At 37.1% G+C, this 144,179-nt stretch overlaps 2 protein-coding genes and 1 long non-coding RNA gene across 5 annotated transcripts; 2 read left to right on the top strand and 1 right to left on the bottom strand.

Annotated features, from left to right (window-relative positions):
* Positions 1–15,961: 15,961 nt before the first annotated feature.
* On the top strand, positions 15,962–65,164 carry LOC129283613 (proton-coupled zinc antiporter SLC30A9, mitochondrial-like). 3 transcript variants are annotated; one of them, XM_064099049.1, is made up of 16 exons: positions 15,962–16,168; positions 24,425–24,730; positions 28,637–28,775; positions 30,662–30,763; positions 34,642–34,724; positions 35,543–35,601; positions 36,314–36,369; positions 38,102–38,260; positions 39,057–39,232; positions 45,223–45,294; positions 52,341–52,499; positions 54,204–54,318; positions 55,514–55,643; positions 57,842–57,955; positions 58,485–60,079; positions 61,843–65,164. In XM_064099049.1, the coding sequence occupies exons 1-15, from the start codon at positions 16,078–16,080 to the stop codon at positions 58,527–58,529; spliced, it is 1,806 nt and encodes a 601-aa protein (XP_063955119.1). In that variant the 5' UTR covers positions 15,962–16,077; the 3' UTR covers positions 58,530–60,079; positions 61,843–65,164. The 3 variants fall into 3 exon arrangements, with proteins under 3 accessions (XP_063955119.1, XP_063955120.1, XP_063955122.1); XM_064099050.1 differs by having other exon boundaries at positions 15,969–16,168; positions 58,485–60,129; positions 61,780–64,007; XM_064099052.1 differs by lacking the exons at positions 55,514–55,643; positions 57,842–57,955; positions 58,485–60,079; positions 61,843–65,164 and adding an exon at positions 55,346–55,419 and having other exon boundaries at positions 15,973–16,168.
* A 3,088-nt stretch (positions 65,165–68,252) lies between these two features.
* Positions 68,253–72,654, top strand: LOC135154044 (uncharacterized). The gene is made up of 2 exons (XR_010293473.1): positions 68,253–71,412; positions 71,541–72,654. It is a non-coding gene; the product is annotated as an uncharacterized LOC135154044 (long non-coding RNA).
* A 9,674-nt stretch (positions 72,655–82,328) lies between these two features.
* On the bottom strand, positions 82,329–119,328 carry LOC129261789 (gamma-aminobutyric acid type B receptor subunit 2-like). Its single transcript, XM_054899827.2, has 14 exons — positions 119,191–119,328; positions 117,450–117,620; positions 110,190–110,360; positions 103,179–103,370; positions 101,908–102,183; positions 100,533–100,593; positions 100,327–100,416; positions 91,379–91,529; positions 90,669–90,801; positions 88,566–88,682; positions 86,069–86,191; positions 85,181–85,519; positions 84,618–84,785; positions 82,329–84,157 (listed from the first exon to the last, which is right to left on the bottom strand). The coding sequence occupies exons 1-14, from the start codon at positions 119,269–119,271 to the stop codon at positions 83,348–83,350; spliced, it is 2,883 nt and encodes a 960-aa protein (XP_054755802.2). The 5' UTR covers positions 119,272–119,328; the 3' UTR covers positions 82,329–83,347.
* Between the last annotated feature and the right edge of the window lie 24,851 nt (positions 119,329–144,179).

The following is a 144,179-nucleotide window of genomic DNA, read 5'->3' on the forward strand; positions in this document are numbered from 1 at the left end:
GATGGCGAAATTGGCGAGTGTCACTATACCTTGATGATATACACAGATGACACAGGAGATATTGAAGTTAAAGTTCCAGAGTATTTATTATCACCTCTCATGAAGGTAGAGAAGGTAATTATAATAAAATAGATATTGAGTGACGATACTGCTATTCCAGATAATATATATATATATGTATATATATAGATAGATAAATATATAGATAAAATAACATTTATAAGCTGATGACTCCGTTACCGGCCAAAAGTTTGGCCTGGAGTTAAGAGCACTTGGAGGGATGTGATCAGGAGAGTCACAAACCCAAGATGAACCTGGAGTTACAAATTGTCAACTCTTATATCCAACTATTGCATGAATACCAAAATGTCAAACTACGAGTAGTAATTAACAGGGACGAATGAATAAAGGATTCCAACATTGGCCCAAATCCTTACCATATGAAAAGGTATATTAGTTCTATTTAAAAAAGGTGGGAAAGGATTGATACTAGCTAGGTGAAGGATAAGTACATCTTTGTATTACTGACAAAAGGAGGAAGGAGGATAGAAAGAGAGAAAAGATGTCAGTTCTATTAATTTACAGTTGTATTTGTCAAACTGATTTGGGTAATATTGTGTGCGGTGAGAATCAAAGGAAAGCTTTCTGGGTTTTACTAATATCAATATACATAGAGAATAATTAGGTGAAGATTACTTGATAGGTCAGAGCTGGTCAGAAGCACAATAGAGAGATTTTAGCTACAGAAATAACTAAAAATCCCACCTTGCTATTTAACCAAAGCTAATTATAAATTATCTATGAGAAAAATAGTACAATTTTCCAAACTGAATAACAGGTATATTGTTGGTCCTACATAATCCTCATCATAACCGTACGGCATTGGCATTTGCCGTACGGTAATGTTTAAGTACGATCTCTCACCCGAATCCTTTTCGTGAAAACAATTCGATAATCTGTCTTTTTCATCTTCGGTAAGGGTCTTTGTCTCTTTGCGGCGTACAATTTTGTGTTGTCACTTTGAGATGGTATGAGTTCTTTGAGCGTCTCGTAGTTCATGCCGACCTAATTAGCATTGTTCATGGTAAAACCCCTTACCTTACAAACAGTGTTTGCCTTGTTGGTTCTGTAACTGTAATTCTTAGGTCCAACACATAGTCATCAAAAGTTTCGATATATTCCTCATTAGTCGAGTCGATTTCATTGGTTAATTCACCCAAATAATACTTTTGGATTTTTTTTTATCACAGAATTCCAGAGAGGGATTCATTCCACACTATTCATATCGTGATACAAGCTATCGCTTGACATAGCCAGAAAAGCATCAATCGAGTCCCGAGCCAGGGCTTTGGTTAAACTTGCCAAGATAATGTTTGTATTGACATTTTCATTTCATTTCCTTTCATTTATCAAATTCAACCATTTTAAAAACAAGATAAATATGCAATAATTCAAAGAACAATACAATACAAAGTTTTAAAAATGTTTAGGAGGCCCGAAGAAGCAGAGCTTGTAGATAGGGCTCCCTTTACATGACATAGTTACAACCTCAAATTGATTAAGAATAAATATAAATACATATATGATGCTACAAGGTTGTTCCAATTTTCCCGAGTTAGATTTATACCCTTCCGCCCGGCCATCATTCGGGTCCCATTGTGACCTATGTTATAGTACTCCCTCACGTTCACGTAGGTCTTCTTGCTGAAAGTTTTCACAACGGCAAAACGATTACCCCCGATCAGCCAGTATATAGGAACGGCGTGGACTTCTTCGGGAAGTCCTTCAACTTGTCCAACATCGGCTTCATACATGGAGTCTGTGACATTGGAGGGAATCTCAAACTTCGGCTGCTTCTTTGCATTCTTCGCTGTGGCTGATCTTTCTTACCATATCGACGGACTGTAAAGTCATTGAAACCATAATAATTGATATGTCTGGTGTGGAGACTGGCGTTGGTGCCCCCTTCAGAAAAGTGAAAGATGTCCTTGGTGTATAAGGGGCAGTTGCCTTAGTCGGGGTGGCTCCAGACCCTCGAGCGAATAAGGTATCATAGGCTTCTGCTCCATAGATGATGGATGTTGAGACAATCTTGTCACCTCACTGTCTTTGCTGGAGTCCTCGTCTACATATCGGTCTTTTCCATTGCAGAGTATTGTTCTAATCAGTCCGGTTCCCTCTAACTGACGACCATCTGCCATACTTCTTTTATTTCTCTTGCACAGGATGGTACAGATGTTTGGGGTGTTGTTTGCCATGAATATTTCTTAACAGGAAGAAGTACGTCTTGTGTAGTTTTCTTGGTCTTCCACTTTGAAAAAGTGTTGGAAAATTGCAGTTCCTTGATTCAGAATGTCCTATAGGTAATACGGCTAATCCAGTTTAACAGAAATTGATACTACATTATATCCTTCTCAACAATTTTTAGATTTTGCCTACGCAGACTGTTGATATCCCCGCCACTCATACTTTTCCGGGAATGAATCCCTTACCAATAAGATGGTTGAGAAGAAAATGCTAATCACACGCTTTGCTGCTGTTTGCTATAAGTATTGCACCCTCGCTTAATTCTTCAGAAAATACCCAATAGAAATTATCTTCTTCTTAACACTATCATCACAACGTTAATGACTTTATACATATCGAATAGAATTCATCTTCTTAATACTATCTTCACAACGTTAATGACGTTATACATATCGAATAAAATTCATCTTCTTCTTAACATTATCATCACAACGTTAATGACTTTAGACATATTGAATAGAATTCATCTTCTTCTTAACACTATCATCACAACGTTAATGACTTTATACATATCGAATACATAATCTCTTTGCGATGTTCTCTAGCATCTGCGAATACGGATAACAATAGCATCTTCTAATAAAAAGGTGCGATTACTCTGTAATACTTTTTCAATCACAGACATTATTCTCTCTACACTAAGTTGATCTTTCCGTGTCAACGGTAAACCAATAACACGATCTAGACCAGGCGTAGATATTGTAATACCTATACTCGATCTTGATCTTCGAAATGTTGTGTTCGTTTATGATCTTCTCCAGTAAAACACCAACGATCATCGTGTCTGCTGGAAACCCTTGCATCTGTCAATGGTTTTATGTCCACAAGATATTCACAACTTTTCTCCTGGAATTTTTTGATGGTCCATGAATTCACAGAATAAGATAAGATCTTAGGAATGTGAGAAGCTGTATTTTGTGTACCTTCAAAAGTCGAAGTAAATGTATTTTCGGGGGAACGGGCAAATATTCATCTCGTCATTCCCATGTTCCCCTTCCTCATGTAGTGATGCCCTTCTCATCTTCCTTCCCTTTATTAACAATTCTTTCAACATCTTTCATCATCTTTGACTTCAACAAAGATAATGTACATCAATCAACAAACGCTATCATCACAACGTTAATAACTTTATACATATCGAATAGAATTCATTTTCTTCCTAACACTATCAACACAACGTTAATGACCTTATACATATCGAATAGAATTCATCTTCTTCTTAACACTATCATCACAACGTAAATGACTTAATACATATCGAATAGAATTCATCTTCTTCTTAACACTATCACATTATTCCTTCTACACTAAGTTGATCTTTTCGTGTCAATGGTTAACCAATAACGCGATCTATAGACCAGGCGTAGATATTGTAATACCTACTCGATCTTGATCTTCGAAATGTTGTGTTCGTTTATTATCTTCTCCAGTAAAACACCAACGATCATCGTGTCTGCTGGAAACCCTTGCAGATCTGTCAATGGTTTGATGTCCACTCGATGTTCACAACTTTCCGCCTGGAATTTTTTGATGGTCATTGAATTCACAGGATCGTTGATATTGTAGCACTGCTCGATGACACTCTACAATAGTTTGAAATAGAATACATTAAACATGTTTTTTTAATATGACTTAATATAAAATGAAACGACTAGGACTGAAATATTGAATGTTTGATATATTAATAAACTATATAATGAGCATTACTTGAAAAGGAAAAGGCCTTTATATAAGTTACGCAGCAAGAATTCGTGTTTTCCTGTAGCTTCGCTCGATCAATATCTTCTTCTTCTAGTTCAACTCCTGTCAGCCCATGGACTAGTTCTTTTCACTCTTACATACGGTCATTGCGGGACCAAAACTTTGAGGTAATATCATCGCTTACTAAATGCCTTGCAAAAACGATCGCATTGGCGAAGCATGTTTTATGTTTAATGGGAGAAGGTACGGTGATGATTGTACATTTTCTGAGGCTTGTTTCGTCATCTGGCAAACCATCAATTTTTCTTACATAGCTCCCAGAAAGGTTTAATCACATTATGAAAACACATGGAGAATCCCAGGTTTAATATGAACTTCTGATAACTATATCCAAACCCTCTCGATACGCCTGGGAATAGAACTTCTTAAAAAAATCTCTAACCAAGGCCCAAGGGAAAGCGATTGGCATTATTATTTGTTTGGCGTCACCCGTGCCTGGGAGGCGAAAAGCGAACTGAATCACTGTGACCCGCAGTGGACCGCTACACCGGGTTTTCCCCTATACTCTTATACGAATATAGTGCAGTGGGTTCTTACTGTGTATAAAGGTAGTGACTCTCCGCTTCAGGGCCTCCATTTAACGTCCTATCTGATGGACATAATCTTTGGCTGATCAGAGACAAGTACTTATCTTACATAGTCTCTTTGCGGTGTTCCCCATTAATAACATCGTTTTAAATTCCTGGAGACTGGACGCTAATACAGAGGCAAAATCCGGGGTATTCCCGACAAAGTAAGTCGTACCAGGATTCCCCCCCCCAACATGCACCAAACTGCTTTGTTATAAGTGAATCTATTCCTTTCCATTTGAGACTTTTAAAAATAATTGATTAGAATCAAAAGCCATAATTAGACTGGTGGGCGCACCTTGGAGCGTTTACGTTGGTCCCAGGAACGTCAAAGGTTCGATGAGATCTTACCATCGGGGGTCGAAATACCCCCATATCCCCTTGAAGCATCGGTCCGAATCACTTCCATGATTATCACAAGGGCCGATCGAGACGCGAGTAGTCGAAGAAGGGTCCAAGCAAAGTTGTTAGAAAGAATCCCTTTCAGCACCCATCATGCCCATATTATAGTGATAACAATTCACAACTTTATTCCATGGTGATGCGTGATCATCAGTGTCCGTTTTCATATCGCACACACTTGTAAAATGGGTTATAATAATTATATGCTATTCTATCCGAGTAAGATCAAGATACATTTCCTATTATCACATTCCAGCGGGAAAAAAAACAATATGAAGAAATGTTAAATGGTCTTTCGTATGTAATGATTCGTGACAAGAAGATGAAGTGAATGTTCCCATCAACATACCCATAATCAGGTGGCGGTGGTCATGACTGGATCACGGGAGGACTGTCTCGTGTTTGATCCATCCCTTCGTCAAGTTTTTATACTTCCCGGTCGAGACACCAAGAATAAGAGTACCAAGAATTTAACCTCCGTCATTAACTATATCCATTTCAAATAATAGCCTATCCCTTTATATACCCTATTTTTCATTTTTTTTTCAATTTCAATTCTTTTATTTCATTTCCATTCAAAACATAATACAAAGTAATATAAAGTAATACAAATCGAGTACAATTTTACAGAAGGGCATTCTTACTTCGTAAAAAAACCCCAGAAAAAACAGTATAATATAGAGCATAAATGGAAATGAGGGGGATCCACTAAAAAGCAAAGCTTGTAAATTGTGAGAGAATAATGACGGCGATATGGCCATTCTAAAGGTTCACTCAAGCATGACGCGCGCACAAAAAAATATGACGTAATACATTAGCATAACAATGAAGGGTTGAATAGGGGAAATTAGCATAACAATGGAAGAGTTGAATAGGGATAATTAGCATAACAATGGATGAATAGTCGCACTAGCGTACCTACGGGGGGGGGGGCAGGGGGGGCACTCTGCCCCCCCTGACGAGATTTTGAAGACCTTTTTTTTTTTTTTTTTTTTTTTTTTTTTTTTTTTTGCTTGTCAAATTTTTTCTGGTACGAAAATCTTTATTTTGTATTGATGACCCCTTTTTTTTTTTTTTTTTTTTTTTGCTTGTCAAATTTTTGGGCGGCCAATTTTGCCCCCCCTGTGAAAAATCCTAGGTACGCCACTGAATAGTCGGGAAAGATGGCCATTGAATAGGGGGTCGATTAGCATAACAATGGAAGAGTAGTCTGGAAGGATGGCCATTGAATAGGGATCATTAGCATAACAATAGCGAGTGCGGAAAGATCGGATGGCCATTGAATAGGGGACATTTAAATAACAATAGCGAGTGCGGAAAGATCGGATGGCCATTGAATAGGGGATATTTAAATAACAATACCGAGTGCGGAAAGATCGGATGGCCATTGAATAGGGGATCATTTAAATAACAATGAGCGCAGTGACGTAGTAATGTTACGTATCTGTTGGAAGGGACGCGCAGTTCCTTTGGCAACGAATCAACAAACAAAAAAATTGAATGGAAGGATTAAAAGAGTGTAATTGTTGGAAAGTAGATTTTGGGAAAAATACCAATAATGTAGAAATAATAAAGTGAAAAAAAAGAAAGGAGAGGAAATTTGTGTGAACGAATAAAGAGGAATTTCCACTTACCTGATCTGAGTATATTCAGGTGAGCATGCATTCACATCGGCAAACATATTTCCTTGTCCATATTTACATTGTTGTTTTTAAACAGATTCCATGTCCTCCAAAATTAGTATGACCATATACGCGCATATAGATTGATACAGTGTCCATATTTACAATGTTGTACATTCATATATATTCAAAACGGTTAATTAAGCTATCTCATGTTTATAGTCTAATGGAAAATATATACAATATGGTTCTTTTTGTTCTATTTTCTAAATTAAATCGCCTCCTCCACCTCCTCCATTTCCTCCAACTCATTTTCTGAAGCAGATCCCGCTCCAGAGTCCGGCTCGTCCTCTTCCTCGTCCACTTCCTCGTACCCGTATGATGGTTCCGTCCACGTACTGTCAGAGCCCGAACTTCCAGAGCCCGAACTGTTTCCTGATTCTCCTAAATATCCGGCATTCAAATGGAATAGGTATTCTCGTTCTTCTTCATCGCTTATTTCGCATTTCCAATCATCAATAGTGTCTTCTTCATTTTCATCTTTGTAATTTTGTGGATCATACTGAAAATTCCTTTTTTCCAAGCGGTAAATATCCTCCGTTTTATTTCGTATTTCCGGGAAATATTCTTCAATTTTATTTAGTTTCTGTAATATGCCTCCGAACCCTATCCAATATGAATCTTCAGATATTACGAAAGCCCCAACGTTATGGTTCTGTATGATATCTGGATTCCGAAGCATTGCTTCGGAGAGCCTCCGATATAAATTAGGAATCGGGTCATGACTCTTAGACCTGTTACATGACGAGATTAAATCTGTCAAATCATGCTCCTCGTAGGCTCTTTCACTCCTTTTTATCTTAACTGCAACCCAGGTCACAATCTCTAATAGAGTCACGTATTCTATTATTAGCCAAGCTTCTAATTTTTCTTGTGGCGTGTCTTCGCTTAAAGTCTTAAGTGGAATGGGTAGAGCATCCATGGTTAGAGTGTCAACGTTTCAAATAATTCTTGACAAATGAATTTTCTAGGGTAAAGTAGACTTCTTAATAACTCTTTTTACCACCTTGGTCGATTTTTTTCTTTTTTTTTGGCAAACATCTTGTCCTCTCATCTTCGCTTCAATCGACAATTTCTCTATTTGGTTAAAAGCTACCATGACTTTTCGAAAAACAACTTTTTCTTTTTTACAAAGACCTTTTCTTTCGCATCTTCGCTTCAATCGGTTATTTCTCTACATGGTTGAAAGTGAACTATACATATACCTTGTTGGTCGAATATAACTTTTTATTTTTCAATCTATTTTAATCGATATTTTGTTAAATAAAAGCAAAGAATGCATGAACTATTCACTGCATCTTCTTTTCTGTCTATATCACAATAAATGGAAGAAAGCGAACTATTCAAAATGTCATGCATGGTCGAAAACAACCTTTGATTTTCTAACAAAGCGAGGAATGCAAGAACTATTCACTGCATCTTGTTTTCTATCTATATTATAATAGATGAAAGAAAGCGAACTATTCAAGATGCCATGGTCGAAAACAACCTTTGATTTTTTTTAACAAAGCGAGGAATGCATGCACTAATCTTTGTATATTCGCTCCAATCGGTTATTTTGGTAAATGGTAGAAAGCGAACTACTTAACGATGTCTTGATCGAAAAAAACTTTTGATTTTTCGAACAAAGCAAAGAATGTAAGAAACTAATCTTTGATTCTTCGCTCCAATCGGTTACTTCATACTTCCATAGTTTTAATTTTGACTCACATACACGTCTCTCTTTTTTGGCTTTCTGACTCTCACAAATTGTATTACATAGATGGCACTAGCTTCAGGTCAACTCCATTCACCCACATGGTGATAACATAGAACACTGTACAATATATGTTATTATTATTCATTTTTATTCCATTTTAAGTCCAGACATATACACAAAGCAGATTTTGATACAAAGGTTAAAGTAATATAAGTACGTATTGTGTAGACAAAATAAGTGTTAACTATATATCTTTGCTGTAACACCTTCCATGTATAGATCTATGGCTGGTATGAATATTGACCATGGAAATAATAGAGTTCAATCTGTCATTTATGTTGACGGCGTTTTCAAGTTCTTGGATTATTTTGTTGACAAGGTGGTGCTGTGCCTTTAGTTGTAGACTCCATCCTCACTCTCTGTTTCGTCTTCATCGTCACCTCCATCTTGGTACTGGAATAAACCATCAAATTGTGGACCATGCCTGGCTAAGACTCTTTGTACGGCTTTCTGGAATTCCATGCCATTTTCTAGTCTTTCCTTGAGATCAGAAACGATCTCGTGATTGACGTCAGCTTCTCCTAGGCTAATGTTTTGCTGCAAGAACTTGGAGTAAAGATCGAAAAAGATGCGTTTGACGGCCCACAGTAATTTAACGTGTGCTTTTTCTTTAGCGTCTTCTTCTTCCATTCCCTCTGAGATATATTTCTGATATTTTTCGTCTCTCAAGTCCTTGGTGGCTGTCATGGCCTGCTCTAACCATACTTGGTAAGCAAGGTTGTCTTCAATTTCATCTATGTTATCTGTCTCTGACATTGACGATTCATCCTCGCCATCGTTTTCTGTATCACTAGATTCTTCAACTCCCTGCGTTTGAGAAGGTGGTTCGGAGTAATCATCCTCACTTGTACCTTCTTCAGCGAAGGAAGATTCAATTTTGCCTTCATCTTCTGTATCAGGGTGAGCTTTTTGTTCATGCCTCTGCATATCAAACTTCCGACTATAGGTCCTATTGCATTGGGAACATGCGTAACGCCGGTTGGACATATCAAGAGCGTTCATGTTGACTCGATGCTGTTTAGGTCAGAATTGAAGCAAAGTGTTATCAATCGTATCTTTATACATGATGTCAATTTCCATAAACGAATCCGTAGATCCGTAATGGAATCCGTAGATCCGTTAAACGAATCCGTATTTCCGTTCAACGATTCCGTATAAATCCGCTAAACGAATCCGTAGATCCGTAAACGAATCCGTAAATCCACTAAACGAATCCCAAGATCCGTAAAAGGATTCGAACTTCTTTGAATCATATTGATAGAATTGACAAAGTTTAATCTGTTTTAAATCAAGGAACAACCAATGACTTTGATATTGGAGTACATATTTTATTACTACCAATGGTTTAAAGAGTTATACAGACCTCATGTAGGAATTTATGACAATACTGATGATTCGCAATATTTGGGATTTTACTAAGGATTTATGACGTCATTACTTCTCAGATTACGCAATGCATTCTTGGATGGTGCAACGTCGAATTGATTTTGTACATGCAATACCGTGTTATGCACGAATGATCAAGCATGCATCGGCTTCATGAGCGTGGAAAATCCTATCACTTCCCCTACTTCATTGAAAGTATAAAAAGTCAAGATTTAATGCTCAAAATCAACTTTGTTCGTATACGATGTTATCTGTTTGGAAAATTCAATGACACACTTTATTACCCTACCATATGTAATATTCAGCGTTATGTAATATCGTTGCGCACGGCCGATCGAGTGGGCATAATTGACGTCATGCTTGAGGGAATACCCAATAATGTTTATCAGGGCCCCGTCTTAGAAAGAGTCAATCAATTGTAACTCTATGGAAATCCATCCACCATATTTTTTTTCTATGGGAAATTTGCACAATATCTTTTGTAAACAAAGTGAAGCATATATAAATTTTCAAGAAAACAATGAATGCTTGCATATACATCATAGTTACATCATAGACAATATTTTGAACAAACATGCATACCAGATGTTGACATCGCTGGCGCCGTCCATAGTTGTGATTGATTGGATCAATCGTACATGTAACTCTTCAAAGACAGGGCCCAAATGTGCTTGAAGACACTAGCTGCTGTGTGAACGTACAAACAAGATGCAATATTTTCAAAAGTTGTGCAATAGGCCCATCGTTACGTTCGAATATGATCATGCAAGCACTCACTAGCTTGCTTCATGTGCGGGGGGTGGGGGATACACATCCCGGCCCTCTTCATTACCATTTAGATGATGTCATATCTATATATAGGTATTACGTCACAATGACATTTTGCATAGTCATGATGATATCATATCCGTTTTTAGGTATATGGCGTCATTGTGGAGCAACCCATTGTGGAGCTCCACCCGCTCCACCTATTGAAAACCCATCGTTCCATAACACTGTAAATATGGACAATATACATATCTACATGCGCGGGTAAAGATACTAATTTTGGAGGACAAATAACAATGTAAATATGGACAAGGTTCTATATGATTGTTGAAATACATGCATGCTCAGCTGAAGATACTCAGATTAAGTAAGTCAAAGTTCCTCTTTATTCGTTCACATAAGTTTCCTCTCCCAATTTTTTTCACTTTATTATTTATACATTGTTAGTATTTTGCCCAAAATCTACTTTCCAACAATTACTTTTAATCTTTAATCCTTCCATTCAATTTTTTTGTTTGTTGATTCGTTGCCAAAGAGACTGCGCGTCCCTTCTAACAGATACGTAACATTACTACGTCACTGCGATTATTGTTATTTAAATGATCCCCTATTCAATGGCCATCCGATCTTTCCGCACTCGCTATTGTTATGCTAATCAACCCCTATTCAATGGCCATCCGATCTTTCCGCACTCGCTATTGTTATGCTAATTATCCCTATTCAATGGCCATCCGATCTTTCCGCACTAGCTATTGTTATGCTAATGATCCCTATTCAATGGCCAGACTACTCTTCCATTGTTATGCTAATCAACCCCCTATTCAATGGCTATCTTTCCAGACTATTCATCCATTGTTATGCTAATTATCCCTGTTCAACCCTTCCATTGTTATGCTAATTTCCCCTATTCAACTCTTCATTGTTATGCTAATGTATTACGTCATATTCTTTTGTGCGCGCGTCATGCTTGAGTGAACCTTTAGAATGGCCATATCGCCGTCATTATTCTCTATTGTGGATCCCCCTTGGAAAGGAAGTATAGTAGACTTATTCTCATATGCGTACATATATGTATTACAGGAAAGAAAAAGAGAACAAAAGAAATCATACGGATGCAAATACCCTATCATTGGGCTCGAAGTTCACCTTGCTCAATTCTAAAGGGATTCAGCTGAATCGAATCCGGGTATACATCCAGATGGTAGTCTTTTTGCCCCCATTTTTAATAGTCTCTGCCAACGGAATGCGCATGCGTAAACAATAAAAAACTATTCTATCCTTGTCCAGCGGGGGGGGGGGGGGGGTTACGTTAACAGGATGTAGAAATCTATTGTGGTTCAGTCACCCATCGTGATATCAGGGCGTTTCATCTCTAAGATTTCTAATAGGCTTAGCTATATTCTGGTATGCCTCCTTTATTGTCTCAATCTATAAACTAGTACATGTATTAGTAATTAAAGACGAATAGTTTTAAGAACAATTTATATAAACGCTAAATGGGTATGGTTTTATCTACGCCAATTGCAACATGGCCAGCATCATAGTGATATTGGTGCGATGGGAATTGGAAAATAAACCCGATTTTAATTTTTTTTATGTGTGTTTTACCTCATCATTGACCAGTGTGTGATCTCTTTTGAATTTCGAAATAAACTATGCATGTCGGGATGCAATTCATTTTTCATTTTTGTAGTCGATGCCATCAACAGAACGCCAGTATTTCTAGTCTTACTGTTACTCTGAAAACCTCCATCACAAAATGGAAGCGGGCACACTATAATTTGCAATATTGGGAGTTTGCAAATAGTTCATAAAATTATCATTTTGAGTTGATTTTTCATTTGATACCATTTTTCTATCGAGGGCCCCATTGCAGAAACAAAAGTTGATTTTTAACCAATCGAAAACGCGTATTACAGAATTGCGCTTGATTTTGATTTGATCTTTTTAAAGATGTGTTCATACTCAATTTTATCTGCTTTATCTACTCAACTTTACCTTTAGGGTTTCAAGGGAAGTTCACCCAGACGGTTAATATATCATCAGACACATCATTTCATGTCAGAAAGTATTTTTATTCATCATAATTATGGAATTTATTTTACATCAACGCCTCTATGAGGGGGCTGCTCGCATAATTATGACGTCACAATTAAAACCTAAAAAAAACTCTTATTCTTTAGTATACTTTTTTATCAAACCTTCACCAATATTTTATTATGATTTTATTCTGATTTTATTAAAGGCGGCTTATAATCCGGTTGAACTTTCCCTTTAAGAATGTTGTATGACTTGATAATTTGGCTGCAGTGAAAACCATTCATCTCACTTTCTCATTATATTCCAGCACGACACTGCATGGCCTGCTGGTGTGTTGGTTACTTGGTATGATTATATTTGTGATTTATGATTTAGAATTGGGTAGAGTGGGGATGCACTAACTGGTTGGTACTGACAGGGTGTAACTTGGACTTTGAAGTGATATTTGTTTTGACAACTTATATTTCAATTTGTATCGAAAATGTTTGTAATAATGGTCCGTTGTATCATTATTTATTTCTGTGTTGAAAATGGCAGAACAAAAACTGTGTTGTGGTTGACTCATTGTGTATTATTGATATTTTAAGTGATTAAAGATGAATTCTATTTTCAAATCATATCATTTATTTATCACTTATTTGAATATTATTTTATATGTATTTGAGTTTGTTTGTCGGCAGTAGATGTGAAAATAGTCTGAGACCGAGAATTGAAGAGAGGGCGAGTGAGAGAGAGGGAGGGAGGGGAAGGGGAAGGGGAGATAAAGTGCGTGTGTTTGTTTTGTTTATGCTGAGATGGGGGGGGGGGTTACAGAGAGAGGGGGAGAGTAAGATGTGAAATATATATTGCAGTGAAAGAAAGATAGAGAGGGAGAGTCTAACCTAGATCGGGCCAATACATATACTCTTTAGAAAATAACATGGATATTGGCCTATATCAAAAAGAAAAGTTAGTAATTTTAAAAATAAATTTTGTCAATCAAAATCGTATAGATTAATATATATATATATAATATTGATAAAACACGTTGTTTTCACTGCTTAACCCTAGCTTGGTTGGAGTATTATTGTTTATTGATCTACAAGCAGTTGGTCTATATACTGCTCAGATATGTTCATTCCACATGGGGTCAAAACACTTTGTATAATTAAAGCATTTTGTTCCACCCGCATTACATTTCACTTTGTATATGACCAAATGGTCAAGATTACCTTTCGTCCACTTATTGTTTTTCTCACTTAACATATTAAATCCAACGATGCTTGTAGGACTATGCCTGTTCATCGGTTTAAGGGAATAAACAGGGGCGGATCCAGGATCTTCCAACAGGGGGGCACATTTTCCCGATGAAAAATTTGACAAGCAAAAAAAAAGGGGGGGGGGGGCATACTTGTGTTTTAATGGCATTTTACATTACAAATTTTAATTGTGCCTCTCAAGGGGGGCACAAGCCGGCTATGCCACCCGTGGATCCGCCAGTGGTGCTCCACAATATCAGTGACATTTAGTTGCATGTGGCAAAAAGTCGTAAACAAAAGCAATGTCCTTCCAGTTATCATCAAGCAGACTCTTAAAAGAATTTACAGAAGGTGCTGAAACCACCTTTTGTTTTGTTTTGCACTTTGTTAAATGAAAATTGGATTCACAAAACAACTGATCTATCTCACCATATAGACTAATCGGATATTAAACGAAATGTACTGGCCTGGCTCGTCCCCCCCCCCCCAAAAAAAAAAAAAAATCACGACAAAGGAAAAAAAAAGAGAGAAAATGAAAGAAAGGAACGGGAAAGATTGAAATGTATTATTTTCTGAATATAATGTCAGAATCTATCCAAAAATTATATTTTTCTATTATAAACTCGCTCGCTTCACCCATTCGCATCTTTTTAGAACTTTTGCTCCATCCGCCAAATATGGTCCCTCAAATTTGTGGCTCATTACGTCACTGAATAATGATGTCAAAATATATCCAAAATTGTATTTTTCTATTAAAACTCGCTCGCTTCACTCATTCGCATCTTTTTAGTCGCCAAATCTGGTCCCTAACGGGAAATTAGACAAAATGACAATTAGACCAAATGGCAAGTTTTACGACTTGGTTGTAAACGAACTAAAATTAGACCATATGGGATGAGACTAAACATAAAGTAGATAGGGTGCAGAGAGTCGATCAGCAATTCATCAAATTTCATTAAATTTTCAGCGAAATAGGGGTAAACGTCCACTTTTTTTTTTTTGGGGGGGGGGGCTGCACCCGAATAACGCTGCATGGCCATTGAGATGACCCCACACATATTAAAAAGGCGCCAGGGAAGTGGGGGTAGTGGAGGTATTTTCCTTGCCCCCCCCCCCCCCGGTTAAATAGGAGGATAATACGTATATCTTTGCCAGCACCCCAAAGAATAGTAATGATAATAATCATGATAAAAATAATGATGATAATTCTGATAATGATAACAATAGTAATAACAGCAATAATAATTATATTAATATAAAGGGGCAAAGAAGAACATATGAAGTGGAGATCCTGCAAAGCCAATTGCTAAATCCGCATCATTCATGTCATTGCCGCTGCGCAGTTGGGCAGCGGCAGTTTCCCTTGCCGAATAACGTGTATTTCTGTGTGAGGTTCGAAGGGTTAGGAGGCCGATGGGGGGGGGGGGGGCAAAGCTCCTCCCATTGGTGGTGCAATTAAAAAGGAAAAGAAGAGAAAATGACGATGAAGGAAAAGAAGTAGAATTAAGATAAAAGATCGAAGAAGAAAAATAGAAGAAGAAGATTAAGATCAAGAAGAAGAAGAAGGAGAAGCCAGAAGAAGAACTTAGAAGAAGTAGAGGAGGAAGAGGAAGAAGAAAAAGAAGGAGAAGCCAGAAGAAGTAGAGGAGGAAGAAGAAGAAGAAGAAAAAGAAGAAGAAGAAGGAGGACGTAGCCAGAAAAAGAAGAAGAAGAAGAGGAGGAAGAGGAAGAAGAAGAAACAGATTTCGTATGGAGGAGCTGCTCGTCTGTGACGTCACATAATAAAAACCTTGAAAATTCATCTTGTAAAATTTATAATTTAGTTCATTCAAAATTTCCACTCTAATTTCTCGATTGCTTTGTGACTAAATCATTTTTAGTAACTTATATCACAAGGCTCTTCAAGCAGCCGCTCGGAGAATTAGGGGAATAATTTTACTGAGTAGGCCCCTATTATTTTTTTTTTAATGTATCCGCGCTGCTCCTGTATGCTCCGCGCAGTTTCCGGACCGACCACCCGGGCCGGCCGGCCAGCTCGCGGCGGTGGTCGGTTCTCGGTTGTTCGGATATCCTCACGTTAATGCGATTTCCAAATTTCTGAACGTCATGACTCATGTTATGCATTTTTAACGAGTTTTGAATTATTTTTACTCAATTTTGACAAAATGATGCTTCGACGGATTCCAACTCGGTCGCCATTCGTTTTACTTTGCAGCAAAACGTACATGGAGAGCAGCATACATCATTTTATTCCAGGTAAACTTGTCGTTCTCTTCCACTGCGTCCCACATGCGAGAATTTATGTTGGTTGTTTGCAAGCCTGAAGTCTAATAGTATGATGGGGTGTCCAAACTTCGCGCACTTTTCAAAAATATTCATCAGGCTTAAATTTTTTTCACAAAATATTCATAATTTATACAAAACCAATTCAAAAAATAGTTACCACATTGACGGCAAGATCGTAAATTATAAAATCATGGACGAAAATGTAAAGTAGGTCAAGGGGATTCGCCGGTATCGCGATCTCAAAATTCTATTCCGATCGGCGAATGCGCGCTGTGCTGGAAAACCGTTCAAAAAAAGTGTGACCTAACTTCGCGGACCAAAGTTTTTGTGGACATTTAAACAAAAACTCAAGCTCAAAAAGTGAAATATTTATATCAGATTGATGGCAAAATGCTATAGAATCGGTTAGTACCACATTTAACTCACATTTTTGATGATTTCTGCTTGCAAAATGGTGATATCGTGATGCTTGTTGAGAATATCAGATTTCTTCAAAACGGGCGCTAAACGTGACAAATTTGCCGATCTTTTGCCAATATTTTCATGAATACTGAACTCATCCTAAAGAAACTTACACCAAAGGGTAATTTTAGGTCGCTTTTCACGTTGATGATGTCAGATTTTAAGGATATTGGCTAGTTTTTTAGATAATGACCGTCCGTGAAGTATGGACACGCGCGAAGTTTGGACTCACTGCCATAGTAGAGGCACTAAAACATGTAACAGATCAGATTCAGATTTGTTACATTGATCCATATGAAAAAACATGGAAATTTGCCCTCCTCTGGCAGTATATTACTATTAAGGCGACTGCACACCTTACGACTGGTCTGCGACCCGATTTTGGAACAAATCGCATTTTGCTCATTTTCTGAAGATGTGATTGTGAATGATTGACATTTTATTTGAGGTTAAAATTAATTGAAATAATAATATTATAACAATTTTGAAAGATTGCAAGTCCTTATTTTGGTGTTAAGTCCAAATTAGTTTCAATTCGTAGCCAATCGTACGACTGCTATGACGTCATTACGACTAGGCCTATATATTAAATTCGCTTTTATTCTAAGACTAAGTCTAAGAAGGATGATAGCATAGCCATAGACATGAATTTGATCATAGGTATTCGTACGATGATTTAGAACATTACACAGTAAGATATTCCAAGTCTCAATATTAGCACATTCAAATTCTATTACATTTCATTCTGAAATCGGGTCGCAGACCAGTCGTAAAGTGTGCGGTGGCCTTTAGACATTCAAATTGGTGCATATTTATATATAATTAGGCCTAGAACTTAAAAGAAAATAAATTAGTATCACTGCACTGTCAGCATGGTCAGTGTGAGTGTCACTGTCAGTGTTGAAATTTTTATTTTTATAATTATAGGGAGCCACTTTGGGAAAAAAAAAAAAAAACGAGAGCCATTTTTCATTTTACCAGAGCCATTTTCAGTTTTCGAGAGCCATTTTTTTCATGATTCAGTGCATGGTTTCACATCGCAGTTTGTCCTGCTTGTTTACAAATTCATTTATGATTTAATGTTAAACATTGTTAATTTTTGTTGTTCATTTACATGTAGATCTAATGTTTATTGTTTGTATCTCCTATGTACGGGACGTTCTAACTTTAACAATTTTGTCCATTAAATTGAATAGGATGAAGTTTATAAAATTTGAACATAATTTGAATTCAGAGGAATCCTTTTCATAATTTCTTTTGGATAAAAACTCACTTGAAAATTATTTTATGACATATTGAATGTATCACAGCCTGACAGCTAACGTCAACATGTCAACTATTTATCAAGCTAAGCTATACCTACGCAAGCGCAGCCACTGAACACGCCACAGCTCTCAATCAATCATCACCGCAACACACAGCTCACAGTCAATCATCACCGCAACAGGAGGGTATGAAACCAATACATGTATACACTCAGGCACTGACTGTTACTCACCAAAAATAAATCCCCATGAAAATCCTAATTTCGGTCTTAAAATTGCAGGATCTGCATCATATTTCCAGAACACCAAGTGGCTTGGTTCAGATTTAAGAAGTAGAGTTGCCAAACAGTAGATATAGGCCTACTCTAAAATAAAACAAAACTGATTTTCTTCAGAGTTCACGATCTTCTTCTTCTTCTTATGTTGGTTTGAGTGGCGATTAGTCATATTTGACTATTGTCGCCATTGACTCTATTAATAAAAAATCTCACTTCTCACATAATGATATTATTACCAATATGATGTATACATATATGAAATATTATTCTTGTGTATCCTTCTAATATGAAAAAGGATAATTATGGTATGTACAAAAGTTTGTCGTAACTCTTGTCAAAATGGCATATAAACAAATCTTCACCAAAAACAAACCGCTATCTTCAGCTCAGTTCCAACTAGTTGCGCTTGCCCTGCCCTTTCAAAGATGCAATCATACCGGTCAGCACGGTACATTGTGCCGATTTTTCGGACATAAATGCCTAGGTCACCCATGCATAGATGAGGGGGCGCTAGTGTACCTGTGCTTACAGATGGGTTAAACGTTAAAATAATTTGTTTCTTTTTTTTTAAACAACAACAACAACAAGGCGAAAACACTTGTGGGCTTTGTTAGTTATATGTGCAGAACATATCATTTTGTATATTATATCATACATTATATATTTTTTTTTCTTTTCACATTAGACTTGTACAAGCATATCCTTTCATATTTCTTATAGACAATACAATATAAGAATAGTAGGTCATCACTCCTTACTAAAACGTTTCGTTCTTGAAACGAAACGTAAAAATGCTTTCTGTATCCCTGGGTCATCTTTTTTAAAATACTCCATTATTTGTCCTGGCTGTGATTCATTCAATTCTACAAGGAGCATTGATCTTTCAATTATATATTTTGGACAATGTAAAAGATAATGTCTGACAGTTTCTACCTCAGGACATCTATCACAAAACCCTGTTGGATGGATCCCTAATCTTAGTAGATCTTGGTTAAGACTAGCGACTCCAAAACGGAGACGATGGAGTACAGTTTCCTGTTTCCCTAGATTACATTTATATGTGGATAACACTGATGGTTGCAATTCTTTCAGTGCTGAGTTAGTTTTATTCCATCTTTCTTGCCAAACTATCTTACAACTTTTTGAAATAAGTTGCATAATTTCTGATAATGTTATTTGATTATGAATTTCAATTTTGTTTGATAAAGCTTTTTTTGCGCAGGAGTCTGCTATTTCATTTCCTATTATTCCACAGTGACCAGGGATCCACTCTAGGTATATATCTAAACCTTTATATTTGAGTCTTGTAGTAATAGTCAGAATTTCTGTGATAATAGGATCGTCTTTCCGATTCTGTAAAGATAAAAGTGCACTTAATGAGTCACTGAAAATAACAACACCTGTATATATATCTAAATATTCTATCCATTCCAGTGCAAGAATAATCGCAATTAATTCCGCCCTATAGGAGGAGGTAAAATTAGATAACCTTTTTCCTTGGTAAAAAGAAAAATAAGGTACATAGAAAGCGGCTGAACTAATCCCCTTTTCAGGAGCTTTGGATCCATCAGTGTATATATGGAGTTGGTGCGACCATTTTGTATGTATCAATTCCAAACTCAGTTGTTGCAATTGTATCGGATGGTCCGATTTCTTAATTTGTGAACTTAATTCAGTAGATATAACTGGTGGACAAAATAACCAAGGGGGAAAGGCTGAAGAAATAATATTTTCAATACTAATTTCTTTTCCTATCTTGGATTGAAGCCTATAACCAAACGGTTTACTAACGTTCTTACCTTTAAGATAATCGAACTGCCAGCATGGTTTGATATATGTGTTATTAATGGGTGATTACTTTGTCTTTCTATATTTTGTCTATACTTGCTTATCTTCTTGCAAATTTAGGATGGTATCTTCCAAATTAATCCATTAAAAAAGGAATTTTTTTGCTATCAAAGTCATACGCTGATGCCGGTGCCGCGCAGAGTTTTGAAAAGTAGTACCCGGGATACTGAGACTTTGAAACTCGATAAGCATTTTTCTGTAGCGCTGCGCCCGTGATTCTAAAAAAATCCACTCAGACGTCAGATCACGTCAGCAACACGGACCAACACATCAGGTACACAGACCAACACGTCAGCTACACGGACCAACACGTCAGCTCATTTATGTATTTCATTCTTTTTTCTCATCCTTGTCGCAACATTATATTATTTTGTTTTAAAAAAAATATCAAAACTCCAAACTTCCTTAACCAGTAAAGAGGCTTTTTTAAAATAAAACACAGTTTACTGTTTTTACAGTAGTTAAGTACTTTAAATCTTGAACGACAAATTTAATTTTGAATATTTAATCATAAATAGATTAAGCATGTTTGTGTCAACTGTTTAACAACTACTGAAAAGTTCATAAAGTAAATAGCGTTGTACAGATTTGATGGGAAAAAAGAACACGGACTGCCAAGGATACTCCAGGCAGCTACATGGACCTACACGGCAACTACACGGGCCTACACGTCAGCTACACGGACCAACACGTCAGCTACACGGACCATCCCGGATTGCTTATCTACCCGGTAGTCCACGGATGACGCCGGATGTTTTTGACAGTAAAAAACTGCCGTGTTGGCCTCCCGGACGTTCAAGGACCAACACGGACCTCCAAGGATGCCCAAGGATGCCCAAGGCGCCAACACGGATCTCTCCCCGGACCACCCCGGATCAGATCCGGGATAGTCTGGGGTCTATATGTGACTGGGGCTTAAGTAACTAACTTTATTTTAGTCTTTTAGCAATCTAGGGCTAGGCATATTCTGAGGACGTGCATTGGTTAGTATAATTACTGCGGCTTTAGCTTGAGCTGCCTGTCAGCTCTGGTGCAATTCAAGGAATTAATCCTGCTGGGTACCCATTCACCTCATCTGGGTCAAGTGAAGCACAGCGTGGATAAATTTCTTGCTGAAGGAAAACATGCCATGCCCATGGCTAGGCTAGGATTCGAATCTACTAGCATGACCCACTGTTTGAAAGGCAAGAGTCGAGTCAGAACCACTAGACCACGACATGCCCACAATTTCTTACCTATTATTTAAAACCATTTTTACCCATCTTAAAGGGGAATGAAACCTTTAGAACAAGTAGGCTTGTGTCGAAACAGAAAAATCGAAGAATAAGAACAAAGAAAGTTTGAGAAAAATCGGACAAATAATGAGAAAGTGTTGAGCATTTGAATATTGCAATCACTAATGCTATGGAGATCCTCCCATTGGCAATGCGACAAGGATGTGTGATGTCACATGTGAACAACTTTCCCTTTGATGGACTATAAAATACCACCAAAATGTCTCTTTGCTTTTTCTTATGGTGATACAAACTCTTTATCCATGATGTCTTCTTTAAAAATCTGTATTACATGCCCTCCTATACAGTGCGTCTCAAAAAAAACTATACACTTTTGAAATGGCTGCCAAACAAAAAATATGTCACCTTGGGGAAAAATATATATATATATGGAAAGCCAATAAATAAACTTTCAAATGACACCAAAAAGTTGGAAAACTATTCATGCTTGAGTGAGCACTACCCACTTAAACAAAGGGTATGAAAATTAGGGTGGGCAGGAATTAGCCTTCCAATTTCTTTCAATTTTTGAGAGGCGAGTCCCCTGGAACTTGCAAAGTTGAGGGTAATGTGATAAATTAATGATCAATCATTATTAATTTAGGTTCTTAGAGCTAATTTCAAGAATAATCCAATTTAAATTTATGCATGAGTGCCACATGAATTACATTTTTTAGTGCATCATTTTGACCTTTTCACGTGGATCTCAGCAATGTGTAAATGGGAGTCACAATAGGGATGAGATATGACATAGGTGGGGGAAGTAGGTTGATGTGACAAAGGCCAACAGAACAAGCCACCCCCCTCTCTCTCTCTACCCCTTCCTCCCATCCTGAGAGACTAGCCTTTGCTAGGGCGAGCAGGAATTAGCCTTCCAGTTTTGTTTAGTGGTGAGTCCTTTGGAACTTGCCAAGTTAAAGGTGTCATGCTAAATTATTGATGAATTGAGATCAGTTTTTGGTTTTACTTAGGCTAATTTCACGAGTTACTAAATTGAAATGCAGTGCATGAGTAAACAGGAATTTTAATTTTAGTGTAGCATTTTAAGTTTATTATGTGGATCTTAGCAAGTGTGCTTGTGAGAGTCAGAGTAATGTGATGGTACCGGTTGCATGCAAGGGGGTCAGATAGGGTAAGACTGGGTTAAACAGTTAAGAGGGTGTTCTTCTTCTTTGTTTTCTCTTTAATACAAATTCCCTCCCCTTCACCCCCTCTTTCTCTCTTTCTCCTGGATCATGGTATTCAAAACTTAAATGCTAAGTGACTGATGGTTGATGGGCCTTTTATTTTCCATTGAATGATTCTAAGAAATTTACTAATTATGATGATTTATGAATTCATTGAAAAAGCTGAATAATTGATTGATAATTTATTGAAAAAGCTGAATGTTTAATTGATCACATTGATTTACTAACAAATTGTTGATCAAATGGTAAAAGTTGATGACCGAATTCTCAAAATTTATCAAATTGACAGTCCGCTCTGGACTTTATGCGTACATGTAATAGCATTCAGTCTCGATCTAAGGGAGTCTAAACATTCTGTTGACATTTTACCCATTAGCTTACAATGTACTTCACCCATTTAAGTCCTATCTCACCCCTATTTTCCTTACTTCAATGAACACACTGCTGAGATCCACATGATAAAAAGTTAAAATGCTGCACTAAAGATTACAACTGACACTCACTCATGCATGAAATTTCAATCTAGTAATTCATGAAATTTGCTCTAACAATTTAAATTGATCATGAATTTATCACAACACCCTCAACTTTGCAAGTTCCAAGGGACTCGCCTCTTAAAAACTGAAGGAAATTGGAAGGCTAATTCCTGCCCACCCTAATTTTCATACCCTTTGTTTAAGTGGGTAGTGCTCACTCAAGCATGAATAGTTTTCCAACTTTTTGGCGTCATTTGAAAGTTTAATTTATTGGCTTTCCATATATATAGGTATTTTTCCCCAAAGTGACATATTTTTTGTTTGGCAGCCATTTCAAAAGTGTATAGTTTTTTTTGAGACGCACTGTAGAAAGAATATATGCTCTACTGATAGATGTGAAACAAGAGGCAGTTTAAGTGAAATATATATTAAAGTAATGGGGAGAGTTGTTCACAGGTGACATCACACATCTTTGTCACATTGCCAATGTGAGGATCTCCATAGCATTTATGATCGCAATATTCAAATGCTCATACATGTAACTTTCTGATTATTTGTCAGATTTTTCTCAAACTTTCGTTGATCTGTTTCTTTGATTTTTTTGTTTACACACAAGCTATCTTGTTCCAAAGATTTCATTCTCCTTTAAATAAAGGATCAAGTGTCTGAATTGTTTTCAAATTACCCTTCCCTCCCTACTCCATAAAGCCCAATGCAAAGTTACACTAAAAATATTTGAACTCTGTGTGTGGACTGGTCGTGTGTTTCAGCTGTGTGTGTGTTGTGCCAAAATTACACTACAGAGCCTATTGAGAGTATTTGGCTGAACTTCATTCAATATTCGTTTGATTATTTTTCAGGAAGCGATTCATGGATTACCTATTTTCATCAAGATCTGAAAAAATCAGTTCGATGAAGTGGTTTAGGAGATCTTGAACAGTTTTGAGGTCTCCCTCACTTATGATGGGGTGACCATAATTTCCGCACTTTAAAAGAATTGAAATGTTAATATTCAATTAAGTAATTTCTCACAGTTCACTCAAAATTAATCAAAACCATAAATACCAAACGGAAGGCAAGATCTTAGAGTCAAAATCACTCGACGGAATTATAAAATAGATCAAGGATTTCGCTGGTATCGCGATATCAAAGTTCTATAGCGATCGACTGGTGCGTGCTCGGCTGAAAAAGTGTCATAAAAAAGTGTGACCATAATTTGTGTATGATCATTTTGCCAAGTTTTAGAAAAAACTTTAGGATGTCTCAACATTCATAGTATACAGCTAACAACTTTTCCTATTGAATTTCTTTAAGCTTTGGTTGTCAAGTTGGATTCCCGGTATAAACTTGACCGAAAGACTCAACCATGTGAAATTGACAGCACCAACTGAGTAGGTGTATGCTGTTTAATACATTCCAATTTTTTCTCCCTACAGTATGTAGGCATCATATCATGACAAACATCTCTTCAAAAGTACATCCAACTCGAAGGGAAATGAGGTCCCTCACAAGGAAAACCAGCCAGCTCCTCCGTCATGTTCAGTCCAACAAAATATCCCATGCCAGAACTTTAAGCTCAAAAAAGGATGGTGAAAAAGGAGAAGCCTCGACTTCCCCCGACGGAGATGAAAAACCATTTGTAGTGACGACTGTGAAGGGCAAGAAGGATGCGGAACCGATGGTGAAGGCTTCGGAAGGAGCAGACCCGCCGTCTGATCCAAAGGAGGCCAAGTCCTCTGCAGGTAAAGTGAATAATTCTCCAGTCAATTTATGGTTGGTCTTTGAGTAATTTTAAAAGGATGCATGTTTGAACTAGTCAATGTTTATAGAATGGGATTGCTCATAAATGCTCTTTTAATTAATTAAGTGTTGTTTGTAACTTAGTGGAAGATGGAATGAATACATGTAAATATGGCCATGGACATAATGTGAGTATAAATTAATGATTGTCACTGAGAACACATAAATAGTGCCATTCCTGAAATATGTGTGTAACTGCATTCAGTTACGGTGAAACTACTATCTGATGATTCCTGTCTCTGACCATGGGAAGTGCTACATGGGATGATTTCTATGACCCACATTTTTCATGTCTTTATCTTAACATTACATATAACACTCCCTTATAGCATGTGAGGTCTCTTATGTGAATAATTTTGTCTCAAATTGTGAGGGATACCATTCAAGATTTCCGCCAAAGCATGTGCAAACCAATGTTTTCAAAAAGTCTTATCTTTAAAAACTGGCACGCTATATAGGTAACTTTTGTAGTCACAAAACATTCCTAAAGTGGTATTTCATAAGCTTTTATTTGGTCTTTATTTCTATCTGGAGTTTGTTGTATTTAAACATCACTGGGTACTTTGGTCCCCTAGTAATAATAATATTGTAGTTAACAGTGTGTGTGCTTTATCAGCTTGCCAAGTGATAAGGGCAATAAGATATAATTCATTCATAGAAATTAATATTCAGTTTTAATCCACCCTTTGCCACACCCTTTGCTTAAAATCTCCTGAGACACATTGCTTGAATAGACTGCAATCTTTAAACTCTCTTTCCTTAAATAAAAAGAAAAAAAGTAAGAAAAAAAATATTGCACTTGATACTGGGGACTATATTGTGTATTATATCCTACATAGATTGTATCCTGTATAGTGATTGGTTCAAATAGCATCATGTGACCGAATATATTTCAACTATGATGTTGCGTGACGTCAGACCTCGATATATTTTTCGCTATACCAATATTCTGACGTCACTATTTCAGAAAACTGGATATTTAGCTAAACTCTCGGGCGCACCGGCCAGCGAGCTCTCTCTCCCGGGCAAGTCCCGCGATGCGTCAGCACAGGCACTCATCTGCATTCCGCTGAGCGCGTTGGCTCGGAGAAAAGTAGGTAATTCAAGGCAAGTAACCGGACTTTGCAAGCTCAGCGCAAAGATTTTGGTTATAAATTATTAAAAGTAGGATATAAAACAAATACCAGGTATATCAGGCGTTTCATTTGAAAGCATAGTGGGAATTATTAATCCTCGGTTGGACTGGCAAAGTACTATTTTTCCCTTGGGGCTTCGCCCCTCTGGAAAAATAGTAATTGCCAGACCAACCTCGGATAAATAATTCCACTATACTTTCTCATAGCCTGATATATTTGTTTATTGTGTGATTAAAGGACAAGTCCACCCCAACAAAAAGTTGATTTGAATAAAAAAAAAGAAAAATCCAACAAGCATAACACTGAAAATGTCATCAAAATCGGATGAAATATAAGAAAGTTGTGACATTTTAAGGTTTTGCTTAATTTCACAAAACAGATATATGCACTTCCTGGTCTATATGCAAATGAAGAGACTGATGATATCATCCACTCACTATTTCTTTTGTATTTTATTATGTGAAATATGAAATATTTTCTTCTTATTGTCAAGTAAAACGACAATTAATTCCTCCCTGAACATGTGGAATTAGCATTGTTTAATACTACATGTATATGTTTCAGTCAAGTTGGTCCTTATTGTCAAATCTGTAAAAAATGAAATAATTATACAATTCAAACAATAAAAAACAAAAGAAATAGTGAATGAGGGACATCATGAACTGTTTGATTTGCATGTCACTCAGTTGTGCATATCGCTTTTTTGTGAAAAATATGCGAAAGTTTAAAATGTCATAGCTTTCTTATTTTACATCCGATTTTTATGAAATTTTCAGCATTATGCTAGTTTGATTTTTCTCTTTTTTTTCAAATCAACATTTTTCTTGGGTGGACTTTGACCTTTGATATGCAGTGTCATTGAGCACAACCATACAGGGGGGCAGAATGCACGGTTTGCACCTTGAATCCTCGACAGAATTTTGATGGCCTTTTTTTGCTCGTAAGTAATTTTTCAAAGGGAAAGTGCTCCTGAGTATGACCATGTTTTTGTTTGTTTAGAATATTTTTAAAACCATTTTTACCCATCTTAAAGGGGAATGAAACCTTTAAACCTTTAAAATATTCTTGTTAGCACAAAATCTCCAAATCTACATGATCAATTATCTTCAGAATATCATCAGATATGGGGACGTATCATGTGATGTGTATAAAACAAGTTCAAGGTCAAAAGGTCATCATGACGTCATCTAGATGCCATTTTGTAAAATCGCGTTATCAATCATATCTTCATTATCAATTTTAAAAAATTAACAATATTTACATCACATTAACTTCAGGTCAAGGGTCAACTGTCCATGTCATTAAAGGTCATGTAAAGGTCACGATGCGCGCATACGCGCGCGTCAAAATTTTAAAATGCTCAAAATCACTTTTAGACCAAAGTAGAGTACGAATCAGGTCATTTTAAGCATTTCCAAAATTTGCGCGCGGGCACGGTTACGCGCGCGTTCTCGCGCGTAACGGCACTATAGAGCATAGGGTCGCCATTTTCTTTATACCAATGCATTGATAATATAATTCTGAATAATTTGATACCTTGATCAACCTTTTACGACAAGTAATAACGGAATAAGCCTCCATCAAAGTTTACAGCACGCACACGCGCGCGCACTAACCATAGACAATATATGTGCAAAAACATGCCTATACAAAATTCATTATAGCTCTTTAGATAGTCCGTTGACCCCCGATTTTTTTTTCATATTCCAATAGTGTATAGATGGGAGATATGATTTCATGTCACATTTGACCCTTAATTTTATCATGACGTCATCAAAGTGGCGTCGAAACTCAAAATTACCACTTTGCTACCTATGACGTCATCATAGTTATGCAAATTTGACACTAACTCCTCAAATATTGACCAATTTTCGCTCAGTTTTCAATATATTGTAGCTGAGGACATACTCTTTTTAATTTAAAGGCTATATTTTCTTTTAAAGGAATGGATCATCCTAAAAAATGGCAAGTTATAGAGGCATGTCATTTTCGCTCATTTTGTGTGCAATCTCTATGGGAAATGACTTTTTCTCAAAACTGGATTTTACATTCTTCTATTTCGCGAGCCATATCTCCATTTCTTTTTGTCGGTTTTCTCTGAGCTTGGAGTATGTTGTAGCTGAGATTGTAAGCTATCGCAAGTGTGGTCTCCATTTTCCAATCAGATGCCGAGATCATGCCCGTATTTCACTTGCAAAATTGGATTTGAGATCCTCTCAATTTGCTATGTGTAAAGTCTATGGGAAATAGTGCTTATGTGTAAAAGTCTATGGGAAATAGTGTAGCTCAGTTGATAAGGCATCAACCTTGCAATCTTAAGGTCGAGGGTTGGAACCCAGGGGTGAACATGAGATTTTTTTCCTTTTTTTTTTTCTTTTCAACATTTAAAAAATGGTCCTTCATGACCATTACAAAGTTAAAACATTGCACAATAAAATAGTTTAAAAAATCCTTTTGATATAACATGTACATGTACCATGTGTATCATTTACATCTATTTTCCAAAGTTTCTCATTTCTCTCTTTTCAAGAGTATTCATCATGTTCTTTTTGTAATAGAAGTTTAGTTTTCAATATGATCATCGTATTGATGTCAATAAACATGCTGATTGTCTTCGTGATCATGAAATCAGAGACAGATCACCTAATTCGTCCTCATGACGAATTAAAATTCTAGTTATTATTATTTTTATTGTTATTTTATCCCAAACAGCTGAACGTCTTGCAAACCTATCCAAGGCATTGTCATCGTACAAGGAAAGAAGAAGGAAAGTGGATTACTCCAAGAAATACACAGACAACAACACCATAACAGCCGTCAGGGCTATGAGTGACTACTTACTGAAATCAAGGTTAGAATGCCCCTTCTCTATAGTCCAACTCATTTGAATGAAAAGAGAATAATGGTATTTCAAATTTACAGTCCCTTAAAAAATACCTGAATAGAAACATGTGCAAGACTTTGGAATGAAATTCATGAACAAACCAAACGAATAAATATAATTCTAATAGGTAATATATGATGAATAGTTAAAAGAAATGACCTATTGAATGAAAAAAATTGAAAAAGATAGATAATGAAATGAATGAATGAATGTATAAATAAGTATAGTAAATAAATAAGTAGTCCATATTTAGGGACAGTGATTTTCCGCGATCGCGGAAAACGGACGGAATTCACGGAAAGGGCCTTTTGAAACGGAAAATGGCATTTCAAACGGAAAATCACGGAAAACGTATTTTCCCTCAAAATACACAGAATAGCAACAGAAATTACTCCAAAATCACAACAAAATGAGAATATTATTATTAAATGGCCAAAAAAACCCAGAAAACACGATCTCACTTCGCTACTATCATGACAATTCACACATCGTGACTGCACTCGACATCAGCACACTCGATTGTACCCCGCACTGTACCCGTACCCGGCCGGCCGGGTTGGGCTTCACATGCACACATGTATCGTTCAACTAGCTACATGTACACAGTTGTGTGTTGCTGCCCTCTACGTTTGAAGATGTAACAGCACGATATCGTGGTCTTAAAATCCAAGATGGCGGATTGGGAAAAGACGATGACTGATGATAACGATGTCCAAAAACCCCCAAAATTATCGATGAAATATCATTTCACCGTGAAATAATGCTAATAATATGAAAGGTGAGGATGTATGCATGCAAAATGGGTGTGTTAAAATATTTTATTCACCCGCATAGATCCGATTAGAACGGATTTTATTGTGTTGTTGGTACAGTAGCAGATACAAATTTTGACCAGTGCGAGTGTGCATGTAAATGTGTAAACGGAATTGTCACTTTTCCGTGTGTACAAAGTCTATGGGGAAACGGAATTTCCGTTTTCTGACATGCTGAAACGGAATTTGAGATTTTCTGAAACGGAAAAGGCAATTTTTTGAAACGGAAAATCACTGTCCCTACATATTGAATTAAGAAATGAGGATTTGAAGCAACTCTGAAATGAAATACTGGGTTCACATCAGTCACAATCATCCTTTCACTATACTTCTGCCTGTTGTTGCAGTTTTAAGGTGGGCGGTAATTAAAGATTGCCCATCTTACTGTGAGGTCCATGAAATAGAGATGTGTTCTCGAAGTAAGTCTTGATAGATATACCTATGATTTAGTGATAATAGGTGAATAAATGAGTGAAATCAAGCATTTTTTAACCAAATTTCTAATCATTTTCCCAAAAATATTATATAGTCAGAAAGCTTGTGAAATTCTCTACAATTTTGCTGTAAAAATTTCCCCTGAAAATGTTGCTGTGAAAAGTTATAGCAAGTTGAGTCGAGCAAGTCCATTTGTTTTACCGCTCCTGATTCCTCCCTGAAAATCATTCAGCGCAGAGGGGTTCATGGCCCAGCGTACAATGATAACCTGGAGCGTTGTGGCCCAGTGGATAAGTCTTCTGACTTTGAAACAGAGGGTTGTGGGTCCGAATCCCAGCCATGGCGTAATTTCCTTCAGCAAGAAATTTATCCACACTGTGCTGCACTCAACCCAGGTGAGGTGAATGGGTACCCGGTAGGAAGAAATTCCTTGAACGCTTTGAGCGCCTAGGCAGCCCAGCTAAAGCCGGGGGAATAATAATAGCAGGGCCCGCTGGGTGAACAGTTTTCAGAACTGAAGTGGCTTCCCTGGGTTCATATACCTATATTATTATTATTATTATTATTATTAATATAATCTGTGAAACAACCCTGTGTTATTTGCAGTGATCTGGAGCAGCTGAGGAAGACGGTGAGGAGGAGCCCTTATGATCAGGAATCGAGTGAAAGGAACATGATGGTGTATCTCAGATCCGATGTCGAACAAAAGTAAGTCAAATAATGTAAAAAATTAAGACAATTCCCTTTGCATTGAAATCCTTGGGGCCGTTTCATAAAGCTATTCGTAAGTTAAGAGCGACTTTAAGAACGACTGGTGAACCTTTCTTACGCACTAAATAATCACCAATGAACATTTAATGGTGAATATCATTTACCACAAGAAAGGATCACCAGTTGTTCTTAAAGTCGCTCTTAACTCACGAACAGATTGATGAAACACCCACCTGGTAGGAGTTGCATAAGCTGTTCGTAACTTACGAATGACTTTGCAAATGATCGGTGACCCTTTCTTGATATTGCAGGGAGTCCAAACTTCGCGTGTGTCCGTACTTCGTGGACGGTCATTATCTAAAAAAACTATTCAATATCTTTAAGATCTGACATCAACATGAAAAGTGAGTGACCTAAAAATTACCCTCTAGCGTAATTTTCTTTAGGATGAGTTCATTATTCATAAAGATATTGACAAAAGATCGGCAAATTTGTCACCGTTAGCACGGGTTCGAAAAAATCTGAACTTCCCAACAAGCATCACAATATTGAAAGGTTTTACGGTAAACACCATGTATGTACATGTAGTCCTGAAAAGGACTGTTTGTTATTCTTTCTTGAATATATGTTAGCTCTGAAAAGAACTACATACATGGTGTTTACCGTAAAACCTTTCAATATTCTCTCCACCATGGAAACCTTCAAAGATCATCTTACGCATCACAATATCATCCTTTTACAAGCAGATATCATAAAAAATGTAAGTAAAACATGGTACTGACTGATTCTACAGCATTTACTTGTAGTTATCCATCTGATATATATATCTCACCTTTTGAGCTTGAGTTTTGTATATATTTGTATAAAATGTGAATATTTTGTGAACGAATTTTTGCCTGATGAATATTTTTGAAATATCCGCAAAGTTTGGACACCCCATCATACATGTAAATCCCTGCCATGCCTACGTAACTGACTTTAGCACATAAGAAAGCATATTCCAGTCATGCGTAAAATCGTGCATAACTTTACAAACAGCTTTATGAAACACCCACCATGTCAAATTATAACTATCAGTAGATAGCCAGCTGAATATATATTTTTGTTATCAACGGAGGATGAAATCATTGGAACAAATAATAGCTTGTGTGAAATAAAAAAAAAACATCAAAGAATAAGCCTATTGGCAGTTTGAGAACATTTGGATAAACAATAAGAAAGTTTGATAGTGGGGTTCATGGAATTCCAAATTAACATTTATGCATACAATGTATGGTTTATCTAATATGAGGTCTCCAATCTGGGACCCATCTTACAAAGAATTGCGATTGATTTGATCAATCGCAACTATGGAAAGCCAACAAAGTCAACATATGAAATGCATGTTTGTTCAAAATATTTTTTAGATATGAATGTATATCCATGAATTCAGTTATTTCTTGACAATTTGGTGTGTTCTTTGTTTACAAAGGACATTTTGCAAATTTTCTGTAGAAAAAATTATGACACTGATGGATTTCCATAGAGTTACGATTGATTGGATCAATCGTAACTCTTTGTATGACGGGGCCCTGGTAGATCAATGCAATATGGTTGTAGACAGCTGCTGCTCCTTTGATGGCCACCAATTTGAGCGTTTTATAATAATAATAATAGGCATTTATATAGCGCCATCTATCTAGAAATACTCTATTCCGAGATGCATTGTTTATTATTATTATAACCCCGGCTTTAGCTCGAGCTGCCTTTCAGCGCTCAGTGCATTCAAGGAATAATCCTGCTGGGTACCCATTCACCTCACCTGGGCTGAGTGCAGCACAAAATGTGGATACATTTCTTGCTGAAGGAAATTACACAGGCCTCTACAAAAAAAAATTTCATCTCTTGCCCTGTCGGGCAAGTGATAACAAAATGTGCTTGCCCGATAGAAAAAACTGCTTGCCTGATTTTTTTTCCAAAATTCTTTTGCTCTTAATTATTCTTTTCTGTCCTGGTTGAACTTGATTTACTGGCGCTGGCCTCTGCATTTCTTTTTCTTGACTCTTGTTCAAGTTGTTCTGGTCGCCGATAATGACGAAAAAAGTCGCCTATTTTAGTCTGACGACTCATTGTTTAGGCATGATTGTACTTGATGCCCCCAGGGGACATCAACTTTTTTACCTTTTGGTACTCCTTCATTTCCCGATGATTCTTCGTTTCCGAAATGTAAACATTTCTTTTCTCTCACTTAAAAAAAAGAAAGAGAGTAGTTCCGGTAGTTTCTAGCGCACCCCATATGAGAAGCGACAAATGCGCAAACAGGTGCATCTAGATGAGCGCGCATCCTTGCCTCCTCATCTATCCTCTTAAAGAACTTGCACTTGATGCCCCCAAAATTGATGAAAACAGTTCCGGCAAGTAATCCTAGATGTGTTGACAAAATTAACCTTGATAGCTAGAGAATAAACTCTCTATTATTACTTGTACTTGATGCCCCCAAATTTTCCAGTTATTCAGCACGTTTATTCAGAAGTTTACATTCCACTAACCCCATTTTCCCCTCTTTTTCTATTTTCTAGCCTCGCAAGCCTTCATAACATCGTCAAATCAAATTAACCTTGTTGGCTAAATGAACCTTGATAGCTAGAGAATAAAGTCTCTATTATTACTTGTACTTGAAGCCCCCAAATTTTCCAGTTATTCAGCACGTTTATTCAGAAGTTTATATTCCACTAACCCCATTTTCCCCTCTTTCTATTTTCTAGCCGCGCAAGCCTTCATAACATCGTCGAATCAAATTAACCTTGTTGGCTAAATTAATCTTGATAGCTAATGTAACCTTGAGAGCTATAGCTCGTCTCTCTTATATTACTTGCATTTGATGCCCCCACTTACTTTATTTGTTGCGCGATCAACCAAATCATGCGCGGATGGATATCAACTCGCCGATGATAAACAAGGTCGAGTCGAGGATCCACGAATCAAGGTAAAAAAGTTGATGTCCCCTGGGGGCATCAAGTACAATTATGCCATTGTTTATTTGGTTTGAAGTTGAAGCCGAGTCCTGGCCGAGTCAGTCCGAAGCTTGCATGAATTCAGCGCGATCTAGCTCGAGAGTCGGCTGGCTCGCGATCGCTCGTGTACGTATATGTACGTACATGTACTGTAGCGCCGATGTACTAGAGCATGCGCTAAGAGGGCGAGAGAGGGGTTTCCCCAGCTAGCTCCTTCGTCGATTAGTAGCGCATGCGCACAGTATAGTTTAGAAAGTAAGATGGCAGCCCCCAGCGAACGGGACCGCTGGCGATAAATTGTCGCTGATTTGACATGTTTCCACTGTTTTTTTACTGGTATCACATTTTGTATGAGAGATAATGGGCCGATAATTGCAATTTATCGAAATATTATTAAAATTTACTGTAATATCGTTTTCATTTTCAAAACAACCACTTGCCCCGGGCAAGCGGTTTTGTCGCGCCCTGAATTACACCATGGCTGGGATTCGAACCCACGACCCTCTGTTTCAAAGTCAGAAGACTAATCCACTGGGCGACAACGCTCCACAAATACATAATACATGTACCTGTGTCACCAACATTCATCTTGTCGGTTGATACAATGTAATTTTTCTGAGATAACAAAAATGGATGAATTTAAGAAATATTGAACTGAACAAGAACTCCCAAGCACAGAGAAGAATGAGAATTGATCAGAAGATCTCGGAGTGAGATCCCTGAAATTCTGTTGTATTTTAATGTTATTGTATTTTACTAACATTCTATACTGTAAACGGAATATTACTGTCTGTCGGTTCTGCAGAATATTGTATATGATACAATTCCAAATAAGCCTGGTAATGATATAGGTTTCCATCTTTTCTTCATTTTTGATTGCAGGGCTATTGAGGTGTGGGGGAGTATGGAAGCACTTGAAATGGAGAAGAAGAAGAGGAGAGATAGAGAGGCTGTATATAAAGAACGTAAGTTACCAAAATCAAACAAATGTGATTCAAACTGAATGATAAACATACAAAAATTGATAAATAAAAAATATGTATTATGGAAGGGGTATAGAATGATGCATCTGATGATAAATCCCCTGCACAAATAAAATCATTTTCATTTTTCTTTGAAAAAAAATGGAATTAAAATAAAAGTAGATAATCAGTCATATGGAGAAGCTACTCATCTATATCATTTATGTAATGTTGAAATAATTCTACATATTGCTAGTTTAATCGATTTAACAGGAATAAATAAATATTTACATATCATTGACAAATGTCTTATGCTTAACTTTTATTTAATTATGCTTGGTTTTACTTTTATGCTATATCAGTAATTTCTATCCTTTAGCTTGTTTACATTCTTAAAATTCCTTTTTTTATATACTATGTCAATATTTATGTCTTACATTGTGAATCGCATAGAGAGAGCTTTTCTATTGCGCTTAATAAATCAATCTTTATTATTATTATTATTATTATTATTATTACTATTATTATTGTTATTATTATTATCTGGGACATCACAAAATCAAAACTTTTTAAAATTTCATCACTCTTTATTGTTTGACGGATTCTCATCCAACCTTCAATATCTTTCACAAATTTTTATGCTTTCATTAAAACCGTCCTATTAGACTGAACTTCCCCTTTTACATGACACCAAAATCAGAGCCCAATGAAACCTGATACGAAAAGACCAAAGTTGGTATTTGGCTACTGTCCCACTACATTGCATCTTGATTATTGTGTTATTGTGATGATCTGTGTATTTGATTTTATATGTATTACAGATTTGTTCCTGCTCAAGAGAGCAATGAGGGAATACGACTCTTTCTTTAGTCCCAAAGAGGTAAGTGCAGGGAACAATTTCCCCGGTATCATATCACATGTTGCTCAATATTTATTACATTCTGAAGTGATCAGCGAAATAAAAAGTGCCATGATGATTTGATGGCGATACTACACTAATAACTCTTCATCAATCCTATAAAAAGTATAACATGGAGAATATAATGAAATGATTACTGAGTTTGAGTGGTCCTTTTCAGGACCAACAATTGCCCACGAAAGAAATGTGGTGTTCCGTGAAACCTACTGCACTATTCTTTTTCTTTATGGAAACCTTGAGAAGTTACAAAATAATTACTGTTTGTGAAAGTGATTGGGCCTACTATCATTGTCGAAGTGATTTGGATGAGGCTTTTTTTCAATAGTTGTCTGCATTTGTGTTGCCAAAGATGCGATTGTTTGTCTCATCAACTGAAACCGAAAGGCGATTATTTGCTTTATATTCTACATTCAATATTTTGCATGACATGGGCATGCTGGTGTTGTTTGCAAATGATTTGATCTGTCATCTGTATAATTCATCTACATGTACATGTAGAAAGAATTGAAAAGCAGGCCTATACCTGTACTTTTGAAACGTTGGGAATCCACATATAGCTCTTTTTGTAGACAAAGTTTTACCTTGGAGTTTGACAAACTGTTTCGAGTTTGACTTCCAATTTTCTGTTCACTACCACCATTCACTAGTCATTCTTAATGTGTTTGTCTCTTAGCCAACACCATCAATCTTTGAGGGTCCGGGCCAGGTTGTGCTGTCGGCAATAGCCATGTAAGTTGAAAAACAATTAATCATTACGTTGTGATTATCCCTAATACGTCAGTCACATTTGCTCTAAACGGGCCGTACAGCAAGTCGAAAACAGCCATTTTATTAATTTCTATTCAAACCACCTAAATGTAGCTATTATAATGTTAAAACGGCTGTTTTCGACTCGCCGTACGGCCACCGTATAGCAAATGTGACCGAGGTATTTCAAACTATTGATATACTGTTATTTCCAAGAGGTTTTAGTTGAAATGTACCATTAATTTAGTATGACAAAACAATGAAGTGGGTGTCATTTTAATGGGAATACATAACTGTGGTCTCCTGTGCCCTCTTGATTTATGATGCTGATAATGCTGATGAGTAGTGATAGTTATTGGATAACTGTCATTAAAAGTGGACTCTCATTGTCTGCATTCCATGAAAATCTTTATGTGATACATCCTTTGCCATTCTATTTAAGTGATCTGGAGCCTGTAACAAAAGCTTAGCAATGATCATAGAACAAATTTTCATGATTGATTGCATTGACTACAATGTACATGTACAATCAATCCTAAAAATCAAGCGTACGATGAATCGTTATGCTTTGTGTTACGGAGCCCTGGTGACTCTGTAGCAAAATATTTCAAACATTACTTAAACAGTTATCATCAGCCACAGTGTGTGCAACACCTTAATTATTTCTACCGGGAACATGCCATATAAAATGTGCATATGAATTGCACACTTGATAGCTTGAATGAAAATGGTTCTTCACATTATTGGCTTTGACTTTTTTTCAGTAGCTGAATATCCAAATCACCATTTTCTCCTACTAATAGACAACAAACTTAATAAACAACATGTTTTGTGACCTGGGGTGGGGGGGGGGGGGGGTGGGTGTGGTGGTGGAGAAGATGGTTTATTGCCCCCCAAAATAGATTCCCAATACCAAGCGATAACAAAATGACAGATTTATTGTGAGGGAATTTTTATGATCTTAATTAAGTTGTTTGAACTCTACAGACGAACTTCCACATGATGACTATGGTCATAGAAGTACTAGAATCTTGTACTCTCTCCATTACAGCAATACAGGAAACTTTGTGTTTAAATTGATGGCATGGTTATACTCTGGCCCATTTCCCATTTAATACCAAGTGATAACAAATAAGATTGAATTAAATGATTTCTGTACTCCTCTCAAATCATCAAAAATCTACAGAGAAATCTTAACAATCATGATGACTATGATCATACATTATCTTGTACTCTAGCTATTACAGCAACACAGGAAACTTTGTGTTCAAGTTGATGGCATGGTTATACTCTGACCCATTACCAAGTGATAAAAAAAAAAGTGATTGAATTAAATGATTTCTGGGGAGCGTCTTACAAAGAGTTGCGATTGATCCGATCAATCGCAACTATGGACGGTCAGCAACGTCAACATCTGTTATGCATGTTTGTTCTAAAATATTTTCTATTAACTATGACGTATAATCATGGATTCAATGTTTTCTTGAAAATTCACTGTGCTTCTCTTTGTTTACTAAGGACATTGTGTATATTTCTGTAGAAAAATTATGACACTGATGGATTTCCATAGAGTTAGATTGATTGGATCAATCGTAACTCTTTGTAAGACGGGGCCCTGTACTCCTCTCAAATCACCTGAATTTGACAAATCTACAGACAAATCTCTACATGAAGACCATGATTATACAAGTATCTTGTACTCTATCCATTACAGCAACACAGGAAACTTTGTGTTCAAGTTGATGGCATGGTTGTACTCTGGTTCATCCAGTATGTTCTCGGAAGCAATCCACTCCCTAGCAGATGTGTGCAATCAATGCATTCTTGCCTTCGGTATCCATCAGTCTATCAAGAAACCATCAAGGGATCATCCGTAAGTTGGGTCTAAACAATCATTGAAAATAATGATATTGATGATAATTAATCTCTTAATACAATGAAAATAAATCAAGCCGTACTTTTTATGTTGTCTTAATAGACTGTTAGGTTCCTATATATGTGGCCAGCCACCCCAAAGCAACAATAATTCACCAGGGAAATTTCTCGTAAATAGCCAAAACAATAATTTGGTCTTCAAAAAGATAGGTTATTAGCTTAAGTGAAAGAGTAATTTTCTTCTTCATGCTTTTACAGTTTGAAGTTGTAAGAGTTTCTCTTACTCCATTTTTTCCAGACTTGTAAGTTTCACAGAGTTTGCACAACTCATGCTTGAGTAAACCCTGAGCTCAAACCCTGTTTTCTCCTAATTCTTTGGAGCTCTACGTTCAGTACTGGTGTGGGTTTTTTTGGATCAATTTTGAAAAGCTACATGTGCTTTGTCAAGCTCAATTAAAAATCTTTTAACTTTATTCTTAGCTACTTATTGCTGGTATTGGGGCGGAGATCGCACACAGATATTGATAAGGTTAATGCAAATCCTAATTTACTTGTATAAAGAGTGCATATTTAGAATTCAGAATTAGGATGCACTTAATAAATCTTTGTTATTATAGTTTTTTCCTCATGATGTTTCTATACCTAGAGGTGAAGGGCTACTTGGGCTAAAAATAGGTATCTAAATTCTATCCATAATTATTGTCTTGCAGCATTTGTTGTGAATATTATTATTATGTCATTGTGAATGTGGAAGATGAATAAATCAAATCAAATCAAATCATTTTTCTCATCAGGTATGGGTTCAGCAACATGCGTCACATCTCATCCCTGATCAGCGGTGTGGGTATCTTCTGTGTGGGAGCTGGTCTCTCCTTTTATCACGGTATCACAGGGTTACTGCACCCTGAGCCTATAGAATCACTCATCTGGTCCTACTGTATCCTGGGCGGAGCTCTGCTTACCGAAGGAGGTAGGTGTTTTAAATCTTATTTCGCTCTGCATGTTACTTAAGTGTCAACTTCTTATACAAACATTTTCGTGGTAGCCATCTGGCAATGCGAAAAGAATTCCTTCTGTGACTTACATGTAGGCTACATGTTTATTACGTATTATCCCTTTGGATTACTCTTTTGCTTAAAGATTCGCTAAGAATGTTCTACCGACGGTGAGTGGTGAAGAGTTTGAGTGGGATGACTTTGTGTTCCCTGGTACTGGGATCTCATGAAGAAGGATTCCGGATCGACTCTGTCTATGCCATGTTGTATCTTGAAGACCCGGATCATGACCCCTTGTTCCCTGCGATAATGCAAAGAGCGCCAATCAGTATAACAATTGAGTGAACCTTATTTGAACTTACATACATGTACCATTAGGCAAAGTGCAGTTCATGACACATTTTTTCTTGGTGTCCCTCTCTCTCTTCACAATGGAAAATGATGGAGAAGAGGTCAATTTATTTTCCCTACCTCTTTGGATGTGGCTTTTTCCCATGATGCGTTTGATGTTTCGAGGCTACATGTCTTCCAAATGATGTAATGATAGACCATACGTCAGCTCTTACAAAGTTGGGAACAAAACGACACTGTCAAATTTGAAGAAGTTGCATTGTTGTATTAAGGTACATGTATATGAAATAGGTCGTTTATTTTTTCCATATTTTTGCCCCAATGGGCAATTTTATTTACAACAAAAGAAAACTTGCATGTCTACGAAAGTAAAATAAATATATGACTTATACAAACAAATGCTTCAACATACTCCATTTCACAATAACATTTTTTTCTCTTCCCAACGTTCATCTAAATAATATGTTTTAATTGACTTTAATCAAATGGGTCGTTTATGCTTGACCAGGTCCTCAAGCATGTTCCTTCGCATGTGCTATGGTTGGGTTCTTGGACCACATGAAGATCGTCCATGGTGTGTTTCTGGTGCCAGGCTCCTGGAACAATGTTGAGATTCTCTTCCTCCTGCCACATTGATCATTTTTTTATTTGTTTAGTAAAGAACATCTTTCATTTCAAATTTTCAACAATAAAAGTAAGGCAAAATATACATCATAACAAAATGAAATGGAAACCTCCCGGAAAGCATAGCTCGTTATTATAAATGAAAGTTCCTTTGATTAAATGAATAAGTGACACATAAATACAAAATTCAAAATATCATTGATCTATAAATCAATCATATGTTGGTTCGTCTATAAGGAAATGTCTTTTAAATGTATTGACATGACTTTTTTTTACCATCTTCCAATGAGGCTGGATAATAACCAGATATGACAAGACAATACAATGGGAAACCTCAAAGCAAAACTTTACAATAATAGGACATTACAGAATGTTATAAGGCCGCGATACCACATATTGTATCTATATTGAATTCACAATGATTGTATTGATTTTGTTGTATTTTCTATATTATCACAAACCTTGCTCAATTCCTTTATTTTTACTTTCCTTTTTTTCCCTTTTCTGATCTTTCTTTTCCACTTTTTTCTCCTTTCTTACCCCCTTCTTTCTTCACTTTCCTCTTTTACTTTACCTCAAGCGTGTAAATGAGCTTACTGTGATTTTGATTTTGTGCAATATTGAAAGCTTGTTACTGCCATATTTTACCTTGTTAATATTTGAAATTGTAATGTTTTCTGAACTGGTTTTTATTCCCCGGCAATCCGGTGATTTGCACAATTTTCTTATTTTTTAGATCAAATGAATGTAACAGTTAACTCTAATGTATGTATATACTCAATTTTAATTCGTGCCAATGCCCATCTTTCTTGCCATTATCTCATCGACCACACATTTCACCTTTTTTTCTCTTCATTGACGTATTCTTGGCATTTTTTTTTCATCACTTACTGTTATATTTTTACAAGGTTTTAACCAGCTTTGTGTCCATATTTTCCTACTATTTTTCCCCCTTCTGTTTGTCTTCTTTTCCATATCTTGCCTTCATCTGCCCCTCCTTTACCTTCCCTTTCTGTTTCTTTCCTTCCATTATTTTCCCTTGTCACTCTTTTTTCATCATTCATCCTATCCCATCCTCTCTTTTTTTTTCTTTCTCTTCCTTTTCTCATTTGCTTTTTATATTTATGATTCCCGTAACATTGGTTTCCTCTCACTATCTCTCTCCCTTTCTCTGTTCCCCCTTTATTTTTGTCCCCGTATTACTTGGTTATACATGTAATATAGCATTTAATGCCCTAGTTGCGTTCTGTTCGAATTACACTTTCACACTTCTTGACGTTTGTACATGCTTCATTGATCAATATGTTTCTTTTTAAAGTTTCTTTTTTTTCTTCTTCTTTTGGTATATCTTTTATGATTGTGTAATATGATTATTGGTTGGTTGTAATTCTTTGCTTTTATTTCATCTTTATAATGTTGTAATTTGCCTTTGTTTATACTGTGCACTGGATTTTTCAGTCTTTGGACTGTTTTGCCAGTTTTTTTATTGAATAAATACCATACTACTACTACTACTACTACAAATAAATACAATTACAAGACATGACAAAAATGATACATGACCAGGATTTACAAAACACGAAGAGAAGGAGAGGAGGAGGATAGAGAAGAGAGGGAAATGAATATGGATTTGAGATTTTCATATTCATTGATTTATTAAGTTATTTCATAATGATTTATTGCATAATGTTTCTGAAAGAGCATCCAAGGTTCGGTGCCAGTCGATGTAAAAAAAAATTGTTCATAAATGATGTTCTTTTTCTTGGTATTAACATTTTTATGAAAAAGTCCAGTTGTTCTGTAGCCTGGGATATCTCATTCTCATGAGATTGTGAAGGATGATGCAGGTTGCGACGCTGAGACGAACTGCAGGCGGCTTGTGTTGCATGGTTGCTGACATCACTCGAAAACAGCTGGAAAGTATTCTGAATGCGTTCTCCACCACTCTTCTGGCTCTCGACAACCTATCCATGTTGTGACTACAAGAAGAACTGTAGCCGGCTTGTGTTGCATGGTTGCTGACATCACTCGGAAACAGCTGGAAAGTAATCCAATGCGTTCTCCACCACTCTTCTGGCTCTTGACAATCTATCCATGTTGTGATTATGAGATGAACTGTAGGCGGCTTGTGTTGCATGGTTGCTGACATCACTTGGAAAAAGCTGGAAAGTATTCCGAATGCGTTCTCCACCACTCTTCTGGCTCTCGACAACCTATCCATGTTGGGACTATGAGATGGACTGTAGCCGGCTTGTGTTGCATGGTTGCTGACATCACTTGGAAACAGCTGGAAAGTAATCCAATGCGTTCTCCACCACTCTTCTGGCTCTCGACAACCTATCCAGGTTGCGACTATGAGATGAATTGTAGCCGGCTTGTGTTGCATGGTTGCCGACATCACTCGGAAACAGCTGGAAAGTATTCCGAATGCGTTCTCCACCACTCTTCTGGCTCTCGACAACCTATCCATGTTGTGACTATGAGATGAACTGTAGCCAGCTTGTGTTGCATGGTTGCTGACATCACTCAGAAAAAGCTGGAAAGTAATCCAATGCGTTCTCCACCTCTCTTCTGGCTCTCGACAACCTATCCATGTTGCGACTATGAGATGAACTGTAGCCGGCTTGTGTTGCATGGTTGCCGACATCACTCGGAAACAGCTGGAAAGTATTCCGAATGCGTTCTCCACCACTCTTCTGGCTCTTGACAACCTATCCAGGTTGTGACTATGAGATGAACTGCAGTTGGCTTGTGTTGCATGGTTGCCGACATCACTTGGAAACAGCTGGAAAGTATTCCGAATGCATTCTCTACCACTCTTCTGGCTCTCGACAACCTGTAGTTGTATACATATATGTGTTCATTGTTTGTCAGCGGACGGTGACCATAAGGCTTTAACATGTACTTCCTGATTGCAAATACATCATCTCCTGAAAATAAAAATAATAAATAATGATAACAGGCATTTATATATAGCCGTCTATCTAGAAATATTCTATTCCGAGGCGCGATGTTATTATTATTACCCCAGCTTTAGCTCGAGCTGCCTTTCAGCGCTCATACAAAATGAAATAAAAACAGCTAACAATTTTGTTGACTGTCTGTTAAGAAGGTCGGAATAAACTTTATATATACATGTCTATGTAGGCCTTCATGTGAATTCAATATAATTCCATTTCCATCGGTCTTGCTCCCAATATCGAAGATTTATGTGTATTTTCCCTTTAAAATAGTGCGGCATGTCGTGGTTGTCATATGGCAGTGGTTCATCCGTAGATACATGTACATCACCGGAGATGACTCCTTCTTGCAGGTCTGACCCTTTCCAGATTTGCGCATCAGACTCTGTGCCCTGCCCACCAATATCAACCATATGAATTTGTAGTCATAGTCCACAAGGGCCAAAAACAGCACTGAATAGAACTTCATGTAGTTGAAATAGGTGGGTCCTCTGCCCAGTGGGAATTTACATGAGACATGTTTCCCATCCTTTGTACCGCCAGCATTGAGGGTAATTCCACTTCTGCTGGAACCCATGGGCTATATCTGCCCATTCTCCTGTGCCACCGGTGAGAGGCATTACATGTACTTCATCCATGTGTTCGTCCATTATGGCAGGGCCCATCTGTGAAGAGAGACATTGAAATAACATACTTCAATGTCATAGTTCAAAATAAAATTTCTGAATATTTTTTGTCTGCATATGTATGTCTTTGAAAATAAACATTTTATATTTCTTGCCAAATTCATTATTTCAATCTTGATTACCCCACAAAACACAAATGTAGGACCCTTCATCCTATGAATGGCATGCTGCTGGTGATTTTCTACCAGATGCCAGATGTTTCATTGGTGGCTGACTCTCAGCAAAAAGTTTTTTTAACATTGCTTGAGGCATTCGCATTCAATTTGCAAATGATGCCTCGTCCTCCCCTCATAACTCCACCACGACCTGGACATACGATCAAAACTAAGAATGTCTCTCAGTCAGCACCTGGTCCAACCATCTTCTAACCCTCCACTTTTGTTTTCTCTGTCTTCTTTTTTCGTGCAGCTGCCCCTGCACCCGCATTAGGCCCAGTTGTGCCTACATGATACCTAACTGATACCGTTGATAAATAGAAAAAAATGTGTTGATGCCACAGATCTAAAAATTATCATTGAGATAGATGAGACACGCCATATATATGAAAAATTAAGAGAGTCTGAATGATACATTGTTGTATGACACAGCCTGATTTAGATTTTTTAATGACTGTCAAACCAAAGTGCGTTGTGACACTTTTCAAATCAAATTATCACATCACCATGACCATATCATTTTCATTTCTTGTTCCTGGAAAGGTTCCCCATTGACATTTCATCATCACTATTATCATGTACATGTATGGGACTGTCCATATGCCTCTTCCGTGGCCCAACACTCAGCAAAGTTTGTCATACATTTCTAGAGGCATTCGCATTAAATTTACAAGTGGTGCCTTGTCCTCCCATCGTAACTCCACCATGAGCTGGTCATACAATCTTAACCGACGACGTCACTCAGGACTTGGCCAATCCAGGGTCCACCATCTTCGGACCCTCCTCTTCTGTTCTCTCTGTCTTCTTATTTGGTGCAGCTGCACCTACATGTATACCTGCATGAGGCCCAGTTGCACCTTCATGATACCTCACTTTTTCTTGATGTGAGTACTGTTAGCCATCCTGTAGATGTCTTTCTCTGAAAACCATGTTGACAACTCCTTGAAGGTACTCCTTTGGAAAGACTTATTACATGTCATTATCTAGCCCACAGTCGATCCTCAGCTAACCAGCAGATAGGCAGTGACTGACTTTCTGCTGACAGGGCTTTTACCATCAAATTTGCTACCAATAGTGCATGCAGATGTATATTCCTTGCAGTGTGAGAAAAGAAAAAATGTGAATAATACAAATCTGGAGTAAAATTTAAAGCTTAACCTCCTAATTTTGCCTCTTTTGTATATTTCAGCAACGCTGGCTATTGCCATCAATGCTATCAGGAAAGGATCTACAGCCAGGAGAATGAAGTTTTGGGATTATGGTGAGTGCAATTAAACAGCTTTGAAACTTTCATATTCACTATATTGCATGTTGTTGTGGAGTCAGGAGCGCACCCAGGTATTTGATAGTAAAGCTATTTCCTTTTGTTTTCTCAATTGAATTACGGGGGGTAATACATTTACGCGATGCTCTTCTCTCCTCCCTTTTCTTCCTCTTTCCCTTACTTCCTTTTTGCACTACTTGAACAATCAGGTAGGGGGTCTTCCCTCTTTGTTTACACTTTGTTTCTTGTAACAGACAATTGTCATGCTGGACGTTCAGAAATTGCACCAGTTTATAATAGTTAAAGTTTGTCAGTATTCTTTATGAGTTTCTTCATGGATTGGACACCAGAACAGTCACTGTTCCATCAGCTGACCATGCTGCAGTTGCTTGTAAGGTTTAGTGAGATGTGTGAGGTTGAGATTCTAGTTAGTGACGTGGTGCTCCCGTATTTTCCTCCCTGTAAAGTGATGAGAGTTCATGAGTAGGTTTTTGAAAAACCTACTCATGTGAGTTTATCTCTATCATAATAATGATGATAATAACAACAATAACAACAACAATAATAATAACTAGATTTTAATTCGTCATGCGGACGAATAAGGTGGTCTGTCCTTATTCTCGCCATCATGATCACTATTGCCATGTTCATGGAGATCAATATGATCTTCATGACGACAACGGAATGTTCATTATGGATGGAATACTTGTGAAAGACGGGAGATGATAAAGCACGGTGAAAAGGGTCTCTTTGATATATGAAAATACATGTGATATGAAAAAGGAATTATAATCTGTTTTATCTTGCTAACTTTTAACTTTCATACCTTTTAATTATCATAAAGGATCATGTACGAGGTGGAAAAAAGAAAAAAAAAAAAATCTTGTTCACCCCAGGACTCGAACCTGCGCCCCCGAGAACGCAAGTCAAGTGCGTTATCCATTGAGCCACGATATTCCCCATAGAGATTACACGTAAGCAAATTTGAGAATTGCAAATCCAATTTTGCAAGCGAAAAACGGGCATGATCCCGGCATCTGATCAAAAAATAGAGGGCACACTTCCGAAAGCTTAGAATCTCAGCTACATCATACTAAAAGCTCAGGGATAACTTAGAAGAAAAAATGGAGATATAGCTCACGAAATAGAGGAATGTAGAATCTAGTTTTGAGAAAAAGTCATGTCCCATAGAGATTACACGCAAAATGAGGAAAAATGACATGCCTCTTTTCATCGCTATTTTACGCCATGATGCGTTTTTCAAAAGGAAAATTTATGTGAGCTGAGGAGAAAGAATACATTCTGAACTACTTTATATCGAAATCTGGGTGAAAAACTATCAATATTTAAGGAGTTATGATCAAATTTGCATAAATTTGATGACGTCATTTTTGAAAAAAATAAAATTTTCAGTTTAGGCGCAATTTTGATGACGTCATGATATAATTGAGGGACAATGGTGACATGAAATCAAATTTACAACTCATACTCTATCGATATATGAAAAAAAAAATTGGGGTCAACGGACTATTTAAAGAGCTACAGTGAATTTTCAATAGACATGTTTTTGCCCATATATGGCCTGTAGTGAGAGCTCACGCGCACACGTGCTGCAAACTTTAACGGGTGTTAATTTCGTTATTAATGGTCGTAGAAGGTTGATCAAGGTATCAAATTGCTCAAAATTATATTATCAATGCAATGATATAAAAAAATGGTGTTTCTGCGTTGCGTTGAAGGCGTTACGCGCGGAAACGCGCGCGCATACGTGTGCGCGCGCAAATTTTTGAAATGCTTTAAGGACGTTCCACAGTTAAAATGAAGTCCATGTCATTTTCACCAAATTTCGCAGATAGTTACTTTGGTATCTATGCATTATAAAGATGCAAAAAATAACATAGGTTCATGTGCTTATTTTTTTTCTACGGATCTTCAAAGTCACCGTATTTGAATGAAATGCAATCTTGCGCAATCAAGAGAATTATGCCTCTCTTAGACCTCACGAATTCACCAAATTAGTTTAAATCATCTTTACTTAGTGAATACCGCATCAAACTTCATCAAATTCTCAAGATATATAACAAAGTATATACCAAAGTAAGAGAAGGTCTTTTAATTGGTAAAACTATATCTATTTGGAGTCAACAGCGCCCTCATTTGGCAAGGATGGTGCAAAAACTCGGAAAAAACAAATCTTCAAAGACGTGAATCTACTCAAAACTTTAGAAAATATTTTGTAAGCTGCACTTTTTTCAAAATCCATGTCATTTTTATCAAATTCGGCTAAATTGTAGAGGAATGCATATCGAAGGTGTAGCGAAGTTAAAAATATGAGGTCCATGTGCTCGTTTTTTAACTGTGAGTGTCCAAAGTGAGGCGAGTTGGCATTAAAATCGCCCAAAATGCGTCCAAAACGTGCAAAAGTCTAATAAATGCCGTCTAAAATGCGAATGGTTCCGTAGTTTTGCCCCAAAACATTCAAAATCCATGTCATTTTCATCATACTCTCCAGATTTGTAGAATAATGTATTCTTAAGACATTAAAATCTTAAAAATATGGGGTCCATGTGCTCGCTTTTAAACTTTGAGTGTCCAAAGTGATGCGAGTTGGCTTGAAAATCGCCTAAAAAGTGCCAAAAATATGCAAAAGTCTCTTAATACCCTCTAAAATGCAAATGGTTCCATATTTCGCTCCCAAACATTCAAAATCCATGTCATTTCCATCATACTCTCTAGATTTGTAGAGGAATATATTCTAAAAGCATTAAAATATTAAAAATATGGGGTCCATGTGCTCGTTTTTAAACTATCAGTGTCCAAAGTGCTGCGAGTTGGCTTGAATATATTGAAATCCACCTAAAATGCGCCGAAAACGTGCAAAAGTCTAATATCGTCTAAAAAGCGAATAGTTCCGTAGTTTTGCTCCAAAACATTAAAAATCCATGTCATTTCCATCATACTCTCTAGATTTGTAGAGGAATATATTCTAAAGACGTTAAAATATTAAAAATATGGGGTCCATATGCTCGTTTTTAAACTATCAGTGTCCAAAGTGTTGCGAGTTGGCTTGAAACAATCTATAATGCACCTAAAACGGGCAAAAGTCTAATACCATCCAAAATGTCCAAAATACGAATGGTTCATTAGTCCTGCTCCCAAACATTCAAAATCCATGTCATTTTCATCATTAACTTTAGATTTGTAGAGGAATATATTCTGAAGAAGTTAGGACATTTAAACTATGGGATCTATGTGCTTGTTTTCAAATTATCAGTGTCCAAAATATTGCGAGTTGGCTTGAAACAGCCCTAAATGCGCCGAAAACAAGTAAAAGTCTGATAATACCGTCCAAAATGTCTAATATATGAATGGTTCCGTAGTTCTGCTCCCAAACATTCAAAATCCATGTCATTTTTATCATACTCTCTAGATTTGTAGAGGAATATATTCTAAAGACGTCAAAATATTAAAATTATGGGGTCCATGTGCTCGTTTTTAAACTATCAGTGTCCAAACTGTTGCGAGTTGGCTTGAAACAATCTATAATGCGCCTAAAACGGGCAAAAGTCTAATACCATCCAAAATGTCAAAAATACGAATGGTTCATTAGTCCTGCTCCCAAACATTCAAAATCCATGTCATTTCCATCATACTCTCTAGATTTTTCGAGGAATATATTCTAAAGACGTCAAAATATTAAAATTATGGGGTCCATGTGCTCGTTTTTAAACTATCAGTGTCCAAAGTGTTGCAAGTTGGCTTGAAACAATCTATAATGCGCCTAAAACGGGCAAAAGTCTAATACCATCCAAAATGTCCAAAATACGAATGGTTCATTAGTCCTGCTCCCAAACATTCAAAATCCATGTCATTTCCATCATACTCTCTAGATTTTTCGAGGAATATATTCTAAAGACGTCAAAATATTAAAATTATGGGGTCCATGTGCTCGTTTTTAAACTATCAGTGTCCAAAGTGTTGCAAGTTGGCTTGAAACAATCTATAATGCGCCTAAAACGGGCAAAAGTCTAATACCATCCAAAATGTCCAAAATACGAATGGTTCATTAGTCCTGCTCCCAAACATTCAAAATCCATGTCATTTTCATCATACTCTCTAGATTTGTAGAGGAATATATTCTAAAGAAGTTAGGACATTTCAACTATGGGGTCTATGTGCTCGTTTTCAAATTATCAGTGTCCAAGATATTGCGAGTTGGCTTGAAACAGCCCAAAATGCGCCGAAAACAAGCAAAAGTCTGTTAATACCGTCTAAAAAGCGAGTGGTTCCGTAGTCTTGCTCCCAAACATTAAAAATCCATGTCATTTTCACCATACATTGCATATATATACTTTAGCACCTGAATATTCCAAATATGCAAAAATTCACATGGGTCCATGTGCTTGGTTTTTTGCTATAGAGCTTAAAGGTTAACCCAAAATGGATGATGTTCTTAAGAATTGCGCATCCAAAATAATATGGCATTTTTAGACCTCGCGAGATCGCAACATTGAGTTTAAAGCCCTATTACTCAGTCAAAATCCATGAAAATATCATTAAATTTTGCAATGTGATTAATAATTGTATCCGTAAGATGGATAATCTATCTATATTGCTGTCAATTGTTTGCTCATTTAAGTCTAACAACACTTTCAGTTCTTAGAAATTGCGGGAAAGATACTCAACCTCAAAAAATTCAAATTTTAATAACAAACTTGAGAAGTAAAAGAAATGCTGCACTTTATTCAAAATCCATGTCATTTTCACCAAACTTTGCAAAGTTGTAGAGGAAGGTATACCAAAGAGGTGCAAACATTAATAAATATGGGTTCATGTGTTTGTTTTTAAACTATCAGCAGTCTTATTAGAGCAAATTTGCTTTTCAAGACACCCAAAAACGCACCAAAAGCAGTATCTATGTGAGGAAAAATTCCGAACCACTTTTCCATTTATTGATACTCAAGGTCATATTCATCATAATTTGCAGCACTCAGAGAAACTATTTTGAAATTGTAGAGGAATAAAAAAAATGGTCCATGGAATAATTCCAGTTTATTAGCTTCATAAAATAACACATCAAATCTGCAGTTAGTGCAGATAACGAGAAAAATCAGTTCACATTATACCTAATCACAAGTTCGTCCATTGTGAGGTCAGCGCGCAGAGTGTAAAATATGCGCAGATCATGATGCGCACAAACATAACTGTGGAACGTCCTTAAATGACCTGAAACGTACTCTACTTTGGTCAAAAATTGATTTTGAGCATTTGGAAATTTTGACGCGCACGTACGCGCGCGTCGTGACCTTTAGGTGACCTTTGATGACATGACCTGATGACCCTTGACCTGAAGTTAATGTGATGTAAATATTGTTAATTTTTGATAATTGATAATGGAGATATGATTGATAATGTGATTTTACAAAATGGCGTCTAGATGACGTCATCATGACCTGATGACCTTGAAAAGCTTATTTTGGCGTTTCCATGACAGATGCTATTGATGACATGAAATGCAATGAAATTGACACAGTCAAATTTGAGATATCTTGGCGACAAATATGTAGCCATTAAAAATAAAGAAAAATAAAGAAAAATTTTAACGAAATTAATAGGTGATCTGTCAAAGACAGACCACCTAATAATAATGATTAGAATGATAAAAATAAAGGGTTACTGTATTTGGCCCTAACCCTAAGGTCTTATTGCGCTTATATCCACCTTGTTAGGTGCTCAAGGTACTCTATATTATGTTTCCAAATGTATACTAACTGGGATGGCGACATAACAGGCAAATAAAAAAGTATCCTCATTGGGTTGTTGTGGCACTCTGAAAATTCAAAGTTCTTCAAGAGTCCTGCTCCGACTAATCTATGGCTTTATTTAGGTTGTTGAACTAGTCATTCTTTGGAGTCAACGTCTTCTGAAGGAATCCATTCTTTTTATCTCTGGAACCGATCTCGAGGATAGATAAGTCAGTCTTCTCACTGGTTGTGGAAAGTCAAGCGCACTTGTCATTGACCAATGATTGTATGCTTACTGAACACTTCTCATTTGATTTCACTGAAGATTGAAGATCACGAATACGGTTCTCTATTCTAACCATTCTTTCTAACATCTCATCAAGCTACTTTTCATCAGCATTAGAGATTGCACGTAGAAAATCAGAATTTACGATAATCTCTGTTACCATTGCTGCAACAGCCTGTGATGCCATTGTTTATAGATCTACATTGTATCTAAATGTCTATGAATTAGAGCTCAGAATATTCAATCAGCTGCAGTTGATAAATAGTTTATAGTACAAACATGCAAATCTGATGAGAGCCGGCAAGAGTACTGGCTATATTACAGTTTCTCTAGTCTTATGACTATGTAGATTAATGAATATATCATTTACACGCATATGTTTTGTGTCAGTCCAAAGGCAAGATTACTGCATGAAGACAATAGGAGGGACTAGATAGTTATAAAATGAATGCTCAGTATTTGTAGCAACTAGTTCAGTATTTATTAAAAGTAACATGGTTTAGATCAGACGAAGATTACACTTGATAAAAAGGGTGAGAAACATAAACAAACGACAAGAGTCTTCAAGAATTTTTTGTGACCATAAACTTGTACTTTATTGTTCCTTTTGATTTTGTTTCACAGTTGGGAGAGCTAGACATCCTTGAGTCAATATGGTTATTTGTTGTGTTCATTTGTCATTATAGAAATGTAATTTAACAAATGGCATGGAATATATACATGTAGGATCAGTTTTAAACTCTATACTTAATTGTTTCTTTTGATTCCATTTGACAGTTTGGAAGTAGATAACTTTTTGTGTCACATGTATGCTCGTTTACACTGTATTTCATTTATAAAGCTCTTTTCTTGCTGTCTCTTCTGTCTTTGAACTATCATGTTACTTTCTATGTAGATGGAAATAAATGAATAAATGAAATGCATAACCAGCCAATCTAAAAATGAAATTTTACAAATGACATGGAATATATCAGGTTAATTTAAATATATACTCTTTTGATTCCATTTGACAGTTTGGAGGGCTAGGGATCCCAGTGTCAACGTGGTGTTCATGGAAGACACTGCGGCTGTTATTGGTGTGCTTATTGCTGGAAGCTGTATGGGCCTGACCTCGCTGACTGGGAACCCGATGTATGACTCGCTAGGAGCTATAGGAGTCGGGACTCTACTAGGTAAAGTAATTTTGATGCTATTGACCAATTATTAATTTAATTAAAAGGGGGTTCAAGTTTGAAAATATTTATGGAAGACACTGCAGCTGTCATTGTTGTGCTAATTGCTGGTAGCTGACCTCGCTGACAGGGAACCCAATGTATGACTCGCGGGACTTTACTCGGTAAAGTAATTCTTCAACCATTAATGTGTTGTCCAATGAATGATTGAATTAAAAAGCCCTTCAAGTTATAAAGCTATTAGTATCTCTCCACCATGAAAGCATTTAATGCTCCTCTAAAAGTGCCTCAAGTTTGCACTGTTTTAGACAAGCTAATTTTCATTTAGGTTCAAGATTCAGGATACCAATCCTTCCAATGCTTCCAGTGTTCTTGGCTTCAAATCTTCCCTTAAGACATACCTTTTTCCTCAATAATTAATTCCCTTTTTATGTTGAATATTGTAGTAATTATTGCAAATGTTGAATTGTTATTCCTACATTGTACGCGCTATGGTACGTTTTGTTTTTAGCGCCTCTAAATACCCATTATTATTATTATTATTATTATACCATATTGTAGGAAACCTACCTAATGCTTGGTTCATAAATCTTGTTATTATAACAACTTTGCAATAATAGCTAAAAGCTACTGAAATCCTTCAATCTGATTGTCTTAGAGAAATTTACATGTATTATCATGAATTGTGCCTAAATAATTGTAACAAATCTTTATGAAATGGGACCCTGTTCACCACTAGAGGGTGACAAATCCTTTGCCTTTTAAAGGACAAGTCCACCCCAACAAAAAGTTGATTTGAATAAAAAGAGAAAAATCTAACAAGCATAATACTGAAAATTTCATCAAAATCGGATGTAAAAAAAGGAATTTATGACATTTTAAAGTTTTGCTTAATTTCACAAAACAATTATATTCACATCCTGATCGGTATGCAAATGAGGAGACTGATGATGTCATCCACTCACTATTTCTTTTGTATTTCATTGTATGAAATATGAAATATTCTAATTTTCTCCTCATTGTCATGTGAAACATCGGGTATTTCCTCCATGAACATGTGGAATTAGCATTGTTAAATACTATATGGTTCAGTCAAGTTGGTCCTTATTGTCAAATCTGTAAAAAATGAAATATTGTATAAGTCTAACAATAAAAAACAAAAGAAATAGTGAGTGAGGGATATCATTGACTGTCTCATTTGCATGTCACCGAGTTGTGCATATCATTGTTTTGTGAAAATAAGCGAAACTTTGAAATGTCATAACTTTCTTATTTTTCATCCGATTTTGATGGTATTAATTATTCTGCATGATTTTATTGTACAAAAAGCAACAAAGCAACAGTTTAATAGTAACAATACATATGTTGTACATTGAATAACACATAACAAAAGAGATCCCAGAGCCCTGTTGCATAGATGTTATCATTATGGTAACTTTGCTGTCCAATGGTAACTATCATGGAATCCTTGATTCTGATTGGCTGCTGAGCATCGTTACCATTGGTAGTTACCATTGGATGGCAAAGTTACCATAATAGTAGCTGTTATGCAATAAGGCCCAGGACATTGTCATATTAGTGATGCAAGCAGGGCAGATTAACATAATGTAACATGCAACTTCAAAATTGATTTACATTTATCCATGATAATTAACCTACATTTCACGCTTATCATGTCATTGTCTCTGGTGCCATTTCAAACAGGTGCTGTATCTGGTTTCCTCATCTACACAAACACCATGGCCCTCACTGGCCGGTCAATCCCAGATGACCAGCTACTCAGACTCAGTGAGGTTATGGAGAATGATGTCATGATCAGGTCAGTAGAAATGCGTCATACGTCTTTATGATTCCATAAACCTAATAGTCCCAGGAGGACGTGATCTTCCCTTGATGATTTGCTTGATAAATCCTCCCTCCCTCCCCTTCTATTGTCATGCAGTTTTTGTCATGATCGTGAGATCCATGCCCCCCCCCACCCTGAACTTAGATGATCAGAAAATACCCTGGGACTGTTAGGGTTAAATTGAAGTATAATTTACACTATCCATTATTGCTAAGGATATTATAGAGTACTGAAGTATGATGTCATCAATTTTCACTTTTTGCGTTTCAGCATTTTTTATACCATATTTTGGCAGAGCGTGATGAAAACCCCCCACAACCCAAATGTGGTGGGAATCGGTCCATGGGGCTCCAAGATATGACCTCATGCCCCATTCAAGTCAATGTATTATTGGCCTGGTTCCATATGTTAGGAACCATGCCAATAATGCATTGACTTCAATGGGGCTAATTATGTATTCATGAGGTCATATCTCAGGCCCCCATGGACTGATTCTCACCAACTTTTAAAAGTTTTTCATCGTGCTCTACCAGAATATGGTATCTAAAACGCTGAAATAAAACAAAGTTTTTTGTGACGTCATCCTTTTGGTACTCTATTAGTATGTTCTCTCTATCATTTAAGTAGTATTTCTGTGTTTTCTTTCTCTTTTTCCCATCTGTTTCTTTTATGTTTTTTTCCCCCTCAGTCCCTTCAACTTTTTCTCCTTCTGCCGACCTCTTTGTATGCTTTTCTCTCTCCATAATATGGTGTGTGTGTGTGTGGGGGGGGGTTGGGGTTGGATGGGGGATATTTTGAAATTTGATAGCACAGGGGAGATATATATGCTGCAAAACTGGTCACAGTAATTTTCAAATAAATTAGATATTATTGCCTGCCATTTAATGTGTTTTTGTATAGAAGAAATTAGATTAACGAATCACAGATAGGTCACTAATAATGATAAAGATTACACGTTCTTTAGTCAAACCATCGTTCTTTTCCAATTCTTTCTATCCAGAGGAGTATATGATGTGAAGGCCACAGAATGGGTGTGAATACGATACGATTCAAAGCAGAGCTGGACATTGATGGTGTAGAACTCACTAGATCACACCTTTATTCATCTGAAAAAAGATCACACATCTTATATTCAAACCATCTTTCTTTTTCAATTCTTTCTATCCAGAGGAGTATATGATGTGAAGGCCACAGACATGGGTGTGAATACGATACGATTCAAGGCTGAGCTGGACATTGATGGCGCAGAGCTCACAAGGTCATACCTTGACACGCAGGACCTGGAAGTTCTTCTCAAGGTAAGAATACTTCCAAATTATCTGAATACTTAAAGGTCAAGTCCACCTCAGAAAAATGTTGATTTGAATCAATATAGAAAAATCAGACAAGCACAATGCTAAAAATTTCATCAAAATCGGATGTAAAATAAGAAAGTTATGACATTTCAAAGTTTCGCTTATTTTTAACAAAATAGTTATATGAACGAGCCAGTTACATCCAAATTAGAGAGTCGATGATGTCACTCACTCACTATTTCTTTTGTTTTTTATTGTTTGAATTATACAATATTTCAATTTTTACGAATTTGACGATTAGGACCTCATTGCCTGAACCACAAAATGTTAAAATAATGGAATTCTACGTGTTCAGGGAGGAATGAAACTTCATTTCATTAGACAATGACGAGAAAATCAAAATATTTCATATTTCATATAATAAAATACAAAAGAAATAGTGAGTGAGTGATGTCATCGGTTCCCTCATTTGCATACCGACCGGGATGCGCATATAACTGTTTTGTGAAATGAAGCGAAACTTTAAAATGTCATAACTTTCTTATTTTACATCCGATTTTGATGAAATTTTCAGTGTTATGCTTGTTGAATTTTTCTCTTTTTATTCAAATCAAGTTTTTGTTGGGGTGGACTTGTCCTTTAAGTCTCTTCTTCCTATACGTTCATTACAGGACTCATCCAGAGTCAGTCGGGTGTTGATTAGTAAAAATGATAATAATGGCTGGATTTAGAAAGTGCTTTTTGACAGAGGATACAAAGCGTTGCTATTATTTACCCCAGCTTTAGCTGTGCTGCCACATAGGCACTGAAGTATTCAAGGAATTTCTTCCTACCGGATACCCATTCACCTCACCTGGGTTGAGTGCACATGCAGCACAATGTGGGTAAATTTCTTGTTGAAGGAAAAGACGCCATGGCTGGGAATCGAACCCACGGCCCTCAGATTGAAAGACGAGGGTCATAACCACGAGACCACGACGCCCCCACACCTCAATGGAAAATTACTTTGTGATGTTCCTTTGTTCATTCTTCCTCATGGTTGAATTATATAATTATGTGTCGTAGAAAATGATATTATTATTGTTAAAATTCAACAAGTGCAAGTAATATTATTATTATTGTTAAAATTCAACAAGTGCATTTGTTGATGAGGAAGCATAGTGACAAAGCCGGTATGTTTGCCATTATCTTCAGAGAAACATAGCATTTTGAATCTATGGTACATTTGTGACATACAACCCCCAAACCACCAATAAGTCGCCAGGTAAGGTTCTCTGTAAATAGCCAAAATAGTAATTTAGTCTCCAAAAACCCAAAATTTAAAAAATAGCTTATCTGAAAGAGCGATTCTTCTTCTGTATACTGTGAAAATTTGAAGTCGTGAAGTTGAATAAAAGAAAAGATACAAGAGTTTCTTGGACGATACTTTTTCAGACTGCTTGGAAGTTTCACTGAGATCACACAGTATGCACATCTGATGCTTGAGTGAACCCCAAACTGTAAACCTTGTTTTCTCCTTGTTTTTTAAGCTCTTGCTGAATTTCCTCGGCATTCAATCAAGTACTTGTAATGGTTATTGTTGGTCAATTTTAACATATTATATATCATTTTAAAGCTTAGGAAGTGAATTTTTAAGCTCAATATTCATTTTGGTCGACTTATTGTTGGTTTTGGGGTGGCAGGTTACATTAATAATGTAAAAGCATTAATACATCACTCAGAGTAGTGAGTGGGCAATATTACTTTATTTGGAAGTAACATTATTGAGCGTTCACGCCGTACAACCCTCATTGCAGTTTTCTATACATTTGTGTATTCTTTTCGTTTTTTGTAAATGCATCTTTAAGTCAGCTCTGTCTTATGTTTAATTTAGTTGGGCAAGGTAAAACAGAAATTATACAGTATCAATAAAACAAGGGCTGCCTGGAGTAAAAAACTGAGTTTTTGTATGGAGTTAAAATTGACACTTGGCAAAACACACGTCGTTCTGATGTATTAAGAGCTATATAAAAGCGTATTATTATTATTAAAATTAGGACATATTATAAGTCAAATATGTGTGCATTCATTGCAGGAAGAACATTAATGTTACCACCATTGCCATAGTTCTAAAAAAAGAGCTTTTTATCCTAAAAATAACGAAGGTTCTTCTTACAAGTAGTAAATTCACCTTATCTTGAACCACATAATTCTTGCTGCAGGAAATCCAGAGCTTTCAGAACCTAGAGGATGTGGAGTCTTTCATGCTGAAGCACGGTGAGAGGATCATCGATCAGCTTGGTGCAGAGGTCGACAGGATAGAAAAACTTATCAAGGTACGGTCCAAGGATTGGTGGATGACTTACCGAAGTTTGAAGTCACTTAGTGTTGTTAAGAAATGTTCATTTTTAATTAAATTAATTGATCAGCTTGATGCAGAGGTCGACAGGATAGAAAAACTTATCAAGGTACGGTCCAAGGATTGGTAGATGGCTTTACAAGGTTTGAAGTCATTGACTATTGTGGAGATTTATTTTGTTTGAAAAAATTGTTATGATCCATCTGAGGAAAGATACAGGGGATATAGCAGTGAGGAAGTCTGATTGCTTCGTTCAAATAGTTATTTTAAGGTTTGAATAATGATAATAATGTTGCGTTTAATATTTTAGTAAAATATGATAGAAACTATGAAGAACATTAATTTGATTTATTAAGATACTTAATCATTCAAATTGTCATCCACTCAGTATTTGTAGTGTGTAATCTTAGAATAGTTTGGTAAGTCACTCTGTATTTGAACTGTGTATCCTATGAATATATAATCAGTTGGATTAGTTTTGATAGCATTTCTTTCTTTCCTCACAGGCAACAGACCCTGAGGTAAGGCATGTGGACCTTGAGATTCTCTAAGACCACGCCTCTGCAGGATGTTCCTCTTCTTTCATCGTGGCATCTCAAGACCATGACCAATGGATCTAGTTCTTGTTTCCTGTGAGTCTTGAGGAGTTCTGGTAAGATCACACTTCTTCAGAATGTTCCTCTTCCTTCATCGCACCCAAGGACTGTGACCAATGGATCTTCTAGTTTCCTGTGACTTGTGAGTCTTAAAGGATTTCTGGTAGGAACCCATGATAACGTGTCATTCTCTACTTTTATGTTTTTGATAAAAGTTGCATGAAAGAACTCGGACCAATGGATCTGCAAGTTCCTTCGATAAGTGAGTCTTCAGGAGTTCAGGTAGGAGTCAGTGACCACAAGTCAGGAATCACTTTTCTGTTTTTGATCAGATTTACATAGGTTGCCACACTGAGTCGATGTCCTCTCAGCAGGATCTTCCGATGGTCAGGATTATAGGTGTATGTCATATGTACAGTACCTGAGAAGCTGACTGGAATATAGCAATGTTGGTCCGTCCCCAGGTTAGTCCACAATAGCTGGTAGAAAGTTTTGTAGGAAGCGAGATGGAGGGGTGTGGTGCCACTTTATATCAGGCAGAACTCTGAATTGAGGCACTCGTAGTTGATTTTCGGGTTAATGCGCATGTAGATGACAGTTTGGGTTCACAAAGTAACTCACTGTTTTTTATCAATCCTAAGTGATATCTTTGTGAGGTAACTAGGGTTAAAAGAGCACCATCTTGTCCCTTGTTAAGAGTTTTTATATCGAGTGATTTACGGGATGATTGATAGAAATATGCAATATGGAGGGTTAGGCAAACTCTCTTTAATCGATTAGAAACACTGGTCATGTCAGGGGATGTGACAATCCCCAAGACGTTCCATTGGTATGCATTGTAGGTAAGAAATAAATGGATCGTGCTCCATCAAGGGAAAGGTCACATGTTGATAAGGATAGAGAATCACCTGTAGGAAGTCATCCATGAGAATACAGATTCAAAGCCTATCATTGCCAAACTGTGAAGATTTCAGACAGACATTCTTCAGGATGATTAATAACATAAGCGAGGTAAATGTTCTATGTTATTCAGTAGTTATCTTGTGCTTCCCTCCAAAATTGCTGCATCTCATGTTGGTTCCTACAGTGGCTGTTTGAGGCAATCAAAGTAATCAAGGTTGTCCGTGTAGCACTTGATAAATATGTTAATGTTGCCTGCACGATGAACATACATTTATCAATTAAAAATGCACATGCAAATGAATAGCATTTGCATTTAAAAAAAACACGAACATGATAATGATTATCACTCTTATAATTACACTGCAGCATAATTTCCAGCTTTCATTTGCATATTCAATAATTTTCAAAGTGTGGTGTTAATTTCTGGTGTTGGTGGTCTAAGGCTGATTTGTCACACAGCAGCAGGCCTGCAGTAGAGCTGGTGCCGGGACTAACCTCACAAGAGGTGTGTTACCTTCAATTTGTCATCTTAAAAAAAAAAAATTTGGGTTGAATATTGAAAATTATGGTGCAAACAATTTTGCCTTTGACTTTAACATACAGTGCGTCCCAAAAAAAACTATACACTTTTGAAATGGCTGCCAAATAAAAAGTATATCACTTTGGGGGGAAAGACTTATATATATGGAAAGCCGATAAAGTCGTCTTTCAAATGACACCAAAATGTTGGAAAACTATTCATGCTTGAGTGAGCACTACCTGCTTAAACAAAGGGTATGAAAATTAGGGTGGGCAGGAATTAGCCTTTCGGTTTCTTTCAGTTTTTGAGAGGCGAGTCCCTTGGAACTTGCAAACTGGAGGGTTTTCTGATGAATTGATGGTCATTCATTATCAATTTAAATTGTTAGAGCAAATTTCATGAATTATCAAATTGAAATTCCATGCATGAGTGAGCATGAATTGCAATCTTTAGTGAAGCATTTTAACTTTACAATGTGGGTCTCAGCAGTGTGTTCATTGGAGTCAGGAGAATAGGGGTAAGAAATGACTTCAGTGGGTGAAGTAAGCTGATGGGAAAAGGGTCAACAGAACGTTTAGCCTCCCTCCTACAGGTCCGTCCCTCCCCCCTCATGTTGAGATTGAGACTGATTGCTATTACATGTACGCATTAAGTGCAAAGCGGACTGTCAATTTGATAATAAATTCTGAAAATTAGATCATCAACTTTTATCTATCAATCATTCAATCAACAATCTGTTAGTAAATAAACTCAATCAATGTGATCAATCAAATATTCACCCTTTTCAATAAATTATCAATCAAACATTCAGCTTTTTCAATAAATCATTTCATAAATCATAATTAGTCAAGTTCTTAATAAATCATTCAATGGAAAAGAAAGACCCATCAACCATCAGTCACTTGGCATTTTAAGTTTTAAATACCAACCAAGAGAAAGAAAGGGGTGGAGGGCGGGGGTAAGTACATGACATGTAATTTGTAAGAGAACACAAAGAAGAATGCCCCTTTAACCCAGTCTTACCCTATCTCATCCCCTTGCATGTAACAGGTACCATCACATTACCCTGACTCTCACAAGCACACTTGCTAAGATCCACATAACAAACGAAAAATGCTACACTAAAATTACAATTCCTGTTTACTCATGCATTACATTTCAATTTAGTAACTCGTGAAATTTGCTTAAGAAACCAAAACTGACCTCCATTTATCAGTAATTTAGCATAACACCCTTAACATTGCAAGTTCCAAAGGACTCACCTCTAAAAAAAATGGAATTAAGGCTAATTCCTGCTCACCCTAGCAAAGGCTAGTCTCTCAGGAGGGGTGAAAGGGGTAGAGAGAGAGAGAGAGAGAGGGGGGGGGTTAAGTGTTCTGTTGACCCATATCCCGTTAACCTACTTCCCCCACCTAAGTCCTATCCCTATTCTGACTTCCATGAACACATTGCTGAGATCCACTTAAAAAGTGAAAAATTGTATTTCATGTTCACTCATACATTAAATTTCAATTTAATAATTCTTAAAATTTGCTCTAAAAACCTAAATTGATAATGCTTGATCATTGATTTATCAAAACATCCTCAACTTTGCAAGTTCCAAGGGACTCGCATCTCAAAAACTGAAAGAAATTGGAAGGCTAATTCCTGCCCACCCTAATTTTCATACCCTTTGTTTTAGTGGGCAGTGCTCGCTCAAGCATGAAAAGTTTTCCAACTTTTTGGTGTCATTTTAAAGTTGACTTTATAGGCTTCCATGTATGTAAGTGTTTTCCCCCAAAGTGATATATTTTTTATTTGGCAGCCATTTCAAAAGTGTATAGTTTTTTTTGGGACGCACTGTAGAATAAAGATCTGGTAAAATACTATTGAAATAATGGTACTCTGTTGAAAAAAAAAACTCTGGTTGAAAAATAACATGAGTTATCTCTGGTAAAATTGTGTATGCTATAGGTCCCAAGTGTTCAGTTATCACTGATTATAGTGGTATCGCTTATTTTAAACCCTTATCTGGTGATGGAGCTGTATAAGACACCTTGACTCCAACACCATTACAAACACCTTACTAGAAATCAGCAAAAGTCTCTCGGTCGTACAAATCTATAACCGGTACATGTATTCATATTCCCAATGGCTGAAGTCAAGTTGCCAGTGCATTGAAATATATATATTTGAGACAGAAAGTTATGATTATGATGCCCTGTCAGAACATGCATTTAATGAAATAATGTTGCAAAAAAATAAATGGGTAAAATGACCAGAAAAATGATGAATCCTATGGTACATGATGAGTCATATGGTACATGTATTACAATCTAACATTCATTCTTCAAGTTTTAATTTGTTATATGGTGCAGTCACATTTCCCCTACGGCGGCCGTACATGGAGTTGGAGACAGTCATTTTATTAATTTTTATTCTAACCACCTATATGGAGCGTTGCGGCCCATTGGATTAGTCTTCTGATTTTGAAACAGAGGGTCGTGGGTTCGAATCCCAGCCATGGCATAATTTCCTTCAGCATGAAATTTATCCACATTGTGCTGCACTCAACCCAGGTGAGGTGAATAGGTACCCGGTAGGAAAAATTCCTTGAATGCTTCAGCACTTAGGCAGCCCAGCTAAAGCCGGGCTAATAATAATAGCAGGGCCCGCTGGGAGAACAGTTTTCAGAACTGAAGGGGCTTCCCTGGGTAAATATGCCTATATTATTATTATATGTAGCTAGTACAAAAAATGTTACAACGGCTGTTTTCTACTAACCATACGGCCGTTGTAGAGCAAATGTGACTGAGGTATTACTTTTAGAGAACGTGACAATAATCTGTTTGAAGAAGCATACATATAGTAATAATGTAAAGTTTCATGATGGTTAAATCACTGAACTCACAATAATGCAATATTATGATTGTCGAGTTTGATTATACAGTATAAATGTGCAAATTTGCATTATTTGTGTGTAGAGATTCTATTTGTGAACTGAAATTCTTGGAAGCTATCCATTTGTTGTATTTGAAGTTTTTATTACTAGTTCTTCTGAGAGATAAACAAACTTTAATGTTTCAATGTCAATAAGGTTGTTTTTTGCATGCTCTAACATAGGTAAATTGACAAAGTAAAAGTGCAATTTATTTAGTGTCAGTCATTGATATTTAATTTTATTTCCCATTCTCACATTCTTTGTGTTAAAGCCTATCTAAAATCTTCTGTAAATGGTCTGTAATGTGAACTATACTCAAGTATCATCTAACACTTCAATCTTACAGAAGTGAATTTTTTTCCAGCTGTTAGAATTCAAGTTTGGCATTGTTTCATATCCATAGATAGCACCCTGTTCCAGTAATTTTCTTTATCTAAAAATATGATTTGAACACTTACTTTACCATTTTAGTAATTGGATACTAGAATGCTACAGACAAAGATTACATGTATATCCTGAATTTTTCAGTCCATTCCATGCTTGAGGACGGAGGTTTTATGAACAAGAAAACAGAAAATATGCAGATATTTAATTTAAAATGGGTAAATATGTGTAATAGAACACATTTGTATTTTTTATATCCTTCATGTCATAACCCTTTAAGGGCACTTACATCATATGATTTAGTAATGAATATGAAGAGTGAAATGTAGATGGGAGATTTACCAAACCATACAGATAGGCTTTAATGAATGAAAATTTCGCCTCAGTCCGACGAATTGACTGATCCAAAAAATGTTAGAGGCCCCCTCAAACTTTAGCCTTTGTGCCGCTGATAATTCAAGATCATGCTGGCTGGCTGAATCGAGAGGCTCCTATGTAAACATGTAATACCAATTATTTTAGTACTGATAATATACAAATAGCGAATAGGCATGATTGCGACGGTGCAAGATTTTGCATGAGGTGAAAAAAACGAGGCGTTGGTTGAGTTGAATAGAGCGTCTCTTTCACCGAATGTGAAATCTCGCATTATTGCACAAATAAGAATATTCGCTATTTGTGTTGTACAATGCCTCGGAAGTTAGCGAAAATATTAAAGAAAATATGAAAAAACAAAGAGTTTTTCCCTGCAGTAATCTATGAAAAGGGAGCTCAAATATTGGAAGCAAAATCCCACAAGCGCACATGACCTTGGGCAGCTTTGCGCATTTAGGCAGCAGGCTTATACGCGTATTGCACCTTCATTTTTATTGAGCGCAATGAATTAAATCGTATTGTGACGTCACCTCCTAAAGCCGTGCAACAGTACATTTTGGATGGTACGTCTTGTGTGCAACGGTACAAATGTTTGACATTCAGCCTCCCATTTGCTTGCGTACAGCAAGCTAAGTAGGCGTTGTACAAAATGTTCTGTTGTATATTTCATGTGATCTGCTATGAAGGAATGCCAAAGTCTGCATATCTGCACTACAATTATTCAGTATGGAATTGAAATATATGTGTAATGTGGTCCACCTGCCAGTCATAAGGATTGGTAGTAATATTCATAAGTTAATTAGGGTCAATATTCATAAGGGTCACCTCTCATAACGGTGGCTTGTCCCAATCAACGATGAGGGTCACTAGTCAAGCAAAACCACCTCGCTCGGCAGGTGTCAACACTCACTAAAAATTGAAAAAAGAAGCCAAAATCACAATGATTTCATGTACCATCTTCTCGTCTTTCTGTGAAATTATTCTTTCCGCCAAGCCCTGCATCTTCTTTCAATAGTTCCTGAGGTCAGCTCTCAAATCCTTGTGGAAGGAATCCGCTGTGAAATGATCGCTGCACACCACACTATTTCGGCTGTATTTGTAGGTTGCATAAGACAGACATTCCATTTTCCACATCTTTCTCTACTGATTTGGGGCCTGATATTGAAAAAAAACACATTTGCTTTACTTCTAGATGAGTCATTTATACATCCAATCGCCTGGTAGAGCACCATTTTCCTAGCTATTTACACGTGAGAGACTGCAAGGGAGAGCGAAAGATGGCCAAGGCACGTCGTTGAGCTGATCGCATGCTACATCACTTACTCGATACAATCAAGTAATTTCTTGCAATCATTTCTTATCCATTGCCTATAATTGGGGGCTAATTTTGGTTCTAAAAATCTATTTTTCTTGATTATCTGAAGTTGGATTGAGATGGGGATGGTTTCATTTTTTAAAAGGTATGTTTCACTTGTCATTTCCACCTCCAAAAAAAAAAAAAATCCTGGTGTGAACTTCCCCTCCAAGCTGCTTCAAATCTGTTTACACTAGGTGCAGTGACAACTTCATTGGCTATAGTAATCTTGATGTACATGTATTCTGATATCAAAATAATGTCTATGGCCCGTATTCTGAAGTCGGGTTTAACTTAAACTCAGGTTTAAAGTTGTGGTTGAAGTATGGATAGCCAATTGATACATAAATCACTAACAGTAGAGATTTCATATTTCAGTTCATTTGGCTCTCAAATCATTCATAATTGTCTAGGAAGTATAAATTTATGATTGTCTTCACCATCGATGTATCAGGAAAGAGCACAGTAAACATAAGAAACATACAACTTAATAACAAATTTGGACACTTTTGGCTCCCCATAATTTCAGCACAGAGTTAGACCACGGTCTAAGTTAAACCTGACTTCAGAATACGGGCCTATATCTCTCTGTGTTTCTGTCCTGGGTATAAACGATTTTTGTGTCCGTGTCATCTGGTATGACCTCCAGTTTCTGCTTCTAGCTTTGGTTTAATGATGGATCATGATTATTCAAGTGTTTTTATGTTTCTGTCATGTCCCCTGAACTCTTCTGTATGCCAGGGATGGGAATTTCAGCAATTTTAGTCTTTGTGGACAAGGAAGCTTCTTCAACTCATGGACTTATCTTGTTGCCCTTCTTTGATCATGCACTATAGCATGCATATGCTTTACCTGAATGAGGTTCCAAACAGCATGAGCATATTCATGTTGTGGACAGACTAGTGATTTATATTTATAAGAGTGCAAATTATCTTTGTCTAAATAGACAAAAGTTTGCCTGATCTAAACCAATAGTGTGGTGAATGCAAACTCTACATAGAGTACTCTTCATAATCTCTCCAAAAAGCATACTTTTGATTGAGGAAAAAGTGAGTTTAATCGGCAGCTATGAATGGCAGATTTGAAGTATGGAATTACAATTAAATAAATTCAAAAGAAACTTAATCAGATTTTTTTTTTGCATAGCTTGCAAGGAAATGCTCTTGATGCATGGAAAACTTACTAGCTGCATTAGTCTTGCAAATACTAATGAGCCTTTTGTTTGTTTGTTTGTTTTATTTTTCACCATGCATCACAAAAATATACTGACAGAATATAGTGTAACATTGATAATGAATACAAAGTAGGAACTAAGCATAAACAAAATATGTTTGAAGCACAGAGTCCCTTAAATAACATCATAGTTAAGAAATTTGTTTGAACTAAAATATGGCTCCAAATAAGAATTCATGAAAACAAAACCTGAATTAAAATAAAAACTAAAATAATGCCCCTATAGTATGTTAATATGATATAGACATAATTTGCATCTTGAATAAAATTCAAACAAATCATCATTGACCTCAATTATGAAAACTGAAAAGTACTTGGAAAAAATATAATTTACAGTATTCTGAGAGAAATTAATCCTTCATATTCTTCTTGAATGATGAAATATTGTTACAAATTTGTGTATATAAAGGTAATGAATTCCAAATGTTAGGTCCAACATGTCTTATAGATCTATGGGCTAAGGCACTCCCGGGGTGAACTGAAGGCCAGGGGAAGTAAAGACATTCTTTAGAACCGCATACACATTTACACCTTTAGCTTGATCAACACCATAAAAAAGTAGGTTTGATTTACTGTTATGAATTTCTAGAGAGAGGACTTTGATTGCCAAGGACTTCACCATTTCCTGAGTAGAATCTATCTCTTCTGGTAGCTTCTTCGACTCTATTTCTCTTATTTTCCCTGCATTGAAGTAGTCGCGCTCTCTATGTCAGAGAACCTTTGATTGATAGCAGCCAAGTCATGAGAGATTTTATCAAGCTTAGAGGAAAAAAAGATGAATTAAACTCTGAGATGTTGTGATAGATGTCAGCGAGTGTGATCTTCTGGGGTGGATTACCGCTGGGGTCTTCCGATGGGTCATCAGTTCCTCCGACTGCCCCGGGAGCCGTCTCTTTGTTTAGATTGTCCAGTTCCTTTCTTTTTCTGAGCTTCAGCAAGTGCCTCTTTTTCAGGTGTGTCGGTGGGAAAGGCGCAGTGACCTCTCTTCCTCCCTTTATTGGATGGTGTTCTCGGTGGCGCTTTCGGCAGTGGTCGAACTGAATGGGGCGCAATACAGAACAATCAGTTAAAGGCAAATCCTGTTGTTGATGTCCACCCACTGTGTCGCTTGTAGTTGCTCCATTGTTGTTCCTTTGTTCTTCCCCTGAAGGTCCTGGTAGGTCTTCATCAGCTGATGAACTTGCACTGGAGCCTGCAGTATCAGTGTCAGGTGTCTTCATATTCTCAGGACACTCCCTGTCGGTTGTGGACGATGGGGCAAATTCATGCTCTTTTAAGGTCAAGTCCACCTCAGAAAAAAGTTGATTTGAATAAATTGAGAAAAATCAAACATGAATAACGCTGAAAACTTCATCAAAATCGGATGTAAAATAAGAAAGTTATGACATTTTAAAGTTCCGCTTATTTTTCACAAAACATCTATGCTCAACTCAGTGATATGCAAATGAGAGAGTCAATGATGTCACTCACTCCCTATTTCTTTTGTTTTTTATTGTTTGAATTATACAATATTTCAATTTTTACGAATTTGACAATTAGGACCCCCTTGCTTGAACCACAAAATGTTAAAATAATGGAATTCCATTTGTTCAGGGAGGAATGAAACTTTGTTTCACATGACAGTGACGAGAAAATCAAAATATTTCATATTTCATAAAATAAAATACAAAAGAAATAGTGAGTGGGTGATGTCATTGGTTCCCTCATTTGCATACCGAACAGGATGTGCATAGAACTGTTTTGTGAAATTAAGAGAAACTTTAAAATGTCATAACTTTCTTATTTTACATCCGATTTTGATGAAATTTACAGTGTTGTGCTTGTTGGATTTTTCTCCTTTTATTCAAATCAGCTTTTTGTCGGGGTGGACTTGTCCTTTAAAGATATCTCTGTTGAATGGTGTGATTCCGGTCCTGATGAAGCCTTTGACGATGTTTGAAGGAGTATTTGCTTTCAGTAAAGCCTCTTTTGCTATGCTTGGCAAGTCACAGGTGCACATTGTCTTTCCAGGGTGATTCTTCATCCATGCATCTTGACAAGAGTTGACATACTTCTTGAGAGGACCGTAGACACTCCTGTCCAGCGGTTGTAACTTGTGAGACGTGTGAGGCGGAAATGACAAAAGAACAACCCCATTCTCCTTGGAGAGATTATTTACTTTCCACTGAGAGGTGTGATGAATGGTTGTCTAGAAGCAGAAGCACTGGGTGTTCTTTCGAAGGCTTCACTTGTTTGATGAAATGCGTAATGAAGAGAACAAACTCTGTGTCCTTCATCCAGCCAGATGGATTTGCAGCCCCGATGCATCCAATCGGATCATCTCGGATAAAATGATCCTTGAAGTGGACACGTGGAAATATCAGTGGAGGTACGACATTTCCGGTCGCACTCACTGCCTGACATAGGGTGACTAGTGTTCCCCGCTCACCTGACGTGACAGCACCTACTTGCTTGGTTCCTTTGGGTGATACAACCTTACATGGCTTTTGGACGGTAGTAAGGCCTGTCTCATCTACATTCCAGATGTTGGATGGTTCAAACTTGTACTTATCTAATACACTGGCCAATTTGTCAAGAGACTGTTTCACATTGTGTTTGTTGAAGCTAGAAACTCTAGCCAAACTTGTTGCTTGTGCACTGTACGTACCCAAAAGATTCCCAATTATGTGCCAGTTGAAGATAGCCTTGGACATCACTTTCCTAACACAGTCCTTTAGTTGCTCATCACATCTGTACTGAAAGTGCAATCCCAGATCTTGAATATTCCTCTACAGGCTACTGGAGAAGTGGAAGTTACACCATAAGGCCTGATTTAAGGAAATCAGATCTTGAATTTTCCCCTACAGGCTACTGCAGAAGTGGAAGTAGGACCCAATGAGGCCTGGTTTAAGAAAATCTGCTCTTATCACTTGCATATTTACTGAAGGTACAACCCGAGATCCTGAATTTTCTGTGAAGACTACTAAGGAAATGAAAGTAGCATCGATAACAATAAGACTTAGCTGTAATTGCTTGCATCAGTGCTGTTCAAAGTCTTTTAGTGGTACCTGTAAGACCTGGTTTTAGAAAATGCAGCGCTAATCGCTTGCATCATTTCAGCTTCAAAGTCTGTAGATTGCGTCTGTACTGTGCTTGTAATCCTAGGTCCTGTATTTTCCTGTACAGGCTACTGCAGAATTGAAAGTGTTACGCGTTGGGCCTTGTTTCAGTATATTCATACCTTTATCGCTTGCATCAATGTGGCTTCAAAGTCTGTAATTAGCACCTGAGAGGCCTACATTCAATTCTTTATTTCATTTCCATGCAAACATAATAAAAATCATATATCAGATACAAGTTTGATACATGTTGGTTGAGGAAATTCAGCCCAAATTTCGTTTTAATCAATGCAGCCTCAAAGTCAGTAAGGGTCTGTCTTGGAGTGAGCCTTCTGTTACTGCTAGTATGCCATCCTTGAGAGATTGCAACAACACTTCATAGTGTTCTTGTGTCTTTCCTTCCAATAGTGCAAACTGCCATACCTACATTTAGGAAATTCAGCCCTAATTGCTTTCATCAATGTAGCCTCAAAGTCAGTAAGGGTCTGTCTCGGAGTGAGCCTTCTCCCTGTTACTGCTAGTATGCCATTCTTCAAAGATTGCAGCATTACTTCATACTGTGCTTGGGTCCTTTCCTTCCAATAGTGCCAACTGCCATACCTACATTTAGGAAATTCAGCCCTGATTGCTTTCATCAATGCAGTTTCAAAGTCTTTCAGGGTCTGTCTTGGAGTGAGCGTTCTCCCTGTTACTGTTAGTACGCCATTCTTCAAAGATTGCAGCATCACTTCATACTGTGCTTGGGTCCTTTCCCTCCAAAAGTGCCAGCTGCCATACCTACGTTGGCATCTGTTTGTCTCTGAAGGCAATGGCCCGTATTCTGAAGTCAGGTTTAACTTAGATCACGGTCTAACTCTGTGCTAAAATTATGGGGAGCCAGAAATCCAAAAAAATATGTTTATATTGTATATTTCTTATGTTTACCATTTCGTTTCATTTTGCTTTCATGACGAAGAAAAATACTTCAGCTACTATTCCCAGACAATTATGAACAATTTGGGTGTCAAATGTGTTAATAAATTAAATGTGTATTGTAAGGGATTTGTGCTCCAATTGGCTCTCCATACTTAAACCACAACTTTAAACCAGGGTTTAATTTAAACCTGAGTTCAGAATACCGGCCAATAGGTTTATCAGCACTCAAGAACTGTTTGCTTTCTGTGATCACACCTCTTATCCAAAAATCTCACTCTTTAAATTTATTTTGATCCATGCCCTCTCTCACTAGTATCCTCCATTTGCCTCGGTCAGCAGAAGAGGCTTCCCACTTTGATGGGTTGCTGTCACAAGCCTTCATATCACATACATCTTTAAAGCGAAGGACAGGTGTTCCAACAGCCCCTGTTCCAGAAGCCAGTTTGCCATACACAATGTCTTTTGGCATGTAGGGTCATCTATTCCACTCACATGACTGCACTCTAAGACATTGTTGCATGAGGAGAGGGAAGATAGCGATCATACCTGTTTTCTTGAGGATGTCTTTATTTGTTTGGGATGCGAACCTGCCATTCGATTCCCAGAATTTGCCTTAGGCAGCGTAGAAGGAAGGAGTTCAGACGGCGCTCTTGGCGTGCATACATGTATATGAAGTCCATGACTTACCGCCATAAAGTAGAGTACTGAGAACATAGGCTTGGTAGATTTTCCTTTTCGTGTTGATGGTTGGCAGAGTGTTCTCCCAGGTACCCTTGGAGAGTCTAGCCATCATTGTTGATACCTCGCTGATGCTGTTATTGAGCTCAATTGAGCTCAGAAGTATGTATGTGTGCTTGTGTCTTTCGTTCCATTAGTACCAACTACCATACCCGATGATAACGATTAAATAAACACTTTGTATATAGCACAGACATGCATGTGTGCCATTTTAATATACTTTTGATATATAATAATAAATCAAAGTAAAACACAATTGATTGTGCCATTCCTAATGATAACAATAAAATATATTTATATGCAGCACAAACATTCATCATTCTATTAAATACCGTTATAGAGTAACAAAGTGATGATGTTAGCATTTTGCATTTCAGCATTTTTTATACCATATTTTGGTAGCGCATGACGAAAAACCCCACTACCAAAATTTGGTGAGAATTGGTCCATGGGGCCCTGAGATATGACCTCATGAATACATAATTAGCCCCATTGAAGTCAATGTATTCATGAGGTCGTATCTCAGGGCCCCATGGACCAATTCTCACCAAATTATGGATATGGGGGTTTTTAATCATGATCTACCAGAATATGGTATGAAAAATGCTGAAATGCAAAAGTGAATATTGATGACGTCACACTTCGGTACTCTATCGTACGTGCTGATTAATCAAAGTAAACACAAGTGCTTGCATGTTTTTGTTAATGTGCTAGATTGCAGAATATGTTGTTATTTTATGCTCTATCAATTCGTCCATCTTTCATTTAGGCCGAGCGACCATTTTATCCTGGCGACCCTTTTCTCGCATGACTAGCAACCCTTTCCTCCTATTATGACTAGTGATCCTCTTCTGTTATGACTGGTGACCCTCTAATATTTTATCAAGCGCCCATCCTGTACTATTATGACGAGCGACCCTCTTCAACTATTATTACTAGCCACCATCTTCTGATGCTAGAAAAATCAGCCATTTTCACAACATTTTCAACTAGCTGTCAAAACAAACGAGGAACTTATGTTTGTTTTGCCGTAATAATAAAGTACTACTGGGTAGTAACGTAAAAAAATGTACAACCTACAAAAATATGTCGTCCATGGGTGAATTAGAGGTGAAAAATTTTCACCTTTAATTCACCCATAATCAAACATTTTCAATTGGTAATCAGTTTTTCACATGACTACCCACTATTACTTTATCATTGAAAAAAAATGTTATTGCTCAAGCATTCAGCTAAGAGACAAAATTGTTTTGCCGAGATGTCCTGTACGACACGTATGGAATCACCCTATTATGGCAGGCAGCCCTTTTTATTTTTTACTTGTAGACTGGCAACCCTCTTACTTGATTATGACTAGCGACCCTCGTGGATTATGACAAGCCACCCTTGTGAATAGTGACCCGTTTGAATATAACAACTAGTGATCCTTATGATTAGTGGTTTTACTGTTATTTTCTCACAGTTTCAACCTTTCAAAATGGATATTGTTAACTTTGAAATATGCAGCTTTAAGATGTGAAATGCTTTAATTAATACGTGAAGGAACTTTGCTTTAATCTTGATGATTAATCGTTTCTTGTGAGTGATTCATGAAGAAGATGTTGATATTTCAATTAAAACAGTATATTGCCAAGCAATTATTTGAGCCTTCCTGTCTTTGTGTTAAATTTGCATTCTTCGTGTTATGATTAATCCACGAAATTTTGTGAAATTATCAAAGCTGAAGTCTTGATTTACATAAGGAAGCAAAAAATAAAGAGTAAATTGTCAGTAAAGATTTATTTTTCTTACACATTGAGGCAAGAAAGTTGTGATTTTGTAAGTTAATTTTTTTTTGTATCAAGTTATTAAGAATCTTTTAATAGTTATCACACCATCTGCTCAAAGTTGATGATCATGATGATTGTGATCAATTTAATGATGATGAACATCATGATGATGATGATAGTGGATAGTGATGATGATGATGATGGTCATGAACATGATTGTGATCAATATGATGATGATGATGACGAACATGATGATGATGATGATGATTATTGTGATCAATATAATGATTATGATAATGAACATGATGATGATGGCGATTTGATGATGAAGTTGATGATTTATAAATGATCAGGATGATCAGGATGATGGTGGTGGTGGTGATGACGAAAGGGGCTTCAAATCCGGAGATTATGGCCCGTATTCTGAACTCAGGTTTAAATTAAACCCTGGATTAAAGATTTGGTTAAAGAATGGAGAGGCAATTGGGGCGCACAAATCCTTAAAGGTCAAGTCCACCCCAGAAAAATATTGATTTGAATAAATAGAGAAAAATGAAACAAGCATTATGCTGAAAATTTCATCAAAATCGGACGTAAAATAAGAAAGTTATGACATTTTAAAATTTCGCTTATTTTTCACGAAAGAGTGATATGCACAACTCAGTGACATGCAAATGAGACAGTCGATGATGTCCCTCACTATTTTTTTAGTTTTTTATTGTTTGAATTATACAATATTTCATTTTTTACAGATTTGACAATAAGGACCAACTTGACTGAACTATATAATATTAAACAATGCCAATTCCACATGCTCAGGGAGGAATTAATTGTTTTGTCACTTGACAATGAAGAGAAAATGAGAATATTTCATATTGCATATAACAAAATACAAAAGAAATAGTGAGTGGATGACGTCATCAGTCTCCTCATTTGCATACCGACAAGGATGTGTATATAACTGTTTTGTGAAATTAAGCAAAACTTTAAAATGTCATAACTTTCTTATTTTACATCCGATTTTGATGAAATTTTCAGTGTTATGCTTGTTGGATTTTTCTCTTTTTATTTTAATCAACTTTTTGTTGGGGTGGACTTCTCCTTTAACATTACACATCCAATTTATTAACCCATTTGACACTCAAATTGTTCATAATTGCCCGGTAATGATAACTGAAGTATTTTTCTTCATTAAATGAAAGCAAAATGAAGTAGTAAACATAAACATAATTTATTAAATTTTGGCTCCCCATAATTTTAGCAGAGTCAGACCGTGGTCTAAGTTAAACCCGACTTCAGAATACAGGCCAATGTGTCTTGAATAAAAAAAATTATACTCTTTATCATTCTTTAGGTAATGAGGGGGGGGGGGGCTTTGGCGACGATAAGGAGAGCGAAGTTAACTCTTTTGAAAATATGTTTTGAAATAATACATCAAAGGTTTCCTTTCATTTTGACTATTTTTCAATTTCTCCATTTTTTTTTCATTTCATACCCCATTATACTCCTATTCTTTTTACGATCTTCATCTATAAATTCTTTCTTCAACTTTTAGATTCCATTTATCTATGTCACAAAGCAATCAATTCCTCTCCTTAGTAGAGGCCTAATTTGAATGCTGTTCAATATGCTATAATTTGAGGGCTTCTGATTTCAGAATGAGTTATATAGGTATTAGCATTGCTGTTCCTGAAATTATTTAGTATGATATTTATCCAACCGCTCATTATATCCCTCTTTGAAATAATATAAGGATACTCTTTTCCCGCAAAAATTTCCCGCAAAATTTACATTTTCATCTTAATATTCGCTTCCTTTTATTAGATTTTTTTATTTAATTTCCAATTATTAGTTTGATTGTAATTAATTTCAAGTGACTTGACTAATGAGAAAAGCGTAGTAAAAGTGATACTAACAAACAAACAAGCAACAACAACGATAATAATAATGCATGATGATGCCGGTGATGATGATGATGATGATATGATGATGATGATAACAATGATAATAATAATGATAATTTGGTATTATCATTAGTGATTTATATTTTATTTAAACGTCATTGACGGAGGCAATCACCATGAATCTAACAAAACGACGAATGAAGTCCACCCGCAATAGGCTAATGTTAATATCCACTGGGGCGAAACAAAAACTAGCGCACAATGGTGGGAAATTTGAAAAGCTGATGCAGCCGTGAACACACAACGACATGCGTTTGAAGGAATACTAGTAATGATGTCCGAACATAATTTAAACGGTGGATATATGTCATCAAATAACTACACACTGGACATGTTTTCTTTTCCTGATCTTCCTACTGCATACATCAGAAGAAAGTCGTGATTTCAAGCATTAGTTTGGTGATTACGAGGTATGTCAAAGAGTGTTAGAATTTAAGCCTTGGTTTTTAAAATTGGCTCAAAGAAATAGACGTTTGCCAACGTACCTAGTCAAAGCAAAGTGGTCAGTGTTTGCCAATATTAATTGAATGTGCAGGCCTGTATGTCAGTTACACCTCAGGAAACGATCAATTTTAGAAAGTCATTTGGGAAACTTTACAAGCGAAGTTTCATCAATTTTTAGTACAAAATGTTAGGACATATTATAAAGAACAAGATAGAAGATGATTACAACTATTGAATTCATATTTTTAGTGTAATCCAAAGACAAAAAAGAAGGCTTCAAAAATATAAAGTGTCCGGACACCCGACCCCCATCCTACAGCCTCGTTTTCAAGACACAAAGGAAAGGCACGACTCCTGTCGGAAGAGATATTTTGTAAATATGAAGCCGATATTGTAAATTTATATGTAGATGAAGAATTTTCGGCAGTGAAAGTGTATTTCTTCTTGCAAATGAAATATGCATTCAGGGGCTTGGTTCCATACACTCACACTAGTACGAGTTTAGTATATATATATACTAACCTCGTACACCGAACCGTGTTTGACCGGCTTGATTTCGAAGTAGTCGGCAAACATCGCTTCATTGCTGAAGAATGATAATAAGGTATCATTTCTTTTTAATTAAAGCATACCCTTCTGCTTCATTCTTCATCATCATAATAATCATCACCATCATTATCATTATCACCATCATCATCATCATCAACATCACCATGATCATCATCATCATCATCATAATCATCACCATTATCATGATCATCATCACGATCATCACCATGATCATCATGATGATCATCATCATGATAATCATCACCATTATCATGATTATCATCATGATCATCACCATGATCATCATGATCATTATCACCATCATCATCATCATCATCACCATTATCATGATCATCATGCACGCATTCACTTTTTCATTACCACCATCAACATCCTTATCCCCTTTTTCACAAACATTTCCCATTGGTGAACATGTATTTCCATTAATCTGTTTCATATTATATCCATTTAGCTTTTTTGTGATAATAATGCCCTCGATCATAATGACAGTCCTTCTTTTGCAATTATTAATCGGACAATTTATAAAGAAATCTGACTACAAATGTTATTATTTTGCTTCTTGAGTTTGAAATCTTACCCATGTCCCCGAAAAAGATTCATAATGCTAAAGGAAAGTCAGAAGTAAAGCTGTATTTGATTATATATATACATATATATATATATACACACACACACATATATATATATAATGTATATATATATATATATATATATATATATATAATAAACATGGATATAGGCCAAACACAGTTAACACTGATTTTTTGAAAATATTTTTTTAGGTGTTAGTGTATCAGCCAAACTTGCTGGGTTTATAATCGTATTATAAATGGCAATTGTCTTCTGTGTTATTACTGATGCTTGAAAATGTTTGTGCTGTATTTTCGTACAAAGCCCAAGCTTGAAAACCGTACCATTTTCAGTGTGGTCAATGTCATTATTGAAAATAATATGTAGCATTTATTCATAGACAAGCAAACACAGTGAGACAAGGTAGAAAACAATTTAGTGGAAGTATTTTATTATTGCAGTTCTCTGAAAAGGAGGAAATACAAGGATGGATACAGAATACTGTCTTCATTCAGGTGCTCTTCAATTATGTCATTTATAATGAAGTGAGTACTAGTTTTATTTTCTGATTTGTAAGTACTTTACAAACATTAATCACTCTATTCAAAGACACCTTACCAAAATATGAGAGCTCGATCCGTCTTTCACACTTGAGTTTCAAACGTTTTTTTTTTAATTCATAATCCTCACACGAAATCATGGAGTAAATCATGAAGAGAATGGGGATTACAGGAACACCACTATCAATTATTTTAGTGGATTCATACCGGGATACCTGCCGAGAGAAGCATTAACGTTTTGGGGGGAGGTGCCTATGTGAAACATGACAAATAAGAGAACTATCTATCCATGTCTTGAAAGTGGTGACACGACATTAGCTCTTGCGACTATTGCTCCGGGCTTAATTTCGTCTAAAATAAGATGTATTAGGGTTGGGGTTGCGATAGGGTTTTATGTTAGATTTATAGGGTATAGTGTTGGACACAGGGTTGAAGTTGGCCATTCCATTAGTGTGTGGAATTCACAGCAGAGCAATTGTCGCCGGAGGAAATGTCATGAAACCGTTCCGATCAAACGCAATTTCATGTACGAAAAGATTGGTTGCAAATGGGTATGCTAAATAACACATGCATTCAGCCATGCTCATGATTGGCAATCAACATTTAGCGATTGATTGCAAACATTCGTGTTATGGGGCTCTGGGTTTTACTAATTACGCGCATCGTCTTCACATGTACTTTTAATATAAGGGTTCCAATCAATTGCTAAATGAAAATTTCCAATCATGAGCATTCATGAATGCATGCGCTTTTTAGCATACCCATTTGCAATCAATCTTAATCGTATGAAATTGCGTTTGATCAGAACACCTTGTGGTACAGGTAGCAGTGGGTAACATTCAACAGAAAAACACATAGCAAGATTATGATTCAATTTTTAAAAGTCTTATCCAATCCATTGAGAGCAAATTTGAAACAACAAGAAATATGGGTACGGTATGGCATCGCAACTCCACATGATTCCATGAGACAATGTCCTGATCTGTTTACGAAGTCATGGGGTTATGGAAATGATAAAATATTCATATTATATTCTGATCCAGATTAAAGAAGTGAACTTCAAAAAAGTGGGCCGATTGATGTATGCAAATAATGTTTTCACAAATTACATGCATGAGCAAGGATGGATCGAATGTGGGCGATCATTGCCCCCAATTCTTAGTACCTCATATTTTACTCTATAATTTGGGTTATCATAAACCTGAAGACACAAAGGGACATTCATCCTGAGAAAATAAGGAAACTTAAATTTGACGCATTCGTAGCAAAAATACAAAAGTTATGTTAGATTCCTTACAAATTGGATAAGATGACAAATTGACACAGCATGAGAGTCATTATCAATGAAAAATTGGAAAGTAAGAATCTAAAATTATTTTGCCAAATTAATGAGCAAACCATTTGCCGTTTTGATAGAGAAGGGAGAATCTTTACAAATTATTATTTGTATGCCGTGCCCTCTAGCCCTGTAAAATTTTGCCGGATTCACGTTTTCTTGTCGTCTTTCCAAACCTCTGTCATATAGTGATGGTCCGTCCGTATTTCCGAGTTCGTCCGTATACGTCCCGTTGTTTGTTCTAGCGACATATCAACTTCAAACGTCGTTCAAGTACATTGTATGAATATGCGAGTGATGATGATCTGATTCGGTTTAGGTATCAATGTCAATGTAACAAAGGTCGAAATATTTTGTATGAGCATACACATCAAAATAATCCGAAGATATAATAACAGATGTATGCATATTATAGCAACAATGGCCTGAATCCCGTTGCATAAAAGTTACTATTATGTTAACTTTGCCATGCAGTAGTAAGTAACTACCGTGGTAACGATGATCAACAGATAATAACAATCAAGGATTCCATGGAAGTTACCATTGGACGATGCAAAATTTACCACAAAATAATGGTAACTTTTATGCAACGGGCCCCATTTTGGGAACAGAACGTCAAACTGTACGTCAATGGTCACAGGTGACCTGAAATTTTATTTCAATTTCTCGCGGTAACTTAAGAACAACTATATAGGAACCAACTTCAGACATGGAACTTATGCATTTTTGAGGGACGATTTAAATTTTGGGGTAACAATGCCAAAGGTCAGATTACTGTTAGTTAAACAACGTACCAACTTCTGAATAGATTTTCGGGCATAGGTCAAAGAAGTTGATTTTTTGCAAAGGAAAATTGAGACTTTCTGCGTCGTATGTCACAATTGGTCACAAAAGCATAGTTGGAGACTGATGAACAACGCTCACAGATAAAGCCCCCCCCCCCCACTATTAAACAAATAACAAGTCGTCGTTTGTGATTTAATTTTATATTTTGATCAATACAGATTGAAAAATAAGTCGTCGTCGATGGTAGGAGTCATATCGAATGATCACAATTGTGAGATTGGAAATGGTCAGTAAACTCTCATCTATTCGACACACTTCCTAAGTCGATTTAATCATTGATCAATCAGTTGCTTTGCAAGGCACATTGATGAGTGAATGATTCATTTGGATTATTGGTCGGTCGGGTAATTGTGTCAACTGCTAGATTAGACAACTATAAAAATACTAGCATTGGCGGTTGCTTGGTTGGTCAGTTTGTAACGTATCCAGTCAGTCTTGTCGACATTTCATTTTGGTCAGACACGTCAGGTAGTTGGATATAATACTGTCAGTAAGTTCGGTTATAGTAGGGTGTTGGTCGGTTAAAATTCAGATCCGAGGTTAGTTGTTTCGTCGGTTGTTAGGCTATAACTGGCTGCCGAGTTGGGTGTAAACCGGTCGAAATATGAATTCCTTATAAGTTGTTCAGTCGGTTGGTATATAGGCTAACGGAAAGGGTGTTAAAATTTGGATCCGATGTCACTTTTTCAGATAGTTGATGAGCTAACCGGCTGCCGAGTTGAATGGATTGTCAGAAGTTCGGTAGATCAGGTTCCTGATTATCCACAGATTGGGAAGTTAGTCGGTCGATCGTAAATTGGGTATGGTTGGTCATCCATTAGGGCGTCAGATCTGTAGTCATTGGTCGAGTAACTGAGTAGCCAAATTAACATACGTTTGAGCATCGGGTAGTCGGTTAGTAAGTAGCTACTTCCGTTGAATAGTCGATTGTCCAAAGAGGGAGTTCTCCAAAGCATCACACAAGCGATGTGTTGATTGAATTCGTGTACCCAAGTCTGTATAATCATCCACAAATATCAATAACTCCTTATCGTACAAGTCACTGTTTTGTCCTCGTCTCCTCCTTCTTCTGCTGATACTTTAATTCGATGGGTATCCTTGTCCATGTTCTGCCTACTTAAACCCGGTCGTCAAATTAAAGAATTCCGTAGTCAACGGGTTTAATATTTTTTTTTAAAAGAAATTCCGTCCGTCTTAGTTATATCACGGTCGTCCATTTTTATCTCACTTCAATTGTCATAGGCCACAAAAGATGAGAATAAAAATGGCTGATGATGGGATATTTTGTCTGACACAAAATACTGTTTTGACTAATGTTTTATGAATGCATGGATTCGCAAGCAGTGGCGGACTGTTTGCATATTTTTCTCCATGGAAAACTACATTCTGTTCGCCAGTCACTAACCAAAACTCAACATTCAACAAGTTTTCAATGCCAAATTGTAGACTGCCCAAGTACACAGATACACTATGCTGGCTAAGTTGTCAACTTTTAGTCACCAGTCAGGATGAAAAAAAAGTATTATTTTCATTTCGTCAGAAAAAGAAGAATCATCATAATTTGACAGGGTTCTGGGAACTATAAAAGGAAATGTGCCACCTATATAGTAAAATAATACAGTGATTACCTAAGTCAAGTAGGTAGGTAGGTAAGTAAAGTAACTAAGTAAGTAAGTAAGAAAGTAAGTAAGTAATCAAGCAAGTAAGTAAGTAAGTAAGTAAGAAGTGAGTAAGTGAGTGATTGAGTGATTGGCTGACCGATTAAGTAAGTAATTTAGAAGGTAAGTGATTGAATGATCGATTGAGTGAGCGAGTGAGTGAGTAATTAAGTAAATAGGTCGTAAGTATAGTAAGTGTCTTGTCTTTAGTACTTGGTAATTTGTAAGTAAAACAAAATAAGTGAGCAAGTACTTAGTTAAGTAAAATTAAGTAAAAATAATGTCAAGTCAGGGAGTATAAATCTATTACAAATAAATACTTTAGTGAGTACGTAATTTTGAAAATAGGAATATATTTAAATGGATTCAGAATTAAACTCACAGTGGATTGGTCAATCTTCGCTTCGGGTTTTCAATTAATTGTTTTCTTTGTACGTGTCGCTGGAGTATAGTAAGCAAATCAACAGTACTATGTCAGCTTTAACAGGAAATTAGACTACACAGTAAAAAAAGCCGTTAATGCTGTTAACTATGTACTTGACAGTAGCTGTTTATTATTTTTTTTTATTCAATCTTGAATAAACTAAGCACCGTTGTTAAAAAAATTTGAATACTTGTTTTAACTGTGAAACAATTACTGTCAAGTTCATAAAGAAAAGTGCGTTGTATGAAAAATCTAAAACATCAATTTTACTGAGATAGTGTGTTAGGTATAAGGCATATTATACAAAATTATAGATGTAAAAATAATGATTCTTGTTCAGGGTAAAAGTCTGGGCCCCGTCTTACAAAGAGTTGCAATTGATTGAATCAACCAAAACTATGGAAAGCCAGCAATGTCAACATCTAAAATGCATGTTTTTTCCAAAATATTTTGAATATGTATTTTGTATATTCATACATCCATGGTTTTCTTGAAAATTCAGGGTGCTTCTTTTTGTTTACAAAGGACATTTTTCAAATTTTCTTGTACAAAATAAAATGACAATGCTGGATTTCCATAGAATTGCAATTGATCGGATCAATCGTAACTCTTTGTAAAGCGGGGCCCTGATTTCTTCATCAATTACCAGAATAGGTAGAGGCATGTCTGTCATTGGTCAGTTGGTATAGGGCAATTGTATCTTCATAATGATGACTCAGGTTCAGGGCCCTGGGAACAATTTTTTGACTGGGGTGCTGATGTAAATTTGACAGGCAAAAAAGGAAGATTCACTTTAAAATGAAGGTCATTTTCATCCCGAGAAATTTGACAAGCAAAAAAGAAAAATAAATAAAAGGGTTTCTGTACAAAATTAAGGTCATTTTAGGTTACGTTTCTCATTTTTTTTTGCTGTCTATGGAAAACAATACACACAGCACCCCCAGCACCCCCGCTTCCAAAGGACATGCTCAGGTTCGAAGACAAGTCGATCCCCTATGGCAAGTTTATGTTGTTAATAAAGAGGTCTAGATGAGTGGTGTCTGGATGTGTACCGTTAAAAATCCATGCTACTGTGGCATTCAATTCGAAGAAATTGACCAGAATAGTAAGTTGTAGTGGTCGTTCAGTCCCTGAACAGCGTTACAAGAAGACATGAAGCAAATAGCAGAAGTCTTGGAATTGATTGTATTACAATATAAATTACAATATTAAGGTTTGAATCGTCACGATCAAAGGGTTTTACGTACATTATAATATAGTCTCTAAGAACCTGAAAGTTTCATTAGTTCGTTTACTATATAGTCAACCTGACATAGTCTTAATGTATCTTGAAGTGAACGTGAACAGATCTAGGCAGAATGACAGATCGTCATAATTTCCAAGTGTTTTTAAGTTGTCGAGTGTTAGTCAGAACGGCGACCAGCGCAAAATTTCACAACGGCGATTATTAGCGAACCACTTTATAAAGCTTGTAGGCCGGGAAATATCTAGTTGTTACTCATAATCATCGTCAGGTCGGGTCGGGTCTTCATTTCGCTTCGCCTCCAGGGTCTTGTGAAAAGAATGTTTGGTGGGCTTTGCGGTTAGGGTATATAGAACAATTCAGAATAGACAATTTGACGATGTAAATTACAACTTGATTTGGAACACTTATGGATCGCTTGGATAACTGATCGATCGATTTGCAACTGAAAAGATTATTAAGAAAAAGTTTCGGCTGTTCTTTGAGAAATTTTGAGAAAACTAGTGTAATATCACAAGGTTTGTTAATTAAACAAAGTACTCGAGTGATTTACATTAATTAATACAAAATTATCGTTTCTACATCAGTTGAAGGTTGGCGGTTATTTGAGATTTTGAATTCAATGTCATGATAGACATATCAAGACATATTTCGATAAGACCAGGGGCAAATTAAAGGTAAGTGATAGTACATTATAGATTCATGTGCCCATATCATTCATGAATTGCAGTATAAAAATATCCTCTCCTCGATTTTAGATTAAAAATGGCATCAAAAGCCATTTGTTTCTGTAAAATGTAATATATCATAATATCAATATACATGTTTGCAAAATTTATGTCAACATATTGAAACATTGCAGTACAAAAACGAAATAATATCACCGGTTCCATAAAGGTGAAGTACTTTGACATTTAAGAAGAAAGTCATTGCAAAGAATCGCTGTACATCATACGTAGTAAATCATGTTGGCTTTGCCATTTAATTGCAATAGTCGAAGTTGAAGGTCTTGCATTTCGGTGATGAGTGTCCTTTCGTCAAAGTTCAGGTCTTCCTTGTCCGCAGCTTCTGACGTACTGGGAATATCCTTATTGCTAGCGCGGTTAGCCGCGCTGCTGGTGCGGCGAAACGCGAGAGCCGACGTTTCGTCTGCGTCCTCCTGATCGTTATTCTCGATCTCGGTCTCATCCTCCTCATCCACGTCGTTTGTTCTCATTCCTTTACTATCGCTTAGCAAACCAACACCGCCATCGCTAATCGCCCTGAGTTTATAAGACAAACTTTCGCTGCTTCCCGCACTACTCGTCCCGCGCAAGGTACCGTAGCAGCGTTCTATAACCGTACTCTTCTCCGTATCCAAATCCGGACAGATATCCGAATTGGTTTCGTCGGTGTCAGTACTAAACTTCGCCATGAGCGGCGTATGCGTGAAACTGTTCTCCTTCCCCAGCGCTTTGAAAGGCAACACTGATGTCCTCCTCCGGGTTTCGGTTTTACCCGGTCTCTCTTCGCTCCGTCCACCAACACCAACCGAAGTCAGATTTTGATTCACTATCCGTTTGTATTCCTGTTCGAATCGGTTAACCGCACACGATTCTTGATTGTCGATAGGAGTCTCTGGTAAATGAAGCAGCATTTGTAATTCATGTTCCTTCCCTGACGGATCAAGGTCAAATTCACTAAGATGGCCTAGTCGGTATTGCTCCTCACGTTCGAGCATGCGCAGTATACCTTCCAGCTCCGCTATTTTGGAATCAAGCTGCAAATATTAAATATAAATAATGCACTTTTTTATATATGAAATAATTTTGTAATCTGTGTATACCGACAAATACTATACACGAGAGACGTTGTTAAGAACCTGACATGTAATTTCTGGGTTGAAGGGGGAGGGGGGTGGGGCCATTCTTCTAAAAATAAAAGTTTCTTTTGGTAGGCCTATTTACTTTTATTCATAGCCATCATGTAAATCTCAAAACCCTTTGTGGAAAGTAAGAACGTTCAACTTTCTAATTAAGCTCAAGCGTGGGGACTATAAAGGGGGAGTTCGACACGTGAGGATGCTTTCAGAAATTCCAGGAGTTGTACATCACCTACAAAGGAATCGCGTTTCGTTATCTATTTATGCATTTTTTTCGAAGATCGCATAATCGTCAATGACATTTAATGAAATTTTCTACAAAGTAAAGTCGAATAATATTGTTGCTGCCATCACTTACCTTTCTCTTTTCTCTTCTGAATGCACGTATATGAATTTCAGCTCGATAGATGCTTTCCTTTAGCTCTGTCGTTTCGTCCATCACAAAGCGACGGGTTCGACCCTTGACTTCTAGCCCAACCGACCTGGTGACAGGGTCGCTGCTAACACTTATTCTTATTGCATGAAGCTACAAATGAGGAAAAATATTAAAATTGTTTGATAAGGATTAAATAAAAAATGGCGATACTTTACAAACGCCAGTAGACCACCTTTAAATCATCATAAACCATATTCTTGACATTCTATGAAACACTCTGTGATTCCTAGTTTTTGTTTTGCAATATCTTTCCTCACATTTTGCATAAACATCCTTAAAACTTTCCCTACACTTTTCACTGACCCATTAAAACTCTTAACTAGGCATAGTACTATTTATTCGTATATTTCGCTTTTGGTAACAGTACTAACATTAGCATGTTGAGAGTTAAGGTATGCACGTGAAAACGACTTAACAATCCCTTAAATTAACATCACATCTATTAGTTTTATCAAGGTCTCAACATTACTCAAACTAATCATTACCTTTGGTACAAAAAGTAGACACAACGTGGCAGTGGTAGTAATACAGATACAGAGAGATACAAGCATGAACGACATCGTCCGATGATTGCCCTGGATGACCCAGTTATTGACCACGACAGCGAGTACGCTCATGATGACGACGTTGTAAACACAGACAGCTATATAGTGTGAATCGTTGAGGGCGGGTATCTTCACCTTCCGCGTCTCCCAAGCGAGGAAGACGCCGAAGAGAAGTAAAAGACCCTTGTAGGCGTAGAGAGCCACCAGCCATTTGCTCTGGTGAAACGACGTGCATTCTTCGATGACCGGCACGTACGCCCGTGTGCCGTCGTCAGAAACCTGTGAGATAAAAGCAAACGGAAATAGGGTAAGAATTTTGAATATATTTCATTTGTTACCTTTGCAAAGTACAGTTATAACTCTTCATGAGTTCCAAGGAAGTCCAATATCCTAGAAGGTTATAACAGTTTTGTCTCGTCCTCCACAGTCGTACTTTTGATGGCTGATGCAAATATTTTTTCCACTGAAATAATACACCTAATTCTTATAAAAAACCCATAATTATTGAAAAGAAATTAAAGTGTTTATAGTGAAAAAAGTAATGGGAAGGAGAAAGTAAGTAAAGTAAAAAGTGAATTATTGGGGAGTAAATATATATCAAAGATGTACAAAAAGAAGAGTAAAAACTTAAGACTTGGAGAGTAAAGAGTAAGTAAAGTAAGAAGTAGGCTATGGGAAATCAAAAAGTAAACAAAATATATATTGGGAAGCAAAACCTAAGATTATCTAGAAGTAAAGATCGTCAAGAACTTTATGGAGAGATGTCAATTTTATTTTATAATTTGAACATAACCAAAAACATGGATGAAGTTAGCCATTCATACTCACCTCGACATTTAAGCGTTTTTCTTGTCGATACATGGGGTCAAGTATTACCCATAATGCAATGAGAATGACGTCAAGTAATAGTAGAACCCCTATCATGAGAAATAAAGTTGATTCGTGCAGCATCTGAAAGAAAAACCATAGCAGAAATAGTTAACGTCGGCGTTGAAATATTTGCACAAGTGAATTCATTTCTACAATGTCAAAATCAAGCGAGATCGTTTAGCATTGATCACACGACTGAAATGAATACACCGTTTTAATGAAAAGTATTCCCAAGAAATGTAGTCGCAATTTGTAAATCAACCATAGATAACGTGGAAATTTTGCATTTAATGTGGCACGTCTTATTCCAGCCACCACCTTAATCGCGATCTAGCCTATCCGAGTTATAACTAGTGGTGATCAGTAACATCATTTAAAAATTGTCAGATTTGGATAATGAAAATATCATCTATGACAGCGACTTCTGATTTCACACACAGCAAAAACTCCGGTGTTGATTTAACACCAGCCCGGAAGCTATATAATGTCCACACCAGAGAAGTATTGAAACAGCACCAGTTGGAATCAAACCGATGCTGTTTTGATACTAATTGGTGTTGTTTAAACACCTATCTGGTGTTAGACCTAAAGGAAACTGGTGTTGTTTAACACTTCTCTGGTGTGGACACATATAGATACCGGGCTGGTGTTAAATCAACACCAGGGTTTTTGCAGTGCATTGTTTCTTTGGACATTATACGTTAATCGATATCGAGGTCATACAATTGACTGTGTCCCATTTCCGATGTCCATGTAGGTCATATCATACATTAACGAAATCAAAATTGATGCTCGAGATTAACCCGATTTCCATCCAGACAGAATTATCTCGGCCCTGCATCTCTGGCGGTAAATAATGTGTCCTAATTGAATGTGAGAATGCCATCCAGTGGGATGATTATACTAATGGGTGCATTGTCTGAAAGGAGAAACATTTGAATGAGTAAAGTGAGATTGAGGTCTACGCATATTATTTGCATTTACATTTTAGTGGCAATCAGTGATCCATTTATGTTTTTTTTACTCCAGTAGTTTCGATTTTATATAGTCCAATATCATTCCAAATATAATAACAGTGAGAAAAACAATACATCAACATTGTTCAAGAGCGGTAGTTTATTTTCACAGCTTGGAAGGGGAGAGGTGTTAGACTAATTCTTCATGGACTGGTGAGTCACTCACTGCACGTCACCCCGAAAAAAAACGAAGTGAAATCAATTAAACGCGAAGGAGTTTTGTGACCAAGCTGGACAATTTTTAAAGAGGGAAAGTTGCCATTTTGATTATGTAACACGGTGCCATGGACAAGATTTTCTTTCAGGCAACCAGATGCAGGGATTCAATAACCAATGATAGAAATCAGTACAATGCACGATGGTTTTTTTTTTCATTTTTTTTAAATATCTCTCTAATTGTTGTTCTCAAGAAGGCAATGAAATAATTTTGTGAGAGTGATAACATTTTGAAAAATAACTCTGATAATATCCTGATACGATTTTACAGTATTACAATCAATTACTTTCCATCAGGTATGCTTCCCTCCAACTTTGTAATCTTCGATTAGGAATTCAAGATAATATTCTCTAAGCTCAAATCATAGATCATTTCGACAATCATTATCTGTGAGTATATAGGGTGAATAATATACAACAAGAAACAACAAGAAATATTATGATCAATATACATGTTGTCTAGTATTATGATCTGACTAGTAAGGGAATACCCCTCAATGAGGCAAAACAAAAAAGAAAAAAAGTGGATTATAATTTAGTTTTCTTCACCATAGGCCTACGTGGTCGGCGACCCTTGGCCCTGTTTTATATAATGTATGAAAATTGTGTTATTAAAACTAGCACGGAATTTATTGGGTGTTGGCGATCCTACATACTGAAAGGATGATTTATGTGCTTTCATAAGTGTACTTTGTGTTTCCTATATCTGTTTAATAATTAGGTGCGTCTCCATTGGAAATAAGCCATCTCGGCTTTCACGGGCTATGGATCTCTTGGGAGAACTGAGCCATGATATCAATGTCTCTGAATAAAGTTTTTTCCATCTGTATCTTTCGGTTAGAATTCTGTCAAGGAATTCTGATACTTTTGGATTTGCAGGTCCGATCAATGAATGAAAGAATGAATGAATGAATGAATGAATGAATGAATGAATGAATGAATGAATGAATGAATGAATCAATCAATCAATTCAACCAACCAAATAACCGGGGTAAAGCCGGGGTAATAATAATAGCAGGGCCCGCTGAGAGAACAGTTTTCGGAACTGAAGTGGCTACCCTGGGTAAATATGCCGTTATTGTTATTATTATCATTATTATTATTATTATAACCAATCAATAAAACTTCATGATCGTGAATCAACTGCTATTTGCTCTGATGGTTTATCGGGCCCATTAGGAAGTGAAATTCGAGGTTTTGCATTTTATTAGAATACAACTTACTTTTCGTTTGATGACTCTACTAGTAGCATGTGTAATGATGTGATAAACTCGATAGGTTTTGACAAACATCGATCCGAACGCCATGGAGAATCCCACTGCTAAGAACGATGTACGAATCTAGAAAACATATATAGAAGAGAAAGTGAATAATAAACATTTTCATTAAAAAAAGTTACATTTGACATGAGCAAAATTATTGTATGGATTCAAAGACATTGCAAAAACAAAGGCAGCGATGTAATGGAATAGAGTAAAAAAGATACAAAACAAAATGTTAAGATTTAGGTGGACGTAATGCGCTTCCACATTAAGATGTTGACATGGTCAAACGAAGTAATCTCGTCAGCTATTGGCTGATTGGGGTAAAAAAAACAACGATTGCTTACCCCTACAGTTCTTGTATACCCAGAATAGTATAATGAATATTCTTCATTATTTATGTAACTTTTATTTTCATAATTCATTTTTCTTTCTGTAATAATATACTATTTTTATCATCAATGAATAATGAGAGAAAAACAAAAAGAAACAACAACACAGGCGAACAAAAATTGATGAAACATGTCATCAGCAAACACTGAAAAAACAAACCAGTCAAAAATGACTAGTTAATAGGGTCAGCTGGGTACAACTGTTATTCTAGTCACATTTGACTATTTTCTAGTCGTATTTTGCTAGGACAGAGTTATTTCTGACTAGAATATATGTCAGAAATGTGATAATCATTGATTGTCATATCAGTTGCACCCAGCTGACTACTGGTCTAGTCAATTTGACTGATTTGTTTTAAGAGTGTAGGAGGCGTACTTCTCAATGTTCTCCAAAATGATATTTGGAATAAGAAACAAAACAATATTTTCAAAATCATGGAAAGCATGATTTTTTAATGATATATTTTTCATAACAATGTTTTATTTAATGAGGACGCGTGGACGCAAGTATTCCAACATGATGTACGCGGATCTCTATAATCCTAATAATTCTTTATTGGTAAAGTGGTTTTACAAGACTCAGTTTAATACACAACGCTAGAAGCTGTATATCAACAGATCAGTGATGCACACATTTATTAAGAGCATTATTATCTTTCTTATTTTTTTTTATTGTTCATCTTTCTTGTCAACAGTAATTATGTATTTCTTTGTTTGTAATAATGAATATTAATAAAACACATGAACAATAAGAGTATTTTCAACTTGGAAAAGTATTCTGAAAATTATATATTTTTTTAAATCCCTGTATGACATTATACTCTTTTTTCCATGTGGTAAGAGAGGAAAAATTATATGAAATCAAGAATTGGGAGACGGAAAATAAACATTTTTTTAGATTATGAAACTGATTTGTACTGGCTGAAAGCAAATTGATCAAAGCAAGAAGTATCCCCTCCCTCACCTATACCGTCCGGAGCCGCGGGAGTCGAAACCAGACAATTTAGGCTGCATATTCAGACCACTTTCCTTGAGTGAAGGCATTGCCCCGCACACTAAAACTTGTGTGGAGGCGCAGGAACATTCCGAGCCCCCATCCCATAAAAGGGTAAACAGAACAAGCTAATTAAGGAGTAACAATGGCTTGTCCCTCCAATCTGGTAGTCTGCAAGCACAGACTAATATTCGACACTTAATAACAATGATATATAGTATTTATGAGGCGCCAATTATCTAGTTTCCTATTCAATGGCGCACTATATAATATATTACCCCGGCTGTAGCTCCATCAGCTGCTAATAAAGGCGTTTGGTGCATTTGAGGAATTAATCCTGCCTGGTACCTATTCACCTCACCTGGGTTGAGTGCTGCACAATGAATGGAAAACACCAAGATTCGAACCCACGTCCCTCTCATTGAAAGATGAGAGTCGTGACCACTAAACCAAAACGCCCCGCTTGAACTAAAACCATTGCTAGAGTGACTCCACAAACTCTCTTGTCTGTGTCAAATAATTAGAAATTATAGCCAGCCACAGTACATAGTGAATCTAGTCTCACTACTTCAGACTCTGCCATTATGCACTATGCAAATTGTTAAAACCAAAGGGTCTGTGCCTGCAGACTACCAATCTTGTGTGCACCCAGTATGTGGACAGCGCCACTGTACTTACGGTGCAGAGTGGCGCGAAGACAACATCAGATACTTTATCTCCATCCAATCCCATCATCAGAATCGCTGAGTAGACCGCTATACAGCCAACTACCAGGATGTTATTCAGGTTGGGACTTGAGAGTTTGATGTACCTGGGGCGATGCGCCAAGAAAAGAACAACAAAAATGATATGAAACTGCGTAAAATATAAAAATGAATTAAACACAATCTTGCATAATTTTATGCAGTAGAAATTACCATTATCATCTTGATCATTATTATTATTATCATCATTATCATTATTGTTATTATTATTATCATAATTATTATTACTATTACCATTCTTATTGTTACTATCATTATCATCATTATTAATACTATTGATATTAATATTACTCTAAAAATTGCTATCATTTACACCATTTTTTGTAGTCATTTACTAATTTTATATATTCATTCATTAATTCATTTATTTAATCATTCATTTATTCAATTCAATTCATTTATTTATTTATTTATTTCAGATGTAACAACATAAAACGTTAAATGTTAAAAATTAATTAATTTATCTATCCCATTCATTTTCTAAATATTTATTATTTCATTATAAATCCTTTCATTTAGTATTATTATTTCTTCTTTTTTTGGAGGGGGGGGGGTTCTTTGCAAACAGTCCAGAGTATATCTACACTATTTCAATAACTGATGGGGAAAACCGAATATACCTACTTTGTTTTTCTGTATTTGACATTGAATGCTAAGAAGAGAAGGGCGAGGATGATCCCCAGCACAGTTAGGACGGACATCGATAGGAAAGCTGCTGAATCAATCCTAATCGGCTTATCGAGAACGATTAGATGATCAACAGGTATGAATCCCCCTGGAAGAAAAAAAGATAAATAAATATTAGAATCAATGGTCAAAATATATATTGTATACTTATACTGTATACTTTTATTTCTGTAATTGCTATTGTAAGTAATTTCGAATATTGTATAATTGTATTTCTGTAAATAGCATTGCGAGTCCTCACAGGTCTGAAATGAGCTATACAAGAGTGGAAAGAAATTCCACCAAAACCATTTAACTGGGCGTTGTGGCGTGCGCCTGTAATCCAAGCTATGTGGGGGAAGTTACCAATTGATGCAGAGGTTCGAGCCCTGGTCACGTCTTACGGATGGTGACCTTAAAGGTCGGTCCATGACGTAAATAATCATATCCGATTGATACACGTCTGACAAAACTCAAATACACACACACACATGAATATTGATTACGCCGCTACTGTGACCTTGGCGTTTAACTTGTCACAGTCACAAATTAAGACTACATCCTCATACTACACACAAAAAAAGGTTCGTCCATATACTTCGACAAGTTCGTCTACTAACCAGTTGGCCTAATTGTAATTCAACCCATACATCTGTCCATTTCGTCTAATTTCTAGTTATGCTATACCCATTTCCTAGTGGTGTAATGAGGAAAAAATGAAGGGGTCAGACATGGCGTATTGGGCAAACCTTGTAAAACGTTGCGAACGAGCAAAGTGAGGGAGCAACATGTGTTGACATATTTTTAAAAACAGAAATAAAATTTTGTGATAGATTTTTACACAATACTCTGAATAAAAAATCTGAAGTCATCCTTCTGCACTCCCCCCTTTTCTCTTTTTTTTCTTGGAAAATTGGGGGGGGGGTGTCTGTACACCAATTCCATTTCCTCTAATATCCAATTTGTTCACAACTATCTATTTTAGATAAACTAGTTGTGCATCTAATTTGTAATCAAATGTGCAAAATATTTAGTAGAAAACAGAAGAGGAAATTAAACGATCTGGCCATAAGACTCATTAATGATATTTATACTGAGTGGATACTAGACCAAGTGTAGAGTAGACCAAATGGTACTTAGACCAAATTGGGAGTAGACCAAATGGGCTTAGCCGATACGATTTTAGAATATCTGGAAAGAAGACAAACTGCTTGTACACGAAGAGAAATGTTCATCTGATCACTGTTATGATCTCCCTCGATGTACACACTGCTATCTTCAGAAGATATAAAGTTACTTTTTTCATTTTTTTCTTTAATTTGACCTCATTTACGAATCAATTTTCCCGGGAAAATACGTCACATGGCTGGACAAGATTCAATCTATTCATCAACACTTAGTCAAAAAGTTGACATAGTAAGAAATAATTAGAATATAACGGAAGTGGAAATTATACCATCTTGGCATTAGACTGAACGACTGAATGGTATAACTAAACTACATTGATAGTAGACCAAAATGGGTTTAGCCGATGAGGTATTAGACTCTCTGGAAAAAAGACAACTGTTTGATGACAAAGTTCAAATTCATCTGATCAGCGTTATAATCTCTCACGATGCTTGCTTTTTATTACACTCTGTTATCTTCAGAAGATATGGACTTACTACATGATCATTATTTGATCTTATTCACAAAGTCAATTTTCCTGGAAAAAAGGAGTAACGGGGCGGGACAAGATGACATATCATTCCTTAACACTATTTCAACAAGTTCAACGAAAATGCTTAGATGATCAATTTGACAAATTACAAAATAATTAGTGGACAACGGACGTGGAAAGTAGACCATTTTGACATAAAATTTGAAGACCAAATGGTATAATTAAACTAAACTGATAGTAGACCAAAATGGGTTTAGCTGATGTGGACTATTATAGACTCTTTCGGAAGTATATCAACTACTTGTACACCAAGTTAATGATCAATTTTCCACGATGCACACTGCTATCTTCAGAAGATATGAAGTTACTTTTTTTATTTGATCTCATTCACGAACAAATTAGTCATAAGGCTTAACAAGATATTTATTCCTCAACACTGATTCAACAAGTTCAACAAATCTTCCTATATGCTTAGGATATATATGAATAAAATTTTAGTTTGACAAAGTGAAAAGTAATTAGAAGATGACGGAAATGTAAATTATACCATCTTGGCCTAAGATTTAACGACTAAATTGTATGATTAAAATTGATAGTAGACCAAATGGGGATATCCCAAGTGGTATTAGACTCAAGTCGGGTTTAACTTAAACTCAGGTTTAAAGTTGTGGTTTAAGTATGGAAAGCCAATTGTGACATAAATCATTAACAGTAGAGATATAATATTTCAGCTCATTTGGCTCTCAAATCATTCTTAATTGTCTATAGGAAGTAAGAATAAGTTAATATTGTCTTCACCATCAAAGAATCAGGAAAGAGCACAATAAACATAAGAAACATACAACTCAATAAAAATTTTGACACTTTAGGCTTCCCATAATTTTAGCACAGAGTTAGACAATGGTCTAAGTTAAACCTGACTTCAGAATACGGGCCTCTGGGAAATAGACTGTTTGAAGACCAATACTTCATCTGATCAACGAATTATCTCCCATGATGAATTGTGTTGCACACTGCTATCTACAGAAGATATGAAGTTACTTATTCATTTGTCATTATTTTGCTCTTTTTCTAAGCAATTTATTATTGGTCAAATGAGGTACAACAATCGCTAACCTTTTGCCCCTTTGTCAAGAAAAAAAATATCATGACATTCAATTTGAATACCAGGTTATGACCAAGCTTGATATACCCTCAAACAAATCTGATTTGAACAGATAGAGTAATCCCACACACCTATCGACATTGACCTTTTGACTCAAAATAGCATCGATCATAAAAAAAAAATCGTAGTTAATACAGATTGACCCGGTCCACAAACACAATTTCCCTAGGAAGCATGCACGGGCGGACACGTATCTATTCTCGAGGGTGGGGTGCATGGGGTTTAGGGAAATAGAAGTCAAAATGCGAATTTTTCTGGGCGATATTATCTTTCGATCTCTTATACTATGAAGAAGTGATATGGAATGTAGATGGTATTTAGTAAGGGGTGGTACATGGAATGAGGTAAGGGCAGAAAGCCCCTTTTTAGTAATTAAAAACGTTTTGAAATGGACACAAAATAAAAAAAAAGCAAGAGGAAAGAAAGGAAATGGTAATTAGGTGAGTTCGTCGTGTAACACTAACAATCCTGTCATGTCTATATGTTTAAAGATCGTAACGATTTTCAAAGATAGAACTCATTTGAGGGCCATTTTGTACCCTCCCACGCAATAAAGGTGTTTTTTTTCGAGCGCAATTTCTGTTCTCAAGTAATGTTGAAGTTGAAAATGAATACTAAGGGTATTGCTGAATAGTACATACTCCCATTTTGATAAACTGTATAGCGGCTTCGAACAGTCATGATGCCAATAAAACGCTAAACATCCGGAAGGCATGTAAGGGGTGCTTGCAGCCCCTAACCCCCCCCCCCTGGTCACTTCGACAAAATCACTCCTCCTTTCGCCAACAACCCGAAATATTTCATCCATTCAAGATATGCCAAAATAAATGATAGATGTTGAGTTTGTTTCCTCTTTCCCCCTCTAATCAATTTCCGAAATCGCCATTTGACTGCGATCGCGGCGTCGTTAGATGTGTGCGCTGCGACCTGGGCCTGGATTTGGGTGTTATTTGATACACCCGCTACGTGAATGAGCACAAATTGCTCCATTTGTCAATCGCTTTCCACACAAAGAATACCATGGAGGCAGCAGTTTCATCGTTGATGCGAGCTCTACCAGCGAGTGAACACTTGGGTATCTCCTTACGGTTTGCGGTCGGGGCACATTCGCCTCCTCTGAGCTCTCTTAATCGGCTACAAATTGAAAAAAAAAGTTTAAGGATGTGTGGGGGAGGGAGCAAATACCCACCCTTCATGATGTTTATTACAGATCTTGAATCGGGCTTTTCTGAACCTTAAAAAGTTTGGAATCAGTGATAGCAATGAGGACACTAATTGGTTATCTTACGAGTAAATTTGAGCAATTAGTAGAAAGAAAATGATAGCAGGAATCTATGAATTAAAACAATAATTACAGATTCATGTTCATCCGCGAAAGAGAAAAACAAATATGCCTACCATTCTTAAATCTTACGAAAAAATGAAACTAAAATTTTTTGAGAGGTTTTGAATAAACAATAAGGAATAAGCTATTAGTATATAAGAAATACTAACAGGGATATATGAAGATAAAACGATAAAATGCTCACGACTCAATAATCTTACGAAAAAAAATGAATCTGACTATTTCGAGAGCTCAGTTGTTCGCAATGCGCACGAGAAAATAAAACAATAATAATGATAGGAAATGTTGCTGACAAAATTTTGTTTGCGGACTATACAACAAATCAGATATACCCTGGAACCTAAGAAGGATAAATAATGAAGATTTTATTTCAACAACGGTTCGTGTCCTAGATTGATGATTTTGCTATTAACCCTTAAAGATTTTTCATCATTTTGTATCTTTTCCAAGAGTATTGTTATACACTTGTTTCGAGATATCATTACTCAATAATACAATATGCAGCTCTAAATGGAATCGAACATAAAACTAAAAAACACCCGCGTAATTCGACAAAAATCGATAATCATTATGATGGATAAGTTTGCCAAACGGAGCGAATAATTGATTAAAATGGAAAAAAGCTGCAAGTAGTTGGTTGAGTGTTGTAAAAGTATCAGAATGTTGAGAATTATCTTTTCAAAACGGTATTTGTGAAATGTTAATTCAATAGTTCCTGACAACTATACAGTGGCCTACAGAAGGGGGGGGGTGGCTGGGGGTGCCCCCGAATTTTTCACAACCAAGATCTTAAAAAAGAGAAAAGGAAAGAGAGAATTGCAAAATATGATATTTTTTTATATATCTCAAAAGCTATCACAGAATTGAACTTTTGTAATTAAAAATGTAGACATTTTTGCTCGCTCGCAGCTTTTTTTTATTTTTAAAATAGATTTTGCCTGACACGCCATATCTGGCCCCATCAACATTTTTGGCTCATTATGCCACTGCAACAACGCATATATAGAAACATGATTGATGACATAATCTGTAGATATGGTTTTACAATCACAATATTTCCTAGACCCTATAAAATAAAAATTCTTGGTTTAAGGATGTAAACAAGAGGATTAATTAGGTTAAACACTTATTCATATATATTTGACAGGAAAGGGGTCGTTGTCTACGAAACTTGTGTCGTCAAGGGAACATTTTTAGAGTTATTGTGTCCCCCCTACTAGTCAAACCATTATGATAATCATGATAATTACAACATGAAATAATTTTATATAACTTTATACAAATATTTCTATATTTTATAAACCTACACCTTACTGCTGCGCTTATTTTGTTATAAACCTCTCTCCCTTTCTAATGATCTGGGGCCCGTCTTACAAAGAACTGCGATTAATCCGATCAATCGCAACTATGGAAGGCCAGCAACATCAACATCTAACATACATGTTTGTTCAAAATATTTTCTAGAAATTACGTGTATTCATACATTCACTGTTTTCTTGAAAATTCAGTTTGCTTAAACTTTGTTTTCAAATGACAATATTCATCCTAGAGAAAAATACGACAGTGATAGATTTCCATATGTTTGAGATAGATCGGATCAATCGTAACTCTTTGTAAGACAATGCCCTGGTCAATAATTGTATTAAGCCATGGAAACGGTGGATTCAACACGCTTGTTATCTAATACTTGAAGTGTAATGCAATGTTGCAGCGAAGTATAAATCTATCATAGCGATTTCCGATTTTCACCGTCCATTATAAATATAGACCCTCTTCCTTCAAACCCGATCATTTCAGCAACACTCCACCATGGCGAAAAAAGTGCAAGTCATCCCAGGAGATCCCGGGTTAAAGAAGGACAAAGAAAGTGGAAATAAAATCATACTCAAACATATTCTCTGGCGGCGTGTTTCATTACTGTAATAGAATGCCACATGTACTTTTAGTCTCGTCCGGTATACGAGCTGAAATAAGGCACTGGAAGTGGATGCGATCAAGAGAGATAGATAGGAAGAAGAGCGATTGGAATTACGTCCATCAGCAAAATGTCAGATGAGACGGAGAAACGCGATCTAATGAGCCGCATCATGTGGTATTGTTTCTCAGAAATGATACTTGTTTTTTGAGACCGAACGGCAATCTTCAAACCCGTTCTTGTTGCTCGCATTTACATCCTTGCCTAAGGTACCTCTTACGAATCAACCAAAAGCCCTTTTCATTTCCATTTGCCCTGGTAATTAATGACAAGGGGTTTGGTTTAGTTGGCTGAAAACGATACGTTAAACATTCGGCTGCGCGAACAATACCGAAAGCGTATGCGGATAGGAACACATCACCTAAATAAGCTATATCAGTTTATTTCCAATGCGTCTAATGTCAATTCGTCCAATTGCCAACTTGTCTCCTATCATTTGGTCTACCATCAGTTCGACCACTACTATATCCACATCGTCTAATTGCCATTTCTTTCGCTCACCATTTCGGCTAATAACAAGTTGGTCCATTAGCCATTCAGTTTACATACCATTTGGTCTAATTTGACTAATTGTGTTAATTGGGCGAAATGAATGAGATTAAACTGGGTATAAGACCAACCGGTTATGAGACGAAGTGGTCATAAACGAAGTGATGATTCAACCAAATGGTTGTTAGACGAAATGTTGATGGACGGAATGGCATTAGACTAAAATGAAGGTATACCATGTGGTGAGTGGACGAGTTGGCAGTAGACAAATTGGCAATTTATACCGCTCTATCATGGGCAACGCTCGCTTCGTGTAATAAATTTCCCCGCCTGTCATTTGGTTCATAGCCTAATCGATTTTGTCACTCCATTATCATGCTACGGATCCTCTCATTTGTCATCGGTTCTCAAACTGTCCAACCCACTTTGTTTCGAAAAGGTAATTTTTATGAGATATAATACGAGGTAATCCAAGCACAGTCAATCCTTCTTGATTAAAGTATTGAGCGCGTGTAATGATTGTAGGAAGCAGACTGATGATATTTTAGAGTGATATTACAATGTCTTCATTAACTTCACCCGGGCTTATTGTCTCTGTTGTCTCCATCTATCTACTTCTATTACAACATGCATGAAGAATAAAACCACAGCAGAGATGCGGTAGTATGTCTTCTTTACCGTTCGCTTGTAATTACATACTGATGATATTTTTTTTATTCCGCTGAACTCTGAAATAGGCCTATATATCTTATAATCTTTTTTCCGGAAAATGATGGTTGATTACGAAGTATCAAATAGAGTCATTTCGTGGCAGATGTATACTGGTTGGTATCTCAGAGTAGTGGTTTATTTAACCCAAGGTTAACCAAGCCGATATTTATGGGGTGCCACTTGCCACCTAATTCACCAAAAACGAATCATTTTATTCATGCGGTGAAAATGGCGCAATAAAAATTTGTTATAAAGTGAAAGGAATATGATATGATGATAAAATAATAAATTTCATTGAACAATCTTTGTACATTGGTTCGATGACATTTGCTCCGGCGACAATTGTTCCGATGGAAAATCTGAACACTAAGCGAAACATAAACTCTAATTTCCAAAACTAAATAAACCCTAATCCTAATCTTTTCATTAATCTGAACCAAAATTTTTATTACAATTCTAACTCCAATCCTACGCCTTTTGAGATATTAAGACCTGAGCTATGGTGGCATATGCAAAATGTCGTGTCACAGGTACGGTTATCCTTATTTTGGGTAATGAGACGAAAACCTAAAATTCCACAAAAGCGTGGTCTAAAATTCTTGTTTAGTCTGGGGTTAAACCTGGAGTTTACCAGAATACCAGCCAATGAATGGATCCATTCCAAGGAATTTTCGGAAAGCTAAGTGATGGGGGTTAGGACAGTTTGCAGGAGTGTGTGAATTGTGGCAAAGGTCAGGGTTTGGGAGGGGGGAAGTAGGGATAGACGGCCAGTCTCGAGAAGACAAAAGAGAGAGAGATGAGCTCAAGGATTCCCATCCCCAAACCACATGAACATTTACTGCCCAAGTTCCAATCTGCAGTAAATGTTCCTCTATTGCATTGATAATGTTCAATACAATATAGGCAAATCACGCCGGTTGGCTATAGTTATAATGAAACAACTGTGACGTGGAGGATACTTTTTATTGGAGCGCAGGGGGGTGAGTGACTTCTAACCATCGCTTGCAATTGAATGTATATGTATTTCAGTGCAATTTGGAGCAGACTCATGTTGTTGGTCCTACTCCACATGAAAAACGAGGCCACTTGTCTGGTGCCCCTTCAAATGCAATGAACACGATGAAGAGAAATGGCTCTTGTGGAGAGGAATAGAAAAGGTTACATTTGAAATATTAGGTGTTACAATCTACCATCGATTCTCTGTCTGACTAAAGCGGCCGTATTTCCACCCAGGTCGTTGACCGTCAACAGTTCTCAGTGTCTCAGAGATCAAAATGATAAATTCGGTTTAGTTTTCAAGCAAGGTATATAGCTATTTTGGGAGTGATGGAAATCTCGCTCTACTTCTGTCGGCACACATCAAATCCTACGCAATTCTGAAACTGGAACATTTACTACATTTTCTTATACATTTGCAAGGACATGACTGGATTTATAAGTATGATCCATGTATATCCTTTCACATTCTTCATGTTTATCTACATTTATAAATATAGATACCAACATTTATGTGACCTTTCTGATACCTAAATACGAAATTCTGAAGAATGATTTCACTCACCAGCCCAGTGGATAGGAACTGTTCCCTCTGTTTCAAAGTCTAGGAGTTCACTCTCAGGAAAATATAAGGCAACGCGTTTCAATTCACCATCTAAGGAGAAATGAAGAGAAATGAAGAGTAAATCGATTAAATAATACAAGAAAATAGAATGTCCATCATTAATTGTATATGTGGGGGTAAGGATAAGTCAAATTGAAGCAAGTTACCTTGATTTTGTCTGAAAGTGGTGATTCCAAATCGATCTGGGCCAACAAATGAAACTGGTCCCTGAATGAAAGAAAAGAAAAAAAAAGAGTTAGAATCTACTAAATACTTCTACTACTTTTCTACTACTACTTCTACTACTACTCTACTACCCCCACTAATACTACTACTGCTACTACTGCTACTACTGCTACTACTGCTACTACTGCTACTACTACTACTACTGCTACTACTTCTCCTACTACTACTACTATTAGTTCTACTACTTCTACTACTACTACTACTACTACTACTACTACTACTACTACTACTACTATTAGTTCTACTACTTCTACTACTACTACTACTACTACTACTACTAATTCTACTACTGCTACAACAACAACAACAACAACTACTACTACTACTACTACTACTACTACTTCTACTACTGCTACAACAACAACAACAACAACTACTACTACTACTACTACTACTACTACTACTACTACTACTACAACTACTACTCAGGGGCCGCGGAAGCGAGGGGGCTGGGGGCTTCAGCCCTCCCCCCACTTTTTTCAAAAACCGTGTACAAAAACGAAAAAATTACCATATGATTGTGATTTTTTGCATGGTCAGCCCCCCCACTTTTGGCTCAGCCCCCCCCACTTTGAAAGCCGCTCCGCGGCCCCTGCTACCACCTCTTTCATGACTATTACACGATAATTATGGTGATCACTTGACACGTGTCATTTAGGCATGGATATACACTTCATTTTGCATGCAATATGATTTTCTTTCCGAACTGCCTTTCATGTTTTAATTACTGAAAATCCTTTCGAGTGCACACGGTACATGTATACTAATAGTTCATTTCTTAACGAAAAAGTCATAGATACATATTATCTCTTTAATCATGTTTGTCAAATTGGGATGCTGCACGGGATGAGGATGCTAAGGTGCGAAGCTATCATTATCATCCTGCAAGATCGCGTGTCTGCGATTTATTTTTTTATTTCAGGCTAAAAGGATGTCGAATGGACACGTTATCTCCATTGCCCTGGGAAGAGGGGGTGCAGGAGGTGCTGAAGCATCCCAAGATTTTCTTGGGAGTGCTGCGTGTATTATTTCCCATAGACAACACCCCCTGGAATTCTGGTATATGTGTGTCAAATTGGTGAAATGTATTGAAAATGACCACCATTTTGTGTTGAAACCCTTTCTTTTTTTGCTTGTCAAATTTCTTGGGACCAAAACGATCTTAATTTGTGTGAAAACCTTTTTTTTTTCTTGTCAAATTTACTTCAGCACCCCCAGCAAAAAAAAAATCGTTCCCAGGGCCCTGGGTATCTCAGGTCTGAAAGCCATATACAAAGGTCAAAATATCAGACTCACCGAAACACCTGTGAATTTGACGTCAGACATGATATTGATAAGCGCATCTTTCATGCCTTCATCAGTATACGAAAACACTGTCGGTCCGACGTCGCTCATCACTGGTTTCGTGGTCGTCATTATAATCGATGCGTTGCTCGGCGTCGGATCAACCTTCCGCATAGCCTCCTTGAGAGCGAGTGTGATGGTCCAGACCGCGTCGTAGGTCTGAGCAGCGTGGGTGGAGAGGTGTTCGATACCACGCTCCTTCATCTCCTCTCGGAACTCGGACGATGTCTGTACAGTACATTACGAAATTGTTAAGGAAACGAAGTGGCTAGTGGTATTGCAACGGTAAATTGCCAATTCGTCTATGGCCAACTCGTCCACTCATCATACGGTCTATCTTCATTTAGTCTCATTTAGTCTGATGCATTCCGTCCATCAACCCCTCGTCTATCGACCATTTGGCGCAATAACCATTTGTTCCAATCATCACTTAGTCTAATCACTAGTTCGTCTATGACTATTTCGTCTCATGACCAGTTGGTCTAATACCTATTTAATTTTCATTCGTTTTGCCCAATTAACACTTAGTTTAATCAGACCGAATGGTATATGGACTAAATGGCTACTAGACCAACTGGTTATTAGACGAAATGGAGAGTGGACGAAATGGCAATTAGACCAATCGGTAGCAGACGAGTTGGCAATAGGACGAATTTGCATTAGACCAATTGGAAATAACCATTGAAACATAGTGGAACCTGCAGGCATCATTTTGTAAGTAGTGAGTCAATACAAAATAATAGCAAACCAAGGAGATATGACAAGTCTTTCTAACCTCCGGTTAGGTTACGGGAAAAACAATTTAGAAGTTGCAATTTTTCGCAGAAATGTCTCCAAGATGTCACTAAAGATTGAGAGGTGATTCATCACAACTTCAAAGACAACATAATGACGAAAAGGCGTGCCGTCATGTGAATTACTTTTCACTTTTTTTAGAACCCGTAATGTACTACTAGATTTTTACAAGGAACAGAACGTTTTTTTAAATAATGCAAATGCTAAATATGAACGATTTTTATTCAAAGGCCATGCGATCTTATCGGGAATTATGAAAAGACCGAATTCAGCCACTAAGAACTACATTCAAAGTTTGTTAACCCTTTGGTCAGTTGTTAATTGAAATGCCTCGCTCATAGACAGATTTGGGGCAGGATAATGACAGATGGAACAAAAATAGTACCCGAATGGAGGAAAGATCAAAAGAACTGTTGCCAGGAACTCACCAGACCCGAGACTGACATCCGGTCATCGATGTTGGTATCCATGCTGTCTACCGCGAAGTAGCCTTCGACAGCCTCGGTGAGTTCTTCGGGTGTACAGTCTATCCGATCGTCTTCAACGAGCCACCAGTCCCGCATATACCACCCCACCAGGAGCCAGACGTACTTTGCCCCGTACATGCCCCGCTTGTAGGCCTAAGGCGAGGGATACAAGGTGACAGAAAAAACGTACATGTAATAATGACACGACTTTTACGACTGCACACTTTAATCCCCAAAAAGATCGCCTCCCCAATTGTGGTTTCCATTTTAAATATCAAAAGCGAAGTCAGCTGAAAATAACAATGTTGCTTTTCCCAGCCGCTTCTAGACACATCAGCACACTAATAATTTTAAGGGCAGTAACAAGGATATAAGGATAATAAATCTTTAGAACTTTTGAGAAGAAGAACAAGCATCATACACCTGTACTAACCAGGGATATGTCATAAACCGTCAGATGGTAGGAAAAATATAACAGTATGATTTATACAAATGGACCAAGTCATCAGTGATATTGGAAAGCTTTTGCGCGTGGACAGACATTTGAAAAGGCTCTTAAATGTGAGGAAAAAATGAACAATGATAATTTTGTTCACCTAAAAATAAACTTTTTTTGGGGGGGGGGGTCTTTAAAAAAAATCTTTGCCATTGGTGAGTGGAACCAACGTAGTTCAGCAGAACAACCAATGTTATAGAGACCGAAGCGTTTGGTTTTGGTTGTGATTTGCAAACACCCGCCAATTATGTGGCGCCTCGCGATGGATTACGAATCATGTGATGTAAGTAAGCACTATTAGCTCTCGTTTATTTGTACACGGATGTATTGGTACTGTCTAGAATGACTCGATGATGATCACATTGTCATTCTATCCGGATTACTTTCGTGAAAGATATGAGGCGTCTTGGGACAATACTAGACGATTTCCACAACAAATGGCAGAGTTTTGTTGCGCATCGTGACCAGATTTCTTGCAATGGGGTGACTCTTCGGCGGATTAAAGAACGATTGATTTACAAACCTGAAGTAATTTTGTCTGTAGGCTCACTATATGCTGCCAACTTAAAGAGGTATAAACTGTTTACGTATAGTTGCACTCAACAGCGGGAGATAGCGTAAGCCATTATAAATGACTTTATGAATGAGTCCTACTCCTTATAGTATTATAGAATCTGGTATACAAATTCTATGAATTTATGCTTCCCTTCAAAACACAACAATAACAACCAAAATTGCATTCAAATTCAAAATTTATTTTCACATCTGATTAAGACACACAAGTACAGAAGCATATGAAGATAATATAAAATAATGAACATTTTAAATAAAGCATATTTAAATCAAAATCGTTATGTGGTGTAATTTGTAAAAGGCCGAAGACATATACCAAACTCTTATATATTCTGTCACGATATAAATTATTATAGGAGACTGCGTACAGAAAAAAGATCATATTCAAATGGAAATTGAAATTCACTCCAACCCACAATCTGTATTAACATATATATATAGCCAAACAAATCTATTCTTTTCAGTTTCATCAACAGGTATAATGGAAAGCCATGTACGCATCTCGTGTATGTGAGGTTATTTGATTCCATTAGTAAATCTATCCTTTGAAATCTAATCTTCATGCTATCCAATGACAAACAGAATTAATGAAAAGGACAGCAATGCATATTGATACCACATCCTCCAGAAAATGAGCAAATGGATGCCTGACTTTTCTATCCATATGAAAGATTGAAACTGTCCTTGATCTTGTCATTTAATCACTAATGAGATTCTTCCTCCATCAGTCATTCAGAAAACCCCGATTCAATCACGCAATGCATAATCCAAACCACCACTTCAACAGATTTATTTCTATTTCTGGCTTTGTCCCGCACAGGTCGTAATCACTTCGTGCTTTCTGTTAACCAATCAATCAATTCAGGGGCCATTGTCGTAGAATGATTATTGTCAATTCGCAAAATCGGTCCGAGGTCACGCACGAGGTCATGTCCGTTTTCCGCTCAGTCATATTTTTTGTTTGTTTTGTCCGTAAACTACTGTATACAGTGCGGTCGTCGTCCGAATGAAATCCGCCATGAAGAATTAATGCTAATTTGCGCAGCCATGTAGATGATGATCAGGCAAACATATAATCCCTCGAGCATCTTGTTTGTTTGGTGTCTAGCATGGATTCTCAAAGGCTTAGACGACCTCTAGAGCATTCTAGTTCATCGTCACCTATCAGTAGTAGGGGGGTGGGTTCACCCCGCGACGCAAAACGCTTTTAAGAACACTGAAAATGTATTGTCAAATACCCTTTAAGGGGAAAAGCAATCAAGAAGTCTTTGTCGAAAACTGGTGAATCAAAACAGCAGTTTAGTCCTGGATTCTGGACAAACGACGTATTTGCAATTTTTACGTTTGCTCCGAAACTGCTGTTCCGGTTCACCAATTTTCGACAAAGTCCTCCGAGCTGTTCTTTGTCATTTGACGGGCATTTTCAATACATTTACTGTGTTCTTTGATCTGTTCTGCGTCGCGATGCGAAAACTCCGTTATGTAAGGCCCCCATTCCACAGAGGAGAGACCTTTAAAGGACCTTTCAAAGACCAAAAATTGGCAAGGTCTAACAGCAGTCTCCAAGATCACTGAAATTTGTAATCTCTGTGTAATGGCTCAGAAAGACCCCTCAAAGAACTCTGAAAGACCATCAAAAGACAATTTTCCTTTAAGACCGCTGAAAGACTGTTTTGAAGCGTTTCAAAAAGTTTCTAGAACTCACGAGGACCACGAAGACCATTGAAAGATCCATCAGGAATCATGAAAGACCTCAGAGATCTTTGAAAGTTTGTTGAAAGATCAAGCAAGTTTTCATGGTCTTACAGCAGTCTTACAGACTGAGGTCTTGCTCTCTTTTTTTTATTCTCTCGTTACTTTTGATTCTATTTCCCACTGCGCACATATTGTTCTTAAACGGTTTTAAAAAACTTATCTCGGTCTGGTTTTAGTTCTTTTGCTAAAGATCGGTATCCTAACCCTGTCTTTCCATGTATCCAATCCAATAGACATTTGATAGAGCGCCGTTTCCTTTCGATTAGGAAAAAGGCTTATAATGAAGCTTAATTGCAGTTAATCACATCAGTATCCTGTGGAAGAATGTTCCTTAATCTCTTCGTACTTCCATTACAAATCAGATTAATTCAATTCCTGTAATAACCTTAAGAGAAATCTGGGCCCTGACTTACAAAGAGCTGCGATTGATCTGATCAATCGCAACTATGGACGGCCAGCAACGTCAACATCTATTATGCATGTTCGCTCAAAGTATTTTCTAACTATGATGCATATTTCAAGCATTCATTGTTTTCTTGAAAATTCTCTGTGCTTCTCTTTGTTTACAAAGGACATTGTGCAGATATCCTGGAGAAAAAATTATGACACTGATGGATTTCCATAGAGTTACGATTGATCGGATCAATCGTAACTCTTTGTAAGACGGGGCCCTGATGAAAAAAAGTTACCATTAAGGTAATTTCATTTAAGGATCTGTAAGAAATAACAAACATATATTATACTACAGCGGCAGACTTGGTATCACACAGTCGAAATTATCATATTTTTAATACGGTTTGCTTTGAAGTACATTTGGGCATACTCTCTTTCAAAAACATCATAGTAACGTATACTGTTAAAGGTAAGAAAGGGCAAACAAAATGACGTCAGATTTATATTACATCTCAAATGCTTTTTAGTATGGATATTTGGCCGCTAATTTTTTTAATTATCAGGTCTGTAAAGCTTATAATGTCTCCAGCTAAACATCTCTCGGGCCCGTTGCAGAAAGAGTTGCGTTTAAACGCAAGTCAAAATATCAAGCGCAAGTCCCGAATACGGGTGCTTCATTGGCTGAAAATCAAGTTGCGCGAGATATTTTTAGTTTCGTTTGATCGCAACTCTTTCTGCAACGGGACCCAGATGTGGTAACAATCCGTTTAGTGAACCCTGAATAAGTTGTACTTAAAGGCCCGTATTCTGAAGTCGGGTTTAAATTAGACCATGGTCTAACTCTGTGCTAAAATTATGGGAAGCCAAATGTTTCCAAATTTTGTTTACAGTGAATGTTTCTCATGTTTACTGTGCTCTTTACTAATTATTTAATGGTGAAGACAACTGTCATACTCATCCTTCCCATGGCAGTTAATAATGTTTGGGAGTCAAATGAGCTGATACATTGTACCTCTACTGTTAGAGATTTATGTAACAACTGGCCTTCCATACTTAAACCACAACTGAAAACCAGACTTTATATTAAACCCGACTTCAGAATACGGGTCAAAGTGCCTGATCACCAGTCACAAAATTTCGTCAGATATCCATATATTCAAATTCATATCCATGAAATGTTATGTTACCTTCTACTTAAGTTACAGATAGGCCTACACCCTTAAAGTTGAGATTCGAGCACGGTAATGACAAACATCATGTATGATAACTGCCAAATGATGAAAAAACTGATTCAAAGTAATTCTAATAGCAATCCAGGGAGTTGCGTTTGTGATTATAACTAAAACAGGGGCCGAGTATGATCAGGATTGTTTCTAGAATTTTGTAGGTTAAAAAACAACAACTCAGAATTCAATATCTGTTAACACGGAATCAATTATTACCATCACTGATTCTTTCAGGTTATTCTACAACGAATTGTAATGCCATTTTAAAAATATTTTAGCACCAAGATCAACAATGGTCAAACTGATTGATTGCTTAGAATTAATCAAGTTCTGCTCTGCATGATACACAAAACAAAATAAGCATAACTCAAGAAGAAACTAAGTAAGTGAACAATCACTCTTTTCAACAAAGTAAGAAACATGAAAACTACATTGCCAATGCTTCCTATATAGGGGTAAATAAGTAGAACGAAACGATTATACAACAATGACACTGAAAACACGGACGACGGCAGCACTCTGGCATAGGAATATCGGCGTACATCAATTTGCAAAGTGACAACTCGTATCTAAAGAAACCGAAAGGCCATTTGCGCCAGGTAATTGGGGATAAATGAATTCTCCAGCCGTCACTGATTTTCTCGCATCCTTTGACTCCAATCTCTCCAGGGTGAATCAAGAATTAAAGGTAATTTCTGTGACGTATCTTGGGAATTATCTCCAAGTGCTTTGATTATTTTCTAATTGTTTGTTTATGCCGTGACACCTGACAGGATATTTTAGAGGTCATCACCGAATGCAGTTTTGTCAACATTTTCAAGGTGGTGATTCGGATCGATTTCATTATACATCCTGTCGTCTTGTGTCTATATGGAGTATAGCACCTTGGATCTTTGAAGCAATTGGGATCATTTCCGCCAGGTGAATTGAGCTTTGATAAACCTGGAATGGGTTCCTGTTTCCGTATGACATCAAGTACGTTCACCTCGATATGTGGTGTGGGCGCGTCGTGGTCTTGTGGTTCTGACTCCCGCCTTTCAAACAGAGGGCCGTGGGTTCGAATCCTTGCCATGGCGTGTTTTCCTTCAGCAAGAAATTTATCCACTCTGTGCACGCTGCACTCAACCCAGGTGAGGTGAATGGGTACCCGGCAGGATTAATTCCTTGAATGCACTGAGCGTCGGTGATGGTAGCTCGAGCTAAATCCGGGGTAATAATAGCAGCGCTTGGTATCCTCAGACAAAAAGCGCTTTATAAATCCAGCTATAATTATTATTATTATCATTATTATTTTTGTGAATATAATGATGATGAGCCTAAAACTAAATCTTTTGACGTCATGGTCAAAGCTTGGAAAGTAGGTTTATGGGGACAAAGGGTCTCTGCTTTTCTGTTTGTTTCTGTTTTTTTGGTAACCCCCGTAGGAGCTCGGCAGGACAGCGTTTTGCTGGTAAACGCCAAGCTGGTATATATCCAATTACCTAGAAAACATTTTACGTCTAGGTTCATCAGTCATAATATAGACGACAGATGTTACTCTTGGGCCTTTTTTTTTAAATCAAAGTGGAGACAATGGCGGAGTGAGGATTCGAACTCACAACCTTGCGATTATGAGTCCAATGTTCTAACCACTGGACCACACGACCCGTGTTGCTATGACTGCTGCTACAGTCATACCAGCAAACCGAATCCAGGCCGGGGGGGGGGGTGTTTCATCAACATTTTATTTGTCCGACAAGTTATTGTATCTGACAAATGTCCTCGATATTGATTGGCCGGAAAGCACTCTTACTAGGACAACTGTCGGATAAAACGTCCGGCAAGTCCTTTCATGAAAGGCTCCCCTGATTTTCAATGCTGGTTTTCCTTTTTCTTGCTGGCAAAACGATTTCTTGACATTTTCACACAATATCGACTTTCACTACGGAAAACCATTTGAACCATTTTCATTCTTGTCATTCTTAACCGGCCTTCCTGACACCAATCTGCTACTCAATTTACGGAAGGGTGATGTATCAAGTTTTGCATGAGTTATGAATGATCTATGGTCAGCCATATGGCTTCGAATCTTGAAAAAAGGTGAATGCCGTCACTTGCCGATATACAATCGGGTAAAATATTGTTTTGTAATGGTAAACAGATGAAATAATTCGACATCAATGTAATATTGGATAATGCATCATGTACTTTTAACGTAAACATAACGTTGGGAAAGAACAGATTTTGAATTGATTCATGTTCTGGGTCCTCAATTTCAGCCATCAGGTTATTCTTGACTGGAAAAAAATGATGATTATCGAACGACCGATGGTCTTCCAAAGCTGGGTTTTCTACTTCAAACTTTCTTATAAACACTCCCTGTGGCCCGTTGCAGAAAGAGTTGCGATTAAACGCAAAAAAAATCAAGCGCAAGTCTCTAATACGCGCATTTCATTGGTTGAAAGTCAAGTTGCATTTGATTTCAAGAGTTGCGTTTGATCGCAACTGTTTATGCAACGGACCCCTGGCATCTTTGGTGGAGACACTCACCTCGCAGAAGACAGCCCTGGCAGCGTCCTCTTGAAAACTTCCGATGATGATACGGGCATCTTTCTCTTCTAATTGCTGTATCTGCGGCCCGGGGTCATCGACGAAACTTAATACAGCCGAGAAAGTGATGTTCGTATCGCTCTCGAAGTACTTGCTCATCGTGGTCTGGGCCTAAAGGGAAGGGGGAAGTAGAGATAGGAGAGGGAAGAAAATACTTAATATCATAAGGGTGTGTCTTAAAGATGTTGTCAGACTGCTGATCGCCAGACGGTCATATTTGTCAATACTTTGCTGCAACTATAACATGTTTAAGTTATAGGCCGATGACTAATCGCCTTATTTTACTCTTGAAAAGTTTAAAAAGCACGACGTTTGCTGATTACGGAACAAAATAAATATAACAATATAAAACAAACTGATTGGGCTGTAAACATTTTTCACAACACCTCTAGTTCTCCAAAGCCGTCGGAAAATGAGTCCATTCAGTAGCGGACCGTGACCCGAAGGAGACAAATGATTGGAGGGGCACTGTATTCTTTGTGAACAATGCTGTGCCCCTCCAATGCTTTGTCTCCTCCTGGTCATGGTCCGCCATTGAGTCCATTAATGATTCTTGTTCGGTCTTTCTTGGTGGTCATAGATTTGGGTATGCCGGCTGATAAACGAACGAAAGTGAGATCACGGCCAAGAAGAGAGTTTACTTCAGAATAGGAAGTAGCTCGACATGGAGAGGGTGGGGTAGAGAACAACTGAATGAGGTAGGTAGAATAAGAGAGAGAGAGGGGGGGGGGGCTGTGGCACGAGGAGATTGTGGGATGGGTGTTAATAAGCCTGTTCACGGTTGTAAACTGCGCACGAAGCAGAAAAAGGTCATTTGAGATAAGCCATGAAGGTGGCTTTCAAATTCACTGACATAGGCATTTGTGATTTGATGATTATTCATGTATTCCTTTCAAAATATTCATTTTATCACATCCAAGCTGAAGACTAATTAGAGCATTCATAATCACTGGTATTTGACAGTAGCCTAACAATAGTCAAATGTGCCAAAAGCAGACAATAAAACAGATTTCCAAACTTTATCCCTGATGTACTATTCTAGTCGCCTGGTCTATACAATGCCTTTTGTTCTTGGAATTTTAATACTCTACCGGTGAAGCTTACGCAACATCTACATTTGAAAATGATAGTGCTTATCCTAATGAAAAATCACAAAGGACATTTGAGAAAAGTTGATCATGAGCTAACCGTGAACTGGTAATTGGAGGAAAAGTGACAGAAGAGGAGAAAGAACATTGCACATGCATCTACAGTAGAAAGCGGTACAAGACGGCAAAGGATATAGGCTTTCAGATACAAAAAAGTGGCACTGGCATGATTTGGGTGGCGTTTTGGTAAGATTAAAAGAAAATCCGACAGGTGACAGATAGAAATCGATTACCAGAGCTACTGTTTGCTGATCACATTATACCACGTGATCAAATGTGACGTACCGGCCTATAGACAAATTGGGACCTCTGTCAGACAACATGGACACTAGCATGCAATTACAATGTATTTTCGAAAGGAGAGACTAGAGGCTTTCGGTTTATCGTCGTGTGGATAGTCATGATCGTAGATGCTGGAAAGTTTGAAGCAGTTCTGTCGGAATTGATGGACCAATGACTTAATTGATAAATTGAATTCTTGATTGATTGAAAATGTTATGCTTTCTTGCACGATTAGGTCACAATGCCGAACGCTATAATTACAATCTGTGCTCCCTTTTTATTTGCCATTTTAATTATCATAAACTGTTAAATATTTCCATTATTCATGTTATTGCAATCACACGACTATATCATTTATTTCACCAATATTTTATATTTTAATGGTAACAAACTAAAAATATAATTTAGTACACGATCGAATTCATTTAATAAAATCATTTTGTTAAATGAATGATGATTTGGTAAATTGCCAATTCATCCAGTGCCAACTGGTCCACTCACCACATGGTCTACCTCCATTTAGTCTAATGCCTTTCTGTCCATCAACATTTCTAACATCAATTTGTGCAATAACCATTTGGTCTAATCATCACTTCGTCTAATCACCAGTTCGTCAATTAACTTTTTGGCTCACAACCAGTTTGTCTAATATTTTCGTTTTATTTTTCATTAATTTTGCCCTATTAACACCTAGTCTAATTAGACAAAATGGTATATAGACTAAATGGCTATTGGACTAACTGTTTATTAGATGGAATGGCGAGTGGACGAAATGGCAATTAGACCATGTGGATGTTGGACGAACTGATGGTAGACCAAATGATAGTAGACGAGTTGGCAATTGGACGAACTGGCATTGGACGAAATGAAAATAAACTGATGATTTTTGGTGACCAAATAACATGACCGTGAAATCAAACGTGCATGCAATTTTAGTTTCGCAATGATTGCATAATGGTGTGTAAGAAGGCCATATCACATACAATGCACAACTGCAGAAACTGTATACTATCAACGTGATAGGAAAACAGAAGGACCATTAATCAGCAAATGATAAAAGGTCGATGATTCCCATAAAGGTAATTGCCAATGACATTGAGCTATATGTATACCTCTCAAACCCACAATCGTAAAAGAAAAAAATCTCATTGATTTTCATTTATCATTATGTCCTTGCCTATATCGACGCGAAGCTGGTCGGGGAATGATATAATTTTGTTGTGGTTGATCCAAGGATAGGGATAATTTTGTTCTCATTTGCTCGATAATAAAGGCTACGATGTTTAAAGATAAACGTGATTGGATAGAACAAGACAGGTGCAGATCTACTCTCATTTAAAATCAACCATTCTGTTTTGTTTTGTTTTACGATTCTTTATTGTTCTTTGTTTAACTCAATTCCTTTCAAACATACTCTTTAAAAAATAATTGAACTTGTTCACTTGCTTTTCATTCCCCTATAGTGACGTCAATGACCATTAAATTTGGACTGAATTTCGAGTGAACATACTACATGTTTCAAACAAAGTCCACGTGAATGTAATAAGAGTGAAAGTCTCTCACCAGAGGAGTGAATTACCCATGTACCCAAGTACCCATGTACCTCACCTGTGTCGAGTGTAACACAGTGTGGATACATTTCTTGTTGAAGGAAAACACGCCATGGCTAGGATTCGAACCCATGACCCTCTGTTTGAAAGGCGAGAGTCAGAACCACTAGACCACGACGCGCTTAAAAATATACCCCCTTGGTTTTACAACTCAATGGGTCGATGACGACACTAATGGGTACCTTTAAACTTCAAGTACAGATACACCGTAAAATGGAGTTTCGAGCACCTTCTCCATTCTCCGACATTTAATTCATCATCTGTCACTCCCACATGGCCTACCACTTCAAAATTCACATTCATGTGGTTTCCTGACATAAGTCACTAATAGGTAGTTTCTTCATTTTGTATTCTAGCATACGTTGCATGGAAAGTATCCTAAACTAGTTCTTGTTCGAGACACTGTACCGGATTTGCATATAAACATTAAACCGGTTTCCGCGTGGGCACGGTAGAAGGGTGTGGGTACAATGGCACTTTGTGAAATGCAAACATGAATACGAAATATAAGAAGCGGCGTGGGTTTTTTTACAGCATGCGGCATATGAATTTCAAAATAACGCGTTCATCGAAATAACAAGGCAAACGCCAAGCGTTGTCTCGCCTGCATATTGCAGTCATGAAGAGACTGCATGTCAAAACTACATGTATGCTTTATGACTTAGATGGACCTCTGTTACGAGTTTGGCGATCCCACCTCGAAGCTATAGAAAGTTATTGTGTGTACAACACAGCAGTGCCAGTCATGGAAAATTCATTGACCTTTGACCTTAATCAAATTCAACTCACATTCGAACTTGACCTGCACCTTCAAGAGATGGACCTCTTGTTTGAATTTGGCAATCCTACCTCGAAGATATAAAAAGCTATTATGTGTACAACACAGCACATTGCCAGTCATGGAAAGTTCATTGACCTTTGACCTTAATCAAATTCAACTCACATTTGAACTTGACCTGCACCTTCAAAAGATGGACCTCTTGTATGAATTTGGCAATCCTAACTCAAAGATATAGAAAATTATTGTGTGTACAGCACAGCACAGTGCCAGTCATGGAAAGTTCATTGACCTTTGACCTTATTCAAATTCGGCTCACATTTGAACTTGACCTGCACCTTCAAGAGATGGACCTCTGTTATGAATTTGGCGATCTCACCTCGAAGCTATAGAAAGTTATTGTGTGTACAACACAGCACAGTGCCAGTCATGGAAAGTTCATTGACCTTTGACCTTATTCAAATTCGACTCATATTCGAACTTGACCTGTACCTTCAAGAGATGGACGTCTGTTATGAATTTGGCGATCTCACCTCGAAGTTATAGAAAGTTATTGTGTGTACAACACAGCACAGTGCCAGTCATGGAAAGTTTATTGACCTTTGACCTTTGACCTTATTCAAATTCGACTCATATTCAAACTTGACCTGTGCCTTCAGGAGATGGACCTCTGGTATAAATTTGGTGATCCCACCTCGAAGATATAGAAAGTTATTATGTGTACAACACATCACAGTGCCAGTCATGGAAAGTTCATTGACCTTTGACCTTATTCACATTTCGACTCATATTCGAACTTGACCTGTGCCTTCAGGAGATGGACCTCTGGTATGAATATGGTGATCCCACCTCGAAGATATAGAAAGTTATTATGTGTACAACACAGCACAGTGCCAGTCATGGAAAGTTCATTGACCTTTGACCTTTGACCTTATTCCAATTTGACTCATATTCGAACTTGACCTGTGCCTTCAGGAGATGGACCTCTGTTATGAATTTGGTGATCTCACCTCGAAGCTATAGAAAGTTATTGGGTGTACAAAGTTATTATGTGTACAACACAGCACAGTGCCAGTCATGGAAAGTTCATTGACCTTTGACCTTTGACCTTATTCAAATTCGACTCATATTCGAAATTGACCTGTGCCTTCAGGAGATGGACCTCTGGTAAGAATTCGGTGATCCCACCTCGAAGCTATAGAAAGTTATTGGGTGTACAACATAATTGTTGACGACGACGACGACGACGACGACGACGCCGACGCCGACGCCGGAAATAGTGATACCTATGTCTCGCTCCGCTACGCAGGCGAGACAAAAATGGCAATTACCAATAAAATGGAATAAAAATAATAAAAAAATCAAAGGGAATGAAAAGAAATAGAATCATGAACATAGTCACGAAGATAATGATTTAAACAAATAAATATTGGACCAGATTCAGAGTGTTAACAGGTGTTACATTTTCAGGAGGAAAAATTCGCGGATGTTATAAACGTTTCGCAAACACCCCCACCCCCTCATCGTCGATTTTCCTTCCTCCCATGGATCGAAGACTACCGGGATGGACCGCTTGGGAGATGGGGGAATGGTGGAACATGGAAAATGAGTTTTAAATCTTCAATTTAGGGAAGGCATTATCGCCATGTTTACCAGAAGGCTTTTAGGAAAATGAACTCACTGATTACTGGTTGTCAGTTCCACTTTCCCGCTGAGAAATGAATGGTGCACGGGTCATTGAACTAATGCAGGAGCACAAAGTATCCATGACAGCAGAGTGACAGCATGTGTGCGTGTGATGCGTGTGTGTGTCGATAGCGTATTTTCGCAATTACTAAGCAGACACTTTCTACAACGCACCAATTCCTTTGAAAATGCAAGTCAAATCGCAATGGACAGCTGAGATGTTTTTGTTGACAGTTGGTGGGCAGGGACAGCAATTAAAGGACAAGTCCACCCCAACAAAAAATTGATTTGAATAAAAAGAGAAAAATCCAACAAGCATAACACTGAAAAATTTAATCAAAATCGGATGTAAAATAAGAAATTTATGACATTTTAAAGTTTCGCTTAATTTTACAAAACAGTTATATGCACATCCCGGTCGGTATGCAAATGAGGGAACTGATGACATCACTCACTCACTATTTCTTTTGTACTTTATTATATGAATTATGAAATATTCTAATTTTCTCCTCATTGTCCTTTGAAACAAAGTTTTATTTCTCCCTGAACATGTTGAATTACCATTGCTTAACGTTTTATGGTTCAGTCAAGTTGGTCCTTATTGTCATATCTTTAAAAATTGAAATAATGTATAATTCGAACAATAAAAAACAAAAGAAATAGTGAGTGAGGAACATCATCGATTCTCTCTTTTGCATGTGACTAAATTGTGCATATTACTATTTTGTAAAAAAATAAGCGAAGCTTTAAAATGTCATAACTTTCTTATTTTACATCCGATTTTGATGAAATTTTCAGCATTATGCGTGTCTGATTTTTCTCTTTTGAATCAAATCAACATTTTTATGAGTTGGACTTGACCTTAATCCGCAGATTCTGCCCCAATGAAAAGCTGCAAATATGTCGTTTGTCCAGAGACCGAGACGACACTGCTGTTTTGATTAGCCGATTTTCGATAAAGACTGTTTGGTCATTGAAGGGCTTTCGAGAAAAGATTATCTGCGTCATAGAAAGCGCCTGCGTAGTTATTGCGAAAATTCCCTATACGAACGCTGTAACCGCGTGTGCGTGTGTGTGGGGGGATGTGTGTGTTATTGAGTTTTGTTATGTTCTCTCATCAAGCCGTTATAAAGGGATGTTACACAACATGAGTTCAAAGTTTTCATTGATTTTTTTTTCAGAATGAAACGTGTTGTCTTTTTCTCACTGAAATTATCAAAAAAGGTTTTGATCCAATCCAATAGTCATTTGATATAACGCCTTTTCCCCTTCAGTAACAAAACGCTGCACAGCGCTGCATAGGTATACTTCGCGTTAAAAAAGTACAATAAAAGTATAAATGTCAAATAGGACCTATATTAGAATGATTAAATGGAAAATTCTCTCTGACGTCGAGTTGATTTTAATCGAAGCAAAAAAATGAGGGAATGAGGCAAGGTTTAAAAAAAAATCCACCAGAGAGTGAAAAATTAATAAACATTCCTAAGTTTGGATTTTACGACGATACGTGCAAACAGCTGCCTCATTTTCATACATGTAATATGATCTGATCTAACCATAAATTCCCATTTATTAAATGGCGATTCAAATATATTACTAATAGTAAGCGAGAAATAGGTCTAAAAATATGTTTGATTTTACAAATAATTTTCAAATCTTTAAAGGCTAACTTCATTCATCAACATTTTTAACTCACCAGCGAAAACAGCTCTTGTTCCTGGCTTAGACTGGCCACCATGTTCCATTTGAAGTGCTCAATAAAAGAAGCTCGCGCTGCATTGTGGGAAGAATCCGGGGTCACTGTCCGGAAGAAGGTCGGGTAATATTCTTGGGAGGTCAGAGCCACTGAAGTAGAACCGTACGAAACCTGTGAACAAAGAAGACACATCGGAGATTGCATTTATAAGCTTTAGAAGGAAATAATACACAATATAATATAATATTAAATATACATAACTATGGGCAAAAACGATCAACTTTTTCGTACGTCCGACCCCCACTTTTCTCAAGTTTTACTTCAATTTATAAACTGACCAGGTCATAGTCCTTTGAGAACACTACAGACTTTCGTTAGAACCAGAAATAAGAGACAGAAAATTTCATGAAGGTCCCACATTTAGGGGGTCGGACGTACATATTTTATGGGATTGCCCATATTATAATATAAAATATAATATAATGTTACAATGGATTGAATAGAATATAAACAAGTTGATATAAAACGAAACTAGGTAAATTTGAAGAAAGAAAAAACGAATAATGATCTGATACGTGGATCATTAAGTTACAATGAAGACCAACTGAGCATTGTCTCACCTATCATGCTATATTCATTACATTGATAAATCCGATAATTCATCATCAAAGCATGTTAAAATGTATGGTAAGGCGCATTAATGTAAATCAAACAGCAATCAAGGTCAAGTCCACCCCATAAAAGTGTTGATTTGAATCAATAGACACAAATCAAACAAGCGTAATGCTTAAAATTTCTTCCAAATCTGACGAAAAATAAGAAAGCTATGACACTTTGAAAAAAATCGCCTATTTTTCACAAAAAAGGTATATGCACAACTCTGTGATATTCTAATAGGACAGTCGACGAAGGCCCCCACTCACTATTTCTTTTTTACTTTTTAAAATAATTATACAATATTTCTATTTTTACAATAATGACACTAATGACTGAGCATCAATAAGTTACAACAATGGTAATTCCACATGTTCATGGAGGAATGAAACTTTTTTTCACATGACAATGAGGAGAAAATGAAAATATTTCATATTACTTATAAAAATGTAGAAAGATAGTGAGTGGGTGATGACTACGTCATCAGTCGCCTCATTTGCATACCGGCCAGGATGTACATATAACTTTTGTGTGAAATTAAAAAAACTTTTAAAATGTCATAACTTTCTTATTTTACATCCGATTTTGATAAAATGCTTGTTGGGCCTTTCTGACTTGATTCAAATCAACATTTTGTTGGAGTGGACTTGTCCTTTAAAAAAGGGATGACACCTCCTTTTATCAATTGTTTCTTTATGATAAAAAACACATAACAGTTGCCTACACAAAAAACAGCAACAACAAACACTAAACATATCTAGATATCTCTCCAACATTACATTAATTGATAAAGATCCTTTCTTGAACATTTATCCATGAAAGTTTTGATTATATACATTTTATAAAGGCTATATTAATGATATATGGGTAGATTGTATATCCTGAAATCGTCGTCGCATATTCTTCTTAGGAAGTGGTACTATTGAAAAAGAAGTTCGTTAGATTCAAACTCTAATGCTAACTCCTGAGGGCGTGGTCTTTCTGTAACACGACCGGTCAGTGGTGTACTTTCTTCCACCTTACATTGTCAGGATTCAGTTCTCCCCGTGTTAATAATCTAGAAAGGTTTGGACGAGCCCTTACCTACCATGACCACGTTCCAATACGGCAGGATCTGACCAACTCTCTTCGAGACATCGGAACAGGAGCATCCCAGAAGCATGGACATGGTGGGTTTCCTGTACAGCTGGTCGTAGAGGGCGTCTACTCCGACTCCAGTATCGCACTGTGAAAGTAAATATGATATGAATTTATCAATATCATATATCTATACGAATAATAAAATGGATAGGAATTCGATTCCATTCATATGAAAAAAAAATACCTTCGACTTTCACAAGGATAATTTGTGTGAAATGGAAAATCGAACAATATAGGATCGTGGGCGTCAATGAAAAGAAGCTGGTTCATTCGATTAATTTACAATGAGCAGTGGGAATGAGAGAGCTAGATGTATCTAAAGGAAGTAATTTCGTATTTGAATACAATTAGTTGAATAAATACTTCGATTACAATATCATAGGTTACAATTTGTATATTCGAATAGAATATATTGTACTTATTTAAGTGCAGGTCTTGAAACAGCTCACTCTCTAATTATTTTGTAAGGAATCTCGTGGATACAGCGTGTCATTAAAACACTGATTTCTTACGCCTTAAAGATGTAACACATAGGCCCTATCTAATTTAGTTCGACGAGGATAGGGGTTTTCCGAATTTAAGAAGATTAAGGTTATACGTGCCCATTCAAAATGTCTCTCTACTTATTTTTGGGTTCATTCCATTTGGGGTCTGATAACTAAAACGAAACAAGAGGCCTGAATATCTTTGGAAGATCTGGACACAAACATAATATACTTCATAATCTTCTAATTTGCATAATATCCAAACCCACAACAAACCTCACATTATTTTCCTTCATACACATTTACACACACATTTTTTCACACAATCCTGATCCAATCAGATGGTTGTCATTATTATCACATGTGGGTTGAGAGTGTGGTGTGCAACCACGTTGAAGAGTCCCAATACACATGATTCCGTACGTCTATGAAAGAATTAAGGCGCTGGGAAACCTATACGTCACTATGTGAACATCCCTTTCCTCTTTTCCTGTCCTTTCGCAAATTTAGTGCGAACGCCGTCCCGCGAGGCTTTGCCAGCTGCCGTAAATTTGTCGGTAAATTCCCGCCGGGCAAAAGTTTGTACATGTCCAGAAATTTTAGTCTGTTGCTGCAGACTGTAATGAAACACAAGTCCTCGAACCAGCCGCAAACGGGCTCTTATAGTGTGTTACATGATCATGAAGCCCATCTTTGCTTGTGGAGGCCCCCGTCGGGCCATGTCCTTGCCCAGTTTTGTTTGTCTCTTTGTTTTGAAAAAAAAGTGAACTGTGCGAAAGTAATATCTGTATGTCCAAACATGCTATCATCTTTCAATATATGTAATAATGGTGTAAGGACAGAGCCCTGATGTATCCTCTAGAAAGTCATCATCAAAATAATACTAGAATATAAAGCATTTTTTTTTTTAAATACTGTATAATAATTAAACGAAATTGCAAGACGAGATTTTCCTCGAAGACTGCAACGTGTTTTAAATGCGCACAATAGGGCAATAATGTGCTCAGTCGTTGACAATGATATTGTACACTACGACCAAATATGAATAAAAATGAATATAAAAGAATTACGCCACATTTCGGACGTATTGCTGGTGCCAGCCCCGTTGTATTACATTTACCATCATATACCCTTTAACATGATCGACGCTCTTAAAAGAGTATTAAAACGTGTATACGTATTTTCCTCTCTTTTAATGAACAACTTATGAAATTTAAAACAACCGTTTAGGCAGTGAATCAGCACAGAAAAAGGTTTCAATTTAAAATCTCGTCCCAATCTGCACGGATACAATACAAACGATACAAAAGGAAAAACAAATGAATAGACACGTACGCTTTGATTACAAACTCGAATGCTTATAACTGTATAATGGCATTTGGAGTATATTTGTACACTCGGGGTACGGGTATGTGAAGGCTAAAGAATGGATCGATAAACGTAAAAACTCAATATATTGAAGATTGAGACCACACGACTGATTATTAACCGGGGAATCTCGAATCTGAATTATCAACAGGATCACCGTGCAGACATTTGAAGATACCATGGCATTGTGAACTTACATCTACCTAACGGATGAATACAAACCAGAGCAAGAAAGCTAATAAATTATGCGTCTTGAAACAGGAAACCACATATCTTTTTGGATTTGAAAATAGATATCCCAAATTTAAGAGGAGTTAGGTTATACGTGGTCATTCAGAAAGAATACCTTATTTATTCTGGGTTAATGCCTTGTGGGAGTAATAAAACGAACCAAGGAGTATTGACTATGAATGATAAATTAGGGAATAATCATATAGAAATTAGAGGATACATGTATCTTGGCATTGGGAATTCACATTTTCTTCATGGTTACAAAATAATCAAAGTAAGAAAATGAATAAATTATGCGTCTTTAAACTGGATAATGCATACCTAGTTAAAATGGAGAAGGGATATCCAGAATTTAAGACGATTAAGGTTATACGTGCGCATTCAGTATACCTTGTTTATTTTCGGGTCAATTCCTTATGGGATTCGATATATAAAACGAACCAAGGAGTGTTGAATCTGAATAATATTAGCGGTGTTATCATGTATGAAAATAGAGAATGTTATGGCATTGAGATATTAGACTTTCCTTTACGGATACAAATCAATAAAAGTAAGAAAATTGATAATTCATGTGCCTTACAGCAGGTATCATAGAAAATATTGTGAACTAAATGCATGGATCTGAAAAAAGCAAAATGTAGAAGATTTTTTTTTCTTAATTTTAACACATGTTTGAAATATTGTAGATCATGGGCCTTTAATATACACATACACTTCCGGAACATTGCAGATTGTCCTATTCAGTATGTTCATTGCAAACCAGTTCAAGAAAAGCAGTGCTTGTACCCTTTCCGTACTGACGCTCGAGGGCTAGAGGGTGGCATTGGAAATTCAATTGACCCCTATTTCATTTTTTCAGATCGGAACTGGGATTCTTCTAGATCGGTAAGTGTGGGTAAGTTGGGTATACAATGAATGTTATTCATTTTGACGGTTAATTGCCAATTCGTCTACTGCCACTCAACACATGGTCTAATTTCATTTAGTCTAATGCCATTCCTTCCATCAACATATCGTCTAACAACCGTTTGGGGCAATAATCATTTGGTCCTATCATCGATTCGTCTAATCACCATTTCGTCTCATAACCAGTTCTTTGGTCTCATATCCATTGCATTTTCATTCATTTTGCACAATTAACACTTAGTCCAATTAGACCAACTGGTATATGGACTAAATGGCTATTGGACCAACTGGTTACTAGACGGAATATTGAGTGGACGAATTGGTAGTTAGTCCATGTTGATAGTGGACGAACTGATGGTAGACCCAATGATAGCAGACGGATTGGCAATTGGACGAATTGGCATTGGACGAATTGTAAATAAACCCATTTTGACATGTGATGCTAGATGTTAGAGGGGAGTGAAGGGGGGGGGGGGCGACACGACATCTGCTCCTGCGACAATTGCTCCGGTCTTAATTTCGACTAATGAGATGCAGGGTTAGGGTTAGGGTTGCAATAGGGTTTTATGTTATAGGTTTAGGGTCAGGTTTGGGGGTAGGGTATAGTGTTTAATGCAGGGCTGAGGTTGGTCATTCGATTAGTGTATGGAATTTAGAGCAGAGCAATTGTCGCCGGGGCAAATGTAATGCAACCGAGCAGGGAGCCGTCGCATGTTCCTGCAATTCGCCTGTTTACACATATTGTAGGGCCAAAATGTCATTATGATTATAGTGATCAGAGTTCTGACCATTCGCACGTTTTATCTTTAAACTAAGAATAAACATTTAAACAAGTTCTTTGCTTTTTTAAATCTTATATACCTCATGCATGTCCCTATTATGGGAAACAATAACCCCACTCTGTAAAATAATGGTAACTAAATTACCCGTTACAGTACTTAGATCAACTGAATAATGTGTTCGCACGAAAGGAAAGGGAGACGAATGACCTGGTAATAAATGGCTGCGATTTCTTGGAACCGATTTCGCCATGATCCACGACCCCGTATTTGCGCCCTCGTTTTGATGATTCCTGATCCTCAGAGGTTTGTAGGCGTGCCTCTTTTCCCCTTTGGGAGCAGCGAAATCAGGTTCCCATTCATTCTGCGTCTCGCCACTGTCCCTTTCTCTCTATCAAGTTACTACTTTAACGAGAAACTTCCCACTGCCCACTTGTTGAATGACAGCCGACAATGACACTTGTTTTAAATTTTAACATCTTAAGGGCCTACAGTACCTGCCCTCGACAAACCACGACGCCTCACTGATATAATGTACTAGAAGAACATGATCCTAATAATTGATTCAACAAATTAAACCAGTATTAGCTACAAACTTATACTCCTTTCGAGGACAAAATATGCTTTCATGACCGTCTTTCATTAAAAAAGACGAGTGCATCATATTCATACACTTCAAAAACATTGTCTATGCCTCAAAAACACATCTCGTAATTTGGAAGATAATCCGGCAATGTGACAAATATTGGACTCTGCAACCCCTTCTCCAATATTTTGGTGTACCCTTTCATGTAAAAGTTTCTTTTGTGATTGACTGGTTAACTTGAGGTAGATAGACAGATCACGGATTATTTGATATCGTCTCTACATTTTGCATGCTTGGTGCGGCAATGTTATATGGTTAATGTTACTATACCGTTGAGTTCGTGCAAGTACATGTATCATAGGCGATCAGATTCAAGGGAATTTTACAATTGGTAAAAACTTTTCTGAAAACTATCATTCATTTACTGGTCACTTTTTTTTTTATCAAAGTAAAACAAAAAAAACAACGACGACGACGGAATGCATGCATGGTTACTAGGTGTGAGTCTGAGGAACATTTACGTTCAATGAAACGAGACAAACCTGCCTTAACCATGTTAACCCGTTGACAACTGTATTCTGTAACTCCCATAGGCTTCGTACAGGGACTTCAAACCTTCAGTAGGCAATGAGTTAGGTAGTAATGACACACACCAGTCAAGGCAACCACCAATAAATGCCAGCAGTGTGAACACCCTTAGCTAATGGATTAGATCACTTAGTCGTCAATAAGGACATGGATATGCACATTCATCCCTACCTACTCATGGCTGCCAATCCCATGCATATAGACAAGCTCTGTATGTCACGGTTTTACCGCCCATTACATTGCTGACATATTTGCTCATTTTATAAAGCGGAGGGAACATGATGGATTAAAATACCGTTTGAAACTCGATTTGACGGAGTCATTTGACAATTCATCAGCTATTAATGAAGGTATGTTACAGTGATGTCACACTGGTACGGTATGCCAATTAATGCCAAATAGTTTGTGCAACATGGGATCCAATGCTCTGACATTTGACAGGAGTAACGAGGTATAATGGGCTGTGAATACATGCAACTTGTTTTGTTTGCATTTTACCCCTCTTTCGTCCGATTAAACATTTGAATCTTCAAACATCTCTTGTAAATTCCGATTGTTCTAATTTCTAAGTTTGTCTCAAATTAGTTAAAATCGAAATATGATAATCAGTTTTTAATGAACTCCTAGTTATTCATAAAATGAGTCAAAAATGACAATAGAAACGGGTGATCCAGGGGCCCCTATAAAATCAATATAAAAGAAAATACCTTTGGGGAAATCTGCATGGGAAGTTAAAATGGTATTCCGCTCATTACAGAGAGGGACAAGATTGTTATTTGGAAATATTTCCTCATTCCCTAAACAATCGACAAAAATAACATTTCGAGAGACGGTTGCATTATTTCATATTTAGGGAGTACATGCAGCCTTGATGGTGTCTAGGGCTATTACGTATGTATACAAGTTTATGATTACGGTCCCCATAAACCATGTAAACCTTTTCTTGAACGACCACTAAGCAGTGAACCGGTCATTACGTGTCACAGTTTACGGCCCCATTACATATGTCGTCTGTCGCAACAACTCGTCAAAACCCTCAGATGGGTAGGGTCTAGAATGGACAACATCCATTGGAGAACCCTTAAACTGTCTCAGAAAATGTCGTAAAATTATTCGGAACGGTGCCATAAAAGCTTCTGATGGGTGCGGGGGGATGGGTAGCACGCGTATGATATCGCTTCTGATCTAAAGTAGATCTGAATGTGTTGCGCAGGGTAGCCTACTTAACGACGTTTACGTGCCACTCAAAATAGACATGATATTTCGTCCTTGTCCCCCACAGTCGTTCTCTGGGAGATCTGGGAATTATTGAAGACCCTAACAATTTTACTTTGATCTGACAATGCCGATCGACTGTATTGGCCTTATCTAGCATGCATAATAAGTACGATGCTATCATTACTGATTGTGTCCTTTTCCTGAACTTTTGCAAGATGGTTGTGTCCTTTTCTTAAACTTTAGTAGAATGGTTATTTTCTTTACTTCTTTAGCGCAGGTTCCAGCTTGAAAGAAACGAAAATCTTATCTCATAATTTTCTTTATCAATTATTTAATGAATCGTTCGACAACAGACTTCTGCATTTCTTACATCTTAACCATGTCAAAGCAAGGTCTATTCTGAACTACATATTGGAACTATTGAAGCATATTTGAAAGAAAAGAGCTGCCTATCGTTGATTGCTTTAAACAGTAATATGGTTGCATAATAAATGTAGAAATTAAAATAGACGGTAAGACAAACACACACTGCGATCGCATCTTGGGTATATGCCTCGAGATCAGAGAGGATATTGCATTCAATATTTTTTATGTTTATTCATAGACAGAAGTCATGATATTCATTAACGATGGATTAATTTGCTTTGATCAAAATCGAAACCTATTACTGTGGGTGTTCTGCAGGGGCATATACCTCCGAAAAACAATTTTGTATATCGAAAAATAAAAAAAAAATAGAAAGATAAATTGATGTTGTCGGGATCCTGTTCAAAATGCTCATTGGAATTCGATAGTTGTATTTTTAAGGGTTGTCAAATAAAATCGATCAATCTATCAATATTGAGCTATACAAGGTTTTCAGGTTAAGAACCAATTTATTATCACATAATTCGAGAGTTGGACAAACCTAAGATCTAGAATACGAATATTGTCATAAAAAAGCTTCCAAAATCAAGCACATCTTTTGCTGTGAGAGATGGGAACGTACTTTTGATTGGATGCCAATATTCCTCAGCCCCCATTCCGTAATCACTCCAAGGGGGTCACTGAGAGACAGCAAGTGTCATCCGACCTTGATCGAGCATCTGATCAATCCATGGGGAAATATGTCAGCCCCAATACAAGCACTTCATCCCAAACATACCCCTGCATGCATGTTGAATATATGACATGGGCAGCATTTCACGAAAGAAATGAGTCAGTGATTGTCACTGACAACTTTTATAAGCTACTGAAATCATTTCATCTGATTGGCTTAGAATGAGTTAGTCAGTGACAAATCAATGACAAGGTGGTTCGTGAAATGCTGCCATGATCTTGGGGATGGGGTGGTACTTTGGAGGAGCGTTCCCGCGCAATGAAAGTTGATGAGAGTTAGAAATGAACGATCGTACGTTCAGTTATATGACTGCCCGTGATTTGCTGGGAAGTTCTGAATGGTTTTGATTTCGGAGGTAAGATGAGTGCCAATAGCATGCAGCGCAGAAGAATTTATCGAGGACCCTTGCACATGATAATGACTGACAGACATGACCATGACAGAGATGGTGAAGCATATAAGTGCACTTTATACACAAAGTAATAACCTTGACAGGGGAGTCTAAAATCCTGAGACTATGACGAAGACAAATGAACACTTTGAAAAAAGAAAAACAATTTCATATTTTAAGAATCAGTCTCATTTTCTAATTGATATATGAATTCCTAAGAATAAAGATAGCTTTCTTATAACTACATTAGCATAGGATAACTTGTTATCCACATAATTTAAATCTGTCTCAGTTTATACTTAGATGTATCAGCCTACAATGTCTACAAATACCCTAATCTATATAAATCCTCAATTTCCTCTGATCGAATCAATTAGATTTTCAAAATTCAGAGGGTCGGATTACACGAACACAAGTTGCAAAGGAAGGTCAGAATTAGAAAGATAATTACACAGTACCCTGCATTAAAAGCATGAAAGTCATCTATCCTAAGTACAGACATCACTTTAAAGATTATCAAGATAATCATAAAGACGGATAAATATATTCGTGACAAACGAATCTTGTAAACATCGGGTTGGAGGCAAAGTCGTTGATATTCATTGAAATCATAGCCCTCCAGCCAAATTCCATCTCTTTAACGCTGATTGAGGAGAAAAAAAAATCAGCAGAGAATAGGGAAAGTGAATGACATGGTTAACCTTAATCAAGTAACAACAACTTTTTTTTTCAAATCGGAAAGTGAACATAACAACCTCCCACCTGACCTCCTATATACACAGTAATTTTAATTAGTTACACCTCTAGTTTGATGTAGGCGCGATGCATCAACCTGTCTTTACGAGATCCCAATCGACGAGGCCAATACTTGTTGATTAATGGATCAAACAAGTGCATTATACTCTTTCCTTAAGACAGTATGGTCTGATTTCGTATGATCGATGGTGTTTTGTTGAATAACTAATGACGATTTATTAACCTGGAAAAGACTCACAATCGTTCTTAAACATGTAATGGGTCGTTAGTGAGCTTGCACAATTAAATACATTTTTTAATGCACGATTGGCAAATCCCGAGATTTATTAAAGGGATCTACAGTATGAATGGTATGGTTCAAGAAGATGATATCCGTTTCAGTAACACTTTCTCGGGTTCGCGTCCGGTTTGGATCCGGCGCTTGCCTAACGTGCCTTTTGATCATTATGTTTCTGTAACTCCCGGGTGAACCCGACAGGACAGCCTTTAGCTGGTAAACGCCAAGCTGGTATATAACCAATTATCTAGGAAACATTTTACGTCTAGGTTAATCAGTCATAGACGACAGATGTTACTCTCGGGTCTTTTTTTTAATCAAAGTGGAGACAATGGCAGAGTGGGGATTCGAACTCACTACCGATTATGAGTCCAATGCTGTAACTACTGGACCACACGACACGGTCAAGAGGAACTTCGGGAGCTTACGTGTACGTAAGACTTTTTTGCAGGGTTAGCGCCACTTCTGCTCGTACTCCTTCGGTAATAGATCGGTTCTTGAACATAAACTTAGCGTGGATAGGCAGGGGATCGGTGATTTAAGAAAATGGTATACAATGTTTCATCATTCAGAGATGAGATTTCCATATCACCTTTAACAAAATTGCATATATTACACCTATAAGCTTATTACCAATGCAATCATCACCAAAATTAATGTAAGAAAAATGGAATGAAACTAAGAAACTTATTATTTTTCAAAATCAGGTTGATGTGTAACCACGGGAAAATTTGAATTAATTACCCTTTTTGCGCCCCCATTTTTTACATAAATCATCATCGTTATCGTTTTCTGTCAATCCTAAATCTAAGTTGACAAAATACTTCCGTTTTTTTAGTAAACACAATTGGCGGTTTCATGCATGTCATATGGCTTGATTAATTGAGACTGTCTTGGGATGGTTATGTGTGTCTTCAATTGACAGAGATCTGGTTTGCCCATTAAAATGCTAGGCGACAGACAACAAGAAGTGGGCGAGGGCAAATAACTTGAAATCAAAAGCGTTAACGAGGGAAGATTGGGAAAAGAAAAGATTAGGAAGTAGGTTGTGTGAGCTGGAAGAGAGAAATAGAGGAGAAGAAGTGAGAGAGTGGGGAAAAACAGAGAAATACGGAGAAAGAGAACAAAATAGAGAAATATAAATGCAGAGGAAGAGAGAGAGAGGGGGTAATGGTGGATTTGAGAGTAGAATATAAAGAATATAGGGAGGGATGGGATCTTGGCCAAGGAGGAATCATGTAAGGTAGACCAAACTCGTAGGCCCTATCATTTTTCTTTGTGGTCAGATATACTATAATCGCTCTCATCAGATTAAAACTAATCATAACGAAGATGTATTATTATGCTAAATTGTAACCATGATCTAGATAATATTGTCACGACGAATCTGAATTCATAACGCTTACTTATATCGACCATAACTGATTGCCTTCCAAAGGAGAACATACCTACTTCCGGTGGGTTGTGCAATGAGCAGGGTACGATGCTATGTCAGTGTAATTATTGAAACCCACGTGATAATAATCACCATAAAAACAGCACCCCAACCGCATTGGTCTATATATAATACTATATGAACCTTACAGTATTTGTTAAACCGTTAAACAATCATGTTTAATTTATTGAAGATTATATATTGAAAATTAAACTTTGTTGCTTAAGAATTAAACACTTGTTTAAACTGTTTAAACAATTACTGTAAGGTTCATACAGTTAACAGCGTTGTATAATTTTTTTTTACTGTGTACAGACCTCAACTCATTTCACCCCCATCTCTTTTTATCCCTGCTCTCTTCCACAAACTGACACTGCTACCAATATCACCATCCTGGCGCCATATGCCTCTTAATTGGTACGACCAAAGTCCAAAGAAGTATGCACATCTTTTAATTAGGGGCTGCGTCCCCATTTTTATGCAGGCCAATTAAACAAAAGCGACGGGTGGGGGGAGTCACTCACCCACCGATTCGGTCTCTACTTGGTGATCAACTTGGTGATCGAGAGACAAGTTCGACGGATACGAAGGTTCTTGAACCCTCTAACCTTTATCCATCCTAGATGTAACCGTCTACCATCTGCCCTTATTTTGGAGAAAAAAAAGAGTGACCGTTTCCTTTGTAAGGCGTGCATGGGTGGTTTTCTAGTTCGTGTGGCGTTGACTGATTTTTCACACCAAACCTGACAACTGAAAAACGACTGACCGCTGGAAATTATCCATGACATCCATCCGAGCGAGTCAAACAAACCTGTCATTATGCGATGGTCTCTACTTTCAAAGCCGTTATTATGACTTTTGTCATATTCTGGAAAGAGGGAATTAATTAGCATATAGACTTGCTTGACCATGTTAACTTCATACATGCCATAAGCGACCAGCATCTAAAATTGTGTCACCATTCAATGTAATTTTAGAAGAAATATATTTTTCTTTAGGTCAAATGCAAACTTGCTGATTTTAGGACTTACCCTAATTCGTGAGTAACAAATATTGAGTTAGGCCTAAAAAATTATTTAATAGAATTTGTAATAAAATACTTGCGCATAAATAATGTACATTAATATCCTATTAATATTGATCGTATTTATATCATTTAAGTTTTGATGGTATTTGGGAACAATTTAAATTAAATTTGGAGACGAAGACATACAAACTTATCAACATGAAGGAAAGACATCTCCGTGCATGATTGCAAGTAGTGTTAAGTTCTCTGGTCTTACAATACTTAATTGGATCGAAATTTGTCTAAAATCTCGTAGGAAACTCGATAAAAAAATGCAATTACCCCGATTTGTGGCACGACACCCACATGATAGCACTAACCCAATCCAGTACTACTGGGAATAGGCTAAACGTCGTAAATGATCCAGGACAGCTTCAATAGATCCCTTGTGGGAGAAAGCTAAACCATGTTAACCAAATACCAATCAACGATAAAGTTTTATTTCCATTCGTTCGCGATCGTATACCTCTTGTACAAGGATGCCGTCTCTATAGCTCCTATAAAACGATGTGATGCTACAGTCGCATCATCGAAACTGGCTCCAAACTGACCAATGGTATGTCATTGGAAATAACGCAATGACATTGGGTGGATACAGTCCCCGTCTTACAAAGAGTTACGATTGATCCAATCAATCTCAAGTATATGCAAATCCATCAATGTCATAATGTTTCATTTAGGAAATTTGCACAATGTCCGTTGAAAACAAAGAGAAGCATACTTAATTGTCAAGAAACTGAATTAAATATACATCATATCTAGCGACGTTGGCTCAGTCGGTAAAGCGTCTGCCTGTCGAACCAAAGATCGTGGGTTCGAGTCCACCCCGGGCGGATGACTGAAGCCAATGCGTTGTGTGCAAATGTCTCTCCCCTGTTCCATAGATGCATGGCTATTTTAAAGTGGAAAACATTCCGTCCCTCGGATAGGACATTAAATGGAGGCCCCGTGTAGAGGAGAGTCGCCACCTTTGCACGTTAAAGAACCCACTGCACTATTCGTATAAGAGTAGGGGGGGGGGTATGGTCCATACCTGCACTCCCCCAATCAGTTATAACGAAAGGGGAGACCTGCGGGTCACACTGATTCAGTTCGCTTTGCGCCTCCCAGGCACAGGTGATGCTAAACAAATAATAATAGTAATAGTAGTAATAATAATAATAATCCGCTTTTATATAGCGCTTGATACATCGGAACAACGCGTCTACCCGGTAAGCACTTTACAGATATATTATTACCCCGGTCATCGGATTCAATCAGTCATTCCCGCACACAATGTGTGCACATCCTCTACTCCCTGGGGAGTATTCCAGTCAGTCGCGGGTGAGGCGCACACAGTACTGGACAAGCTACAATGACTTTCACATCCTATCGGATAACCATTTAGCACCTGGGGCCCGTTGCAGAAAGAGTTGCAATCAAACGCAACTTCAAAAATCATGCGCAACTTGATTTTCAACCAATCAACTGCGCGCATTTGGGACTTGCGATTGATATTTTGACTTGCGTTTAAACGCAACTCTTTCTGCAACGGACCCCTGGGTCGAGAGTGGCAAAGTGTGGATTAACGCCTTGCCAAAGGACGCCAGACCGCGGTGGGATTCGAACTCACGACCCTCTGTTTACAAGGCGAGAGTCAGAACCAGTACACCACGGCTACTCCACTAATAATAATATCTAGAAAATATTTTGAACATCCCGTACTTTAGATGTTTACGTTGCTGGCCTTTCCTAGTTGTGATTGAGTGGATCAATCGTAACTCTTTGTAAGACGGGGCCCCGGAGTCGATTTTGCCAGTGTGGCTGTTGCATGAGGAGTAACCAAACATCCCCCTTTGAATTAAAATGACGGGAGGGGGCGGTAAAATTTTACAACGGATTATGCCGGTGATCTATCAAAATTTGGCACCAGTCAATTTATGTCTTCATCTGTAAATTATTAAATATGTTGAGAGGATGTTACGTGCATTCATTCTTAAACATTCTTTGTACAGATTTACATAACATAAAATTGTATAATAAATAATTAAAAAAATATTTTTTCCGGCTAAGGATGAGGTTTGACTACCTCGAAACAACATATCCCATACTTCCATAATCAGAATATTATGTTCTATTCAATATCTTTTTCTGAAAGGGGCATTATTCATTTCTGTAAGACGAATTGTAAAAAAACGCAAAACCAAAAAGATGACCTTTACTGAAGAAATGGGGGGGGGGGGTGTTTCGACACTCCTTGTTTCCCACCTGATGCCGCGTAACAACCTTGCCACGCACCATTCAATACCCATAACATCTTCTGACCACAGCGAGTCCACCTCCTTGTCTGCGATACTGTAAATATTTTGTTTCATCGACGACCACTCAAGGAGTTTGATACGGTGACTTGTGAGGCCAATCGGGTAATGGGTATTTGAGTAATGACCACTTGAACGAATGGAAGTCGGATCAAGCGAAAAGGGAACCCAACGGCCCTACAACTGACACTTGATATCGATGGCGGTATCGACAATCGGCTTGGCGGAATTGACGAAATTGACATCGAAAATGCCCCCGTGTGTGTTCCCCTCGATGCTATATATAAATGCTTATGAATGAATCTAGGATGTTTGGTCTCCCATATCGTACGTTTTATCCACTTCCATGAAAAAAGTACGTATATTTTATATATCCAATTTAAGAATTGCCCAAAAAAAAAAGGTAATAGAGAAAGTTATTGTCAGACTATATTCATGGACATGGTGCAGGGTTCGAAAAAATGGGTGCATAATGTCAAACATGGGCAGCTCGACGATGATTTAACTTTTAGAAATCTTATTGAATTTCTTTATTTCTATTAATAAGACGGAGGGTTCTTCCATGTGACATTATATACAATTAAAGCAATCCTCTTGGAAACACCGAAAGTCAAATTAAGCCGAACCCCAAAATTGCAATGTTTCGACAAAAATAATTATACTTGACTGACTAGTGCCATGTGTATTGTTCTGGCTCCAATCAAATCGACCCAAAACTTGCATAAAATAACAGGTATTTCTTAAAAATTTCTTTTTTAATGTTTTAGGGCCTGTGCAGATCGCAATTTAAAAAAATCAAACACAAGTCCCTAAAGCGCGAATTTCATTGGTTGAAAGTCAAATTTTATTTTGGGAGTTGCGATGAGCCCAACTCATTCTGCATCGATTAGGGCCCGAGCTTAAATCACCCTTCTTCTGTTTTTGGGGGAGGGGAGGGGCTTAACTACTAGGTTGTGCTAAAATAAAGAAGAGCTGTTTATTTCATTATTATAATACATCCATTCAAGTATAGAAAGATCAGAAATAACTCTTCGGGTTTGATGGGAGAATTCACAAGACAACACACTATGTCAAGTTATGAGAAAACAGTAATCAACCTTCATCATGCAGAATCAACGCAGCTTGAGCTAAAAATCGCGGCATTGGCAACGGATCATGGTAAACAGGTAATCATAGTAATTAAGTTAATTCTGACTGGAATATTTTCAGGAAGGACCGTGGAACACACATTCTTCAAGAGTTCATCCTGTTTAGTTATTGCGATTTACACTATACCCACCAACGAAAGTTTGATAATCTGTAATTACATCCAGAAGAGGGGAATTTGAATTTTGGAAGAAGACCCTGAGGGAAAGCTATGTTGACTCGAACCCAAGACACCACCCGACCAAAACCAATCACGGACTCATGGACGAATACTAAGCCGTTCTTGGATTGCTTTTGAAACTTGATTTCCCGTCGTGTGTATATACGGATATCTGGTGACGGTTGGAGTCCTAGTCTATCCGGAAGATTTTGTTTCTGTAAACGATACCGCGGCAGGTAATTCTAGGCTTATTGCTCCAATACCTTAAACTAGTCTACGGCATGGAGGAGTCTTAAGTGATGTAGAAGGGAAGTGACTATTCCCGCGCAGGGCAATTTGCAATCGTTCCATAGTACTAAGTTCACACATGCTGATATATTGAAAATAAAAGTGTACGGTGTTAAAAAAAAACCCATCCAGTTGAAAGGATTAAGAAGCTGTGAAATAAAATATATGTTGCAAGGTTAGAACTACGTAACAAGAAGGAAAAAGCGTCTCTCATTATTTAAGCTTTCTGTTTTTAGATAACTGACAGTTGCAATGCAGTAGTTCTCCTGAGAGTACAAATAGCCTGACTTAGCTAAGACGGATCTACGCAAGAGCGTTAAGTTATCTTTTCTCTCCACGATGTTACAACACACGGCGCATTGAGTTCCTCAGAACATTTGTTGCTAAACAAGTCGAACAAGGATATTTTCAAAAAGGCTTATTGATTTTTTCCGTTTCTCCTCCTGCGTACTACCTTGGTCGTTTGGGCTAGTTCCCGTAAGCCCTCTTTCATAACGTCTGTATTTAGCAACTACACCGCTGAAGGAGCTGATGTAACACATAAGACGAGAAACGCCCGTGGCGGAGTCTAAGCAAACACCGGATAAGGTCATATTAAAGATCCGTATCACCCCGTTCCGCTAACTAATAATTAATCATGAGACATTAATACCTCGCCTTGTTTGCCCTAAAACTCTCCAAAATTGAATCCGCTCTTTTGCATCTCATATGGATGTCCTTGATAAAGTTTGGCCTTGCCCCTGACGAAGGAATAGGAGTTAATGATTAATTGCATGTATTTCCTACAGCTTTATTTCCGTTTCCTGTTCAGAGACCTACCCGTCTTCGTGTGATCATGGACCTATTACGAATATAGGTCCATGGTGTGATCAACTGAGAAATCCGTTCCAGGCATCGGTGATAATGATGATTCATTCAGATTATGTTCCAAAGCATGACACTAATTACAAGTATTATGCTACCATCGCACCAACAATTTCGACTTCAAACCCATCAATGATATGCCATTCAAAACAACGTGAAGCGGGGGTTGGTTATATGATGAAATGACACTATCCAAGCACCACTTACCGACTTTAGGCGTGTAGAGAAATCCGAGTAGAAATCCTCCGATACATTCGAAATGTTCCAATTATTGCACGATCCCAATACTTGACACAATATACACATGGATATTATTACAAAACTAACTTGGCTAGCACAAGCGGTATTTTGGATTTTTCTCTTGGTGAAATGACGGAGGAAAAGGGTAGTACAAAAACTTGAATAAGAGTTGAGGTGGAAGATACAATGTATGAAGTTTGCTCCAAGTGAGATGATAGAAGTCCACAACAGTTCTCAAAACACGTGTTTACTAGAGCAGAACACTTTGAGAAGTCTGCCAGAAAGAAAAGTAGTAATTTGCATTCTAAATGTGATGAAGGATGTAAACAAAGAGAGAGGGGAGAGAGGGGTACCAATGAGTCACAGGTGAGTGTGTTGTATACAAGGGTCATTACTGACCACTTGTTGGCATGTTTATTGCTAGAGAGTGGGACTGTAACTGGTACCCAAGGGTAATGTCCTCTCGAAGATGATGAGTAATAAAAGGCAAAGTTGAGAAATGAAGAATGATAAAATTTGGAAAATACTACAAACGTAACAACTTTGGTCGGTTTGAGCCGGTTTCGTGGGTGAGACTGTGTCATGAGGGAGATACGAATATCCGGATCCGGAGTTAACATTCAAATTGTATCATGATAGCCTACTCATAAAGCCAAACTGTTTGTGACGATCGGAACCATGTTGGAGTCTTTGGTGACACCGATTCAGGGTTACAGTTGAAACCTGCCTTACTTTTATTGTAATAGATTCTAGTATATCTACATATTTCTATATTTTAGGCCATATTCGGTCGTTTTTCGGAAATATAAATCATATATCATCTCAGTCATAACATTTTTCGCAAATAAAATGGGTTAAGCACTTTTATTCGTATTCATTAGAATGTCTCAACATAATGAATGGCGTCTTCAATGAGTCCAAAGGTCACATCAGTCGTTCCCGCGTAAGACAACACAGTCGTCGTTGCCGTTATCAAATTTCATTGTCTGTAAGAAACCAGCTATATCGGCTATTCCGTCACAGGAATCTACTTAGGATGAGAACGAGTGCTTTACTAAAAAGAAAAAAAAAAACCCACACGAGCGTGGATATTATTTCACCTGTAGCTAGAAAGAAGGTAAGCCGCTCCCCTGGCGAGAAACCGTAGATGGCTGCTGGAGAAACCCCCAACTTGTTACATGTTCAATAAAGTCGTAACTCGAGGCAAAATTTTCTTCTTAATAAGGCTCCTGCTTGGGACTCTAGCAAATGTGAAATTGGGTTAGAGTTGTAGGAGAGTCTTCACGTTGACAGGGAGGGTATCATACAAGGGAAAGTGGAGAGGGGGAATAAGTGGGGGAGGGTGGGGTGCTTCAAGTGGAGAGCTATATATGTGGTCCATCATTCCTTTGAGAATCATGCTTGAATTAGGCTTTAAGAGTGGCATTAGGATGCTACTACTTATTAGCGTGTTTTATTTTTAAAGTTCTATCATTAAACAAACCTCTAAAGCAATGTTTAGGCCTATGTGTGTGTGGTGCGTGTATGTGTGTGTAGAGGGGTCATAATCTTCAAAGTTACTGTCGTCACAATTCCACATGATAGATTGACACACAAAGGGGCAATTTATTATTTTTTCGGGCACAAAAGAGAGGGTGAGAGCATGGAGAGGGAAAGAGAGAGAGAGAGAGAGAGAGAGAGAGGAAGAAGATGATAACCTTGTTTATAAATCTCAACGAAGTAAAGTGTCACTCGCGAGGGACTCAAAAGGTGTCTATAATTCCAAAATGATTGATTTAGATAGCGAAGTCATGTAAAGTAAACAATATTGAGTTTATTCTTAGCTTCCGTCAATAAGAGCCCATTTGATTATGCAACAGTATGAGTGTGAAAGAGTGTCCACTTACGTAACATTGGTTCAAGAGTGCTAATCAAAATCAACCTTGACTGGCCATATGCTGACACTTGTGGAGTGTACAAATAGAAGATTGGCAATGTATTCAATTTGTTTTATAATACAAATATTAACCTTGTCTGAATGTAGATTATGAGGTCAAGGCATTTTCAAACAGCATTAGATTAAGAATAAACAAAATAGTAAAAAACAACTAGATTAGTCATGAAGAGGCAAATAATAATATGAAGTAGGCGTTGAAAGATTCCATGTGGAACATAAAGAAAATAAGATGTAGAGAGGATCAAGGAGAAAGAGAGGTGGAAAAAGGAGAAAAACAGAGAAAAGGAGAAAGCAAAAAGCAAAGAGGAGAGGGAGAGAGAAAAACAGTGCGTTTGAGAGTGCGTGTGTAGGAGTAGAGTATGTGTGTGTGTCAGGTAGCGCGTGTGAGTTTAACGGGTGTCGAAGAGAAAGGAGCAGCGGTAAACAGGTGCGGGTAACCATTGTGTGAAATAACACATATCTTTCGTAGATGTGAACACATTGATCAATTTAGTAAAAACATACATTTTTTTGTATTGAGGAGACAAATGCAAATATCTAAGTTGTGTATATTTCCACAATAATTTACACAATCCATTCCTCATCTGGTTCAAATTGGAGTACGTGGGTATGCATCGCAAATGAATATTCGAGGGAAATGGGAGAAAAGACAGATTGTGTTGATTTCTGTGCAAAGGACACATGTTTTGGCCTTTTCAATGAAAATATCATTTATTCCTTGCTGCCATTGTTGTTTTAAAGTGGAGATTAGACCTCGTTAAGCAACGTTGAGATGAGAGAGAGATGAAGAGATAGACGAGGTTCGCGTGATGAGGGAAGGTCGTTCTAAAGTCAGGTGGCTCATCAATTGGTGGTCAAGTGTCAATCTGAGCAATCGTGTGGTCAGGTGAAAGTGACCACCAGTGACCACAGGAATATAAAAAAAACCGTGACATATGACAAATATCCTCAACATGTCCCTTCTCTGTAGTGCAACACGCATGATATTTTAAGCGTGAAGACTAAACATACAAGTCGTTTGATTAAGATGTATTTAGTAGGAGATAGAAGAAATGATGGAGGGCGAAGAAGAGGAAGATGAAGAAGAAGAGCCAGAGAGAGAGAGAGAGAGGGAGTAAAGTTAAAGATCGAAAATTGATCGAATGAGATAGCTACAGATAAAGAAACGTGTACATGACCTTGATGACTCGTGGATAATCAATATGCAGATAGAGATCAATGCCAGTTACTAGTTAATAAACAAATAGAATAAAAATATGGCAAAGCACTGATAAGAAAAAAAATCGAAGTAAAATAATAAAACACACATACCTTTGTTTGAAAATATCATAAATCTTCTGCTATTGAGTATTGCTGTAAGTGAATTACCGGAATTAATTGGATTAATATTTTCAAACTTATTTTTATCCTATTTGGGTGAAAAAAAAAATCGAAAATCCAATATCCTGGTTTCCTACAACTAAAGTTTCTCTGAACTTTTTTAAAGGTGTTTTTCGGACGGCACTTCACTATCCTGAAAATAAGAAGACAGTCCTTGATAATTACAAAGATTAAGAGTATCGCAGAACATTCTTGTTTTACTATACCCTCGAGTTTAGAAGAGAACGATGAACTGAAATATAATCAGTAATTTTGCGATAATCACGGAGTCTCCTGAGAAGGGATTCTTAAACATTACTCCTAATGTGTTATCATCGAGACAAGTTCATCGAAAGCAGAAACTAAAAGTAAGAAGACGATATATTTTACTTCCTCCGGCAGAAGAAACGGTGATCGGTATATGTTTATTATTTGGCATCCAATTCGTATTTTGTTTACTGGGTTTAGTAAAGACTGTCTATCCTCGTTCCTGATTCATATTAGAATATATATCATTGTTTATCAAACTCACCTGTTATAAACATAATATTCAAAGAATTAATCGTATTTACTATTTTTCGTATTTTTTTGTACAAATCATTGTGGTTGCATGACCAAATTATCATTCAATTCCTATTAATAAGTCACATAACTGATCTTTCTTTCTATATTTTACTCATCCGACATGTCATTGTTATCCTATTTTCTATCCGTTTACCCCCCCCCCCCCCTCTCGCTCCCCATCATAATTTGGATAAGGTATAGCACATAACACCACCGCGTCATATTCTTGAGTACCCGGCGGTGGAGGCAAAATTCCTCAACGGCTTTCTTCGAAAACTATGAAAGTTTATCAAGTACACAATCTCTGAATCTATAATTTTTGCTTGTTTCCCCCCATTATTCCGTTTTTTATGAGGTGAAAATGCCGAAGGCCACATTTCTCGAGAGATTTTTTTCAAAATTTGGGTTAACGGTCTATCTACATGCGGGATCTCCCTATAACTTTGGTAATGCTGCCTCTAGTTAGGGTCAACGTTATTATGATTTTTCATTGATATGAGCGTTCCATTTATAAAATTCTCAACAAATTTCCTCCAGATTCAGGATGGGATGGTGTTATATCATCGTAATGTTTCAATACCTTTTCTTGCTTGACCCCCGCCCCCATCCCCGCCTGCCCTTTATTCTGAACTTTTTTTTAAGCCAAACCTTTTCATGCTTTTGTTGGAAGAAGATGGGGATGGGTGTAGGGAGGTGCATGATGTCAGGTGATAGTGTGCTCTTCTTTGAGGCAGCAATAAATGTATACTAGTTGATCTTCAGCCTATGTTTTTTCCACCTCTCTCATCATCAACCAATAAGACAACCCACTAACATTCGCAGTTGATTTTCTTTTTCTTTTCTCTATCTTTGCATTGTTCGGTTGTGAGTTTGAAGAAGAAAGAAAAAAAAAACAGAGGGAATGAAGAGGAAAAAAAGGAACGAGAAAATGATGATTACAACATTCATGAGACAGGATAAACTGATAAACATGATTAAATAATAAAAAAGGAGAAAAACATTATAAACAAATAAGTAAAGCGGACTTCAATGGAGGTCACGAACTAATGTATATTTCACACGAAGAAAGGCACATAATAGTGAATGCCAAAAATGAAAAATCTGAATTTACTAAATAAGTTTGATGTTTGTCAATATGACCAAGAACCAAAATGCTTCTTAAAAAAACTTATCGCTCTTTGGTCGAGGATGAGTGACAATTCAAATTGGATTTATTCGACATCTGACACGGAACCAGTTTATTTAAATCTCTGTGGCGTTGCATTGTACTCTGGTCTAAGCTTGTATAGAGTTTAACTTTCACAACACGATATCATCTCAAATACTTCTTTTATCGGCGTTCAAATCAGTTCTAATAATAGTAACTCGTTTTTCCCGCGGGGGAAGCGCGAATCGGAAGCAGGCTGCCTGGCAAGGCGTCTGTAGCAACACCTCACGCGTTTGATCTCTGAAGCACCTTTTTCTTTTTTATTTCCCGCGTGATCTCGCGGCATCCATCGGATAACATGGGTAAGTATATTTTATTTGTTATGCACACGAGTTATGATTAAAGGGAATCGCATCACTGTACCATCTCAACATTTTTCATAAAAAAACGACATCTTTTAAAATGAGCAGATTTTAGAAAGACGCTTATAACCAAAGCTTGTAAGTAATATTTTACCAAACTTTATCCTGAAAGTCCTCTTTCTTTATTCGACTCTTTAATGGACATATTTCTTTCTGCTATAAGAACTACATGTATTTCAAGATTTTAGACATAATGCAACCTAGTCTCTGTTGAAAATTCTTAAACATTGAATCCTATATACATTTTTCACATTTTCTCTTTATCGAAATCTCATCCGCTCTTTTTATCCTCGCAAATTTTTCACCCGTCAACCCACTGATTATAGATAAACATATATTCTTACTATATATTTATATATATATATATATATATACATATATATATATATATATATATATATATATATATATATATACATATATATATAACTTACTGGCCACGTCTTAGGTCTAAAAAGCTCAGGCGATATATATACCTGAGATGAGTACACGATTACATGTAAGCTACAGCAATCACTGGACAAAAAATAGTCGTTTTTGTAGGTTTTACTTTCTGCCTTCAAACCTCTTTATCAGTCTCATTTTGATATTATCGTAACAGTACAGGAAGTATAAAATACCATAGCAACGCCATAGCTATGAATGAAACACTTGTTTGGCATATTTTGGTAGGTAATGAGGATAGCAATGCTTTGGTATATGTGTTTTTTTAGCAACGAAGGTCACTCATGTAATTATGCCTCATATTTTTTTCCAAACTAAACAGGCTGGCACGCTTTTGTGACAGAAGCGAAAAAAAAAAACGTTCTTTTATTTCGCTTAATAGATTGTGCACACATCAAGGTTAACTTGGAAATGAAAATGGAGTAAAGAAATGTGCTTTTATAAGATGATCTGAAAAAAATCCAAAATGACAAACGTAAAGGTTACTTGCGTCACAGATAGATCTATTTACACCAGCTTTGAAATATATTGGAAAGCGGCATCCTTTCGGCACAAAGGATGTTGTCTATGTCTCTTTATACGTAGATCCATAATATATCAAGGACAAATAGATGCGCTGTGATTTGAGTGAGGAGTTGAAATGTCTCATTATTTGCGTTCCAGTGACTATCAGACTGCTTCGAAACGGGCGTGCCATGGAATTTCTTGATACGTGAAAGTAACGACGTTGTTACTGTATTTTAGTTTGGTTTGGTTGGGTTTTATTTACCGTATAACATCACAACAAAATACATGGTACAAAATATCAAGAATAAATCCATAAACACTTACGTACGGATGGATTACTCTATTCAGAGCCATTTATATAATGGATCTGTTCTTCATAGGGGTCCAATTGCTTATGTATATGCAACCAGACTGGGTGTCAAAGTTGATCATCTAATATTAGTTTCCCAAGAAATGAGTAAATTACATGCATATGCCTCGATGTGCATTCACATCTGACCCCTGATAGCATTTTGCATTATTCTAACATTCCCAACCATATCAAAATTTGCGTAATGTTATCAAAGTAGCTCCTCTCTTTTAACCCCCCTCCCCCATCTGCATAAGCTCATTATCCCTTTTTTCTATACTTCTCCCTCATTCTCGTTATGTTGAAGTGCCAATTCGTCTACTGCCAACTCGTCAACTCACCACATGGTCTACTTTCATTTAGTCTAATGCCATTCCGTCCATCAACATTTCGTCTAACAACCATTTGGTCCAATCATCCATTCGTCTAAATCACCATTTCGTCTTATACCTAGTTGGTCTAATATCCAATTCATTTTCATTCACTTTGCACAATTAACACCAATCATACCAAATGGTATATGGACTAAATGGCCATTGGAACAATTGGTTATGAGACGAAATGGTGAGTGAACAAATTGGCATTTAGACCATGTGGATAGTGCACGAACTGATAGTAGATATAATGATAGACGATTTGTTGGCAATTATACGAATTGGCATTCGACGAATTGGAAAAAAACCCTCGTTATGACCCCCCTCTCTATCTCTCTGCTATTTAACTTCTCATTCACATTTCTACACACATCTTATCTGAATCGTATCTCTCCTTATGCCCAGTCACACGAATTAAACAGATTCCAAACCGACCCATGATGCGCCATTCGAAGCAACGTATAAAGGCTTTGATCGGTCGGGAGTCGATTTCATTGTTGAGACTGTAGTATTACCATAATCATAATAAGGGTAATAATAATAATAACAATACTACTACTACTATACTACTAATAATAATAATGATAATAATACTACTACAACTTCTACAACTACTACAACTTCTACTACTACTACTACTTCTACTACTACTACTACTAATAATAATGATAATAATAATAATAATAATGATAATAATAATGATAATATTGATAATGATAATAGTAATAATAATAACAACAATACCCAATATTCATAACGCACTTTTCCCAAATGGCACAAAGCGCTTACAATTTCACTTCACCTAATTCATACAAAAAACAAACACAGAATGACATAGATATCAAATGAAGGCAGTTGCCTGCGCCACTTCCGGTGAATATTAGTCACATAGCAATAACAGAAAGAATTCTGTGATCATTTTATCAATATTTTTTGAGATCCCATAACCTCGATATTTGTTAAAATGCCTATGTTTTTACGACGAAAAGGCAAAATAAACCGGACATTACATAATACACATTATTGATGGAGAGAGAAAGAGAGAGAGAGAGAGGGAGAAAGAGATGACGCATTCACATTTTCTTTTCAAACTGATTTTTATTAATCCGGTGCACACCTCTGTTACATCTCTATGAAAGATTAAAATTTAAGGTACGTTTTGATAAAAAGAGACAGAAAGAATCAGAGGGCACACGAGAGGGAAAGAAATCAATCATATTGCTGTCCTGTCTGGCAGGACTAATGTATTTTACTTCGAGGGGGGGGGGGGGTAGATTGCAACGATTTTGTGAAAAACAAAATTCTAATCAATCAAAATATATATCCTGTGATTTTGTGGAAGATACAAATTGAAGTCATATGTACTCTACCCATGTCGCCAAAGTTTCCACAATGCCTGATATAATAACAAACAGTCAATTTTACGTTTCTGAGTAAAATCTCAGATGTTTGAACGCGTATTATTATCCGTTCCATTTTTCTTATCCTGCTTTATCCTATTTTTTCTAGTTTGCATTCTATAGCATCCATTTTGGACTTTTTAAAGTTCCAATTTCTTGTATCAGAGTTTCAAAATTCCTCTAACCGTAGATTTTCTATTCTGAATTTTGTTCAAACTGCCATTTCCGAACGATAAAAACGTTCAAGACCCATT

This window comes from Lytechinus pictus, chromosome 5, assembly GCF_037042905.1.
Source record: "Lytechinus pictus isolate F3 Inbred chromosome 5, Lp3.0, whole genome shotgun sequence".
Lineage (NCBI taxonomy): Eukaryota > Metazoa > Echinodermata > Echinoidea > Temnopleuroida > Toxopneustidae > Lytechinus > Lytechinus pictus.

Excerpts from the sequence above, each read along its gene's own strand:
- LOC129283613 (XM_064099049.1), top strand. The coding sequence starts at position 16,078 with ATGATGCTTCGACGGATTCCAACTCGGTCGCCATTCGTTTTACTTTGC. Across the intron at positions 28,776-30,661 it reads GACTACTTACTGAAATCAAG|TGATCTGGAGCAGCTGAGGA; the intron begins GTTAGAATGCCC and ends TGTTATTTGCAG. Across the intron at positions 39,233-45,222 it reads AGCTCTGCTTACCGAAGGAG|CAACGCTGGCTATTGCCATC; the intron begins GTAGGTGTTTTA and ends TGTATATTTCAG.
- LOC129261789 (XM_054899827.2), bottom strand. The coding sequence starts at position 119,271 with ATGTCCATGCTTCTGGGATGCTCCTGTTCCGATGTCTCGAAGAGAGTT. Across the intron at positions 102,184-103,178 it reads GGATGTCAGTCTCGGGTCTG|ACATCGTCCGAGTTCCGAGA; the intron begins GTGAGTTCCTGG and ends TGTACTGTACAG. Across the intron at positions 90,802-91,378 it reads GTCAAATACAGAAAAACAAA|GTACATCAAACTCTCAAGTC; the intron begins GTAGGTATATTC and ends GCATCGCCCCAG.